This window comes from Channa argus, chromosome 15, assembly GCF_033026475.1.
Source record: "Channa argus isolate prfri chromosome 15, Channa argus male v1.0, whole genome shotgun sequence".
NCBI classification, from domain to species: domain Eukaryota; kingdom Metazoa; phylum Chordata; class Actinopteri; order Anabantiformes; family Channidae; genus Channa; species Channa argus.
Window position 1 is genome coordinate 18,546,952 of NC_090211.1, and position 144,179 is coordinate 18,691,130.

Sequence of the window (144,179 nt, forward strand, 5' to 3'; positions counted from 1 at the left end):
TAAAAAGATTTCTTCATTATCTACAAACTGAATCGACAACAGTCAACAGGGCCTCTTTCCTCTGTATTTATTTTCATAGTTACCAAATACCAACTAGCTGTTAATTGCTTCCCTGGCTGCTTGTTTCCCGAGTCCAGGGTTACAGCGATTAAAGAGGAGGGGGCGTATTCTGTAGACCTGAGGGGGGCCATTATGAAAGAATTCTTCAACTGGGGCTCTCACTTAAAGAAGGGGGCACTTTTAGAAAAACAGTTAAGAGGTGTTACAGTCAAATATTTATGTTTACAAATAATAAAATAAATTACAGTTGAATTAATACCACAAACGGACTGTAGCGAAATGAGCCTTTTTATATATACAGTGGGTCCCTTTCTCAAGGAGGTTGCCATGTTGGACCGCCATGTTTCTACAGAAGCCCAGAATGGCCAAACCAGCAAAATGGACTACCTGGTCTTCGACTCTTCAAATGGAAAAATAAAATATGAATAAATGTTTGGACAGTTAGAAAGATGGAGGAACGCCATATTTGTGTGCTATGGAAAATGAAAATGTTTTTAAGTTGTCACTAATGGCTTTTTTAAAATCATGAATAAATTATGTAGTGATGCTTTCCAGATTTATTAAAAAGCCTTTATTCAGAAGAACCTTTAGGTCACCAGGAAAGAAAAACCCTTTTGATTAGTATTCCTCCGTTATATGACGCATTTTAGCAACTCACCAATATTTACAATAACACAAACATACACAGCAACACGTTGGCTAAAGGTCAACAGTGAACCTCCAACAGCACACAGTTCAGCGTCTGGCTGAAGAGTCCAATAAGGTAAAATACTGTGTTATTAAGAGTCTTCTTCCAAAGCGATCAGGAAACAGTCTGCGCCGAGCATCGTTTTAATTTGAACAGTGGTTTGCTGGTTTGTATCTGGAGCTTTCCTTGGTGAAAGGTGTAATGTATCGATGATTTGTAAAGCTTATAATAAGAAGACAAGAGGTGCTTCTCTGAGCCACACTAACGCCTTCAGCATCATTATCATTTTAAATATTCATTATTTTTGTTTAGCGGAGCATTGGTGCATCTTCCCCGGTGATGGTACATTATTATGCAGTTATTGAGTGTTGTACAGAGCCAGAGGGCACGAAATGTAACTAGATTCCTTTAAATTGGATTTTTCATTTGCAGAATATCAGAGTGACTCTGGGGCGAAACTTTGCAGAGACTATTTAAAAATGTTTTTTGGCCTTTAGAGAGCAGAAATGATCAAATCACTTTCCAAATGTTCCCACCCCATTTTGAGTGTGTGCCCCAGTCTGGCCAAGCCAAGTAATGGTGCCCCACAAAACCATTTTGGAATATTTTGCAGTGACAATTCTAAACTCTCTTAAGTTTCTCACAAAGGCACTATGCAATGCACCACTGCTGCCCCCACACCCCCTTAACCAGGGCTCGTACTAGCTGCCCCCCGGAGCCTTGATTGGCTTCTTTAGGGCCCCAAGGGCCTAGGTTCCCCATCGCTTCCCTGACTGCGTGTCTTGCCGTGCTACTCTCTTTTTATATTGTCTCAAGGCATTTTCTTTGCCATGGTCTTCACAATTTCAACATTTTACACCAACTCACCAAGACATGTGAGTTACATTAGAGGTTACACTGTTTGTGTTTTTGAAAACTCTGAAACTAGGATTTTATGATGAGGACGAATAAGCGATGCCCCAATCCAAACAAAGAGCAGGATGTCAGATTAGCTCTTCATTCTTTGTATTAGAAAGATTAACTGTATCCAAATGTAGACTTCAGCAGGCAGAGAAATTAAAAGTTTAAAATACAGTAATGGGCCTTTTTGTTTATTTGTTTGATAACGATAATTCCTATTTTTGTTTTTTTAAAACCATACTTCTGTGATAAGGAAACACACCAGTCTGTCTCCTGCTTGAATACCACCTCCATTAGAACAACAAAGCCAATTCAATTATGACGATAAAGGTTTATAGAATTCCAAATTTAACCTTTACACCAGACTGAAATTGCATAGTTCAAAAAATTAACCGAATGCCCCTTGTGCATTTCATAATGAATATGTCAGTTGAATGTGCTTGATTCTTTCCAGTCGGAGCTCTGTATATGAAGCTGCATGAACAGTGCATGCAAATGAAGTCAGCATTAGCATAAAATAAGCTGCTAAGAGGGAAGATCACAGTGAGGGGAGATTAACTTCTGGTGCTATCGCATGTATGACCCACCTGCTATTTGATCAGTGTTCTGAGCTTATCAGGGCCTCACTCACATTTGACTTCCGCTGTCATTACACAAGCCTCAGCTTGTGTGTATTTGTTGAACTGAGCATTTGCGAGAAAAGAGGAGATAGGATGCTGCTTTACACATGCACATTAAATGTTAGTACGTGCACATCGAAGTCTGATCTATATTCACAACAGATTATGTTTGCAGCTTCCTCCCAGAAGGAAGAAGCAGCAAACATTATCCTTGTTCAATATGCCCTATTCTAGTCACGACTCTGTCAGTCTGCTCTTAATACACACGGTCACATTTAGCCACCTGCCATATGGATGTAAGTAGATCTGAAGATGTTTCAAGTAGACACACTAAGGTGTCACCAGACCTTCAGATCTGAAAATCATAATACTGGATCGTAGAGTAGCTGAGCCCTGACTGACATGAGGACTGAGGCTAGAGTTGATGAATAGGAATGGTCCCACAACCCAGAAACCACAGTTGAATGCCTGAAATAAAGTCTGTAGCTTACACGAGGCCAAGAGACTTTCATGTTTTATTCTCTGACATGAATCAGTAAATGTACTTAAAAAGTGACTCAATCAGTAACATTAAACGTCATCATGTCGGACACAATAAGTCAGTTGTCTGTTTTTACAGCCTCCCGAACATTTCGCTGTGGCAGGGCCTTTTAAGCAGAAGGGAATTTGTAGTGCAATTCAAGTCCTAGTTGGTGGTTAATGATGGTGACGCTGAAGTCATGCAAAATCATGACTTGCGTTGGCTTTTTACTTCTGCTGATTGTGTTTAAGCTTCAAAAATCATAGAAATGGTGTTTATCTCTGAAGATTCTGGTCTTACCTGAAAATCAGAGTGACTGTAAATTATACATATATGCAGTGACATGTTTGATGAATATACATTTAATTATAACTAATCCAACATGAATGGAGGAAGGTTTCCTTGCTGGACAAAATGTAAAAGTATCATAAGTTCTGTTGTTCAAATTGTGAATAGAAAAAACCCCTCTGACTATGTGTTGAAGGAACCAGGAAGATGCTCAACGGCAGGCAGGCCTGTACTCTACTGATCCGTGGGTTGCATTGTATGACGCTAACACATGGGAACGAAAGAGCTTTTATGTAAGTGCGTAATGGCCACATCTCGCAGGGCGATCGTATGTGCTTTGTGACAACTCCTCATATTTGTAATGTGGTGCGGGCACGTCCTGTCTGTGTGCCTTCAGGGTTTACCGTTTACCGTGGTGTAACCAGATGGAAGTGCCGGTGCAACAGAACGCTGGGCTTCCTGTCTTGTTTGCTTTGGTGCATCATTCTGCTGCAGATCAACTAAAGTAATTAAATCACCGCAAATATTCCGATGTACAAATCTATTGTGGCCAAGTTTGTGTTTGTGTACAAATGGCGAACAGCAGCTGCAGAACTGTTTCTTTTACGTAGTCGTGATCAACACCCAGCTGAGCATCACCATGGAGACTAGACACAGCACTTGTCATCCCACTTACTTCCTCCGGCATTGGATGTTTTCCTCATCCTAAATGTCCTGTAAAGTCTATGCTTACAGATTTAAAGTCAGGTCAATAACCCACTCACCATCCGTCATCCATCGGCAGCTTATGCAACAAGAAACCTTGTAGAAATGTTAAGTAATAAATCTCAAGGGGCTCTAGTAATTACTACATACTGTAGATTTCTGAGCCTGCCTCCGTCTTCTAGTGAATTCTGCCCAGTGCACGATAAACATATCCTCTTATTTATGATTTTACAGGCGCTCTTCAAGGTGAACTCATGGTTGAAGGACGGCAGATAGCCTCGGGGAATCAGAGACCTTGTTGGAATTTGCATCACTGTGACAAACATACAGAAATAGGAGCTTCCTACTCGTGAATCACTGGCACTGCTACAGTGCTTCCGTCGAGTAAATTCCCGATTGTTGTCTTTTTTTCATCCCTTTCGTTAAGTAAAAGCTCGGCAACATATATTTTAAAGTGAAGTCTCCTGATGTCCTCACACTGAACATGGCCTTAAAAAAACATAAAAACACATTATTGCACAAATACAATAAACAGTAAGTGAGATGATCCGACATCACCACATTAATTATCCACTTTTGAACGCTTCCTTTGTAATAGCAACAATATTGAATATTAAACAACCTCACACACTCATTTCATGCCACATTAGTTGTATTACCACCACACCTTTGCCTTTTAACTAATGTTCTAATGTTTATGCTTACACAGTGATTCCACACTGAAGATACTGTAGATAAGTTGATGTGTTTAACACTGACGATACACGGTTTATTAATTCCAAAAAAGGGTTTGAAAGTTGTTTGCGTTTGGAACCCAGTGCCCCAGTCTGCCCGCCTTAGTAAAAAAAATCTAGATCCGCCCTTGGAGATGGACAGTCCGTAACTTGCTAGTTTGCAAACATAGGCTGTTATTTTCCTTACTTAATATTTCTCTCACTTTTAGGTTTATGCACTTACATATTGTTTGTTTGATGATGGCATCAAATGTGACAATATACTGTAATTATATCCTTGCTGGCCCATATATCTAAACAAACTTAGGCCAGAATCCTTTTAAACTAAATTGTTATCGAGACTAATATTAATGACCTTTAAAGCTAAGGCTTACGTGGTTTATTCAACACGTCCTCATCCCACCGCGTCACATGATGATTATCCTAAGGCGTCAAATTGCGCTTTTATGTCCTTTGGCTTATCATATTGATGATTTTTGCATTTACTCTAGGGGGCATGTGGGCACACCTGTAGATCCTTGTGAATCCTGTGTCTTGTTGTACCATCCACCTCCCTGTGAGACATAGAGCACTATATAACACGTTATCACTTTAGGTTTCACTACACTGAGACCTCAGAGCATTGATCACTAACGCGAACGTCGGAAGTATTTTATGCAAAGTGGCGCTTTTTGATGCCTCTGGAATGAGAACACTTAATTAGACATTTGTATAATGTACATTAATATTTATTTCACAATGTGTTTTCTAATTATTTCGAGCTGGACTCAGCACATTTGAAAAGGACACTGGTCAAGCGCAGGTCTTCCTTGTTTATACACAGAGCTTATTGTGTTGCTTCAGCAATGAAGGGTGGTGCTCTCACCAGTCACTGGGTTCAGCTTTCCTGAACTCTGGCCTGATTTTCCTGTGCAAGTCCTAATGTCACCGCTCTGCTCTGCCAGCTGTAGACTGCAAACACACAAAGAAGCGCAGCCCCTTAATTTCTAACTTTACTCACACACACACACACACACACACACTGCACTGTGTCTCTGAGGCGGAAATGGGAAGACTCGTGAACGTCATGTAGCGCATGGAGGAGGCGTAGTGGTTGCTCTCTGTGTTTGGGTTTAGAGACATATGACCCCAGGCTTTGTTTGACTGTGTAATGCAGCAAGATAATGCGGTAATGGGACCAGTAGGACGTCTGTCCAGTGGACCAAGCACATCAGCTTTTTACCTGGAAGTCTGATAGTCTCATTCAGTGTGAAGCAGCTCGTTCAACTTTTCTAATAGGACTATTCTAAATAATACAGCAGGTGAATAGGTGAGTTTATTTTGAAGTTGCTTTAGTTTGGCTGCCAGTCTCATGCTCCTTTCACCAGCACTGCTTTGCAACTGACTGGCAAATGTATTAAATTCACAGCCCATTTAGATGATACATAATGTGGCAGCGGCAAAACAAAAGTGTAGTTGAATACATGGAAAGTCGGTTTCTCATCAGTAGATGCATAAGTTTTCAAACTGATACTTCTTTTAAATAATTATTATAGCACCAATTTATCATGTCAAAACACAGAATTATTTCATGCACATAACGCTGTTTAATTAAAGTTTTGACCTCGAATAACATCCCACTGGTTTGATATGTTTAAAAATGTGTGTTTTTTAAGTATTTATCTTTTATATTTTAGATAAAATGGTTTTCATTAGTAATAATATTAATGATAATATTTCATTTTATTTAAAAAGCACTTTACATTTGTCGGCAAATCTCAAAGTGCTACAGAAGCAGATTAAAAGAAAGAATAAAACATAAAAAAACATGTAAGGCATAGAAAGATATAAAACATGAACGTCATGATAACATTAATATGCTTCTCTGAAGAGAAAAGCGATTTTTGAAACAAAAATAGATGTGCAATTGTCCATTTGGATCCTTTTGTGTTCTTGTTGTTGTTGTTGTTACCTTAGCAACAGCTGCATTTCTACAAAAATGAAATGAACGTGAATCTGAACATCTGCCATTAAACCTTTAAGTAGTTATTTCTCCATCCACACTGCAAAGAAAGTTAAATGACCTTTACATTTAACATCATAAAGCAGCAGTTTGTTTTGAAAAGCTTTTATCAGACTAGTACATGTTTTAACTCTTCTCCTGTGCTCAACGCCAGATCAAACATACTTTTGCCCAAGAAAGCCAAATAATTGTTCCGTATCATAATACAGCGGAGCTCATTTGTCTTCTAGGTTTGTTGGAAATTGCCTTCTGCATTAATTTCCCACACCGTGCACACGTCAACAGTTCTCTTAAGTGTGTGTAACACTACATGTAACCAGTGTCCGGCGTGTGGTGATGATGCCCAGTGTCTGCAGACGGAAGGATGCACGCAAGATGTGAGGGAAGGAGGAACCTGAACATCCACAGGTACATAAAATAATTGGAAGGTTACATAACTATTTGACATTTGATGTTTTGGTGGGGCCCCTGCAGCAGATGTTGCCTTTAATTGTCAGTTAAAAACATTAACGGATGAAGTTTTGCCTTCCCACTTCCATGTCCAAAATGTCACAGACACACCTGCTGTACTTTCAGTAAATGTCAGATGTATTTTCATTAGCAGCTGGAATGGTGTGCAGGGACAAGTGCACAGACAAACAGGGCTTTGAGTCAAACTTCTGCATTACTCACAGGCTCTTCTCAAAGCAGGCATTCGTATTTGTCCTAAGGAGACGGAGCACTACCATGAACACTGAGAACCTCCGACTCCAATACGAGGACCCCGAAATGAATTTTGACTGCTTTAATGTTTTTCCTTGCACATCTGTTTTTCTCGCTGTGACGTGTAAAAATGTCTTCTGCCAAAACTCTCTGTTGCTCAGTTAAGCTTAAATAAGCTGAAAATAACTAAACGTGAAGCCGATTCTTTTTTCCATCATAAAAAAACATGGTGCGCCGCTTAGATTTAAAGAATAACCATGGTCTTTCTCCAAAATGAATCATATTTTCAGTAGTCCACATATAAGACGATAAAGCTAAAGCTCTGAATTCCCTCCGTTTATGTGTTTATCATTCTGCAGCCTGGATTAGCCTCTTTTTCTCTCTGTTGTTTCCCCCATGCAGTTAAAAACACATCAGCCAGACAAAGGCAGAGACGATTTTTAATGTTACCGCCTTTATGAGGATTGTTGGATACATAATTAATTTAGATTCATGTTATTATTGAAATAGAGCTTCATGGATTTGCATTATTGTGTTAGTCGTGTTGCCAATGAATCTCCACCTTACACCAATGTTTGTGCGTGTGTGAGAGAGACATTTATTTTACTCTTACATGTAATGAAATAGGAGCTGATATATTAGAGCAAACATGCTGCTGCCAAAAATATATATACGTATATAAACATAACAACTGCGTTGGCCTAATTACAGAATTGCCTTGAATTCTTGTTTATGCTTCAGCATTTTCATGTAATTCTATATATAAAACCACAGTCCCTTCAGTTTCCCAGGAACTCGGTGTACCATGAAAATTGAACTCTAATTATCATAACTACAAATAAAGGCAAACACAATTATCCTTATGTAAATAATGCCCCACACCAGCATGAGTGTGACCTCTTTGTTTGATGAGCGAAGCAACTGCTGCTTAAAAAGCTAAACATATCAAATTTCTGGTCACTCACAGGGACATTTTCCATCATCGGCACAAAAAAAAAAAAAAAAAAACGAAAAGAAAAGCATATCAGAGAAAGCCAATACATTGTCTTTGCTTAAGGCTCCAGCAGCTTCAGTTCACCATGGCAACAATGCTGTATCTTGATGGGAGAACATCAACTTGATCCTGTTATTTTGCAGACATTGAAGGCTAAGCTGCAAAGCTTGGAAATATGTTGAGGATGTTACGGGCTGTACGTGGCTCCACAGATAGAGGAACATGACTGAATTCATCAGTAGGTTCAGTGACACTGTTTACTGTTACAAAATCACATAATAATCCCCTAATTTTTAACATGTTTTTCACCCATCATCAGTTTGTGTATAATGTTTACTGTTAATTAACTGCATTAGTTTAGACGGATCAGGAGATAAAGCATCATGCAGGTCAGCATTTATAAATATTAACTATTACCTGTAAATAAATTTTCATAATATTTACTCTCTTCGTTAACACTGCAATATTTGACAATTCATGCAAAAGGGCCTCTTATTGTTGACACCATGCTCAGGGCAGTAAAAATGAAGCTATAGGCTATTTGGCGTAGCATAAAGACACAACGGTAAACAAGACTCTAAAGTTTCCAACAAACTAATGAAAGCACACAAACACACCTGCACTTTTAATAAAAAAGTTCTACTGCCTGCCTTCTTTTTCTCAGTGATCTTGAATTATGGTGAATCTGTGATCTGCCAACCAAAAAGAATCATTTCCTCTCTTCTTCTGAATGTAAACCAGCAGATCAGAGAGAGCATACAATACAGTAGGTTGCACCGCATGAGGAAATGACTGAACTATGTCACGTTTGCAAATTTGGAACATGCACCGCCTGAAATGATCACCAAATATTGGATGCTGAAACAGGAAGCAAAAACCTTTCGCATCGGATCATTTCGTTATGTGTTAACATCTTTCTGGCAGTTTGCATGAAGGACAACATGTTTAAACGTCTCTGAAGAAACGTTTGCAGCCAAGTGCGGCGAGCAGTGTACAGGTCTCAGAGACGCAGGAGACGTAGTCAGGGCAAGAGCAAACACATCTGTTCAGGACAACAGGTTTTCACTATCTGCAGGGGAAGGAAGCTAAACTGGAGCAAAAACATGTACAAATCCAAGACAGAAAGAGAGTGTGTGTGTGTGTGTGTGTGTGTGTGTGTGTGTGTAGAGTTTGCACCAGCTCACATATATCACATTTAGTACATGTCACACTTTTATTGAGCAAAATTACAAACCATAGTGTGATCACAGAATCCTCAAATATCGTCTTTGTTTTATCCAAACAACATTTGCATCATTAATACCTGTGTGTTCAGGTTTTCACTTAAACCAGACATATCATGAGCTAAATATGAATATAAACAAAGCGTGTTTTGTCTGTGATATTTTCTACAAAATGCAGCTTATGCATTAATGTCGTGTCACTTTGACATTAGATTGTATTTAATTGCTTAATGTAATTTGTCGACGCGGAGCCAAGTTTAAATCTCATAGTTCTATGTTTTTAAAAGTCATTTGTCATTATTTAATCACTTCATTGTACGTTTTAGAAGACACGCCAAATGCTGTGCTGCCATCTTGTGGTGATGCTCAAAGATGCGAGAGGGAGAGTGCAGGTGCTGTCTAGGTCAAACGTGAAACTCTCCAGTTTGCACAAAAACTTGCAAGCTCATGTCTCAGCAGAGATGTCAGCCGCCCGCGGGCTGTCTGATGCAAGGGGTTAGGAAACATGTTAGGACGCAAAAGCTTTGAACAAGAGGCACAAGAGGTTGGTAATGACTTTCTGCCTCAGCCACTGGCTTATTTTCATTCATGTTGAGTCTGATTTACACCATAGATTGAAACACCAGGATTTCCACCATAATACAGATCCACTGTAGCTGGACTCTGCATCCTGATGCTGGTGGTGATCCTGTTGTTCTCCCTATCAGCTCCCCTACAATAATCAGCTTTTGATTGGAGAGATACTTCCTGTCATCGGGCATCCACAGCGAGCAGTTATAAGCCTCGCTCGATTTCCTTTCCTCTATTCTTATTGTACTCCGGACATCGTAGCGGCCGTGCTGGTCCTCCTCCTCCTGTGTGGTGGCGGAGTCTGTCAAGTTATCATCTCCCTGAAACCAGTGGACGTTGCCTCTGGGGTGGACGCCAGTAAAGCGGCACTCAGCATGAGAGCTGTTAATCCTGAAGTCAGAACTTTCCAGGCAATCTGTCAAGATGAATGGATTTTAGAAAGGTGACTGAAACCAGTGGCAAACAATGAAAAGGCAGCTCACCTTGCACTGAAAGTAAAGTTTGGGCAGACGTCGCACCCAGATTGGACTGGAGTTTGCAAAGGTATCTTCCCTTGTAGACTGGCATCACGTTGATGAGCGTCGCCTTAAGCGCAGGAGAAGCTGTTGTTTCACACAGAACATCTGGGACACGTTGCCCATCGTCCAGTGGACATAGGTTTCTCCTTCCGTCCGACCAGGTAAACAATTTGACGTCCAGCTTCTGTGATGAGTTGGCATTGCACGTCAGTGTCACGTTGTCTCCACACCTTGCCAGCACTTCAGGCGTGGTCTCCAGCTCCAGGGTATGACCTCCTGAACACATCACAGGTGATGACTTGTTAGAGCATCATGAAGCAATTTGCTTTGGTCTCATTTTATTCCAGTATATTTCAGTGCTCAAAATGATTTGTTTGTTTTTTGTTTTTAAGAAATTTATGACACAAGAAACGACACAGTTTCAGATGATTGTTATTATCAGTTTAGGAAACTGGCTCGACCCAACATAAACCAATACTGTCTATTAGCACATTTGAAATTGTAATAATTTCACTATACAAAGCAACACAACAGACTGGCTGGTGGTACTGTAGCTAACAGACTAATACGTCACACTTCACGCATCAGCCTGTCTGTGTCCATGACTACTACTGAACGCAATGTGCATTGCAAACATTTGTGTCTGCATCAACTGCCCACTGTAAGTATACTTAGCTATAGGTATACAAAAATATCCTTACAAGTATATAGTACAAAAGTTTTAGTTGATTTGGCCAACTTGTACTTACACTGAAGTACATGTACACTCAGCTTCTACTGACAAATGTATAGAAAAGTACAAGTATATTTCCACAGCCATGTGCACAGACTCCACATGTGCCAGGATGACAAACTATGATTCATACATATCAACTGTCATTGTGCCTCCTGGTTTTGGGAATTTATGAGTTTCATTTTACTTTTAAAGAATTTTTTTAATTTAAAACTACATAAGCTGTAACACGACACGCTGACATAAGATTTCCACTTAACCATTTCTTTGGCAATAAGCAAAGAGCCTCACCAGCAATGCCGACTGCTGAAGAGAACCAGATTATGGAAATCCAGCCGCGCAGAGTCGTCTCACCGGAGGAGGAACTCGCTGCTTTGATCTGTATTAAAAATCAACATTCACAACCCAGGACGAGGCAGAGAAAAGCAAAGAGAACTCCAGGATTCAGAAGAAGTTTGTGTGTAGTTACCATGGCCTTCTGCTGAACACGCAGCAAAGACAAAAAGGTTCAGGATTTCTGTGGCGCAGCTCAGGTCCACTTCATTTAATCTGTAGAAGCGAATGAGTGAATGAGCTTCGGCTTTTTAGAGGAAGCCTCAGGTCTTGGTGGGTTAGGATTTCACTTCATCATGAACAGACATGCCCTGAGTTAATGTCTGCTTTGAGAGCGAGTGTCAGAGCTGCATGTAAGAGCATGAGTGTTCTCCCATAATACTGAACTGCTAATAGCTAGCTCACTCTTTTTGAGTCTAACTAGCTCACTATCTTCTGGCTTGTTTTAATTTCTGTTTTGCATATGAATTTGTCTTTGTGAAGAACCTTGGTAAACAAGTTTGCTCTAAAATACTAAATAAATGTAAAAATGAATTTGACTTGATTTCTTCTTCCTTCTTAATTATTGATAAAAACCAAACTCTTTCTTTAATACTCTGATCATTTAGCTGATACAATTTATTATTATTAGTTTTATTATTACTTACTTACTAACGTACTTCTGACCGATCACATTCTCCTGTTATTATTTTTTTAGCACTTAAAGGTCATTGAATATTTATTTAGCACATACATATGTATCATAAACACATGTTTACTGCAAACCTCATTCTTCACATTTATTTATTTACTTGGCAACGATTCTGTTTGTCTACTAAAAGGCTAAAAGGCACAGTAGCACTAAAAAATTTGTTTATGAAGTAAAGTCTGCACTGTACATTACAGGAAGTACATTAATAATTAAAAGTACCAGTATTGAAATACTAGCCCACAATCCCGGAGACGACTTTGTGGATTTTAAGTGCCATTTTTCATTTCAACATTGTCTTCACTGTGTTGTAAATACAATCGATTCCCTCACGATGAGCTAAAGTAGCAGCTTTCTCTGCTTTGATGTGATGCCTGCAGTGAGGATGGTTTCAATAGTTCATTAGGAAGGTTAAACCAAAAAAAAAAAACAGCTTGGGCCGACAAAACCTGCACCCCAGAGACAACATTCAGGAACGTTGTGTTGAAGTTAATGGTTTAGAAGAAATAAATGTTGTTAACACTTTAAATTGTTCACAAATGTGTTCAAAAATCTTTATTCCTCAATAAATTGCTGCTTGTTGATCACATGTCACTGAATGACCTCCTATGGTTACATCTATCCAGTTGGTGGAACAAGTCTGTCCAGCAGTAGACGATATCAAACTCTTTGTTTTTGAAATTGCTCACACTTTCCGGTTGTGCGGTACATGTTCAAGGGAGTTGTAGTTGTTGAAAACACGTGTACCAAAGTTTGACTAGACGTAGCAGCACTGAGTTACTGATGCTTCCAGCACAAGTGTTCCTATCATCCCCCGCTCACCCTTAGCATTTGTGAGATTATAGCGGAAAGATGAATACATTGTCCAAACAAAATGCTCATAGTCTGGACAAGGTAAATGTTCGCTGTACGATATTGGCAGTTTAGAGAGCGATAGAATTAACAGGTGTCTCGAAGTGGACATGACATCGGGCTCCACTAATGTGGCCTATTTTATAAACTCATCACGTGTGTAAAATCGAAACTCTAAACTCCAGATGTCAGATAAATACAGTAGGAGCAAAATGAACAAAACGTGGCATCAATCCTTAACTGTCGTCACTGACAGACAGCAACCTAACAGATTTAGACTTGTTTCAACGCTTTGGCAGGACATTTCTCTGAGCGACAGTGTAAACAGCCCATTGTTCTCGGGTTTATTTGCTTGTGGTGCGGAGCGGATTACTTACCACTTGTGTACACTGCCTCACCCAAACCACAAGTTTTGTGGAGGAGATGGCAAAAATGTGCGATCCTACTTTAGGACTGGGATAGTTAGACTGCATTTCAGATCGGATTGGTCTGAAGTGTTTCTACAAGCTGCAAGAACAAACGGTGGCAGCTATAATTCAACTTATAGCGAACAAAAATACTCGGTTGATTTCCAGGAGCCTGCTGCAACTTAGTCTGCAAGGTTTGTGAGTGTGTCCCACCGACAGCAAGTCCTTTTATTCCTGCAAATGGTACATATAAAAACTTTTTATAAGTATACTTGCTCCCAACTCTTATGGGATTTTACGTTTTGACACCATGTAGAAGATCCACATGCATTTTTTAGGATCAATTAAAATGGGCTTTGATAATAATAAAGATAAATGTAATATTTTTTCCATGAGCCAGGAGAGAACATTTGAATAAAAATCACCCGCATCCAAAGTGAAGGAAAAGCAGGTCTGCATTATTAGCTCCTGTTGTGATATTATCTACCTGTTGTAGTGTAATCAAGTGTTTGTAGTTAGTGAGCTAAGGCTCCATTAACACCTTGTCTTCAAATGTGACCCGTGTCTGCTTTTGTGTCCGATGGCTGATGGTTTTTGCATTCACACCTGAACACTAAAATGCATTCTCATTATCTATCTGCATAGGAGAGATAGCATGTAACTCCTTGCCAGGGCCTAATTACAACCCAAGCCTGACAAGCTCCAAATGTGCTCAGATGATTCAATTAGTCATAAAGTATTCTGCCAGCATTAGCCTGTGTTAGTTTTGCACCACAGGAACTTTGTTTGCTGGTTTGCTTTTCCACTGAAGGCGCGTTTCCAGAAGAAAGATTCCTAAAAGTCCAGAAACCTTCCCTGGGAAAAGGTAGAATAATGACTGTAATTGGAAAACCCGAGGAAGATCAGGCCAATAAACTCTGATGACCACGTCCCAAAAGTGCTGTGATCTGTCACTTTATACACCATCATAACTAATATTCACGGCAAACGAGCAACATGAAAAGGAATTTTTTAAAAAAGCCCAATGAGCAGCTGTTGTGAGGTGTTTGACGAATCAGCGACGCTCAGCGCTGCAGGCCCTGATAATTCCTGGACCATCATAAACTTTCCAACCAGGAATGTTTTCTCGGGGGTTCGAAGTAAGAGATTTAAGACCCTTGAGTTCCCCTAAATGAAAATGCAGGTAGCAAAACTTCTTCAAAAGGCTTCTGGTCCCTGGGAAACATTCCTGCAGTGCGAATGGATCTTGAGTGTCTCTCTTGTCTTGTGTTTAGTTGCTGTTTACACGGTTGTGTGTCTTTTAGCACCATAACTTATTATGCTAACGTCTGAAAGGAGACAACTTTTACCTTTAAACCCCACAAGCAGCTCCCCCTGCAAGTTCCTGGAACTTGATTTAGTTCCTCCTGTGGGCTGCCAGAATGAAGCTCCCAGAGTTGGTCTCAGAAGCAGGCTAGAGACAGTGGCAACAAAAGTAGAGCCTGAAATTATAGCGAGTAAAGTTCAGCTCAGTTCTGGCTCACTAAGCACCTGCAGGGGAGCAGACACCATAATTCCAGATAAGAATCATAGACAGGCGTGTTTCAGCAGAGAATAATAATGTCACTCCACAGACATCTAGATGTGGATAATTATCGCTGTTTTACACAAATGGACAAGCTCTAAACCAAAACTTTGCTCATCCATCATCAATACGACAAACCCTGTTCGTAATAACACCTTTTCCTTTTCATAGACTTGTGCAACACTGCAGATAACATAAATATTGCATTAGCACTGGACCAGACATAAAACATAATAAACAGAGGCAGGTAGCGAAGCTGACATTATGCCATCTTAATGCATAAATTTAAAGACATTAGAAGGTCAACCATCTATATTCTGAAAACGGGTGGTATCTTTACAACATTGCAGTACATTAAGTATTAGGACATTTGCAGTTCTTGTTTCTGCAATATTCTGCCACCCTAACTCAACTGGCAACAGGCTGGGGCAGGCAGACAGCAATTTCGGGAGAAAGCCAGGGATGATTAGTAATAATCCACATGTGAGGAAGGCAGGGAAAGACACTGAGGAGGCCTGGTGAACTAGTGAGCAGTAGCTGGGCCACAGAAAAGCAAAGAGTGTAGCATCTTATCATACATCTTCAGTCTACAGGATGTGAAACCCGAAAGGTTAGCGGAGAGTTGTTTAGTATGTGGGGTCATCACCGGCCTGAAACATCTCGGAATCTCCAGGAGAAGTTCTCTGTGATGTGGCAGGTCCAATGGACTGAAAAACTGAGCAGAGCACGGTTTCTGTTTGGCAGCAGCACTAGACTACAAAAAATGATCTGAAACTGATTCGTGTTTCTCCTGCACAGCATGAGAGGCTGACATAAAAACAAACAGAGTTGCAGCCCAGTATCTTCTATTTTTCTAAGTTCTGGCGTGTTTAGTCAAGTTTGAACTATGGGGAGCATTTCACATTTGTGCAGAGTTTGCTGCAGTTTTGTTGCCCACTCAAATAAACATGTTACAGTATATTGGAAAACCATGTTCAAACCATGCAACACACAGGTTTTTCGTCTTCTTTTAAGGAGTCAGGACCTGACCTAAAGATAATGTTTGTCCGGATAAAACATGCAGAATAAAGTTTTGGGGGGTTTGGAGCCAGATCTAATGTTGCAGTTGTGCAACAAGTGCAGTATTTCTGAAACATTAGGAGTCCGGATGATTTTGGCACCTGAGCAACTGCCATCAAAACTCCCCCGAAACTTTAGCCGGGATTTTCCAAACACCTCCGCAGTTTTGAAACGGTGAGGACCTGCAGGAACATTTATCCTTTTAATCTCATAAATTATTTTAATCCTTTTATAATTGAAACTAAAACTGGGTTTTTAATCATCGGCAGCAGCTACAACTCTAACAATAAAGGACGAGCTAACAAAGAATGTGGATGACATGTTGCCCAATTCCACTACTGACTCTCTGACTCTCTGTCAGTCCCGAATTTAAGTAACAAAACAAGTAATGCATTGAATTACTTTTGACAGGGGGTACTAAGGAAAGTACCAAGTAAAAATTCACGAGTAGTACATTACATCTTTTTCAGTAATAAGCTCAACGCTGTCCATCAGTGTTTATCTGCCTCCGACCGTTGCTCCTGTCCATCCTCCTCTGCTCTTACCTGCCTACACTTCCTCCACCATGTTCCTGCCTTCATGCTTCCCCCCCCGCTCCACCGCTCCACCGCTCCACCGCTCCATCCTGTCAGTCCTGATTCTAGCCTATGTGGAACGAATAAATTGTGTGTGACTCATTTGAGACGTGAGCGTCTCGTCCGTTGCAATGTCCATTGGTCCAATTTATTTTGTGGGTGTGTGGATGGACAGTATGTGATCATTTGGTTGCAGTATTTTCATTGCATTTTGTTAATTTTTCTTATCAAAGCTGCCAGATCTCCAGTGACTGTTTCCCATGTGATGACTAATTGCATGCATCAGTTTCTACTGAAGCATCATATTAAAGCTTGTATCTTTTTTCATTCAACCATCATTATTGAACAAAGGTCTTCGGTTTCAGCAGAATCGTTTTAATATCAAAAATACATGATGTAGTACATTTTCAGTTTTTCTAAATAAACCTTTTGTCTCTGTTTTCCAGTTTATTTCTCTGGTAATTACTTTTGTGACTGTTCATATGTAACCGTTTGCTTTCAGAGGAGGTGTATTAAAAGCACTGTCAAATCAAATATTTTTTTCTTAAATATTCACTTTCCCTGGAACAAAAACGACTGTTTTATCTGATCTCTTCCTGGCAATGGTTTGTGTGTGTGTGTGTGTTTGTCTTGTCCCAGCAAGACAATAAAAAGAGAAAGGAAAACAAAAGTTCAATAGAAGCTTCCTCTTCTCTCACTAGAAATCTCAATCTCCAGCCAAGCACTCATCCAAATGAACCCTTCTTTACTTCAGTTTCCTCTAACCTGGAACTTTTTGCACATTTGGTTTTCAGTGGCTTTTAAAATCCAAGTGGCTTTTTAATGAGGGCACGTACCAAAAATGTGGCCCTGGGAGGGCGGCAGAGATGTATAAAAACATACTGCTGGAAGCTCTTTGAACAATGAACCATTACAAATACAGATGTTTTTTTTTTTTCTTAATTCAAATCAGAAAATGTTGGGAAACTTGACACTTAACACTAATATTTTCACGAAGGGGAAGCACACTGGGAAAGAGGTTGGCTCTGGTGCCTCACAGTCCCTGCTTAAAAGGTCACGGATAATCTACCATTACGGGGTCAGAGACACCTCACCATGCAGCCGCGTCAAGAGAAGACAGGGAGATGACTGATAATGTTTACTTCTACTTCAAAAGGGCAAATGTAAGTGAATTAGATTTGTATCCAGTCTGTAAGTATTAAGCCTGCATCATCCGCCGCTGCTCGTAGCAGATGTTTAGTCCCTTATCCCGTTAAATACAAATAGAATGTGGCACAGAGGTCTTTCACCTTCAGGGTCTTTTTCCATGAATCTTCAGGGAAACAGAGAGAGACCAAACCAAACAGGAAGGGAGAGAAAAACAGTGCAGTGGATACTGAAGACACAAGATGGAGTCGATACAGTATGTAAAACAATGTAAAAACGAGGCTAAAGAAGAATATGACTGAGAGCAGGGACTGAATTATAACAGGAGACAGAAGAATTAGTCGGCGCTGGAGGACAGCAAGAAGAAAAAGGACAATAGACATCAGCATGAGACATGGCTGCAGGTGTTTCCTTCTCTCCACAGGTGGCACTGCGATTCAACTTTTGCTCATCGAACTGGGCTGAAAGTCAGATACGGTGAAAAACCTCCCTGTCTGTGAGTGTTTTGCTCTTCTGTGCAGCCGAAGCCGAGTGTGGCTTTCAAACAGGGACACATTGCTCTGCTTTCTGCCACTGTCTTCCAAATGAAGAGTGTCGTCATGAAGTCATGTCGTCACCGAGCAGGAAGTGAATGTGATCTAGCCACTGGTGCGTTTGAAGTCTTGGACTGTCAGCAGAACCTGACCGGACGCCCTGGGCTTCGGTCCAAAAGTCAATGCAGAGTCGAAGCCCAACACCCACTGGCTCAAGTGAAAACTGTTGTCATGGTAACAGAGGAAGCTGCAGCTTAGTGTGCATTTAGGCCAACCCTGAATGTTACTATCATCTTCCATTTTTTTCTGAATGATTTTAAGATGGTAGTAAACCGAGGTCAAGTCACATCTTGCTTTTGCTTCTCTCTTTCTTATTGCTACTTCTATGAAAGACCTGAAAATAAAACAGAGGAGCACAACAGACTCACTTGTGGGGAGTTCTCTGTTTCTTGTAACATATTTACAGCACTCTGTGAAAAGGAAACGAAAACCATATTTGTTGCATTATTTCTTTTTCTAATTAAGCTTCCTATAATTGTTCCTTTAAATGATGAAACCTCTCGATGTAGCCAAGAGCATTCTTCAGCATTAGCAGTACTACAAGAAAGTACATTTACATAAAGGAGATTTAGCAATTAAGATAAAGGAGATAAACCTTCCAAAATGACCTTTAAATCAAACGCAGAGGTGTGTGGCTGCTCAGGTAGTAGCGTTTCATCACATTCATTTGACGCGTTCCAATTGAACAGCACCACGGCTGGGTTCAGCTGTGCCAGAGCAATTCAAATGTTTCTCTTATTTTAGTTTATATTTTATGTCTTGTTTCAAAAAGTAGCGTTAAAAGACACAGAGTGACCAGTAAGAGATGCACAACAACCGCAAACAAGCTGCAAAAGGACTCGAAAATTACAAACAAGCTAAATTTACCGAAACTGTAACAAACAGACACAAAAAGTCCAAAAAACAGCAGCAAATTTTCTACCAAAGGACCAAAAAGAACGCGTGGGGGGCTCGTCCCCTGCATTGTAACACATTAAAAATAAGTTTAATATTGCATTCATTCGTCTCTATTGTGTTTTTTTTTTCGATCCATCGTCTGATGTGTCTCAACGTGCACAGTACGAGCTCAGCTCTGTTAATCCAGTGTGGATCATTAGATGGCGCTGCAGGTAAACGAGCCGCCGAAGAGGATCCGCGCACCATCCACTCAACTCATCACTCCTGCGTTGTTGCGCTTGATGCCGCCTCATCTCCAGGACGTGCAACTGAATGAAGACCCGATCACAACCGCCTGAAGGTCTGCTATCCAGTATCTCGTCCTGTGTCTGCTCCTTCTTCTTTTCCGGGATTCGGACTAATCGACCCGCTGCTGCAGGACGCACCGGCTGCATTTCCGCTGAAGTTGGTCGCAGCGCAACGCGGACGTTTCATCACACCTGTCACTCCTGAGGCTCCTGGTTGTGATTTATGGTCTTGACACCGGTTGTTACACAGACTTGCACGATGTTAAGTAGATCCGGCGATTTCTATGTGTGCGCAAAATGATTGCAACCGGCAGCGATCTTTCCATTATGGTGAGGAGAGGTCTCCTTACTTTCAAACCATTCAGGTAAGAACCCGTTTACGACTTTAAGCCTTCATACTCCTCACTTCCATCCCCATTCGATGCGACGTCGGATTTCTTTATTTCTGTCGCAACACAATGACAAATACAGGACGTAATTGAAATAAATAGGAGAAGCAAAGGGAGAAATGTTAGCAGGGTCACTGGGTAACAAATAATATCTGAATGACATCAGAGCTTCATTTTTTGTATGTGAAGACAACAGTGCCGTTTATCCCTCAGATCAAGTTGCCACTAATGGGGGGGGGGGGGGGGGACGTGCAACAATTACCAAAATAAAAGTTTGACCAGCAGCTGGAAAGGCAGTGAAGACAAATCAAGCAGCTGCAAACTTGTTAAAACTTTCACTTCTGAAGAAAATAAGTTGTACACTAGCCTGGCAGTGATTCACAGCTCTGTAGCGGAATGCAGACGAGTGCATCCTTTGCCAGGGCAATGAGCAGCTCACCTGCTCATGCTGCAGAGCTCATAGCTGACACAGACACAAAAATTGTGTGGGTACAAAGCGTGAGCATCCTCACATACGTGCACACTGAGCAGTAGCATCATCACTCGCACTGGCTCCAGCTGAGTGGCTGCAGCCTGTCTCTACTTGTCAGTTTTCTGCCTTCTAAAAAAAAATAAAAAACTCAAGCAGCAAGCTACGGTCCTCAGAGAGTAGGTGTGACAATCTGCACCGCTTCCAAATCCCTATTGTTTCCCAAACGTGTTCCCAGCGTGACTAGTGGAGCGTGCACATGAGCCAGTTTTGGGGCGAGTCGCTCCAAAGCGTTCGTTTCAGAGCTGCAGAACTGGAGGAAATGTTGAAATGCCGTGTCTTCACCGCTTCCTTTAAAGTGCAGCCATTCGCCTGTAATTTCACGCTCTTATTTTGGCAGTTTTACTCGCTGAGCACAGTGTGATGCAGAAAGCCCATCCATGTAATGGTCCTTTGAGATGACACAGTCAAGCGAGCAGGCACAGTGGCTTTCTGTGGGTTCATTGCTACAATATGGACCTCATAAAGGACATGTCAAAGAACTGCCTTGCACTTTACTGTGAAATTACAGCGCCTGCCTTACTCTCTACTCATTGTGCTCATCTTCCCTTTTTAGTTCTTTTTCTCACTTTCTCTTGGTTTGTCATCACTTAATGGTCCTCTTGTTTCTGTCCCCCTCCTGCAGGATCTTTGTGTTGGGGATTGGCTTCTTCAGCCTATGCTTTCTAATGACCTCCCTCGGGGGCCAGTTCTCGGCCAAGCGATCCGGAGAGTCCCCCTTCACTGTGCGGGCTGAAGGTAAGCCTGCGTTTACGTGTCTGGTGCAGCTTGGTCGCCTGTGACTGCAGCGGCTGGTAATGAACAGGCTGAGAGCATGCTGGGAGCTCAGGGGGGCTTCCTTGATTGCCGCCAGCGGGTTTGACAGAATTGCTCACTTTGCTCATCTGTGCTGCATTCGAAGAGGGTGGACGGCTGTCGCCGGGATAGGCTCCTCTCTCATCTCATCCACACCTCCACCTACTTTCATCTCCGTTGAGTGTCCACATGACCTTGTTCTGACCCACACGAGCACATTTTTAATAGTAGGAGGTGAGAATTATAGCAGATGAAGTATCTAACGTTTCAATTTTGTGCATCTTTATATGCCGGATATGTTGAACCTGCATTCTATATTCTGTATTCTACCTGTGGGAGTCCTTCTACAGTCATGGACAAAAATATCGGCACCCTTGCATTTCTGTCAGAAAATGCAATTTTCTCTCAGAAAATTGTTCCAATGTTTGGTATTCACATGCTTATTGTTTATGTTTGCACCAGAACAACACACACACACACAAAAAAAAAAAGCGAGAAGAAAAGTCAAACTTGATATGAATTCACACAGAACTCAAAAATTATTGGCACCTTATTGAACGAAATATAAAATTGTAACAAATATTTGCTTTTCAGGCATGTGATGCAACTGTCACGGCAATTCATTTAACTTGCAACCAGTTAAAATGGAGAAAAGTTGTCTCACACTGTGCATGGAGAACAGAAAGAAGTGTAAAGAGGCGTCTGTGGATTTGAGAGGAAAAACATGGAAAGTCTTAAGTTCATCTCCAGAGATCTCAGTGTTCCTGGGTTCCACTGTGCGCACTATCATCAAGACGTTTAAAGCCCATGGCACTGTAGCTGACCCCCCTGGATGTGGACGGAGGAGCACAATTAATGAAAATGAACCCCGAAAGATTGTTGGAATGGTGGACAAAGAACCCAGACTAACTTTCAAACAAATTCAAGCTGATCTGTAGACACAGGGTACAACAGTGTCACCTCGCACTATCCGTCGCCATCTAAATGAAAAGTGACGCTATGGTAGGAGACCCAGGAGGACACCACTGCTGACACAGAGGCATAATAAAGCAAGACTGGAGTTTGCGTGACAAAACTACAATCCTTCTGGGAGAATGTACTGTGGACAGATGAGACAAAAGTAGAGCTTTTTGGTAAAGGACTTCATGGCACTGTTTCCAGAAAAAGAAATGAGGCCTTCAAAGAAAAGCACAAAGTCGCTACAGTCAAACATGGTGGAGGTTCCGTGAGAATGGCATCATGAAATCTGATGATTACCAAAGAGTTCTGGGGCGCAACGTGTGGCCAGTGTCAGAAAGAAAGACACTTCAAAAAGCACTGAGAAATGGTTCCAAACAAAGCGTTGGAGAGTTCTGAAATGGCCAGCAGTGAGTCCAGACCTGTGGAGAGATCTCACAACAGCAGTTGTGTTGAGAAGGCACCTTTTATATCTGAATGACCTGGAGCAGAGAAGAGAAGTGGTGGCCAAAACATTAGAACCAGCTCTTAATATAATGCACTCCAATACTTCTCTGCCACCCACTATGACCTCGATACTTAAACACGTAGTAGAATTATCACCTTTCCGACAGTTTCGACGTAAAAACGGAGAAATTATAACGTTGTAAAAGGAGGCTTCATGGCAGAGCTGCTGCATTGGATTGCATTACATTGTGCAGGTGTACCTAATAAAGTGGCCAGCCGGTGTAGGCGATGCAGGATGCTAAACACAGCCTTTAGCTCACATCCTGCACTTGTACCTGAAAACAGTTTGGAACGATCCGAGCAGATTGACTTCCAGATTCCTTTGGTCTCACCTTATCATGCAAAGTCCATCTGGCTAATAAAAACAAAAAAAGGGATCTAAGGCACTCGCAGGGATCTGAAGCACTCCAGAGAGAAATCAGATCTATTTCAGGGACCCCATCCATGACAGAGACTTGTCTTTCTCAGCACGTCCTCTGTGTTTGCACTGTGTGCCTCTGCATACAAACCGACACAGCACAAGCCATGTGGAAGAGTCACTGTTAGCTTTTGGACTATTGTGCCTCACCTTTTTATCGCCGCCTGGCACACGGTTGACACCGCGTGTCGTCCTCTGTGACAGATACTGGTTGGCACGGGCAGAGACAATGCGATGACACTCCAAGGACACCAGTTGTTTGTAGTTTGCATTTGTAAAACATTACACAGATGTTTAGTTTAGCTTCATTCAAAGGGCCAACAGGAATCACTCCATCCCTGCTAAATAATGCAGTCTGCCTATGGGACTGACTGAATGCTTTTACTTTGTTATTAAAAGCCTTAATGTTTGCACGTTGTTGGAGCAACTTCCCTAGAAAATTGGCGTAATTTCCAAAGCGTGATGCAGAGGATGTTGTAGCGATGTGCGCGCGGCATCACCATGGGAGACAGTTTTAAGCATTCAAACCATTTATGAAATATTGTGGAGAAAGCTGGTTCAGGAGTGAGTGAGCGAGCGAGAGGGAGAGGGGCGCATGGGTGTGGGGTTGGCAATATAGGAGAGGCGCCTGATTAATTAGCCGCTCACGGGCTACAGTCAAGGGAAGGAATCCGGCCTCTAGCTCATTAAACACTGCCTTGCTGCTAACCAGAGAGAGCTGGGCTACGTGAGTTCTCATCCTCCGTGTGGGTGCGTGTGTTTGTGTACAAGTGCATGTTTGGCTATGTGGATTAGCGGCGCGGGGAGTTGGTGTGACGAATGAGCTGGGATGAGCTGTGCAGTCGCGCCCATTCAACCCCTGCTGCTGATCACCGTGGCCTTGACAGGAGATGACTGCACACGGCACTGCAACTAGCAGCCATCATGTCCATCTGCAACAAGCTGTCAGGCGGGAAAATGTTGAGAGAAACGCGTGAAAGTGGTGAAATGTACAGTGTTTGAACGTGAAATAATAGAACAAAACCAGCTCGGCTGTGCTGAGAGGAGCCACTACCCCCGGTTTATTGCTCTCCCTGTGAGGGGAGCAGCTGCCTGAAGAGCAAGAGGTGTGGAGAAAAACATGCAATTATTGTCTTCATTCCTTCTGTTTCTCTGCCTTCTGTCACACTCTACCTGTCTGTCCCGCACGTGTTTGTATTATTTTTGTCACAGTTATCACTTACAGTAAGATGCAACGAGACTTTAAACGCCACAGTCTATTTTGTGCAGAGTTGCGTACGTGTATCTGCTGTATGTATCCTATATGAAGTGTTTCACTCCTCAACCCTCCAGACCTAGAGACCCAGAATAGCACTGAGTCACACTCAGAGCTGTATCCAGCTTTAAAATGCATGCGTTCCCTTCATTACTTCTCTTTGAAGGTACAGGAAAACTAATGATGTAGAAAAGAAGTAAAGGGGACAGAGGGAGACTATTTCTACTCGAGTGGGTAGCGTCAGAGGTGGGACTGTTTGATCCTAGATATCTTAAAGGCTCCAGGATGCCACTGTAGTCTTCTAATAAGCTCTTTTGAAGACCACCTTCATAGTGTGTCCTTTCACCACAGAGACCTTAATGACAGCTTAGCCACAAAGACAGAAATGGCCCTCGGATGCGTCAGGGGTTTTTACCCGAGCCAGGGGCAAAAACGCTTGAGTTTTTGTTTTCTCCGAGCTCTATTATTCCCGATTTTGTGAAAAACCCATATTCTGAGTTATATAAAAGTCTGTTTTGCTGCAAAACACTGTGACACCTTTCATGACACCTAGCGAAAGCAGATATTTTCTCAAAGAAGCCATACTATGCATAGTGTCTGCATTTTTGAGGGCTACTAAAATAATTTACGATTCCAAAATAAAAGTGATACATCTCTCATATACGACAGCCCTCAACACAACAGTTAGAACTAAAACTATAAATAACTAAAAGCAAAATGCGAGGACTTTAAAGGTCCCATATTATACCCAGTGACAGCAAGTAAAACCAGTTTCTTTGTGTCCTAAGAAGAGGTTTGTGATGTACTTGCGTAAGAACTCCACAAGGACTTGTACTCTTCAAACCCTGTGTGTAACATCAGCCTTCTGACGCCTGGGGATAACGACGCTAAAGTGTTGTGTGTTGTCTGCAACCGTAGCAACAGCTGACCAGAGACCAGAGTCGATTTTTCTCAACATTAACTCTCTGCTTTGTACGTGTTTTCTTGCAGACTCGTGAAGCTTCATCAAAGGCCAAGTACTCTTCCAGTTCAAAGTTTGCATTTAGTGAAGGACAGATCAAAGATCTGAAAGTCTTCTTTGTTCCCCTGGTTTATCAAGGTTGCTTCGTTAGCTGACTGGTGTAGACTTGAGGAAGCCAGGTATCCCACAATGCACTGTGTTAGGCAGAGCTGGTTAAAGTTTTGCCCAAAAACTGATAATAAACCAATACAAAAATTACTATACAATTCTGTTCAAGTGTAATGATCAGTGCTGAGCTATTTTAACAGCTAAGCTGCAACTTAAATAATCCCAGACCACTGCATTAGAACTTATAGTTCTACTGCTGTGAAAGTCTGCAAGTGAAAATGTAAAAGAAAAACTGCCTTTTCCACATAGTTTTAATCCGTCATTGAGCCGAGAAGCAGAGCATCAGATGCGCAAAGTGCGTCGATGTTCAGCATCCTGTTCGCTGCCATGCTGTCACAGACACTGGTGGAGCTTTATTTCAGGGCTCAGCAATCTTCTCGGAGTGATGCATGAGCGTGAGTGTTTCCTGACATGGCTGTGAACCCCCGAACCTCGTTTGAATGAAAAATGGGATAAGTAATAAGCGCCCTCCTCCGTCATGTGTAGACGTGGAGAATAAAAAAAACTGACCTTTGCTACTGATGGAACTCGACTGGTCGTTTCAGGAATAACCCGGATATGAATGTGCCGCTGATGACTTGGCTCTGTGTCTGACAATAACTGCTCATTATTCATTTATACATAAGCACCTGTCGTCCGTCAAAGAGACCAGCGAGTTTGTCTTGGACTGTGAGACCAGTACGGGGGCTAATTGTTTCGCTGCTACTGATTGGTTACGACAAGATGGACAGCAGATTCAACTGCAATGCAATTTATTATTTTGCCCCCTGCTGTTTACAGTTTTGTGGGATTGAGCATCTTTTATTTTATGCATCACCAAGTGCGATGAAAATCCTCTAGGTGTAATTATATTGCAGTACAGGAACCAAATCTTACACAGGAATTATAACCTGTATTTTGTTTTGCCTGGATCGTTATTGGTCTTTTGCGGATTACTCTGTTGGGAAATACCGTTAGTTTGGTGTGTACAGTAGACACGTTGGTGTAGATCTTGTCAGTTGATGAAACTGTCTCCCGAGGGAAGCGCTGGGGAATTAAGCGCTTCAGGTTTGATTGCAACTGTTTCTCTAAATTAGCTGCTGTTGTATCGGAGGTTGACTAAGAGGAAAATGTAGGTGCATGCATTAGGGCACAGTGCACATCAGTGCTCATGCATGCAGTAAATGCAGTCGCTAGTAAAGTGGAACTGTGTAGTTATTTATTAGTCTAAAAAAAAACCAGGAGGTGCTAGCGAGAAGCGAAGTAGGTCTGATTTCAAGTCGGTGGGACGGAATATACAAGGCGGATAAAAAGTATTAAGTTTCCCACTTGTGTAACTTATGGTGAGTGTTACTTAAATTAAATTAAAAAAGATTGTTTTATGTCAAAGTTAAAGCATAATTGGCTTTTATCAAGTAATATGATAAAAGCCAATTACCTTGACCAGGACCAGGACCGTAAGGGTGTGTGTGTGTGTGTGTTTGTGTGTGTGTGTGAATGCGTTTAAAGGACCTGTTGTGGGATGATAAGGGAGGGGAGAGAGACCTACGGTGACTCCAGTTTGTGAAATGTTCAGGCAGTGTGGCCCGAAGTACTTAAGGTGTAAACTAAACAGCGTTTTATTGAACATTTCACTGTCGTTAACTTCTGCCACAGTCCTCACGCTCACCACAGCCAGACAGCATCCGTCCTTTTCTGCTGCTTCCTGCTTTTAAAACCCCCCAAAAATAGAGCTTAGTCTTCTTCACCTTCTCTTGCCAACCAGCTGGATATCGGAAAAACCTTGCAGTTTCTTCGGTCAGAGTTCAGTCAGACTGGAGCAAAGCGAAGGAAACGGGTCAATTCGAGACTGGAAGCAAACCTGTTTCAGCCTGTTTCTTGTTTTTCTCGCATAGACGTGAATGGAAAGCGATTTTGGTTTTGTAAATGATTATTTTTTCGGCTGGATTGTTGTTTTTCGGAGACCGCAAACAGAATGATTAAATGACCTTTAATGAACTGTGGGCAAAGGGTGAGCCGTGATCTGGGGCGTAAAGTTCACTTCCAGTCTTACGGGCAGCATTTTCTGTTGTTGTGTTTGCATCCATGCAACTCTTTCACAGTTGGGGAAACAGGAAGCGTGTTTATGCAAATGCTCATCATATTTTTATGCTTCTGTCTGAGTAGTGGGAGCATGAGGGGGAATAAAATGGTTTGCTGTGACACCACACTCACGTGTTTCTGGGTAAATTCTGTGGTGTTTGTTTGTAATAGGGGAATATTAGCAGATCCCCCACTCCGTGTCTGGATTAGCCTTTTCTTCACTTTCACAGCTGAAACGCTTTTCTTATTTTCAACCACAAATTGACAATATGCGTTAGAGCTGTGGTGAATCAATAAATGATAGCTGCAGTGTGTCAGTGTGTGCATTCTAACAAAACGTGCACCGTGCCCCTAACTAAACATCTACATCATCCCGCTGGGGAGCCTATAAGGTGTTTGCAGACTGGCTTTTAATTGAAGCTACAGAACGCTACTATATATAAAAATATATAGTGCAGGTGGTTTCTGCTTTTCCAGACTGTCAGTTACAATAAGAGGCTGGAGCTGCACAGAGGAAAAGTGACAGGGGTTTTCTGCTCTAATAGCTTCTGAGTCTGGCAACTCCAGCATAGGTGCCAACAAGAAGAGGGAAACTCATTCTCAAGCAGCCTTTTCGGTAATGAATATTTGAATTAGGAGTGAGAGGAGAGGGAGAGGCTTAGCTATGCATGTGTGAGCGTATGAGTTAGGAGCAGGAGGGAGTGTATGAATTCATCCTGGCTGACAGGTGAGACGGACAGGTCTGACCCCAAATTCCCTCTCCAAGAAACCTCGGCAGCCAGCATGCATATTGGGGGTGACAGGATTTATGTGTTTAACGTTCAACTGTGCCAGTGGGGAGGGGAAGGAATTGTTGAATATAAATCAAACGTGACACATCGCCGCAATCAATAGTTTTTGTTGATGCATAAATTACTAAAAGTAGAAGCGTGTTTCTATTTGTGCAAGGTCGGTGCAAAAAAATTAAAATGTGTTTTCTTGGAGGTTGCAGAGCCCCAGTATTTAGACAGTTTTTACCATGATGGCTCTGTACATAGAGTAAACTGGAAGCTTTTATTTGAGGGTTTAGTCAATTATATAAACCTTTTAGCTTAAATATTTGTAGCGTCAGGGGCTGCTATTCTTACTCTGTGGGTATTTTATTTAGAAAGGAAACACATGACTTTATGCCACTTCTGTTGAAATGATGAGATGCACACCGACATCTAGATATGAGACCTGCTGAGATGACATAATTCATTTGAATATTCTAGACACGGGTGGGAGACTTAGCCCAGCGTTGCAGCAAGTGCGAGTAAAGTCAAGCAGCGTTTGGATCCTCGTGCTGTTTGGAGACAAAGGTGCTGTCATGCAGTGCCACTAGCTTAAAGACCCCCAGAGGGCTGAAGACATCATATCTACCAAAGAGGGTTTGCAGACTGACAGACAGTAAGCAAGGTATCTTTTCTGTTGGACGTACAAATACTTGTTTTATTAGATATTTCAGATGAATAATAAAGGAAGCATTGAAAAATAAGTCACAAGTCATATTTGACTATAGATAGTTTTTTTTCCAGATGCTAATTTGCAAACCCTTGCATTCTCTCTTTATTTACATTTTACCCATTTTTTTCTGGAAATGGAGTTTTAAGCAAATGGCATTTCACATCAGGTAAAAAGAAAATTTGGTGTCAAACTCCCAAATGTTGCCTTGTGTGCTCCAGTATCTGTCTGACAAGCGTCACAAACTGTTCCCAATGTACATGTACAGTGAAATGCAGGTTTTTAATGAATGCACAGCTGCTTGTCCGACTGTTTACATGGGGGAGGATATTTCACATTACTTACTGTCATGTTGGAAAACATCACCTGCACCGGCAGACTGACAGCTGCTCCACCTGTATCTTCGTCATCATCAGAAAACTCATGTCCCCTCAGATGACACGCCTAAAAAGCATGTCTTCCTCCTGGTGTGGACTGTGGAGTGCAAGTCCCCTTTCATGAAAAAAAGGGAATTCCTGCGTAGCTTTATGTAATTTAAACACTTGGTACTGAGGTTTTACTCCGTTAAAAGTGTTTTCTGCACGGCTGTGGGTGTAGCCAGTGAGTCTCTGTAGCTGCTTGGCCAGCGCTACACCGTGGCGCACGGCAGGCTACTCCACAAATGGGCATCTAATTGGCGTTTGTTCATAATATCGATTTCACCGCGGCACTTCCAAAATGAAGCCGTTAAAGGAGATTAGCTGCTGCTAGGTCGGCCCTTTATTAACCAGCAGACGAGGAACGACGCAGAGGCGGCTCTAGCGCACAGATACTATCACCTCCTGCGCTCACCGCTGTTAACACCATAGACTGCGTGTGCATTGGTAAAAACAAATTAGCCATCGTGTCCCAAGAGGCAGCAAGAAGCAAGGGTTAAAGGCAGCCTGATGGACGGTTGATTTCAAACGTATATAGGACTCTGCTCTCGCTAATGGGGATTTATGAGCGCACAAGGCGCATTAGAGTGAAGAAATGTGAGTCCTTTCTCCTGCACGTTAGCCCAGAGGCTGTTTGGATTCACCGCACAAAGCACACTGCAGCTGGTCACCTGAAGTGAGCGACTTCCCAGAATCCTCTTCGGGAAGCCTCAGTCTTTTCTTTTCCACAAACGTTATGGTAATTGAAAACACGTATGGCGATGCCATAATGGTTTTCAATAGAAGGTAACAGACATGCAGCATGCAACAGTAATGTTACGTGTCGGCCTGCAGGGCTTTTATTCTAAACCCTAAATCTATTCCCCCGTTTTCTGTACTGTATCTGTCTTTTTAAATTTATTGTCAAACTGCTGCCACGAAACTGCGAACGTAAATGGAAATGTATTTAGTTTCTTTCCTTTCTGTCTGTGGAGGGGAAAAATATAGTCATGTAACTGCTGAATTATTCAAAGACAGACATCTTTAGGCCCTGTTTGATTGAAGATTTTCTGGAAATGACTGAAACTGTACTGAGCCACCGAAGAAAATATGTGCAGGCAATAAAGGGAAGAGATTCAGGGAGCTCTTCCTAATACAATTCACCTTTTAAGCTGCAGTACACTGCAACTGTTTTGGTGCCTGATGCCTTCCCTCTGTTCAGGCTGAACAACAAACACACACACACACACACACACAGACCAAAGAAGTGGGATTTTTCTCTATCTCCTTATTTTATTTACTTGTAATCTAATTCAGTTTTTTTTTTTTTTTTTTTTTTACTTTTTCTGTGAAGGGTGACTTTCACCTGACCGCTGATAAATGAACCCTGACAGGGGAAGTGAGTCTGCACACGCAGAAGTTTCTAAAGCCTAATGCAATTGATGAGGGACCACTGAGAGACGAGACCCAGAGTCCCCACAAGCAACGTGATGCTGTTGTAGGTTTCTACTGTTTTTCTCAGGGGTGCTAACCACAAATTCACTCCCAAGTCCCGACAGTGGCATTATTTGTCTTGATTCTTTGGACTTTTTGCCCGAGGCAAAAAAGCTGATTGTGTTTTCTTGGCAGTGGAAGCACATGTGAAGCCTTTGGTGATAATTTTCTTCAAAAGTGATGGAGCTAACAATTCGTAGAACGTGTGGCTGGACGGGATTTTGACACCGTTGCTTTCCAGCTTCGTGACCCGTTAATAGACTAGATGTTGACTAACAGCATCATCCCACTTTAGCACCAGTCAGGCCATTAATAGTCAGACAAGACAGAGCCAATACTGTCAGACTAATTTACGGTCTTAGTCATGAAGGGAAAAAAAAGCTGTTTTAAAGTAAACCAACATAAAACTTGGATGTAGAATTGTCATTTGAAACGTGGCCTTGGTGACTCTGTTCTACGGTGGTGCATTTAAACTACTAATATAGAAAATTCATTTCCGAGAAAATAAATATTCTGATTGAAGAACAACAAGCCGTTTGCTTTGTTTCCGTGACCTTGTCCTTGAAATTACCTTTAGCTGAATGTGGTTATGTAAAGTAACATTTTATATAGAAGCACAATGTATCATGCCATTAAAAATGTCAAATGTATGTTTAATTAATTGTTCTTTCTCAATATGATTTACATTTGTAGTATTAGTCTCACATTGTCTAAGTATTTTTGTATGTTGTCTTGTTTTTGGCAGTACTCGGTGGACAAGAGTCTCGTGGGGTGCTGAGGAAGATCAGTGACATGCTGGAGGTCATTATGAAGAGGATGGACGCTCTGTCTAAACTGGGTAACACCACGGACGCCCACAGGCTGGATGAGCTCAGCTCGGCACTGGACAGGTACAGATCCGGTCTGCATGTTGATATACGATAAGAACGCAGTCCCGCTGTGGACTGGAATCCCAGCGGTTCAGCAAAGGATATCGCTAGTGCAAAAGACAAGCAGATGTATTTATGGCCGTCCCTGAAGGTTTCTGGGGAAGACTTCACATCACGTGCACCAACAGCTGAAAATTGCAGTGAGCTAGTGGAGAAACGAGTGTGTTCTTGTCGAGCAGTGATGCTCCTGGTCTTAGTCTCCGCCTGATTTTACAGCTTTTACAAATGCACATTGAATCCATTTGAGAACATTTTGTATTTGGATGAGATTTCTGTGCAGAAAGCGTCTCCATGCTCCTCCACCAAATGTCAATATGGTGTATGTTGCAGATTAAACAACTTTAAACAGTTTTTTTATGTAACAGTTGAATTGGCTGAGAGGAAGCATATTTGGAGAAGAAACTGTTCCCTGTGTGAGAACTTACTGAGGTATTTACAATACGATGACAGCTGACATGGGACCATTACCTGCATTAAGACCCCACCTATGGTGCAGAGTCATTGTAAATTTTCTTTTTTCCATTATTTTCTATTTTGTACTTTAATATGGAGGATATCAGAACGACAAACTAACATATGGAGCGATGTAGTCAGCAAAAGAAAAGTGTAAATCAAAGTATGTTTTAAATTGGAGATTGTTCAAAGCAAACACTTGAGCTTTGATAACAGCTTTGCACACTCTTGGCGTCCTCAAATGCTTTTCCATCCGTCTTGGAGGATTTCCCACATGCTGAGCATTTGTTGGCTGTATTTTTCTTTACTCTGCATTGCATTAAGCAGTGCATTAATTAGGAAGGCAAAGAGGGTGACGACCTCAAGATGTGAGCTCAAAGCTGTCGTCAAGGAAGCAGTGGCTCCTTTGAAGAAACCAAAATACCAAACGCATTTTGCTTCGTTCATCACTTTTCGCTTACTGTAAAGTTCCACGTGTGTCATGTAAGAAATTGGGTGTCTTCAGTGAAAATCGGACAAGTAGAAAATATTAGAAGACAAAGAAAGACGACTGAATGTAGTTCTGTCTGTACAGACTCCAGAGGAAAAACACCAATGTTTATTATTTTGCAATGTCCCTTTTGGCCACAGTAATATAAGGAATATATTAATAATTAATATAATATAGGAAAATATCCAGGTGCTATAGTGCTGCAATATTTCATCTAGTTGTTCCCCCTTCTGGTGGGACGTGACCATTGGACATTCCACTTTTTCTTGGCCAAAACACACACAAAAAAGTTACATTTGGACACTGCAGTGAGCGTATTGATTTAAAAAAGAGGGGCAAAAATAGGCTGGGGAAAAACAGCAGGTCAAGTTTGTCAAGGTTGGACAGGTGACCTGCAGAATAATCTAGTTCCAGATGTGAAATTCCCTGGCACGGTGATGGTACTATGGAAACTGAGGAGCACCTGAGAGACGCAGCGTGAAAGAAGAAAGACGACCACGCACGGGGCCACGGGGCCTCCCAGTCGAGCTGGTACAGGAAATGAAAAGAGCACAGAAGAAGAGACGTTTTAGAACAAACCCTGTTCTTCTCTCTGGTCGGCTGGAGGAAGGGAAAAGTAGTGTCGCCTTAAAACGAAGCAGGTGCAGAGGTTGAAACCACCTGCCCGGAGTTGTGCGTGCGCTCCTTGGTTTCCATAGCAACAGACCTTGCCTGCACCTTCACAGGGTTTGAGAAGAGGAAGCGTTTACTTGTTCCTGCCTTTGCTTCTCTCCTGGACATAGCCACCGTCTCCCTCACTGCCAAGAAAGGTCTCGTCATACTCGCACAGTTGTACATTAATAGTTGCTACATTTATAAATACAGTCTATATCAGCCACTGGGTGACGGATGCTGACTTCAAGTTATAAACAATGACAGAGCAGATTCAACACGGCACTGGACGTATGTCCTGCTACTCAGGAGCCTTTGGAGGTTACTCTGACCAAAAGTCTGCATGTAATTATTTTTATCGGAAGTGTGATATTACACCTACAGAATTAAATTTTCTCTGCCAATTTCCCCGTGGATGTCAGTAATATTGTTCTAACAGTCATTTAATTGGCCTCACAGGGACTAAAGTGGAAATGCTATTGCGACAAAGGCCAAATAGTTTTTAAATCAACTTGGTGCTGAAAGCATAGCGTGCTGATAGTTCTTGATTTAATTTTTTACCTCACTCAGGTGATTAAAAAACGCTGCATGGCTCAGGGTTAAGGTTGACACTTAGGAAAAGTGTGAGGTCTCAAGGCACGAAATGCTTCAACCCCCTGCTGAGCTATTTAAAAAAATAATTAGGTTGTCCTCTTGCTCTTCAGCAGAGTCCCAGGTATGTCTGTATTTGGTCCGTCTGCACAAGTGAAAGCTGCTGCGCTACTGTAAAATAATCAAAAATGTGTCCGTGTAATTGGCAATTAATTTGTGCTGACCAGGATGCAAGTGAAGGTTTATCCCTCAGGCCCTGCATGGATTGTTTTCAGCAATGCACATAAGCACATTTAGATTGATAGGATTTACACATTCAGCGTTGATTATACATTCCAGAAATACTACTACATAATAACGTAGCTCATTAAAACAAGTCTTAAGTGGTTGCTATATCTGAAATGGAGAAATGATACAGCAGTTTCATTCTCATTATAACAGAGCACTATGCATCATTAAAATAACATGCTGATAGACAAATGTCTGACATTTTCCATTTTTGTCTTTAGTTATTGTATGTCAGATATTATTCAGTGTGTCAGACGAGGAGAATGCTGCAAATCAATGCCTTCAACAAACAGAATGAGATCTACAAACAACTACAAGTATTTACAAGCTTTTATCTTCCAAAAATACTCCCACAAAGTAAAACTGGCCAACGCAAATCCATTTGTAAAAAAAAAGACAATGACTGTACTTTCTTATTAAACCTTCAGCCTATTGCAAAGTACTGAAATGCGTTATTGCAGTACGCCTGCATAGATACTATACACTGTGAGGGTACAAAACGATCAAACAGTAAATCAAACAAAATGTCATTTATTTAGCAGGTGCTTTACAGAGGAGTAAGAATGACAGAATCTGAAAAGGTAGAAACAATAATAACCAAAAAAACAAATGAACGTGAAGATATAAAGAAGATGGAAATAAGGCCACGATAAATAAAAGGAGAGAAATTAATAACAAGTCATTTCAAATGCAATAAAGTGAAACACTATAAAGCAAGTATTACCAAAATAAGTGTGGTTTGACCCCAAAACGCTGTATTAGTGTCAACACGTCTATACAAATGCCCAACAACAACTTCATGTGATTCAGTAAAGGATCTGTAGAATTATAAACCCCAATAGTCATTAGTTGCAGTATTACAGTACTGGTGGTACTGTGTCTCTGGCCACTCTTTATAAAGTCAACTTCACTTTGCTGAACACAGTAAATCTCTCACAATTCAAGTGAAGTTAACTTTCTTAAAAGATGTTTTTGTTGTCTCTCAGATGCCAATACGAACTCATTGATTTGTTTTTCTGTAGCTCAGGGCAAAATACAAGTCTTTCTCCAGAATATTTCATAATTTATTGCGTCAAACCATTAACTATTAATAAAGCGCTGCAGCAGTACAAGGTGTTTTCCCTGGCTGTGCTTCATTGGTACATACACTGACCTTTGGTGAGATGCCTTTTCTCCTTTGGTGTTTGCACTTTGTAGTTCAGTTAATGTGTCATGAAGAACAAGTCTTAGGCTGTAGAGTGGAATTAAACTTTTACTGAGTCTGCAGCACTGGACTAAAAGTTTCAGATGGTTTTCTGTTCCTTTCCCCACATCTCCCTCTCCACTGTAAACACTGGTTGTTTTGCCAACAGCTTTTAGGCCACAGAGGTCAAGTGCAGTGAAGCACATTTGCTAACAACCTAATTGTCTCCTGGGGACCAGCTTTAATATGCTGACTCTCTCTTTTTTTCTTTTCTTTTTTTTTTTTTATCTCAGCAAATAAATTATCTGTCAGTGTTTTAAAAGCTTTTTCGATTTCACGCCTCAAGTTCCAGACAATTAGCATTTCTTCCACTTCTTCATGCTCACTGTGAAGAGTGGGGAAACAACAAATGCTGCTGAATAGAAGGAAGCAATAAAAGAAATAGTGTTCTCTCTTTTTTTTTTTTTTTTTTTTGGGAAGATGCCTGGTTGCATTTTAAGGAGAATTCAGGTCATTACAAGAGGGTTGTTGTTGGAATATTTTTAGATGTTCTCCATCTTATGTCTGCTTGCATGTGTCTCTGTGACGTGCGTGATCAGGATTCAGCCTGTTGGGCTGGTGGAGCGCATCCAGGCCATCGCCCAGAACATGTCTGACATGGCAGTGAGGGTGGAGCAGATCCTGCAGCGCAGCATGGCCGGCAACAGAGGTACCGCTGCCTCTCCACACACCTGAAGAATACCATATATAGCTGTGGTGCGTTTCAAATCCACCCAATCTAGAGGCGCTTTCCATCTCTGCCCACATCAGGCCGACTGTCGAGCCTGGATCCAGTGTAACACTTGAGTGCACAATTCATGTCTGACATGCTCTCGCTGGTTGATCATATAGAACACGACAGACATTATTCACGGCGCATTAGCCGCTCAAATAGCAAGCGACTGGTCGTGTCAGCGTGGAAGAGCTGGTGCGCCACAACAAAAGTTGCCGCCACATATAAACTACACAACTGCAGGATGTTTAAGTCACAATGATGAATTACTGCCTAGTTAATGGGATCTGAGTGTGTCAGCTCCCTTTATTAGTTTTCATTCTCAATTTCTTTATTGGACACAGAATGGAGGTCGGACAGCATGATTTAATTCACAATTAAACTCCTTCACTGTACACATGACGCTGCGCTTTATGACTGGAAACACTTCAGCTCACCGTCTCATTACAACACGTCCAATAACTTTTCTTGTCGTAATGCCCGATGTCATTTAAACGAGGCCGGTCTGAACCTGGCTGAGATTCGACAGCGCGAGAGGTCTGCCGTCATCGTGCTAATAAGACCGAATGGGAGCCAGTTATTTGTTTGAGATTGTGCTCTCTGATGCTTGGCAGGACGCTGGCGACTGCTTATTTAATTAGGGCTTCCTTACCAGCGCCAGGCTTCACGGGTAAGAAATGAGGGGGAAAAGGAAGGAGGCGGAGAAGATGAGAGGAATAAAGGAGGGAGAGTGAGTCAGCTGACCGGCCTGAAAAGACAGGAAAGATAAGGAAGAAGGAAACAAAACAAAAACAGAAGATTGTTATGAATCACACTAATACAGTCTATCTATAGTAAATCCAGTGAGTAGGTTGGTGCAGAGACTTGGCCTTTCAGCAGGGGAGCAAGAGATTTCCAGGAGCTTGTTAGCTTTACTGTCTAATTTATTTGTGTTCATCCCAAAGGCAGGAGGATATATACGGTAAAGCATAAAACAAACAAACCGAATGGCTCGGAGAAACACTGTAAAGACCCGATGGATCAGGATTAGCCATCTCTCCTCACGAGTAACTCGGGGGGGGGGTCTGGCTTTTGTGTTGCTAAATTAACCTTTCTTTTTGTTGGTGTTGATTTGTGATGCCCTGCACTTTTCTTTTCTTCCAGTTAGGGATGGAGCCCTAGGACAATGTGAGATTCCTAAAGATCCCCATTATCCAGACTGCCCAAGCAAGATGGATGTAAGTCTTTATATCTCACTTAGGTCTGAACGCTTTCACGTGGAGAGTAAACACCCCTTTGTCCTCTCTTTGTGGCTCACCTTGGTGCAACATAAATTTCAAATAATAAGATAAGAGGACGTTTAGAGGCTCCTTGTGGAAAACGGGGTTGTCCTAGCAACAAATTGTATGGGGTGACAGCAAAGATAAAGAGAATACAGAAAAGGATAAAACAAATGGGCTTGATAAGCAAACTGTACTGTATATAAAAAAGTAATAATCATCATCAAAGTCTGCAGAGGTTACTGCTGCTTCAGAAACTATTCAGACCCTTCACTGTTTCTCCACTTTATTGCACGGAAGATTTACTAGATGGATGAACTTGTCATACTTGCCCTTCGATAGACACTCAGTAACCCTTAGAAATGTTTACAGATTTATTAAAATTCAGAAACCGAAATCCCTAATTTATAGAAGTACACCGACTTTTCTAGAGTGTCTGACGGGTCTCGACTTGTCCTGAAGCTACTCCAGCGCCGTTGGTTCTGTGCTTCGGGTCTTTGCTTTGCTGAAAGGTTAAAGGGGACGTTGCAAATTTTGAACTTGCTTGCTACGAAGAGTACGTGTGGCATGGATATGACAGATATTGTACTTATAGCTTCTCGTTGAAAAACTGGAATGACATCATCTGGAAGAGTGTTTTGTTGTTGTTTAGATGATGTCATCTGGTGGCTTATGCCACACAAGCTTTGGCCTTGGTCATTTGCTTTGGCCGTTCCTCCAGAACTCCTTCGGACGACATCGTCTGGGGGAGTTTTCCAGGTGGAAAAGAAAGAGATTCTAATAGAAGTTTAATGCCACTGATACCCTTGTGTACATGTACGTCATAGAAAGCATGTTGGAAATTGGTGAAGCCATCCTTTAGGCATCCCCCCAGTCTCAGGTCACGTACACACGGGATCAGGTTTTCTTTCTCTGTATTTGGTTGCCGTAACAGAACCAGATGTTTAATTATCCTGTCTGCTTCCTCCACTTACACACTCTTAGCAGCCGACCAAAAACAAGTGTGCGTGTTGGAAAACCTGTTGACCTAAACCAGTCCTCCCTCTCTGTAACGGATTCTTCCTCTTGCACTGCTTGTCGTCCTTGTTCAGTGGGAAGCAATTAAGAAACTCTCAATTTAGCAAGGTGACTGTAGCCAGCTCAGCCCAAGTACGACCTAGTCAATTAAGCTGAAAGCCAGATTTTAGCAGAGTGCGTGTGTGATTAAAGGAGTCACCAGAGGCCTCATCAAATTGGAGTTTAGGTCAAAATGACTACACAGTCTTCTGGGACTGATTACATTTTCTCAACTTAAGAGACATAAGGGACGAAGAGCACCTTTTCAGAGTTTCAGTCAAATGTACGAGTTTGTTGTCGATGTGCAACCGACTGTGTGCTGTCCCTGCAGTGGATGCGCGCTCGTTGGACCTCGGACCCTTGCTATGCCTTTTACGGAGTGGATGGCTCTGACTGCTCCTTCCTCATCTACCTGAGCGAGGTTGAGTGGTTCTGCCCCCCGTTGGCCTGGAGGAACCAGACTGCTACGCCCACCTGGAAGCCTCCACCCAAGAGACAGGTATCCCGTCCAGCTCGTACCAGTGACACGGTCGGTAGGAATAAATGTAGGGACAAAATGAGGGAAATAATCTGAATACCCAGCCGTACTTTATCTCTCACTGGGCGCTACGGTAGCTGTCACTCACAGTGCTCACTGCCATTTTCCTTCCTGTCTCATTTGATGTTTATCGTCAGCACCAACACATCATGAGTTGCGCTTACAATCCCTCCCCGGGGTCCATCCCGTCGTTTGCCACCGCTTCTTCCCGCCTTTCTCCCTCTCCGGAGTAATGTAGGACCACTGAGTGAGGCCCTGCTGCGAATTCATTCTGCGGCTCGACCATCTGCTCTAATTGCCAGCCTGTTTTTCAGTGAGACTAATCCCAAGGCAATAATTCACCTGCATTGTGAGAATACAGTACAGCTCTGCATCTTAATTTTGTCTTTGAGAGCATCTCAGTTTCTTCCATAGTGACTACGTGCCCTGAGAGAAACAGCCAGTTTGCGTACGTGCTGATCAGTTTCTCCTCAGTGTATTTATAAGACCTCTGTGCCCCCCCCCCCCCCCCCCCCGTGCAGTTACTTCATTGATTAACACTCACAGGCTGCTGTTGTGCTATGGTGCAGTGATTAGTGTGCTGAGGGGCAAATGCAAAATGAGACCACACTATTTATGAGGATGATCCAGGAGTCTCTAAAGACAGCTGTCTGAGAGGCCCAGCCCCAGGGCACAAGCAGGCCTGCACATTTAACCACCACCAAAAAAAGATGGTTTCAATCAGAGAAAACCCACTTATGATGTTTGTTTGGTGGTATTTTAGTACTTCACCCCTTCTGCTTAAGACCAAGTAATAATAATTTATATCAGTCTTGCAATCATACAGTATTAAACTGTACATCTGCTCCGGGGCAGCACTGCAGCTGTGCAAAGAATTATCATCTATTGATATAAAGGCACTCCCCTCCAAAAGTATTGGAACAGTGAGGACGATTCCTTTTGTTCTTGCTGTAGACTGAAAACATTTGACTTTGACACGAAAAGGTGAATATGAGACGAGAGATCGAAATTTCAGCTTTTATTTGCAGTTATTTACGTCTGAATCAACTTAGGAGACGGCACCTTTTGTTCAAACCCACTCATTTTCCATGTGAGCAAAAACGTTTTGGAAGAGATGACTGTCCTCAGTCTCCTCTTTAGCAGCTATTATGCTCTAAAGGTTTTATGTTTGGAGTCTAAAAACCTTCCACTTCCTGGCCCTGATGAACTCCCTTGTTGTATTAGGTCAGTATCTTGCTGCTTGATGAAGGATCTCCGAGTCATTTTGGTTGCATCTTTCTTTATGTTTGCACACAATATGCTTCTGTAGACTTCCGATTTCATTTTGCTGCTGCCATCATGTGTTACATCATCAATAAAGGTTAATGAGCCCGTCCCAGAAGAAGCCACGCAAGCCCAACCTATGAGATTACCTCCACTGTCTAGAGCAAAAGTAAAGGAATTGGCCTCACTGTTTCAATACTTTTCGATGGGAGTGTAAATGGATATCAGCTGGTTGTTTTGTAGATTCTGGTGCAGAGCGACGCCAAGATCTGCGGTAAATAAAGGAGTAAAAGACCCCGTTAAAAAATATTTACACTTTTTTTTTTTAAATTCCTCCTGTATTCTAGGCTGTTTTCCAGTTTGACATTGGGACTCTGCTGGAGCAGGTGGGCACTGGGAAGGAGTCCCTCAGCTTCATGAAGAGACGCATACGCAGGCTGGCAGCACAGTGGGCCTCCGCTGCGCGACGGCTCGATGACAAGCTCCGCAACCACTGGAGAGAGCAAAAACGGGTGAACGTGAAACCTTTCCACACATAAATATGCATTTGCACACACTGGTGAATGAAAGAGATCGAGTCTCGCTTGGGCTTTGGCCTGTAGGAAGTGTTTTCGTCAGTTTCTACAAACTTTATTTCTCTGAATATGTTCTAACTCAGCAATCATACTCGTCAGACTCTAATTTGATCAAAATCTGTTTTAATATAACTAGAAAAACACAAAGCACAGGATGTTTTGATCAAGCGGTTGTTAGTGAGCCAGACGGTACTTCAGTGCCCACATACGGGGCTACTACATTACCAAAACAGCTGTGACATTTTGTTGCACTCACATTTTCTTCTTTTATCTTCACCTACTCGATGTGAATCATAGTATGCTAAGTTACAGACATAAATAGGTAATGATGTAGAGCAACTGCTCACAGGCCTTGATTGTCTTCAGTGCACTTTCAACACTGACATTTACAGGGACATTTCCACAGAGTGTTAATGCGCCGCCTGCTGCAGCACACGTCTCATGAAATGACATTAGAGCCCTCCTGGCACATGTATTGAAAACCTTTTACAAGATACAACAACATAAAAGGAAAAGCGTTATTTCTTTTCCTGCCCTTGAAGTGCGCAAGTTGGATTGCACATTACAAAATAGACAATAAATGTTATATCACGATACTTGCGTCGCAAGAAATTAAACTAATATCGGGACGAGCCCCCACAAAGTAGTGCCAAATTAAGGTTTACAACCGCTACACCCACTTTGAATTGAAGAGTTATTTTTGCCTCTTTTTATGTTGGTTTCATATGTTGATGGCACAGTAAATTATATGCTGTTAAAATGTTGCTGTGATGCTGCCTGCGAGGTGCCAACGGTCTACTTTGCTTTCAGCTGTTGAGTGTTTTTTTTTTTTTTTTTGTTCACACAGTGGTAAAAATAACAACGCGCTTAACTCTGACAGCCGCTGATTCAATTAGTCGATCAGTTCACTTTGTTTCAGATCCCGCAGAGGTTTAAGAAAAAGTATGAACCACTAATTGCAAACCTTAAAACATCTCCTTGAGCGCTTTCTGTATTGTGGAAGCCGATGTGACAGTTCAGCCCTGTGCACCACAGGAGCTGGTGTTCTGAGGATTTGTGGTAGTTTGCACTCGTGCAACGGTCGCGTTTTTTTTCAACAAGGCAGCAGAAGTCGTCAGACCTGACAGGTTCAGCGGTCAGTAGGAATTGCCCAGTAATTGCTTCTGTTGGTAATGCGAACTTTGGCGGTGCACAGTTATGCTACGTTGGAGAGGAAAGGCAGCGTTGTTTAACGATAGATTACAACACTGCCATCTAACAATAAATACAAAAAATGCACAATATCACAAAACGTAGTATTGTGATACTTAATTTTAATTTTTTTATGTAATGCTTTAGATTACAGCCCATGACCTATAGGGTAAGGACAGCACAGCACTACAGTCTAAGCATTTTGGACTTAAGGATGACTTATTAAATATTACATGTTAGGTACGAAGACTTACAGTGTAACTAGAGATAAGAAGAGGCTGAGAGGCTCCACTCTAAATTGCAGCCCTCATCTCAACAGGGATTTAGATATATACGTTTTGGAGAAAATAAATAGCAAGCATGCTGTGACCTAAGCGTGTTACTTTTTTTCCTTCACGTCAAACTTTTGCTATACAAATCTTTATCTATTTATATTATATCTGATGTGCAGTTTATTGCTCAGCTCAGTTTGTTAAAGCAGTACAATGAGGGCAGGGACAGTCTGATGGAAGATGCAGAGCATAAGTGTAAGTGCTCAGTTAAAATATTCCACTGTATTGAGCAGCTCTACTTCATATGTTTTTACCCAATTGGAAAAAGTAAGTGAATGCAGCAGATTATGCTTAAAACTCAGATGTGAATTACTCTACTAAAAGGACAATGTATTTCAGACTTTACTGAATGAGATGCTGTTGATAACATTAACATAACAGTCCACTCTGGATTCGTTCATCAAACTTTCTAAGATGGAAAATGTTGCAAAGAAAGTTTCTTGCAGTTAATGAAAAAATAAATGCAGAGATCTGCTTTGAAGATGGAGCTGATTTAAACCACTTTAATGAATTATCTGAATTAAGTGAAACTAATACACCTATAAAGTACACATACCTTGAAATAGTACGCATGGTACAGTACTATAGTACTTTTTAATTATTAAGCACCTGAGCTCAGTATCTTGGTTTCTGTCCATTAAACAGAGCCCACAATCTTTGCTTCCATTGCTGTTGAGATACAGATATATATTGATTTGTAGAAAAGAAGAGATGTTTAATGGAATATTTTTGGTCTCCATGTCTTTGAAGCGTCTTTTCCTGTCTCGCTCTCAGCACAGCCTTTTTTAAAAAAAAAAAAAAACATGTGTTGCTCCGTCTTTGTATCCCTCCAATGTTTGAGTCACCTATGATTCATGAGAGATGCTCATATTCCATTATGCTGTTCTCTCACTGGAAACACAGTGACATGAAATTGCATGTTTCCTTTGCGTATCATACTAATGTGAATGTCTCGGGCTGATGGTTACACTGACTAACATGGGCCACAGACTGTGAACAGCAACTTCTGAATTCGCTTTTCGGCTGTGGTACCTTTCCTTTGCTTTCTAACTTTAGCAGGTAAACACACGTCTTGTCTTGCACCTCAGGTTATTGAATGAGCGTCCACACGTCCACCAGGGAAAAGTGCACTGCAGGCTTCAGAGCTAATTATCGCGGCAGATGCAGCACGTTGAACAGCATGTAAACCTGCCTGTAAATGTAAATTTAGTACCACTGCTAACAACTATAAGGTGCAGAGGAAGTTTCTTTAGTTTGTCTCTGGTGGCGTCTGTCAATATCTGGTTTCCTAAAAAACTTTTTTTCCTCCTTCTAAAGTTGACTTTTTTTTGTTGTTGTTGGCAAAATTTGATTCCTGCGGTTGTCGAAATAGAAAACTTTGCTCAGTGAACGATTCCTCCTCCTCCTCCACCTTTTCAATCTGGTTCCTAAGGTATTTCTCGATAAATGGTAGGACAATTCTCAAAGCCTTCCCCATTTTGGAATAGTGCTGTAGAGATGACGTCTATTTGTACTTTCACCTGCACCTCGACAGAAAGGTAAAGGGAATATTACATTGGCTTTTTCGTTACCGAAGAAAATGAGCTCCGTGACAAATAAGCGATCAGCAAGACCATCTTCATTTCTATTCTTCTTCACCAGAAATAAAAAGCTATCAGGTTATCAGCAAACTACACCATAATCGCGTGACTTCTACATCACAACCAGTAAGCTTCCAGCTATTTAAAAAAAAAAACTCTTTCATATGAGCATGACCTGATCTAGCTAGAATTAACCTGACCCTGCTAGCACCCAGTTTATTTCTACCTTAGCTGTTTCAGTAAATATTACTCAAAAGAGTGAGTTTTGTTTTAGTACTTGAACTTGAAAATGATTAGTTAAACAAACAGACTGCTGCAAGTTCATTCAACTTTTAATAAAAAAAAATAAACTAGCAGATTTCCAAGCATAGATTATTGCAGCGTAAAAACTGTTAAGAGACCATTATTTCTTTAAGATCATAACGTTACATTACATTGGTCTTTTTGATGATATGAACAATAATAATAAAAATGTTGGTAACCATAATAAGGGTTTGTGTTGGGTTCAGTTCCTACTCAAAGACACTCAAACTCCTTTTTTAACATAGTAGCTGCAGATGATGTCTTTATATAATTTACTATATATAGTTTATAGTATATACAGTATATAGTTTGTTACCAAAAGATTAAAGAAGCTGCACCTGGAAGTTCTTCATGTCAACAACACATCTTTTTTAGGACAAACCGAAGCTTTAAAAAAAAAATCACATGGAGGGTTTATTTTTAAGCTAATAAATGTGACTTTTTGAAACTTTTATTGTCAACTTATAAACAAGTTGTTCTGACAACTTAAATAATGTGTTAAATGAAGGAATTTCTGAGAGTTAGTAAATAACAAAACAAATTAGTAGATGCTTCTCAACATGCATTGTTTGTGAAATGACTCTCAAGATATTTATTTACTTTTTTATTTATTTGGCAACAAAAAGCAAACATTTATAGTCAGAGCTCGCTGTGTCTTCAATAGATGTTGAATTAGATCAATGTTAATAATTCTCACAGTAATAAAGACAGTGGGCATCATGAGGAACGATGGTATTGAATTTAGTCCCTCTGTTCATTTGAGATATATAAGTCACTGGGAGCAGCTTAATATGATGATTTTGTACTGACTCTAGTGCAGTGGGAGTACGTCAGGTTAAAGTCTAGAAGCATCGATTTAAAAGCAAATTTAGTCAAACATGGGCGATTTAGATCCATATGTATATTCCTTGAGTTCGGAACATGTGTTAATATAAAATGAAAAATGAAATTGCTGAGGTAAAGTTGGAAAATAAAGATATTCAGGAGGATATTAGGCTGTTGGAAGGTTATAGAAGTGTAGAACTGTCACAGGTGAGTAAATGTGTGGGTTTGAAGATGAAGTTTGATCAAGACAAAATGAATTGAGTAAAATTATTAAATGTGTCCATCGGTCGAAAAAAATCTTATTTCATTACATATTTAACAGCGCAGAAACTTCATCCCTGCTCATCAGCAGGTAAAAGCACTCGTGCATCCTTCTGCATATAAATTAGTCTTCAGCAGGTCCATTTTCATTTCAACTCCATGCACAGCTGATTGTATTTCTCAGAATCTGAGTCAGTGTGAATATGCAGTCACTTGCTTTCTCACTTTCATTAGATACTCAATTATATTTAAAATTTGACATCACTGATCCATGCCAAATATTTGGATTTATTCATATCTCATAGTCTTTTTGAAGAGTCTGTGAAAATTGCTTCCACAAAATCTCTATTATTCATCACGCGGGACTGGAGATTGAATAGAAAAATCAAAAATTTATGGAAATAATGGCTTCTTTTCTACAGAAACAGAGCCGGGGTGGTTTGACAAAAATGCACATACTGCATTTCCAAAACATATTGCTGTTGTACACTCCTCTCACCTCCTGCCTTGACTTTTCTCTTTTACCCCCCCCCCCCCCCCACCATGCAGATTCTTGTCCACGTGGGTTTTCTGACGGAGGAGTCTGGGGACGTCTTCAGTCCCAAGGTGTTGAAGGGCGGTCCACTGGGTGAGATGGTGCAATGGGCCGACATCGTCACAGCCCTTCACGTTCTGGGACACGACCTCAAGATCTCGGTTTCCCTCAAAGAGCTGCACGGGTATGTGAAGTTTTTTGCCTCCTGTCACCGTATTTTCTTAAAGTTCTGTCAAGCTGTAGGCCGAGCTGCAGCTTCGAGTGCTGACGTTTCACTCGGGCATCTGTGCAGGATGTTACATCTGTTGGTGTATGAAAAAGCAAACCATTAACTATCCCTTTTAGCTTCTTTCTGTTGCCTGGAAATTCATTGTTGTTCATTGTGGATGCTCTGCAAGTGATCGGCAGCCCAATCGGAGGCCTGTTGCCCACACGCTGCTTCGATCACCTTTGGCCAGTCACAGATAAGCTATCTCTCCTACCTGCGGAGTGCTGTTTCAGCCTGAGGGCTTGACAGCATCTCTACTGCTTGTGTGCCTCCTTCCTGCTGCTGCTCACTGACTCCAGAGTGATAACAGGCTTTTCATCACAAACACAAGTGCCCATGCCAGTGGATAACACACACACGAACACAAACTGTGGCTTCCAGTCTGGCAGACGAGATGGTTTCATCAAAAAATTTAAAATTAAAATTTAATTATCACTCTGGTCTGAGGTGCAGTAGAGGACCTTTCGAGGTTCGGTCCTGATTTAACAGAACTGCTCCAGCTTCACACTAGCTGCTCGGCAAAATGACTGTGTGCGAGACTAGATTTGCTGTCGATTCCTTCCTGCCAGTGGGCGGTGTAAAGCTGGAGCGGACGGCCTGATGATAATGTGCGCTTGTTATTGAGAAGCGCTGGCATTGCTGTAGGGAAGAGGTAAGAGCATCGATGAGTTAGAGCTGGCCTTTGATCTCACATCTCTGTCTGGGAAGAAAAGCTGCTTTGATAAGAACCGACTAGAGAGATCAGCGAGGTGGGGAAGACGCCGCGGTGGGAATGCTCCTGCTGGCCGTGCTATTATTTACCCCACTAATTGGTGTCACGGTGTATTGAATCGCTGCAGTCTGTCCCCGTTGGGAGCATCATCAGAAACGTTCAGAAAAATGCTAAAGTTTTGACAGAGGATCACAACAAAACATCAGCGAAGGTTATGGCTGTCCAGCAATTGTAGTGCATATGGGTGTGTGTGCATTGCACTGTTTACATGTGAGCTCTATTTGGTGCACGTGTATTTATGGTCGTGTGAAGTGACGTTCCACTGTTAGGAACGATGTCCGCGTCTCTGAAACCCGGAAATGAAACGGTAGCTTCATCATCCATATATTCCCATTCTGCTTTAAGCCCCATGAAACACAACCCAGTGTGTGTATCCCACTCGTTTTATGGCCCACTTAAATTGGTCAGTTAATAGCAGAAGCCGAATATCCACAAATGTCCTTTCTGTGACTGTTAATGAATAGAAAAATAAAAATGCTTTTCTGCATCTCCCACACGCTATTAAATTGACAGATCATTATGTGGGTTGTGCTCCCACAGATTCCCTCAGGCGTGTATCTATTTACATTTCCTGCTCTTCACTTTTTCCACCCAGGCTCAGTGGATAGCCTGCTGTGGTTCACATGTAGACACCATCGTTGATATGTTTTGTGTTTGCACCAATGAAACAGATTAGCTGCTCCGGGAGCTTAGTTACAGTGGGAGTCGAGCTGTTGGTGAGCAGCGCATGATGGAATTGCTACTTACTGGCAACGCTCAGGTTTTCTTGCCTCATTGACAGTTGCATTGGATGAAGTCGTGCCGTCACTGTCCTGCTTAGACTAAAGCTCGCGCGCTGCAAAAATGTTCTTCGCGTTGTGATGAAACGCTCTTCTTTTTCACACATGGCAAAGAACTCTGAAGTGACTGATTGCACCTTTGTGCGGGTATTGTAGCTGTGATTATGCAAATATTGTGATTGTCATTATTAAACAAGTGCAATTAATTCAATTAATTCAACATCAGTTGTTGCTCCCTCAATCCTGATCACACGTGTCACTAACATGATACAGTAACTGAGAATTAATATCTGTAGCAGAAGCCCATTTCAAACAGCTCTGCAAAAGAAAAGGAAAATATAAATGCATTTTTCCATCCCACTCTTGTGTTGTGTGAATATTGAGACACTTTGCTGCCAACAAGAAGACGTAAACAGAAGTGTCACCTTACCCTCCAATACTAGTTTTTGGAGAATATTATAGTGTATGGAAACACAACGGTTGCCCAGAGCGCTCAGTGCGTGTATATTTTTATTCGTTTAATTTGAAGAAGAATGTTAAGCAGAAGGAAAAAAAGAAGAAAAAACCAACAGTCGGTAAACAGTTTTTGTTTTTTTCAGTTTTTTCATTTTTAAAAAGACATAAGATTAGATGAGAACCAGAATTGGTGACGTCATGGGGCGGGGGTTGATGTCATTGGTTCTAAGGTCAAAGTCATAAAACTGTCACACTGATGAAAATTACCTCCTTATATCTGTCTGCTGTGAAATTAAAAAGTAGTAATTACATTTCACTTGTTGGTATAGACAGGTGACAATTTAAAGTACAGCACAGCTTCAATGCTCCCTGGCATTGATTTTATAAGTCCCCGTAATTGTTCTCTAATTTGCCACCATATTTTTTACTTTAAAAAAGACAATTATACAGTATATGTGAAATTTTCATCGTATAATTATAATATACATGCTTTAGTCTCTTAAACTAAAACATTTATCATTAATATTTTCTGTTTTTTAATGCTAAAGCGACACATGGTGAAACGGAACTCACACAGCACTTTTGTACCTTAATGGAGAAAGTACCAAACAATTTGCCTCTATTTCACCCATCACATGCCGAAGCACTGAAGCTGGCATGTAGCTAAAGAGATGTGAAGATCCGTGTTGTGGCAGAGTGGTAATCGAAAAACAAGAAAGAAAATATCTGTCTCCTAATTGAGGTGGGGACTGAAGTGGCTGTGATATCATATCAGTCAGTGGCATCGGGGTGGGGGGGGGGGGGCAAAGACAGCTGTCACTTCCTGCTCTGGGATCTCCCCTCATCTCCTCCCAAAGCGACGCGGGTAATTAGATGTCGACAGAGCGTTGCGTTTCAACACCTGAGGAGCGAGGGGAAAAGGAACGAGAGAGAGAGAGAGAGAGAGAGAGAGAATAGAGGGTGGCAGACTATGCTGCAGCCCGTCAGATTTACCAGGTTCTGTCAGCAGAATGGAGAAGTTATGTATACACACACACACACACACACACACACACACACACACACACATCCTAGTGTTGTTATCCACAGATAATCTAAAGAAACCAATATTTGAAAAAGCCTACCTCCACCCACAGAGACTCCTGACAGTCTTCTCACAGGATGAATCCACGCGCCACTCAAACTCTCTCTGTCTGATTTAACCTCACTGTGTTTTACATACTCTCAGGCTCTCCCGCCTCTCTCTCTCCTCTGGCTTGACATGCAGGATGTGAGTGCCGCTTCGTAGACGCTTTGCCCATGGTGCTCCTATACCAATTATGTCTTCTGCGGAGCATTTGACATAGCACATTAACACAACCTCGAGGTAATTTCACCTTGTTTCTCGCTACAAACACACACAAACCCACATGCCTGGATTGTGTGATCAATTTGGCGGCGGGGTCAGATGTGTCTGTAATCGACAAACCCAGCCTGAACAGTGGGAGTGATGACAGGCATTCTGGAGTGTAAAATAAAAAAAAAATTAAAAAAAACTTGAAATGAAAGCTGTTTTCCTTGAAGCACCAATAAAGAGCCTTATTAAATTGCCGGTGTCAGGTTGTGCCTCTCCATACGTGCTGATGCACTCTCACTCTGCAGCCCCTCCGATTGATGTGCCTTTGTTTCTTTGCTTTGACACACACACACAAAAAAAAAAGCACGAACAGCACCATCGCTAAAAATAGCCGTAATAGACGTGACATCATAGTCACTTCAATAGTTCTGATGCTGTTTGTTGCAATCAACTTTTCCTGTGATATTTCTTCCATTTTGGTTTAAAATAATACCCTACGTGTGCAAAGCTTGTTGTATTTTCTGCAGTGAAACCACACGGTTTAGAGCAGTTTAATAGAACGAGCTCCTCTTGTGATGTTGAGCGTTCAGAAAGTGCTTCCAGAATAGCAAGTGAAAAGGAAAAATGGGGAGAAAACACAAATGAGCTGCTGATTTTGCACTTCAGTCCCTCTTAGTGAGTCGGAAAAAAGAAAAAAGAAAAAACAACACCAAGTTTAAAATGGGTTTTTCCCTGCAATTTTGTATTATTAATGTTTTTCTCAGTAAATGCAGATATGTTTCTAGTTTTTTCAAACAAAAACAAACTAATGAGCCCCACTTATTCGATACAGAGCTGTTCAACTGAGTGTTTCTAACCACCATTTTCACAAGCTGTGTTAAAGTAAAATCTGGTGCTGTGCATCAAAGTGGCTCATCAGCTGTATGTTTCTACCCCCCCCCCACTTTACTGCTGTCTCAAGTGATCGATTAGCATGACAGACCTGACTTCCTCTGCTTTACAGACAGTAGCACATCAGCTCTCTTCTCTTCCCATGTCATTTTCTTCACGCAGACAGCCCCTCTCTTCAGTTACCCTGTAAACTCCTTAGCCCCCCCCCTGCCCCCATGTGTCTGGAATTTCGCCTCAACTCCTTTCCCCCTCTCCGCTGCACCGATAGGCACTTATTTTATAACATAACAACTCCTGCACTCATTTGTTTCTATGTCTTGCTCCCTTTCCCCAAACTGGTCAGTTGCCATGGCGCCAGAGGCCAGCCGTGAAAGAGAAAGTGTGCACGATGGTGGTTGTCAAGTAGTGTCAGGAAATTTATGCAAGTCTTGCACCTTTGTTCTTCTGTTTGCAGTTTTTCCTTTGTGGAGTCCTCCTCTCACAACTTACACCTCGTCTCTGAAGTCTGAGCAGGTCATTAAAGCCCAGACCTTTTTTCTTTGGAGAGCTCACATTCATGCTGTGTTTGCGCATGTGTGTCTTAAAGGAGAATGCAAACACTATTTTATCTTTTATTGAATAGAAGATGAATTTATCCTGCTTGTATTTATTCCCTGTAAAGCAAAAAGAGTAATAAAGAGTACGTCCGAACTTCAGTGTTCTTCAAAACCTATCACAACACATTAGAGAACATAAAGTTAAGCGACATATTGTTTATTCATTATGATGAAAACTGCCAAAGGGATTTATCTTAAAGCATCACAGTGAAGGAAAATGCTGATTTATAGTTTTGTCATGTGTTTTTAATCGTTTTTGGAGGACAGTCGAGTTTTGTATCACGGAGGCTTTCGCTGTGTCAGATCTTGTACTTGTTAGTTGAATACATTCAGTCATGATTCATAACTTTGTTGCAAGTAATACATCTGAAAGAAACAATTGACAGCTGTGTGCTGTAATTGTGTGTGTGCGTGTTACAAAATGTGTGTATTTCTACCGCACACTCGTGGCTCCTTAATGCACTTGAATCCCTTCACTCCTCCCTTAAAAATGTGTCTGGATTTGCATATATCCATTAAACCTCCCGAACAGCAGCGGCTTCAGTGGATCTGTGAGGAGCAGAGTCACGTGCAGTTCTGCAGTCAGTCACTGTGATACGTGTGCTGTCACATTAATGCATGTCAGCATTAAACAGTGGAGGCCTGTGAAGGCCACAATTCTCACTTTAAGCCACACAGTGAAATCTCCCATACCAGCGATGCTGATTGCTGTTTAAATAAGAGACTCATACGTAACATACAGAACATCTGATTTACAAAAAAAAGCTGCTTGGTCTTTGTGAGGGAGTCTTGTTGTGATACATGTGGTGGAACCTAATATACAATAGTGTTATTTAGTGAATGATTCCATATTATCACAAAGTGTAGTAGTCAGAATTATTACTGAGGCTGTAAACTCCTAATTGTTTTCGATCCCAGTTTGTTTATGATGATCTTTTTTTCTTCCTTCACCCTTTTACATATATCTGGAATGGAAGTGGGAACTTTGGCTCATAAATGATTAATATGCATTTTAAACGCACACCTGCCACAATGTACATGTATAAAAGTAAATGGCTTCTTCCACATGGTTGTAAGTAACTTTTGGCTTACATCCGTGTTTGTCCAGACTCTTATTCTAATCAGTTGGTCCATGAGTCCACGAGTTAACAATTCTGCCAAATTCAAAGAATTTCCCTAAATTCCCTCATTTCCTTTGTTTATTCATTCATGGATTCATCCATTCTCAAGAATGGGACAAATGTGAGGCCATAGTAACCTTTGATCAAAAAACTCTAATCAGTTCACCCTTCACACCTATAGACATTAAATAGGACGGACAGACCGACAGCCTGAAGATCTTAAATGAACAATTACATTTACGAAATGAACTGAAAAAAAACCAATTTTCATCAAATTCCTGTATTCGTGTATTAATTTGAATCGTAACATTATGTTACGAACCGTTTTTCTACATCATCTTATCTCTTGATGATCTTTTTGTTTCTTTCTCTCCATTTACAGCACAAAGTAACCTGCAGTGTGTGAATAAAGTTTATTTATACCAGTCACACACTGACTGGTAGGATCCTGCCAGCTGGAATGTACTGTATCCACCTGGCTGCATCGTGCTCCCAATGCAGGGAACAAAAATACAGCACAAGTGAGGTGCTCTTGTTTGTGTAAGCACTGAAATGCCTGGATGTGTAGCTTTGACTGATGAAACCGCAGCTTAAAGCCCGGTTGGCTGACACACTCTTGCTCATTATCCCATCTACTGTTGGGGAACCAGCCACCATGCCTGTTTCTACAAGGCTGCAGTGCTGGCTAAATATGTTCACTATCCAAAGGAAAATCGATAGGCTCTTGTTTGCAGGTGTGTGTGTGTGTGTGTGGATGCTGGATTGTGCAGTGTGTTTCTCAGCCAGGTAGCGAGAGCAGGAGGGAGTGTGAGGTCGTGGGCTTGTGACAACAACTGCAAAAACTTCCATGAAGTGGATTCGGTTTGACAAACTAAAAAGTTTCAACCTCAGAGGTCCCTGTGCTGTTCTGATCGTCTTCATTTTCTTTTCGCAGAAATTCTTTCAGCTTCATCAGTCACTTAATACTTTATTGATACAATAGGTTATATAAGATGGAGGCCGTTTTTCATTTTTTTATTATCTCGGTTGCAGAGGGCATTTAGCTGGAAATTCAGCTTCAACATGGGGTTTATAGTGTTTTAGCTTTGCTATCAAAGCCAAGGAAAACTTTTAAACCAGATAAGTGCTGGTCATGAGTTGACATACCTTCAACAACCTGTACGAATTCCATCATTGTCATTGACTACCTGCCGATTATTTCAATTTTAAAATATTTCAACCATGAGTGACTGAGGAAATTATGACCACTATACGCTGTGGTGGTTGAACATTTGCAGATTTTTGGGTTTGTTTACATCGTTTGGTATATATTTCACATAATACGTAAACGAACGTATACGTATCCCACGTCCCAAAAACGTTAGGGCATTGTGTAAAATGCAAAAAGAGTTTTTAAAAATTGTAATGTTTGTTGAAATATGTTTGCTGAAAAACACGGGGACAAACCCGACTGTAAAACTTGTGTGACGCCACAGTAAGAAAAAAAAAAACAGCTCTTTTGGAGCAACAGGACGAGGAACATCACTTGAGGACTAACATTTCTCAATGTAAAATTGCAACAAAATTATGGTTTTCATCATCTCTGCTATCAGAAATAGGTTTCAAATTATTTGCAAACCATTACATTCTTCTTATATCTACAATTTACACAACATCCCAACTTTTCTGAAAATGTGGTTTGTATTTCGTTGATATAAGTCAGTGGGAACTTAGATGACCAAAAAAAATGGACATTATAAATAAAATGTTTTCACACTCACGTCAAATCCTGACGTGACGGAACATTTGCTGTTGTGGTTATGAGCAAGGTTTTGGGTCAATTTACCAGAAATGCATGTACACTAACCTCTCTTAAGTACAGTAGGACAATTGTACACGGTTGTTGTATTTTTTAAAAACATTCTATCGAATAGTTCCTCTGCCTCGAATGTTTTATATCTGACAGACAACAAACTGCGCGTCCACTTCTTGTCCTCTTTTTTTTTTGTTTTGTTTCATGGCTCCCAAGATGTGCTGAAGTTTGACAAAGCAGCACTTTCTCTTGTGATGAAAACGGACGTGCTTGACTGGGCTTTTCTTGAACAAAGTGCTACCTTGATCGTAACTGAAAGCAGGACGCTCTTGAAGCTGAGCTGTACTTTGTCATGGTGGACAACAAATTTACATCTCCTGTCTTTCCTGGTCCTGCTAACAAAAGGCTCCTTTATTCTTGATATCACGACTTATCAAGCACATCATGGCAAAGAAACAAGGCACAATAGCCCAACAGAATTAATTTATGCAAAGGAACGTAACTGATGATGAGTTTTATTTTTCGTATGTGGCGAGAACATGGCACATAGATTTGGGATGAGTTTTTACACCGGTGGCCTTCCTGACGCGACCCTCAGATTTTTGTTTTTGTCCAGGTTCGGGACTGGCACCGAGGTCACACCGAGGGTGGGGCCACAACTGGTGGGGTGGGATTTTGTTCCCACGGCCTTCTGTATCCCAAACCAATGCTCTATCAATGAGCCACCAGGCCCACCAATAGTCCCCCATCGGTGTAAAAGATATTAATAAAAGGTTTGTTTAAAAGGGGCGGGTTAGATGCTTAGAGTGGTTAATAGGTGCACTGCAAAACATGTCCTAGGCTTCTCAATATAACCTGGTTTCCTGTGTCTCCACAATGTCCACTGTCAGACATCAAGGAAAATGTATAAAGGCTTCAACCGTTAGAGACACACACACACACACACACAACCATTCACACTCACATTAACACTTATGGGCAATTTAGAGTCCCCATTTAACCTAACATGAGTGTCTTTAGACTGTGGGAAGAAACGCGGGGAGAAGATGCAAACTCCACCCAGAAAGGACGCAGTCGGCCGGGGATTCAAACCAGGAATCTTCTTAGCTTAGTCAATGTGTATGCTGTCGAATATTTGGTTTGAAATGTCCTCGTTCGGTTATGTTCCTTCCACCGCAACTCGACGGGGAAACACAATGACAGACTCTTATGGCTCAAACTGGGAGATTTGAGATTAATAAAATCAAGGCTCATTTTAGCTTTAAATTCACTTTTTGTTTTCTCCATCACACTGAAAGGGCTTAACGTAGAGATATGAACAGGAGGAATGGTTACAGCAAAGAAACCTGATGAGGAAAAAAAAACGTGAACTTGTCCTTTTAAACGTGCAGGACTGAGCTTTAGTTCCACCTTTTTCACTGAGACACCTGTCTAAACTCTCTCAGGATGTGACATTTGCTTTTTTTTTGCTTTTTTTTTTTTTTGCTTTTTTCTTGTGTGTTCTTCAACTCTTCTGCGGGATTAGTGTTTGTTTTCCTCCCACTGTGCACATTGGTCGACTCATTGCAATGCTAAACGCGCACATCTGACCTATGTTCACAGGTTTCTGGGTGTCCCTCCAGGAAGAGGGAGCTGCCCTCTGACCGGACCTTTGCCGTTTGATCTCATCTACACTGACTATCACGGCCTGCAACAAATGAAACAGCACATGGGTCTGTCACTGAGGAAGCACAAGTCAGTCCTTATTTTTTTTCACCCTCTCTCTCTTCTTAGCTTTGTCAAAACCTGTCATTTAGCGAGCACTGTTTGTTTTGTTGCATCCATTTTGGTTACCAGTAATTGCCTTTGTGATGAAATGCGTTGCTATTGGCATATTGACTTAGCCAGCGTTACAGGCTGGTAAACACTGGGCCTGTAACTTCACGGTGCATCAGCAAAATTCTCCTTTTGGGAGCGGATCTAATTTGGCCCCTTTACACGCTGATCAATGAATCAGGTGCAGACTTCTGGGCTGATGCCACCTTCCTTTCCGCAGAATCCCAAACTTTTTTTCTTTCTTTTTTTTTAAACAGTATCCATCACGTAGAAAGGGGCCGTGAGTTATTTGCTTAAAATAAACGTATTAGCATGGACACAAGTGCACAGTTGTGTTTACTGTAATGAAATACAGCTCATTTATTTGTAACTGCAGAAGCAAACTCAACATATTCCACCGCTTTGAAGGGCTGCAGGGTCTGTTCGCTCTCTATAAATACAGTTGGTAACATTTTTTTTATTTTTTTCGTTGTTGTTCTGTTCCAGCTGGGCAGCGCTGGAGCAGTCACACTATACAGGCAAATCCTTTTTTTTTTTTTTTTTTTTTTATCCAACCAAAGGGGAAAAAAACTATGCAAACAGTTTTTAATGCAAATTACGACTCTGGAAGGAAAATATATTCATGAAAAAGGAAACAAGTAAAAGAAAACAGAAGTTATAACAGTGAAAATAATGATGATCCTTCAGGGTGGGCTACAGTTTTTAGATTTCGTTGTGTGGCTGTATTGCAGTTTGTTTTTATCCTATATTTAGTTGTAAATGTGTGAGGGAGGCAGGTTTGAATTTCCTTAAAATGCCCAGTGAAAACGTTCTTCTTCAGTCCAAGGTCAGCTGATCGAGCAACAGTTCTTCAGCTGCCCAACGGGTGACACACCAGTACTTTAGTTCCATCCTCAGCCCTGACACTGATTGGAATTACAGGGAATTGATACATCTTCTCAGATTGCATTACACAAAAAGATTTTTCTGACTTTCCCCATGTGAGTATTCGCTGCTCATAAGACGCTGATCGTTTTCTTTCTGTTGTCTCTCAAGCCGCTTGCTGTAAAACGAGAAAGTTCCACCCCACTTTCTGTTCGGGTTTGATCTGGGAAAACATCAACACAACACATTTTAAGATGTTTTCGTGTTGATGCAGTCAAAGCAGCGCGCTCTATCCCCTGTTGCTGCTTTTAACATTATCAGAGAGAATTTTGAGCAATTTGCAGTCAATCCAAAGAGACAGGCACAAGTTTAGGATCTCCTTAAAATGTGTCCAGGTGGCTGCAAAGTAACGCTGTGATTTAAACCTCAGGCATCTCCCCACATAAGCTCTGATCAGTGAGGACGGACTGGCAGGGGACATGGATATCCATCGCCACTGACAGCTTTACAGACCAAGACTGTCACAAGAAAACCCTGTTATATGCTGAGAGGAGCTCTCATAACTCAAACTGAGAATGATACTGTATTGCTATAACATGGCTGTCGTGAATGACGGCATGATGTTAGGGTCTAATTCCCACATTGTTAATGTGCTAATACTTTTAGTATTAACTCCACTTCCAGAAAAGTCAGTATGTTGGTGAAAATGTTAATAAAAATACAATCACGTGACCAGCAAATCATTTATCCTGGGCGTGATTATCACTGTGTTGCGTCTTCGTTAGCAACGCTCTGTAAATGGAGACCAGTTGCCTAATTTTGAAAGCAATGTTTTTCGGGGTTTGGGGTGCCGTCCATGATCACCAATAAGAATTTCAAATTTTGATACAGAAATTTCTCCCATGTCAGTGATGAAATCCATGAACTCTTTTAGGGAGTTTTATGCTGACACATGTTATTTTTAAAGCGCTGACCACAATTCTTCCACAGAGTGGTGAACTTTGCCCAATGTTTACTTCTGAAACGCTCAAAACAGCTACTTCAAGATAATCTTTTAAATATCCAATCATAAAACTTACCTGTTGCCAGTTAATCTCATCAGTACTGTGATATTTTTTTGTTTTTTATGACAGTATTACACATCTTTTGTTGGCCCTGTCTCAACTTTTTTTGATGAGCAAACATCACATATGTTGTTTTTGCGCTATTTTAAAAACAAAAACCTCCCAACTTGACCTGAGCTAAAATAAACCAGGCTAATGGATTTTTCTTCGCAAACCCCTTTAACATTCTAGGCATTATATTTTTTTCAGCAGAAGTCCATCTGTTTTTTTTTTTTTTTTTAGTCTCATTCATTGGAGGCTTTATTTCAAACGAAGGCAGCCTTTTTCTAATTTTAGCTGTTTCCTATTTTATCCCAGGTGCCACATCCGAGTGATTGACACCTTCGGCACTGAGCCTGCCTACAACCACGAGGAGTATGCCACTCTGCACGGCTACAGAACCAACTGGGGCTACTGGAACCTTCACAGCCAACAGTACATGACCATGTTCCGTACGTGGAGTTCCGCTTTTCTCTTTATGAGGTTTAGGATCTGCTTATGGTGAAGAGTTAGATTAAATGTCTGCAGAAGTATGATGTTTTTTTATGCAACAGATAGTGGGAGCAGATTATGCGCACTTATAAAGTCCTCCGTCCGTCTCAGGTGGGACTGTAGGACGCAGACTCAGAGCAGCTGTCCCTGTACCACTGCTGTGGTGAAACACAGCCCTACACACAGATGCAGACGCAAAGATGCACATTCTGTATGAATTAGTGGCAGATGAAATTTCATGTGTTTGTGCAAGTCCCAACCCCCAGCTGTTTCCAAAGTAATGAGGTGCTATCGCGAAGCACGACACTGAAAGATTGCAGCTTCTCAGGTCAAAAAGTGAGTGAAAACACTGTTCGTATCCTCCTCCTACTCGATGTCCTGCTGCTGTAGTACATTTCATTTGTGTGTGTGTGTTTTCTGTCAGCTAAAAGCTGTGCTGCAAAAAAAACCCAAAAAATAAAACACTATGATCCATAATTCTGTTTTGTTAACTCTAATAAAAATGATGGAGCAGGAAACATGATGTCGTTTCACCTTTAATGTTGATATGCAATTGAAATCAACCACCGCCATGATGTTAGCAGTGTCAGACAGAGATGACTTAGTGTTTCTCCATTCTCCACCATACTGATGAATGGAATAATACATTAAAAAACATTATGAAATTCAGCTCTGCGGGGTTCTCGTGGTGCTGCTTTTATTCTCTAAGCTCTATGCACACAGCAGTTGGGTTTTCCACAACAGTCCTCTTAGTTTTGTCACACTTTTCGAGACACGGAATTGGAACTTTGGAACTTTGTGTTGCCAATTGCTTTGTTTGTCCTTGGCAGCCCACACTCCCGACAACTCTTTCATGGGTTTTGTGGCTGAGGAGCTGAATGAGACGGAGAGGCTGAACATTCAGCGGAACAAGGTTAACAACATGGCCGTTGTGTACGGCAAAGAGGCCAGCATGTGGAAGGTCAGTATCCCCCTGCAACACCATCCGCTATATCTTAAATGTTTGGTGCTTTTTCCTAATCAGTGACAGGAGGAAGTTATGGACCCTCAGTCGATTAACACATGCTGGCATTGTTTGTCATTACAGGCGCTTTGCATGTGCTAAAATCAGGATAAAAGCAAAGTTTGGAGAACTTTTAAATATCACGCTCCTCGGCTGTGAAACACCCACTAGATGTTACATTTCCTGCAAACAACTTTGTTCCTCCAGGAATCTGGCCTGAAGTGTGATGGCAGAGGAACAATAGTTTTTTTTTTTTTTGTTTAGAGTAAATTTTCCCTCTGAGCTGCTGGCAACGTTTCTCGCTCGTACTGTAACTTTGAAGTGTGCTGTAGCCTCCCCCAAGGTTTGCTTTACTTGCATCTGACTGCAGCTTTGCTCCTACCCTGCCGTAGCATTCTCTGTTTCTCAGGGCAACGTGAGCTGCACTGTATCCTTTGCAACTTTTAAAAGATTGCAGTGTAAAAGCCAGTGGTGTCAGGGTCTCTCCAGACAATGAATAACTCCTTGTTGAGAACAGCCTCTTCCTGCCTCTCAGATTTTGAGATTCGCATGTGAGACTTTAGGCTTGAAAGGTCCTGTGAGAGGAATGACTAATACTCCATTTCATATTCTCTCTTTTCCTCCACATCTGCCTCTCCATACTCACATTTCTCCTCTTCATACTTCTGTTCTCACCCTGTGCTATTCTGTATTCATCATCCCATGATGCATCACTGATGTATCCACACAGCTTCAAGTAAGTACACCTGCATTTTCCCTGGCTTTATCAAATCTCCAGATGGCAAACGTAAATCCAAGAGTGCTCCTAAGCTTTTTTTTGTTGCACGAAAATACGTTACCTGGGTATAAATCTGGATGTATCGGAGTTTTAACTTTTGGATTTCAGTTCAGGTAAGAAAAGAAACCCCATGTCAAGAAAAATTAGAAAATGGTGTAAAATGGAAATAAAAAAGTAAATGCAGTTCAATGAGTAGTTTTGATTGTAAATAGTGCAAAGATGTTGAAACTTTGAAATGTCTTTGGAATTTGAGAAACATTTTTTTATCCTCATGATGTGGCAGAGGTTTTCAGTGGGCGACAGTTCTGCAGTGCAAGCCGGTCAGTCTAGCACCTCCACCCTTTTACTTTGGAGCCATGCTGTTGGAATGTGTGCGGATGTTCTGCAGTTGAGGCTTTCCCTGACAAACATGTCGTCTGGATGGCAGCATATGTTGCTCCAAAAAGATTTAGCATTAACGAAGCATCCACAGATGTGCACGCTACTCGTGCATTCGTGCATCCCCACAGCATCCCAGTTTTTTTCCTTCTTAGCATAAAGAAGACAGCATCCACGATTTCCAAAAAAACACAGATCGGCAGTTTTCCACGTCTTCTCAGTCACACTCAGACTTTTTCTCAATCTTGTTTACACTGTATATGGTTGTTCCTTCCCTTGGCAGAGTTAATGGGTGCAGCAGCCAATTGTGGATGAAGCAATAAGCTACGTTCACTGACAGTGGTGTTCAGAGATGTTCCTGAGCCCGTGCAGTGATTTCCATTACAGGGCTGCCTTAGGGCCCCATGATCACAAGCATTCAGTATTGTTTTATGGCTTTGTCCCTTATGCCAAACACATTATTTCTCTTTAGCGTGTAAATCAGTTTGACATGTTGGTTTTTAATTGTTTTTTACTTTAGTTTTTATTTGCATTTTACACAACTTTTCCTGAAATGGGGTTTGTGTATATAGTACTTGCAAAGTGCGTTTCTGATATCAGCCTGCATCCTCTCTAAAGTAGCATAGTGGAACATCCTGTAAAATGTTCACTTTTAGTACATTTTCACATGAACAAATGTTTCTGTGGCCAATTTTAAGATGTTTGTTTGTTTCTAATAGAGGATGGTGTAACTTTAAGTAAAAGTGGGATTCTTTATCTCCATGTTGCTGGTAGTTGGCCCAAGATGAAAAATGACGACTAACACTCAGATGGCATTTATAAATGATTCATGCCTTGAAGACATAGCGTTAGTAAATAATTCATAACATTACCCCGAGAAAGGCTGTTTGAGATAAACTAATTCAGTTCCATATCAGTAGAGTGATTCGAGCAAATTTTCTCCACATGGCAATACAGAAAATATTCATTGGCTTAAGTCTTTCATGACTTTGCAGGTGATGATGTTACTGCTGCCCACAGAGGGTTGTGTGCGATACTGATTGCAGGAGACGTAAACTGTGTAAATTAAACAGCACAAATTAAAACAAGACAAAGCAAATGAAAACCTAAATGGAGACTTTCAATTTAGTGCAGTCATTTCAGTCGAGGTGGTGCATGCGATTTTAAACACAGATTATGTTTAGTTGAGTAAGCTTTGCCAGCATGTGTCGACTAAACACACAGCTGTGCACTTTAAGTGCAAATTATTAGATACATTACGGAAAACAGCCTCAAACCATGACAATAGACTGAAAGGCAAACATAAAGTGAGCAGTCGGAGTCTAAACCAAACCAAACGGGGAACTGGCGTACTGACAAAAATACTAATTTGAATGCAAATGAGGGTGACCCACCTTTGCAGCAGTGTTTGCAATGATGAATGTATTCTTTATACTGTGCCTCTTAAGTGTGTCTCCGGTGTGTCTCAATAGGGTAAGGAAAAGTTCCTGGCCATTCTGCATCGCTACATGGAGATCCATGGCACGGTGTACTACGAGACGCAGCGTCCCCCAGAAGTGCCTGCCTTTGTCAAGAACCACGGCCTGCTGCCTCAGCAGGAGCTTCAGCAGCTTCTAAGAAGGGCCAAGGTGGGAATATTTCGGAAGCTTTCACGAGTTCAGAAAAGGTTCACGTTTGCATAAATGATGTCTAGTTTGTTTTGAAAAGCTCTGTAGAAGTTTTGCGGCTTTTGTAAAGTTGAACTAAGTTTTCGTGCAAGTGCTCACCTGGGTATTAGCAGCTCAGTGTATATTCTCTCCTCCTTCTCATTCTTTTGTCAAGCTTTTCATTGGATTTGGCTTTCCTTACGAAGGTCCCGCCCCTTTGGAAGCCATAGCCAATGGCTGCATTTTCCTGCAGCCCAAGTTTAATCCCCCTCACAGCTCACTCAATCACGAGTTCTTCAGAGGAAAACCCACTTCCAGGGAGGTACTGTATAAACAATTGTCTCAATCTTAGCCGCAAGGATGAGCAGCTCTTTAAATTCAATAACGTGGCATTTAACGTAATTATTGCAGAATATACATTAATTAAATTTCAGTTACGATCAGCTCATTTTAGAATTTAAAGAAGCACAGTGCAAATATGCTGAGTACACAGGTTTAACAGATCTTGACTCAATTTGCTATAGTGATTGTTAATACATCTCCCCTCCTCAGGTGTCCTCTCAGCACCCCTATGCAGAGCAGTATGTCGGCAGGCCGCACGTCATCACAGTAGACTTCAATAACTCCGAAGCGTTTGATGCAACCATCCGAGAAATCATGAAGATTAATGTAAGTAAACTTTTATGGTGTTTTCCATCCAATCATTCAACTAAATAATGTTTTTTCTCATATTATGCTCAACCACAGTACACTTTACACTGCTGCATAATGAGATAGGTGAGGGCATAATTTGCTCCTGCACACTTCACATTCTGCTTTGACCCACTTCTGAAGCCCTCGGCATTTAATACAGTTCTTCATCATGGTGTCCAACATTACAGCAAAATGCTTAGTTGGCTCCCTCTGCTTGCTGCACCGCTAATTGCTACAGATATTGAGTGACTCAGTAGGTAAACCGTGCCCACACCTGGGTTTACATGGCAGCTTTCCAAAGGCCGGCCCTACGAGCAAGCCTTGTCCACAGGCAGATCATATTAATCAATCACGCTGTGCTTAATGTCTCACCAAAACAACTGCGAGTCAAAGCCAAGCCTCTCACAGCGCCGAGATACACGCGTGCCTCCACCTGCCAGGTGTGCTAAATAGACCTTCTGTTTCCTGCTGATAGAGGCAAAATAAAGTACCAGTTATGGCACTGGTACATGATAAGAGGATCCTTGGAGAAGGAAAGAAACATCACAAATCACACAGGTTAGGTGGAGATTAAATGTAAGTAAAACAGCTTTATTTTTCATGGTCTTGACTAACTCGCATGCTACATACATGTGTATTTGCTTCCTGTGGCAGTAAAAATCACCCAAAAAACCCTGTAAATATGTGTTAGGAGAAAGGAGACATTTTAGGAAGTGGGATTATTAGCTTTTTTTCTTTGATGACAGATGAGCAACCACTTAGATTTGCATAAATAAAAGTCAGAAAACCGCCTGACTCTGTCCAAAGGCAAAGAAATTCTTCTAAGCAGCTGCCAGCAGCTCTGGAGAGCACAAATTAACACCCCGATCACCCCCGATAGTTTCTTTAATTAGCACACAAAAAGAAATCTCCCAGGAACAGCAGTGGGCTGTCAATCATTTTTTTGGTTTGGTGGCAAAATATTACTCAACTTTACAACATAGTATTATCGCAGTGTGGTTTTATGCCTTTGCCAACAAGTCCAGTTGTTGTTTACGAACGTGCCTGTTCATACTCATATTCTAATCAGTTCATCTGTTTGTCTAAGTGGACGTTTGTTCCAGATGTAATCAAACTCCCTCCAGAGTTTCCCGAGATGTTTAATTTACAAGAATAGGACACGCATGAGGTGAGAGTGATCCCCAAAATCGAATGTGTTTATTGCCAATTGTTCAATAACGACGTTCCTGCGATGTTGCGTTCACTAGTTTGGGACGGACAGTGAAGGTACAAAAGCATTTGCTCCATAGACACTTTTCGTTAAAGGATCAGCCAAAAAGTGGTGAAAGAATTCACCTTTTATTATCAGAATTTCATTCGGGGGATTAGTCCGATTTCTTTTCTTGTCGTCTCCCCGTTTACATCTACAGGAGCCGTGATGCTCATCCCATCCATGGATTATGAGTCAGAGTACTTTTGGTGTGAATTAAACAAGCAAAAAAAGTAATTTGTGTGATATTAAGATGCTGGCCAGCCAGAGCCAGGTGTGTCATGCTGCTTCTCCAATTCAATCAGATCAAGTTAGACTTACGAGCTGCTGGTTGTGGCTTTGTACCTGCGTCGTATTGGTATTTTTCCATAACTCTTAGTAAGAAATCAAATAACCTGCTCAGTATTTGGATGATTATAGTTCATCATGCGATGTTTACGTTTAAATCCCATCATAAAATCATTTACTGTACACGTGTAAGCTGCAGCCGTAAACCACAACTGTGGGTGAGGTTTGTTTGTAGTGCTGCTGTGTGAGCTACTCTGTCAGTGAGCTTAAGTGATGGTGATGCATTGATACCACTTTGCCTCTCTGAACAATTCTAATGGCACCATGGCAACTGTGCATGTTGGAAATGGAGAAACAAGCAGCTGATAAAGAAGCGCTAAGCACTGTCTGTGGCACCTGCTTGATTTCACTCTAGAGCTGGGCCAGTGCGCCTCGCCTTGGCCATTCGACATGAATGTTGCTCATATGTCTTTTGTGGCCCGGCAATGCAGTCAGTCTACAGTATGCATGCAAATTACAAAGTCATTTAAAAAAAAAAAAAAATCTGCTGCTGAATTCAAATGACCCTCCATGAGGATTTTTTCTCTCTCTCTTGCTCAGATTCTATTATATAAAGATACCCAAAAGCCAATTGCATTGTGCAATAGCTGATGAAGTGCCAGATACATTTCATTAAACTCAGATGAAATAAAGTAATAAGCGAGTGCTAAAAGGAACACAACACTAAAAGGAACCATTTATCAATTTAAAAGCCTGAGTGCTTCAGTGGCCTGATGGTAAACAATGGGATCCCTTCAGCAGCACTGGGAGACGTTCAGGGGAGATGGAATGCGTCGTATCCCAATACAGGGCCTTGAAACAGCCTTCAAACCCCTTGAAATTTTGTCACATTACAAACACACACGTACATGTAGTTTATTGGGGTTTTATGTGACAGACCAACACAAAGTGGCAGAAAATTGGGAAGTGAAAGGAAAACGATAAATGTTTTTTACGTAATTATTGATGTCAAAGCATCGTGGTTTTTTTTTTGTTTTTTTTAAATGCAGCAATTAATACAAGCAACACCTTCAAAAAAAATCAACCTGCGCTGGTTTTTCTGCAGCGTCTATTCCTGTCACTGCTGTGTTCTCACACGTGTCACAAAGCTGTTGTGAAGCCCACAACATTAGAAAGAAAGGAGCAAAAGTGTTCTGTCAGTGAATTTAAATCCGCCGTCTGCCATCAACCAATCAAGGCAATGAGTGACAGGCCTCAGAAGCAACAACAACAACAAAAAAACCATGTGCCACTCAGTGCTGCATGACCTGCGGCTCAGTTTAATCTATTGTTTGACATATTGATATAGTTATCACTATACATAATGAATTTTCAAAGCTGTCACCTGTGATGTATTAGGTCATTGATTTTAATGTGAGACGTGTGGTGTGATATAGGCCTCTCACAATTACGCTAATGAATATGTCAGGTTTGATTAACTATCAGATGCTCAGTTCCTGTAATTACAGTGGCTGAGTTCTGCAAACACTCTGACTGCGACACCTCCGCCCTCGCTGTTCATTCATCTGTGTGTGCATCTGTGTTTTGCAGGTGGAGCCCTTCCTACCCTATGAATACACCTGTGAGGGGATGCTTGAAAGAGTTCATGCCTACGTTCAGAATCAGGTGGGTCTCGAAGAAAATTTACTGAATTTTAGCATTTATTTGAGCTGGATACATAAAACATAGAGCACTGGACTTTTACTATCAAATGAGTAAAAGTATTGTTTCTTGTTACCGATTAATTTTCACACACTAAATGGTTTTAAGTGACTAATCTTAGTTTTAACCTTGGGTTTTACCTGTGAAGACTGTATTTGTTGTTAAAAAGGGACGGATCAACGTGAAGACCAGCGAAAAGCGAGTTATTTTAAATCTAAGAAAAGAAGGGAAATCAATCACACAGGCATTTTCAGTAGCATCAGGCAAAGCCAATACAATGATGTGGTGAAAAAGAAAGAAACCACTGGTGTGCTGAGCAACATACCAGGACAAACAGCAACAGCTGATGGCAGAAACTTTGTGTTGTGCAGAGTTGTGCAGAAAAAGCCCAGAAAGATCGGAGTAAAGGTTTCACAATCCACAACTCCAAGAAGACTTAGCTCACTGAAAAAAAAGGGCATTTAAAACAAAAGTTGCTATGTTCTGTGTCGGTTAACCTATAAAGTCCATCATAGGAAATTCTGAACTTTAATCACGTATTCATCTTTTGATCAAGTCTCCTTGTGCCTGGCTGAACTGGATTCTGACGGTTTAAGAATTACACTTAGTATTCCTAATAGGATGTTTCTATTTTATTGGAGTATATATTTACTACTTTCATTTACTTTTTCTTTTGTCTTATACTAAAGCTGCAATATGACACTGCCCCTCCACTTTCTGCTCCTGCCCTCTGCCGGGCTCTGTCCACCCGAATTACAATAAATACGAATGCCCAAAAAATTAATAATAATTAATCTAAAAATTAATATATGTAGTTACAAGAAAAAAGATACTAATAAATACTATACCTTTAACTACAGTTACTGGTTTAGATTTGTCTTTATTTTGTGAAGCACTAAACAAAATGTATCATTAACATGATCATCAACATTGATGGTAATCAAATATCTGTATAGGCTCAATCTGAAGCTACATCTAACACTTAAAGTTGGCTAATAAATGTGTTATTTCTCATTGTGCACGAAAACAACAGATCTGCTAATATATTTAGTGTATAGTATAGTATAGTATATGTATTCTATCTGATAGAATTATTGTATTTTCATAAATCATCTTTTTTACTATACATTTAATTTGTAGTAAACAATTTGTAGTGTAAGTATAATAAGCTATGGAGTCTGGGAAGAGATGTGGGAGATGGTTGAAAAAATTAAATAAAAACCAGATTAACTTTTGAGAAAGAACTCACAAAATTAATGTTTTATTTTTTTCCACCATATATTTGCTCCTCACATGGCCTGATCAACTTATTTTGTTTTTTTCCAACCATCGTTTTTGTTTTTCTCACATGTTCCATCCTGGGCTCTGCAATAAGCAAATGTAGTGGAGTGCAACAAATAAAAACACCAGCAGGACTAGCTGCAGATGGGAGCTGTGTTACTGACTGTTACATCAGGAGTTGTTTGGCACTAAAATCTAAAACAAAGCAAAATATATTTAAAGCTAACTTTAAAGTTCTTGTCCATTTGGGGCAAATTTACGTCCACTGTCCTCTCAGTGTCCTAACACTCGATTGGAGACAATTGAGTTGTTGCATTAGAACAGTTTGACTGTGCATGTACTGTGAAGGTAAAAGCTGTGTAACAGATTGAAATGAACAATAAATGTCCCTTGAAAGGCGGCTACAGAATTATCGATCGCTCAGGTGAAAACGCAGGTGGAACACAAGTGGAAATAGCCTTCAAAAAACACAAGGTTCACGGAAGTCTGCCACACGTTCAATGCCAAGCACCTTTTTGAAGTGCTGCTTTGTCAGAAAAAGTGCAGCTGGTGGTTTGAGAATCCCTGCATTATGACAACAGCAGTTTTAAACATGTTCAGTCTGAAAAATCTGAAAACTCTCCATCGCTTAGGTTTCACCGGGCGTGTCCTTGAGCGAGACACTCGGCGCTAAGTTCCTCACTGCTCCTCCTACGGGGGAGGGGGTTAAATGCAAGGACAAATTTAATTGTAACATATATATGAGAAATGTATATGTACATAATTACGACCAATAAAACGTCTTCTTCTAATCTGATAAAATAGCAAAACAGCTCCTCTGTTAAAGATCAGGGGAATTCTGCAAAAGTCTTGTTTGTAGTTCTTGAAGACACTTATCGTCTCATCTGAAAGGCTTCTTCACCTCCTACCAACTGGCTCAGGGAGGCAGGCCCATGTACTCTGGGGAGTCGTTAAGTCATAGTCACTTTAATGATCCCCTGGGGGTGGTTGTCGCGCCTCACTTTCATGTGTGTTGTTGGATTCACATCTCACATTAAGAGTGTGAACGACTGTGGAAGCGCCTCAGGAGTCTCTCTGTATCTACCAACCTCTCTCAGACCAGTCTGACTATGTCCCTTCATTCATCCATGAATCCCTATCCCCGTCTCCCCACAAGGGGCTCGAGGTTTTCTGATGAGCTTATGCTGCCGAGCCTCTGACCATCAGAACTCTGACTCTCTGCATTTATCTCCATCCACATTAAACGAGTGATTCTCTTCCTGCGGAGTATTTGTGAAGGAATGACAACCAAGACTGGAGGTATTCTAAAGGTTGTAGAAGGCTTAGAAGCAGTGTGGCTTAAGTCTTTCAAGGGCACCTGGAAGTCCATGATCAGTCTTGGTCACTGCTGCTAGCGGTGTTAAAAATTGCCCCCCCCTCCTTCCCTGTTACAAACCAAACATTAAACACTAGATAAGTCCAACTTAAAAACACTGTGACCCTCGTAAAAGTTAAAAAACAGAAGTCACGAGCGCTTCGGAGTACTTGGCCGCAAGAGTGAACATCATGCAGGGCCAGAGAGGCACGTCCACAAAGAAGAACAGAAGTGGAACAGGAAGTGCAGATGATGGGGTGGAGTGGTGCCCACCAAGAGGTCGATGGTGACACTTGTACAACTGGATGAATAATGAATGGATTGTGACAACCTTGTTTAAAGCCCTCACATGTCTATTGCCTTCATCTGTATTAAACTAATATACTGGGTTCTATTTCGAGAGTTCCCTTTCTGGGCTTTCATCGGCTAGTATTTATGCCTGGGTCAGCTATTAAAACCCTTCCAGGCGCCAGCTGCAAGCATAATGGACTAACACAGTTTCTAATTTTTCTCAATGGTGCTTCCGGAGAAAAGTGATGAAAGAGGAAAATAATGCTCATACATAAAAACGTTCTTGTTATCCACATCCAAAAAGGATTTCAGATTTAAGATTGACTGCTAAAAGTGTGTTCTCCTGTGTAGTGCTAGTGCCAAGAATAACAAATACTAGATCCCCTCAAATTCTCTGTATTTACCACATCTGGCATGTTCTATTGTGATGGTTTGTGTAGTAGCTGACGGTGTCAAGTTAAAGAAATGTGTCGGCCTCTTCTACCCTCTGACACAGTTCCACCACGAGCTGTCAGAAACGCACACTCAAACACACACAAACACACAGTCAACGTACCGTGACTGACTGAGACTGTGACTGGCCGCCTGTCTACAAGGTCAGACTCCCAATCAGGCTCTCTTCCTTTTTATTTTCTTCAACTTTTCAGACTTTTCCTATTTCGTTTCGAACTTTGCACGTTGCTCACATCTCTCGGCCTCGTTTTTTCCTTTCTGACTGAATCTCCCATCCTTGTTATCTCCCACTAAGACGTCCTCACACCTCCTTCCCCCTGCCAGAGCTCTAGTCCCCTCTGTGATCCTCATATAATGTTCTTTTATGGCAGCTCTGTGCTCCCTCCACCCCTCCCGCCCCCTCCATAGAAAGCTTTGTAGGATTGTAAAATGGCATTTCACGCTGTTAAATGTCCTGTTTTAACCGTCCTATCACTGTTTGTTTTATATTTTCCCAGTAGCTGTGATGAAAGCAGTCAAGTGAAAAATAGATTAGCTGACATTTCTCATTTATTTTAGTAGCGAGGCAGGTGGAGTTGGACTCTTCTTTTCCAGCCGCTCACAGTCTGTTACAAACACAGCAAACAGAGAAAAAGGATTGTTTGCTTTTGTGAGCATCTGGGTCATCTACTGGTATATGGAAGTGACATTAGGAATGGATAAATAGTCCTTGTATAGAGACTTCTTGAAGGGTAGAAACCTGTATCTAATTTACATAGATTTGGCCACCAGACCTCTGCATTGTGCAACAAATCGTTCAACCTTACAGACTGTAGGGTTGTTTATCCCTGCACTCATACAGTACAGCTCATAAGATCATTTGTCAAAACCGCATCATCGACAAGCAGGCATTGGTGGAAATTGGGCTCCTTTTGGTGCCATGCACAGAACTTGCGGATGGCTTCGCTTATGATGCCTCCAAAATGGCCTCCAGTTTCACACGATTGTTTTGCTCAAACTGTCAAAAATGTTAGATCATAACTAAGTTTAGGTTTGGTTGGGGTTAAATAATCATTATTAGGTCAGATGTTGTGCTTTTCCCTCATTTAACTGGTTTGTCGCATGACTTATGTCATATGACAACAAAGCAACAAATTGCCTCCTTTGTTGACCTAATCCATCCCACCTTACCGCCTTCATTCATTTGTGGTGTGTTTCAGGTTAGGTTAGGTTACTGTATTTATACCCGTGGGTACATTTGTTCTGCAGTAGGAGAAGACAACCATAGTACATACGGCCATTTCAGGCACCAGACAAATACAAAGCTTACTGATTGTTTTTTTTTGTTTTTTTAGTGTAATGATCCTGCGATGGTGGAACGAGCTACTGAACTCTGCACGCTCAGCAGATTCAGTATTCAAAAAAACGCAGACTCAATATTCAAAAAAGCTTCTGCTAAATGACTAAATGTAAATGTTGTATTTACAAAGGTAGAAGTAAAACAGGTGTAAATACAAAAACAGATAAAAATAAAAGCTCAAAACCCACTGAAATGGCAATAAAAACTCATAAAAAACCTGAACTTCTTAAAAGTTTCACGTAAATAAATAGAATAAGGATCTATACTCAATACAAAAAGTGCAAATCTTCAGCTCAGACTTATTAGGAGGAACAAAAATGTTCCTGTGCCGCTCAGTCTTAGAACTCTGGGCTTGAAATCTGAGACCGGATGGAAGATGCTGAAATTCACTGGCTAAAGGATGGGAGTCATCATTGCAGATGGAGCTGGCCAACCGCTGCACCTGTCTGTTGTACAGAGATTCTGGGCTCAGCTGCGACTGCCCGATTGGCCGACTCGACCACTGAATGATCTGATTCAGTGAGGTTTTTTTCTGCTAGACGCAGGCTTCCAAACCATGACACAAGGGAGAAAGGTAAAAGAGAATTAATAAAAGCACCATAAAAAAGTGTCGCCGTGGTCCTGTGCATTTGGAAAAAGGGGACAACTTCCGCAGACAGAACAAGCGCTCGTGTCCATTCTTGTGTACTGCTTCACAATGTTCTTTAAATTTCAATGTAGTCAATAATCGTCCCGAGATATTGATGAGATTTCACATATTCAATGTTTTTTCCCTTAATGACAGTGGACTCAGTTGATGTCCATGTCTTTGGCTTGTGCTAAATTTAGCTGCAGGTGTGAGCGCCGTCTCTCAGCCCAGAGAAAGTGGTCGTGAGCTGACGCGGCAGTTGGTTTTCAACACCTATATTTCTTTGACGTCACCTTGGTGCACCACAGTCCTAAATACTAGATGACCGTGTTTTGTTTTCCGAAGTTGCTGAGATTATGTTGTTCATTTTCTGCTGCTTGTGCAAACACTCTACCTAAGTCACATTTCACAGGACAGTCTTGCATTTTGACATCACTTGACTCGCCAGCCTCAATAGTGAGATCTGGGGACGCAGCAACATCGCTTGAACGGAGTCCAGTCGGGCAGCAATAAGAGCATTAATTTGCATTCGAATGAGCTCAAAAGTCAACACAAATTCATTGAAAGTGTCAATTATACTTCGTTATATGTCCATTATACTAAAAACCCACTGCACTGAAAAATGTACGCAGCTACGGCGATTAGTCAAGTAACAAGATCTCATGTGCAGTGTGATTGAAACAGACAGTTGGGCTAATGACTTTCACCTGCACCTTCTTTCTATAATTAAGCACATACTGTATATTTACTGAACATGTTCAAGCAATGTTTTTCCATCCTTTGAGGTCAACTAAGTGGACTTGTTGACCTTAGCAGCTGAAGTGTACCTAAAATCTCTCTTTAAATCTAAGAATAAACCGAGGTTGGTCTCAGTGGTTCCTTGATATTCCTGAGGTTTTTCTGTAGCCATGTAACAATGATTAGCATAGTAGAACACAACCTAAGAATTTAAGGAATTGTTAATGTCTATGTGCACATGAACTGTTTGATCCAATTAAAATGTATATAATTTACCCCTGTTCAGTGTTTTACATACACACACTGTGTGTGTGTGTGTGTGTGTATCACAGATGTTGTCTGTTTTTAGAAGTGGAAGTGCAGTAGAGATGGAGAGATTGGAAACCTGGTTATTGCCTGTGGGCACTAGGAGCCTGTTTTAATAAAGGGGTCTCGAGGCCAGAGGGACATGTCAGAGAAATGTTATTACCTTGGTCTTATGAATAGCCCCAGCTGGAGGGCGAATCTAATCAGGGTCCTCACCAGAGCCTAATTCGGCCTCCAAATCTCATTCGTTATTGGATGGCATAACTGTATTCATATCATTTCCTGGAAGATTGATGAGGACTTGTCAGCTCTGATAAGCACCTCCGTTTTGTAATGCTTATTTTATTACTGGCTGTATGAACCGTCCAGAAGTTGTACAGTATCTGTTGCTAAGTTGAATGTTGAACTTGTCACCGATCTGTATTGGAGCCTAGTGTTTAGTTTAGCTGACAGGTCAAAGTGTTTGCACTATAACACTGAAAATACTGCTGATCTGGCTGGTTTTATCTTTGCACCGGCAGGACTTTTGTTCCCCTGACGATCCATTTCCTCCAGTAAACACGTCTCGGAGTTGGCTGGGCAGCTCTCCCAGTCCGTTCACCCTCCTGCCCAACTCCAGCGTCCTGATGTGGGCCTCCAACACCAGCTCCTACACATCCTGGCCTCCTCTCAGTGCACTGCGGCTGTTAGCTTCCCTGGAGGACCAGTCGTGTGTGAGTGCATGCCAGAGTGCGGGACTAATCTGCGAACCCGCCTTCTATCGTTTCATCAACATTAAGGAGGCCTTCAGCGCGTAAGCTGCTTCAAATCATTTGTTAAGTTCATCGATCTAATTAATTTAGCCCTGCATTCTTTCTTATACTTTCTTGCTCAAATTAACACATGGGTGTAAGAAAAGAACGTATCATCATAAAGAAACTGACACGTGTGGTTTGTATTTCTCAGTGTAATGGGATTTTAAGGAATTTGTGTAAAATTAACAGATGTTGGAAAATTTATAACAAAATAGCTGATATTCCTGCTGATATTGTTTATAGTTACCAGAATCCATCCTTCATGTTTTATGCCACTGATTGTGATACACACTGTTCCCACGTGATGCAGTGGGCTATTGATTATCGTGTGAAATCTAATGTCTTGTCAGGACCCTCTTACAAATGAGGCAGCAAACAATAAATTTAAATAACCAACTTTCCCTTTGCACCGTGTCACACCTCATTTGCACTTCACTCTGTTCTTCTTCTCTTCTTGAAGTCGTAAAGGCTTCACTGTAACATTAATATTAAAAGCATTAGTGGAATAATCATTGATACCCTCTGGCATTTGTGCTATTAATATTAACTATATTAGTGTGTTGTACTGGTTGAAGAACCGTTCATGCAATTTCCACATTGGAAAGAAATAAGTAAATGAGCAGCATCTTTATGAGTTTCACTAAGCTGTGTCCTTCTTTGTCCTTGCTTGCAGGCTGGACTTCCAGTGTGAGGGGCTGGAGTCAGAGATGAACCACCTCTACCCTGCCTTCTCTGCAGAGCATGCTGAGTGTGGCCTGCAGCAGGATGCGCTGCTGTTCAGCTGCGCCGGCTCCAGTGCCAAGCACCAACGCCTCTGCCCCTGCAGGGACTATCGTATCGGCCAGGTGGCACTATGCAGGGACTGCCTATGACCAGCCGACGACACGGTGGACGGAGACTCTTTCATAGTACTTGGTGAGAGACCCAGGCTGTCTCAGAGACTCTCTTACACCAGGCGAGTCTTCGGTGAAATGCTGTAGTGCATAAACACTGGCTCTACTCTCTTACCTCTAGATCTAGAACCGGCTGCCAAAGTAGGCAAGGTATTTATAACCTCTCAGGGAACTTGCATGATGCTTTGAATGTGGTGGGTTTGAAACCTCACTTTTAAAGGTTTACATGGCCGAAGTAGGTCCACGGGCTCTACAGAGGTCAAGTTCAGTTAGATTAGGGAAAAAAATCATGAGCAATCAAAAGGAAAGATGTGATTTTAAAACAATGCAAATGCTTGAATTTCACAAGTGTGTTTGCTCAGTGTTGTGTGAATACCTACAGTGTCATAGTGGAGTTTGGATATTTGTACTAGATGCACCCAAAGCCATTTACTGTGTGTTGAGATGTACTATTTTACATGTCCTGTAATGAATATATTTGTACATAAGTGTTGCTTAATAAAATACATTTAAAAAAAAACAAAACAATGTTGCCACTATTTGTACAGGATGGTTGAAATTATAAGTAATAGATTCCTAAAAAGAGGGATTAAATTTAAATATAAGATATCATCAAGTCTTTTATGGTCAATTTCACAAAGCCAAGTGTGTGGAAATATCCTAATTACTCCTTTCACTCTGATTTATGAGCAAACACTGCAGGCTCAGACTCATTAGTTTATAGAGCAGTCTCTGGATACAAGATGACAATGGAGTTTAGGTTGATTCGTGCCTTTTTTCTGCCACTCAGCTCAAAGGAGGGTCTGCATTCGTTGTAAATAGCACAACTTGCCTCAGCACTAGCCCTTACAGTGTGTCGTGTAGAGAGATTTTCTTTAACAGCTGAACCATTTGTGGAAATTACAGAGGCAGACATCCACCTTCTATACAGTGATGGCAGCAGATAAAATCACAGCTTTCTCAGCTCGTCAGAACACTGTTGTGCTCACACATTGCTCATAAATGAAGTGCCGTGTTCTTGTTGGTAGGCAAACAGGGGCAGTGGGAATGAGTGGTATTGTCATACATTCGTGAGCCACCTCTTCTGGAACTGGGATTTCTATTGTCGTATTTAAACAATGCACACGTGTGCTGTATTTTAATCCACCGTCCAAAATCCCCAGTCATCATCCTGTGCAAAGATTACTTCTAAACTTGAGCTTAGTCTGTACAAAGACCCTCTGTGGTGTGATGAATCTGTCAGGAGACAGATTCATCACAACATAATTACATTTAAGATTCAATGTATCCCAAACACATTTAGTACAAACCGTATACAGCATGCACTGTGGCACTTTCAATGGGCAATACAGGATAATCTCTGACTTTTTAGGACTGTTCACCTCACCAAATTGTACATTGCATTAGTATTATTTTATTTAGTATTTAACTTTATTGATATCACTTTGTGTTGTTATGTGTAACAGCTACTGCAACACAAAAAATTCCCTTTGGGGATCAATAAAGTATCTGTCCATCCATCTAAATACCAAATTGAGGATTTAGTGATTCAGGTTCGACACACGAGAAGGGCATCTTCTAAACATTGCTTAAAGTTCAACTTTCCATTTTACTTTAAGTGTTTTGCCAGATTGAGTTTTCTTTCTGAAAACACGAACAATAAAATATTACATTTTATTCTGTACAAAACAAAAGACCCAAGTTACTCCAACTGCTGACGTCTTATCTTAGCCTTATTTGACCTTTACAAAAGAATTTTAGCACAGAGACAGATTATGGATATTGTCCTCCAGTCTGTTTGAGGCCAGCAGGGAAAAGATGTTGGTGGGGAGACAATGAAATCGACTGTACGCTGCTACATCATTTTCATCAATTTCATCACAATCCTGTTTTATGCTTAAAGACACAATCAGCACACGCACTTTTCCTGATTAGGTAAGCACTTGTTTTCTGAATTGCAGTGAGACTTATTTTCATTTGGCGCTTTCCCTCAACTTCAGTCTTAGCTTGAAAAAAAAAAAGAAAAAAAAAAAGATGAGTCCTTAACAAAAAGCCTTCAAAAGCAAATATGCAGAGATATTTTCTGACTGAACCTGAAACGTTCCAGGCAAATTCCCACCATAACCAGTTCTCCAACCCCCTCTTTCTTTTGTTTGTGTGGTCTCTATGAAAGAAGCTTTTAAATGAGGTTGAATATTCAGAGCTACTTTGAATCACCTTTACAGATGAACTTTATAATATGCACAGAAATACTGCAATGTCACTAAAGTCATTATCATGGGAGCTGCTGCTCCACTAAAGCCGAAACCCTCCACTAAGATAAAAGGATTTTAATGAGGCATCCTCAAAAGATAGAGTTGAAATTTGCCGGTTTTCATTTAATGACGGTGCTAGTGTCTCTTTGACTGATAGTAAGGACCATTTCACAATGTACCCATTTCTCTTCTGCAATCTATAATCTCTGGACTAATATTGAACTTACTATTCTTGATCATTAAAAACCAAAGGCAAAAGAGTGTGAGTGTGTGGTATCAAAGAGTCAAGCTGACTTTGACTCCTCTGGGGTTTTTAATGGTGGGGAATTCAGTTGTTGAACAAAAACCTTTTGAGACACAAAATAATACCAACACCACTTCAGATTTTTGTAAAGTGGTATGTTTTTTCTGTGCTAAATCGACAGAGCTGCACCTACAATGAAGTACCTACAGTATTTTCTTATTCAGCTATGCAGAGAAAACGAAAGCAGAACCGCTATTTTAGCTTCTTACCACATAAGAAGTTTCATTACATTTTTTGGCAAGAAGCAAAATGCCCCAATAAAAAACAAGTAGGTACTGCAGAAATCTCACAAAAATGCTCCTTTTACTGGTGTTTTGTCCCGACAACCTGTTGATTTCAACCTTCAACCAGAAAGACTTTCTTCGGGCTTTTGACTAGTTCACATTATGGACCCTATAGTGCTCAATTCTTTAAGTACTTTGACATTTATGTTACTGATCCACATTGTTTTTGTATGTTACCTGGCACCAGCTCTGGTGTGAACACTGCTGAGGTCCTAAGCTGCCAAATGCCAAAATGAAATGTGACCATTTGTCAAATCATGCAATTCCCTCCCTTCCTCTCTGTTTGGCTTGAAGAGAAGCTTCCAGACAAGCTTCCATCTACAGTAATCTTTTTATTTACCTATGTTGGCTTTTTTTGTATTCTACCATGTTGAACTCTGGGGGGGGGGGGGGGGGGTCTTAAAATGCCAGCCATATTTTGACGTGTGTCACAGCCCTAAAGCGCACATTGAACTGTAAAGTAAAAGTAAGGGCTGCCAGTAGCTGCCGTGATTTTCTGGCACGATAACACATGAGAATTTCCATTTTCGCAGGATTTTCATAACTTCCAGACGTTACTGAGCAGTGTGTTACCCACAGTTTACTCAGTTGTCAGAAGTGTGCTGTTTCCAGACTGACTGAGAGTAAAAAAGCTGTGGTTCCGAAGTGAGAGGGTGGTTTATTATGGAGGCCTTTTATCTCACTAGCTGTGGAAAATCATTCAATCATACCTGTACATTCATATCAAACACTTGCCTTAAGTGAGGGTCTTAATGGTTTACTGGAATGTGTGCTGCCTAGAGTTAACGAGCTACTGAAAGTATAGTTCAATAATTTTATTTATGTATTTTATTATTTGTGTTTTGACTGCACATGCAAAAACTTTTCCACAGAGAGAGCAATGATAATGATCAGTTACTTTTGATGCCAACAAGCAATTTTGGATGATGTGTGAAATGTAAATAAAAACACAATCCAGTGATTTACAAATCATTTGAAACCTATTTTCGACACAGAACAAAGACAACACGGCAAATAAACACAGCAAATATTGAAACTGAGAGATGTGATTCTTTTAAAAAAATTGTATTGTTCACTTTAATTGACAACAGATCTGTATTATTATGTGGATATGAAGAGCATCCCAATGCCATCCTTACTTTTGAAAGTAAGAAGAGGATGAGGTTCACCAGTCTGTAAGAAAATGCAAATTGGCCTTGAGAATCATCATTTCTGTAAATAATCCAGTGTTAAAAATTCAGTTTACCAATTTGAAAAGCATTTGACCTGTAGCCCATTGAAACATTTGACAGATTGGGAGGTGAAAAAGACGAGACAAAGATAGAAAGGCCCCCTTTATCAAGCAAGAATGGGACAAAGTTTTGCTTTCATAATAAAAGCAACCGGCTTCCTTACTTCCCCTCAGTGTGGTTACAAGAGACGAGTGCAACAAAGTAGTAAATATGTGTTAGCATCAAATTGAAAATGAGCAAATAGTTAAAAAAAAAAAAAAACAATCACAGTTTTCAATTGAAGCATTTGATTTATTGTCTTTGTACTATTTTCAATCAAAATAGGTTTCAAATGATTTGCATATCATTGCATTCTCTGTACTGCTCTACTACTAATCAATTCTGCTCTCTGGTGTCTCTTTAGTACGTGTGACACGGTGGAGACTAGCCGCCTTCTGCTCATGCTGCTTCCACAAAGATAAATGCGTCGCACATAATGACACCGTGCCTCATCGTGTGTGTGCATACTGTACGCCGGATGCCTCCCTCCATAATAATAGGTGTCTGAAAAACTGACACTTTCATAGACTTTGCTAAATGGAGTCAGCCTGTTGTGACTAAAGAACTGCAGCATGGAAGAAATGTTAGTTCACTTGAAAGATGTTTTAATGTGCATTTTATGGTGCACGGGGTTTGTGATGTGTCTGTGGAACAGATTTTTCCTATGTCAGAGATGGGTTCGCTTTAATGGTGGGGTTAAAGCAGTGTATCGGTGAAGCTATGCGGTCATACAGCATCTTTCATCGCGCTGACATTGTGTGGATGTGACTATCTCTCTCTCTGCCTGACAGCTAATTTCTTTATTTTCACTTCAGCTTATTGCTGTTTGCGGCTTCTTAATCGCACGTAAAATGTAAAACCAAAAAAAAAAAAAATGTAAGTTCACCAGGTGTTGAGGATACCTTCAAAGATAGGATTTTTTCCTATGATAAAGCATTTTTGTAATTGCATTCTCTCCATTTAAGCTTAGCTGCCAATCAAATCCCACTTGAGGCAGAAAAAAGCAGAAACCCACTTCATCTCCTACAGTGACTGCTTTTAATATTCCTGTTGCACTCAACAAAGTGAATAGGTGCAGTAGAAACTTGGCCCGAGGTCTGTGTGCCTGCTTTTTTTTTTTTTTTTTTGCAGGTTTAGATGTGTGCTGTACAGTATGTAGCACCTGAGGTGGCAGATTGCTCATCCCTTACTGAGAGCTCTGTTGGTATATGATAAAGCGCTCCTGTCTGCCACAGTGAAGTCAGCTCCATTTCAAGCCAACCAGAGGATTCGCGGGTAGGTGTGAGGTGGCAGTGCAAGCACATACTGAATCACAAAGTTTGTGCTGATTTCAAGGCTTAATACCCTAAAAAAAAGAACACCACACAAACTAATTGTAGACACTTTACACTCATTAATCTCCTACTTGTCAGGTAAAATGTACGGCTATCAAAACAACTTAGCTGAGCATTGACACTGTTAATGGGATGACTGGCTATCCTGGCTCCGTCCAACGCTGTGTAAATCCTTGTTCCAGTGGGTCATTCTCAGTTCTTATCTGCCCATAATTGTGGATCAGCAGGTGATCCAGCTCCCAGTGGGTAGAGGAGGTTGTTAAAGCACATCTGCCATGAATTGTACTTTTACAAGGTTATAGTTTTTCAGTCTATGTGTTCACTACTGAGGTCATAGTGGGCGGGGGAGTTGTACTGGAGTGAATTATGTTGCGAGGCGGGTCTAATGTTTTGGCCGCCCTAAGTAAAATAATGATGCTAATATTTAGAGGTGCTGGTAGATTCGCTTTTGCTTTGTTTCGGTCACTGCGCTGGCTCAAGCTAAACTAAGCTATTGCCAAGAGATATGATAGTATTATGGATACACTAATCAAGGCACTAAGTTAGAAAATGTTCCCAAAATGTTGATTTGTTCATTGAAATTGCACCACTTGGCTTGATTGAATAGTGAGAAAGGTGCCTTTGTGTGAATCTTCTGTAATTGTTTCACTTAGGTGCAAAATATCCGGTCGGTCGCAAACCTGATAAATCGTTTTTGATGTGTGTTCTGCTTCATACTTCGTACATTTCCAACCTCCTGCTGACAGACTTATTGTCCTCCAAGCAGTGTCTCATTGTGCAGGATATTCCACTTCCTCACACTAAATGGACACATTTTAAATGGGACCTATTTGTACATATTTCTTCCGTAATGGATGTTCTGAGAGGCAGCCTAAAGCACAATGAGAAGTCAAGAGGCTACTCCACAGTCATTCTCAGTTACTGAGTCATCCTCAGCAATGCCTGAGCTGTCAACTGCAGCTACAGAAATTCCAGCTGCATCTGTCACAGCTGTCTCACTGTCAGCCTCTGCACAATTGCAAAGGCCTCTCCATTAGTGAATTTAAAGAGCATAATGTGTGAAGCTCGCTGGACGTATAGGAACCAATCCTCCAATCCAGGAGTGAAAGGAGTGGCAGCTTTTTACTGAAGACAGAGCCTGGCTGTCTGTGGCTTGGATTTTTAGCTGGATCTGAAAGCCTCGGTCACAGTGATCCTTCAGTCCAGACAAATAAGATAGGCTTATAGGACAGAGAGTGACAGGAGAAAGAGATCCTCCTCCCTCATAGATAGTCCACCCAGCAAAGTGACCCTGTTGTCTGAGAGGACTGTCAAGCTGTAATAAATAAGATTGAGAAATGTGTGGGAGGAATTGGGGCAGGGGGAAGAGAAGTGGGAAAAAAGACTGCAGAGAAAATGAAACAAGGGGGAAGAAAATAAGAAGGCAAATGATTGAAAAGTAGGAATAAAAATCAAGGCTTAAGGATTAGAGGCCAGGGGCTGGGTTTAGAAGAGTCTGGAAGGGGTGAAGTAGGATAGAATTGATAGAAAGAAGTAAGAAAATCAGTATGTGTATATGACAGTATTTATTAGTACTTCTCTGGGTAACTTCAAAGTGCTCTACAAACACCCTGCAAAGGCTATACAGTAAAAGGCCAGAGCTCTCAAATGCGAATGATAGAAAAACATGCTTTCTTGGATCAGTGCTGCAAGGACCTTGATGTAAAAGTTTTGAAACAGATCAAAGATATCATGCAGCTTTACAGTCGGCATGCTGCATGTTCTCATGAGTTATTTAGCGAACTGTGGATTGATGCAGGAGGCATGAGGGCTGCGGAAGAGAGAACGATAGAGGCCGAGTGTAGGTTCCGTAGAGGATGTTCTCAAAATCTGACTAACAAGTGAAGAAACTGTCGTAGTGTCAAATCAAATTTTACAGACACCAGCGTTGCATTTGGTCCATAAATGTTTTGTAGGTAGGAAGTTGCAGCAGATGCGTGGCTAACAAAACTTTGAGATGAGTGACACTCGAGCTTTGGGATGGCCGCAGCTTTGGCCACACCCTTAATTTGTTTGGTAATGTTTTCACTTACCCTTAATTCTACTTTACGCTCTACTTTACACTTTTTTACTGCAGGTTTTTTCTGCATAGCCCTTTATATCTCTGCTCATCTAGAGCATGGTGATGCTGTGATTGGAAATGGCTGTGGTTTCTCTGTCAGCTTTCCCCAGCTTCTTGTAGGCATAAGATTCCCCCTTTAGCAGCAAATGGCCTCATGCCAAAACTGAAATCCCGTGTGGTAAATGATTAAGATGTTTACCCACGATTAAAGATGTCCTTTATCTCTGAAATGCCTTAGATGTGTACCTCAGCCCATAGTTAGCATGCAAAAGATGATGTTTGATAAATGATTCAACACTTGACTAATCAGTTCCCTCAACTTCCTGGTGGTTGCTGAGATTTATCCATGACGCAGTTAAGGGATGTGAGATGCCTTTGTTGGACACTTGGCCTGAACTCCGTGTGCAAGCTTTAATTTTCCCAAATGAGTCGGCAGCAGAAACAGAGAGAGAACTTTTTTTTTTAACTTTTTTCCTCCAGCCCCAGTTCTTTCTTGAAGAGATGAAATAATTATCCTGTCGGTTATCTGAAATGATCTGCATGGTATATCAGCTATTTTGAGAAATCCAATAAAGCTTCGGGAGTTATTCCAATCACTTAAGCCACATGCACGAGTCATTTCATACAGGCTGACAATGTAATTACAGAGGATTGTTTCCTGAGCTGTTAGATATTTGTAGTGGCCCAATAATTACTCTTCACGGAACATAGAGTAACGCTAAAGTGAAGCAGGGATGTGTATATGACTGCGTTTGTCTGTGTGTGTGTTAACAATGCTCGGTGCTTGGATGACGTCAGGGTGAACAAATAAATCAGAGTGCCATGATACTGCCTCGTCTCACTGCTGTAATCTCCCACTTTGATTGGATTTAATTGATCTCATTTGAGCTGGTCATGGCTCCCCTGCGCTGACGGACACAGCTGTTGCCTGGTTTGTCAGAGCACACTAATTACATGTCACCGCGATCGCGTGACACCAAGTTACATCTGTCTGCAATTTAGGTTTTCAGATAATAAAAAAACACTTTACAGGTTTAGAAATCTGTTGTTTCTTTCCAATGCCACCTTCGACCACAGAGGCTGTGAGGCCTGATGAGCGGCTCAAAGCAGAACACTGCATTAAATCTTCTCCTACACGCTCTGCTATCTGTACACACGGAATAAATGTTAATACAGTATATATGCAGATGTCTTATGCAATATTCTGCTTGGTGACATCTTTGCTGAAAATGCGAGAGTATTTGAAAAGTGAATGAGGCTGTGGGGGAGGCAACGCTTTCCTGTGGCCACACAGTAAATAAAGCCCACATCTCCCCAGTGTAGAGAGTTAAAGGTAACGTAAGGGCATTTTTTAATGCTTTAACATAGACTAGCTGTTTCCTCTGTTTCTAGTCTTCATGCTAAGCTAAACTGCAATAAATGGCTTCCTACTTAGCACGGACACATTATTATAAACACCTACTGTACCGTCACTCTGTACCATCTCACTGGCACTTTATATAATTTTTTAAAATTTGTTTTAACCCTTACTTAATGTTACAAAATGCAGGTTAATCTTTCACCAGCACGAGACTTTAAATCAGGTCACTGTGCTCGGTAATGGTTAATTAAACTGGGAGCACGAGAGGTCACAGGGCCACACTCCAGGGGCACTGAAGGTAATATTTCCTTTTAAAGAGCTCAGTTAGAAGACACGAAATGACTCAAAGATTAGGTACAATGACCCAAATGTCCTGCCACAACCCTCCCATTTTTTATCCGGGCTCAGGCCGGCACTGGTCTTGGTGGCAGGGTGGGCCACGCCTACTGGGGTGGGATTCTTCTGAATCAGACAGAAAATGTTCAAAAAGCAGAACTACAACATCGGAATTTAGACCCAACATAACCAAAAATACACACAAAACATAAAAAGTAGTAAACACACATAGATCTTCCAATTAAAATGGTAAAATTACTACAAACAGGGTCAAAATGACACGAAATGAAATGAATTGGGAGAAATTTCCTTTCTCTTAAAAATCTGTTCACGGCTCCACCACACGTTGCATGGTGATTCTTTGTCGTTATAAAACGACAATGAATGAGAACGCCAAAACGTGCTCACTCAAATGTCCAGACGTCTGCTCTGCTGGCAGTGCTGTTCAGTGATTCGGGGTCACAGCACCTCTTCACATTAAGACAAGTTTTAGGACATATCTGTAGTAAACAAAAACGTAGTAAACAACAACGTTAAGACAAGCTGAATGCTACCACAGTTTGCTTAGATGGTGAAGTCGAAAACCTCCATTAAGTCAACAGACACCGAAGAATACAGGACCTTCTGCATCGTAGATAATCGTGGAGCCGAGACAAGATGCCAATGATGAGATGATGATCTCTTCTTTAAATCTCCTGAATGGCTTCTTCCCTTCCACAGCTGCCCGGGCCCTGCATGCTCCAGTATCTTCCTCATTTCAATATGAAAGGGCACTGGAAGCATGCATCATGATGATTGATTCTGAGGAAATTGTGGGAAGAGTAATTTGTCATGTTGTGTCTCAGAGTCCAGAGGATTGCAATCTGTCTTGATATCAGAAGACCAACGCACTGAAGATTTTGCTACTTAGCAATTCTGAGATCATCATCAGACCTGAAACGGAACTGGTGGCAGCAGCCAGCTTTATAGATTCTGACCGTTGTGGCACGCGTCCATTACCATGACTGAAGCCAACATCTGCACCTCACCTATTACAGAACCCTTGCTCTACTAGTCAAGCACCTATTACAGCCCAACTTTGACGGGTAAAACTGGGTGTTTTGTACAAAAATGTCACAGGTGTTGTAGTGGCGTGTGCTAACATGCCTGTGAAGCGTGAAGAAGCATCTGTTGTAACCTTAGTTTTATCAGGACAGAGCGTCATGCCTGAAATAGCCGGTCACGTACCTTGTCTTGTTTCCCGTTCTGCTTGGTCTGTTTCCTGTTCTTCGTAGCCTCTTTGATCCAGCGTTTGAATGTATTGCTCTGAGGTGTAATTATTTTAGCCCGCTCCCGAGCTGTAACACGATTTTCCGTCTCGCAGAGATTTTTCATGGTTAAGTTGAAGTTTCCCGGCTCTGCATGATATTTCTTTAAACGAGTATCCATTTAAAGAATCCTATACTCGCCGGGGATTTCCACAACCCCTAAAAGGAAAAACCACCACAACAACACTTCATTATTTTCCTAACTTAGGCTATAATGTTGTGCAGTTATTCTTCTATGTGCTTTTGTAAAAAAATGTTAATGCATATTTTATTATTTTAGGTCCAGCCTTAATTAAGCCAAAGTTTTATTTTTGCCAAACCCAAACACTCATTCATTTGTCTTTGCTTGCTCTGTTTTTCCTCACCATGCACGCCTTAAGATGAAATTCATGAGTGTAGTTACTGAGCAAAAAGCATGGAACTAATACACAGGGTTAGTGTGTGTGGGTGGAGGAGACCAGAGGAGGAAATCATTTTACTGGTGAAATGAGGGGGAAAAAAAGGACAAGCAGAATATCTCAGACAATATATTTATATTGCACCAGTTGAATTAAATAGTTTCTTTTCTCTTCAATAAAATACTCACTCAAAAAAAAAAAAAAAAAAAAAACCCTGAGGTTCACACAGAAACTCTGGTGGAGGTTCTGCACATGCATTGTGCAGCACTCGCTGTTGTCTCACGCTGACACGTTTTATACTGCCTTCTTGTTATGTTGAAGAAAATGCTGCTCATCGTGTCGGTGATGTATAAAGCTTTTTTTTTGGTTTCATTTCACACACATTTCTCAGCCATCATGCAAAACTGTGTAGGCTCATGTAAAATGTTCAGGCCAGAAATCTCTTGAGTTCAGGTCTGCAATTAAAAATCTGTCAACCAGCTTGTATAGATGTATAAACACAATCATTTATTCGTTATTCTTCTGACAGTATAAAAACCACAGACGTACGGCACTTCAGAGGCACTCGGCAGCAGCATTAGGTGATCGGAATTTTAATATTAATCTGACATTGGACAGTCTGGGCCTTGTGAATGAAACCCAAGAGAAGTTGTTTCAGTCTGGTGTGTCAGCTGGATCCCGTCCCTACAGTGCTGACTCCTACCTACAGGGAGCAAACTGACTTTTGGATATTGGAGTGCTTTACATAGACTGTTCTGGCATAATGTTCATATGTGTTTGTATTTTGCAAAACCACCTTCTACCTGCCTATTTTAACACCTCTCGTTTTGAAAAGGTGAACTCATTTTTTCCTGTTATTTTTTTATTTTCAATTATTGCTAATGGGCTGAGGACCTCAAGTGGACAGTTAAAGAACAACACTTCCCTTTGTGAAAGAAGACAAACCTACTGTGAGCCAGTGCTTACAATATGCACCATGTTAATGATGTTTACTCAGCCTGGCTCTACTGCCACTTCCACCTTATCTAACCTACGTCCTTCTCACACACACAAAAAAAAAAACATCTCTCAGGAGCTTGTAGGGGTTGAATTAAACCACCCACGCTTCCTCCTTGTAGTTTGACCTTTATCTCTTCACACTGTTTGGCTCATGGTGTCTCATCAGACCAGATGGCAAATCTTCACATCAACTATTCATTAAAATATTTTTATTTTTATTATTGGGAAGGGTTTCTTCCTCTCATTGTTAATATTTGCATGGAGATTCAGAAATAGATTTGTTCATTTTAAAAAAAACTAAACCATATATAATAGCTAATGTTACTGGAACAAGTCCAAATGTTTTCCCACACTTTTACTATCAGTGTTAGTGAAGCTAGTTGTCTTTAATTCACTTTACTGCACTAAACAACAGCTTCACTAAGAAATCTAGTTTGGTTAACAAATGTTATCTTTTTCAAAGAGCTGTTTTATTGGAGATATGCTCCATAACTTATCAATGTGGCAAGGTGATGTCAGAACAGCAGTAGCAGTAGAGCAGAGATGTTCTCTTCTAAAGGTTTTTAACAGAGAAGGCCAAACTCTCTGCGCCACGTGCAAAAACAAAAGATCACGTTCCACATAATGTTGAGGTGCCACGGGCCTTGACTAAGGGTGTCAGGCTTGATCAGAGAAATTTCCTGTTTTAGCTTTAAAGTTTAAGTAAATTCATTTTCTAAATTATTCACATTGTCCAACATCGAATCCTTTCTAGTCACGTTTGGTTAGTTGCCAGTCTGCAAACGTGATCGACTTGTTCATCTGTGCCACAGACCTTCCCTTGTTGTCTAAGAACTATTAAAAAGTCCAGGTCCAGCTGGGCGTATTGCACCAAGCAGTATTACTCAGTTAACCAAGTCACTTTTAAAAGACAGTGCAGCCAAAAAAGGGAAGATTTGGAATTACAGCAAATATTGTTCCCGGTTGAGCAGATAACCTCTGTTTTAGTAAAATACACCAAAAAGTCGAAAAAATAATGTAACTACACAAATCTATGCAAATATGAATGTAGTTGAAATACAAACAGCTACTAGTTCAACTCGGGTACCGTTTTCCATGTTTCCATTAATTTATCTACTATGTGTAACAGTTGACTAAGTTTAATACTCACTGATTACTGTAGATTTACTACTTTTCGGAAGTATTTTTAATCAAGACACAAGTGTTTAAGCCGAGCTTAGTTAATATGTTACTCTCCCCCCTGACAGCTAAAGAGCCCCTGGTTCGGAATCATTATTTGTTGTAAACCACACATAGGTATGAAACAGACTGGTTCTCACAAAGATGGCAATACACATACACACTTCACTGAAGTATCGTTGAAAGTTGGCTATGAAGGGTTCAGGAGAAACTTTGATTGAATTTTAAATCACCTAATTCGCAGCACTAAGCTCAGAGGCTTTGGGATAAATGCAGTTTGCTAGAAAAATCATTTCGAATTCCTCGACGCTCGGTTCTGTTATTCTTTTTTGGAGGTGGCCCTGTTTTGATTCAAATTGACTTCATCCTTGAGGTGCGTTCCCCGGAGAAATAAAGCAGGAAAACAGTGAAGTTTTAGGAGCCAAAAGGAAACTAACCGCTGAAGCTGAAAAGCCACAAACTCATTTGCATTTCCATGTGTGCGGTTTACTCTTTTATTTATGCAGAATAGATCTAGGTTAAAGAGGAAACAACTGCAGGAGTGTTGATTTTGTTAAATATTTGCATGTATTTGCTTTAAATTGATCATCTGGGTGTCATATAATGTAGGCCTTTCATTTATGAGCCATTGCTTGGTCGTGTTGGTAATGTACGGGTTTAGTGAACAGGTCCACTGTGCTCATTATTATTTTATTACTGTAGCTGAACAGCTGATGAATTGAAGTTTATTTATGCTCTGGATCACCAATGCATGAATAAAAAGCTGTATGGCTGCACAAGCTCCATGGAATTTATTGCCAGAGGTTTCAGCTCTGTACAAGGAGCATCTGAGGTGTGTGGAGTCATTGTGAGGTCTGGGTGGAGAAATACATCCAATATGCTTCAATCACAATTATAGCTAATTAGACGGGGGAGCTAAGAGGATTATAAAAAGGATGATGAGCTCTGCGAGGTGATGAGCCGAGCTGAAAGGAGAAGACCTGTAAACTGTGAGTGTTCACATTCTTCTCTGCTACTGTTAGTGCAAACAACAGACAATACAGGTGACTGTTTTAATCAGTCGGAGCAGATGAGTCATTGTGTTTGCGAGATCCTCAGACGTGGCAGGATATGAATTTCAAAGTAATCACTTTTGTCACAATAGAGTTGAGGATGTTATTTTATGGCTCTTGATCCCAATTAAAGCATCAAATGGAGATGACGCTGCAACATTTATACAATTAGACAAAGCAAAAGGAAAACAGGTCTGCGGAGAAGGCTCTACAGCCTCATTTTATTTCTCTGTACATGATGGTTAAGTCAATTTTGTAGCAATAATGAAGGCAATTTAATTTTGTATGACCACTATCACAATTACGTCTCTACTATGAAAGCCAAAACCATCAAAAAGGTGAAACAACCAAAAGAACAAACTAAACACAAAAAAAGGCTTGTTGCCATAATTCACAAAACCAAGCGTGGCACAAGAAAGAACCCAAATCTTCTATATTTAATAGTATTTTCCAAGAAAGACCACAAATTTAATTGTGTTAGGACTGTTGCGTAGCTTGTTTCATGGTAACATCAGTCTGTGTGACTGAGGTTGATTAGGAAAAATGAGCTTATCTGAACTCTAGGATGTCCCCTGCTGGACTCCAGTCCCTTTTATTGGCGGCCAGATCCAGAAGCTTTGACCTCCCACCCACCCAGATGTCTCAGTGTGGGACCAGCAGCATCTCCCTTCAACAGCTAATGCGAGGCAGTAAAGAGACAGTGAATACCTTCACAAAATAATGTGGTTGGTGTAAAATGTTAGAGCTATTATTACAGCATGTCAGTGTTTGCTGCAGGGGGCATGTTTTTAAAGAGCTTAACTGCAGAATCATTAGTCATTTGTTTGTGGAGAACAGAAATGGCTACAAAGCTAAAACCATACACATCCATGACTGAATCAGTGAGGCATAATCAGGGCAAGATTTGCAATTAAATAAAAACATGTATAGAGATTTTTTTTAAAATCTCTCTCTCTATATATGTATTAGTTCATGTAAATGTTGTGCCCCCGGTACAACAAAGAAATTAGATCATCACATAAGAAAAGGCTGGAACCAGGATGTTTTTGGGCATTTGTTCTTAATACATGATTACATTTATGTAATTTATGTTGAACTACTAATGATTGCAGCTCTATTTTTTATGGTTTCACCTGTGCATAAACTGTGGTGTTTGGAAAATTTGCTAAAAATGATGATGAATATTATGTGTTGGAATAGGATCACGAGTAGAAAAGATGATCAGTATCCTCCATTTGCTATATATCCTACAGTGGCATTTAACAGGTTACATTTAAACGGAGGCAGCTGCTCAGCTCTACAGGGAATGACCAGTGATCTATGTCAAATCCCTCTGCTGCAAATGCTGCAATTTTTTATGATTGTTTTATGATTATAGTGGGATCTAAACGACGAAACTTGTGATTGAGTCCAGCCCAACCAATAAAACGGTCACTTCCTGGTTCTGGGACAGAGGCGGGGCTTCTGTGCTTCGGTCAAGATGAAGGAAAATCTGAACTTCAACGTTTAGCATTAGACAATGCGGGTGTCTGATTTTGTCCCACTCAGCTAACAGGATGTATGAAAAGAGGATAGTTGCATAACTACACTGAAGCATTTCACCGAGCGGGATTTATTTTGCTGTAAGTTGTTTTTTTTTTTATGTGCAGGCCCTTCGTCACTAGTGCGTATAATTTTATAACTGTAACAAACTTTACTTCCGGTTACAAACTGTTGATTCACAAAACTCAAATTATTTTTCTTCTTTCCTCTGGGCTTTTAACACGATCGCCTCTGTGTTTGGTCTCCATGTTGACCCGAGCCGAAGTTTGTGCTGTTTTTGTGTTCGCATGCATCTCTCACAGAGCTGATCCTCAGGTTCTGTGAAAGTTAATTAGAAAATCCGGAGGGTTTTTTACAAACATCGACTGTTTTTACAACAGTATGTTCAGAATACTCAAATGCTACTCTAACCGTCTGGATGAAACTATATTACGTGTGATGCACTTAAAAAAAGATTTATCTGATTTCGCCAGGTTACTACTGAGCTTCCCTTAACATCGATCGGTCGTCCGCCATCTTTGTTTTGATTCGGAGCCGCACGTTTCTTAAAAGTTGTTATTTTTTGATCCAGATTGTTAGAATATTCTTGGGTAATTCTAGATAACCCAGACATAAGAACAATGTTAAGTGTTTTTAAATGGTCGTATTGTGATTTTAAACATCACTGGCTAACTGACACTAGCTCTATGACTCGAGCTGACATAATGTGATCTTTTTTATAATAGTCACGCAGCACAGTAACACATACATTTTCTGTCATGCTTAAGTAATTTGCAGTGTTTGTCTTTGCAGATATCTAACTGACGAATTCGTGTAAGGAACTTCAGCCATGGTGCAGGAATACCAGTCCCCTGTTCGGGTGTACAAGCACCCATTTGAGCTAATAATGGAAGTGAGTAGTGTGGTTATATGCTAGATATCACTGACACAGCACAGCTTGTCTTTCAGCAGGTTTCATCAGTATTGTGATTTTGCAGGCTCTCGCATAACTAATCTGGAGACTGTGTATGTGTCCTACTAGGTGTGTTGTTGAGCTATGCATTCCAAACATATTGTACTTTGGCTCCAACGAAAACATTTCTTTTAATATATATATGTAATTTTCTGTGCCCAGTGGTGGCTTAATAGGACGAACCAGACACTTTCAGAAACCAACAAAACGTCTCTATCCTTGTCTGCCTCCCAGGGTCATCCGTCTCATGCTTGATGTACACTTAACTGCTTTGTAATTGTACAGAATATTCAGTCTCGCCTTCTTTTCTCTCCTGCTGCTGTGGCAAGTACAGTTGGGTGCATGCTGTGAGAAAGCTGCTTATTAAACTTTCCGTCTCTTCTTTCGTTTAAGCAAAAGCCAGGCTGTCCATTTTGAAAGCGTCTTTAGTTGGCCTAGTTCTCCAAATTGCATTGCTTTCTTATCATTATTTGATGCATAATAAGAGGGCAAAGGTTAGTAGTCCGTTTTGTTTCATTGTGAGAGTTTTAAAAAGTTATTGAGAACATAAAATACGTCAGATTTCTGGGCTAGCCGTGTTATTCCTTCAGACAGCTGACAGAATTAACTTTAAATGATGTAACGTTGAGTTGAGAAATGGCCACAACAGAGTTTGTCAGCAGCAATGTTTCCAGCTGTGTTAACTTTCAGTAGCTATTGATTTTTAGTGCAGCAGCATTCAATAGTTGTACTGGGAAATCCACTTAAATGCTGCAGCTACTGAGATCCCAGTTTCTAAACATTTATTCAATACATGTTACACTTTCTTTCCAAGTGTGGAAAGTTTCTTATAGCGATATAGTAAGATTTACCATTCGGCAAAAATAGGGCAAAAGGATATTGAAAAGAGGATTTTCATGAGAGACCGTCTGCTTTCGCCCACAGTCTGCTCTTGCTGCTGTTTCTTGCTCTTTGCAGTTATATATTAAGCTAAAGACTTGTGCAATGTCCTTACAGCAGGGTAAAGGCCGCGATGCTGCAGTGACACTTTGCTCTCCACTCCTTTACCACACAGCCCAAGTTAACAACTACAGCAGCTTCATCGCCCATGGAACATCTCGTGTCTAAAACCTGTACTGCATCACTGCAGCGTGTTAAAAGGGGCTGCCACATAAGGTCTTTGGCAAAAGTAAATAGCCGCTCCAAAGATTTAGGTCTCTGCAGCGTAAAGGAGAGAATCCAGTGAATAGTTTACCACTTAATCCACTCTCATTTATCTTAAAGCTTTCTCATTAGTCCCCCAGCTGATCCTGACACTTACGATTATTATTACGGCTACCAGTCCTAGTCAGTGTCCTCCTGGACATGACTGAACGTTTAACCAGTGGCCTCATTGTTGTTCATTTCACGATCCACGTTTACGACATTTCGTGTTTTTTGGGGAGTAGAAATGCACTTTATTTGTTTAGCTGTGCATACACTAACCCACCTCTATGTAAATATTTGACACTAAGGAAAATGCATTTAATCTGTATTGCCTGAGGAAATAAAACATTGTTCCACAGCTGCAGTCATTACACTCTTATTGGCTTCCTAATGTAAAATATAATGGTGTGAAATAGTGGAACCTGTTCTTTTTTTGTGTTTATACGAAGTCTTCTGGGCCCACTGACCGTTCTTTTCTCACACATTATGCTCTTCTGTTGTAGTTTGAGCTCCCATTATGCCTTTATGCTTGTAGCTGTAAAAGAAATGGGTAGGACAAACATTTCATTTTGTCTGCAATCAGTGAAACATATTGTTCTTGTTGCACAGTGGGTCTGTTACACAACACCAGTCAATGCTGCTTCTTTACCACAGAAATCTCTCCCATTAATTTGCTTAGTGAATAATGTCATCGTATTGATTGCGTTGCTCGTGCTGCTGTGCTGTATCGATACAATCAGGATGTCTGTGTGTGTGTGTGTGTGTGTGTGTTGCTGAACATTTTGTGCCTTTCAGCTGTTTTATACTTGGAATATTACTTAGAATATATGTGTACAAGTTTATTTAATGAGTGGTTGCCACATGTCTACCATAGGATGAGCCAGTATATACCAGGCAGCTGTTTGAGTATGGAGGTCCAGCCTCTTTCCTGCCCTTGGTTATTTGTTAATAGTTTATCAGCAGAAGCTCATGGGTCACTGAAGTGAAGCCTACTGGGCACACGTCCAGGGGCCAGACCCTCTACAGTTACCGTTCGTATTTGTCTGAACTTTGTTGTAACTCTTGTTCAATTATAAGACAAAAAATAACCGCAAAAAAAGATGGAAAATGACTCACAACTATGCAAAAGAGGAACAAAATGACTGAAAACATCCAGAAACATCCAAACAAAAGTGTAAAAATACCACTAAAAGTCAGAACGACTACAGAAAAGCTTGGAGGGCCCCAGGGGCCCATTTTTTGTAATCCATTCATGCAAAATCTGCAACTACTAATTACATAGAGTGAGGACTAGTTTTTGCACAGTGTGAAACGCCTGTTTAGCAAATGAATCACTATTGACAGTTAAGCCTTGCTGGAATTGGCTCAGACAGATGGTTGTATAATATGCTATGGGAATAAAAACCAAAGTAATCATTGTTTATGATGACTACCACAGGTCCAGGCTGTTGCTGTGCACAAAAAGACTTTTTTAAGTATTTATGCAAAGTGTTAAAGCTACTAACTATTAAATGCGTCAACACCTGACACAGAAATCATGTGCCTGAAAACACATGCTATTCAATTTAGAAAGCAATAAACTCAGTTTACACTTACTATAAAATAAAAGTGAGCTTGTTATAATGGGTTTATTTTTAAGGAAAGTGACGAAGAATTGCTAAAGCCATGAAAAATAAACAAATGGAAAAGTGCACGATCAGTTCAAATTGCTAAAGGATTTTCCTTTGTACATTATATATATATATAAAAGAATAATACTATTTCTTTCTTTCTCTAAGGCTTATGTGAGGAGGTTCCCAAAGTGTCCCTTGATCCCAGTGTTTGTAGACAGCGAGATCACTACTGAGAACCAAAGTGAGGATGGATCTGTGCTGATGACCGAGAGGCGCTGCACGATTGACATTGATGCTCCACGACTGCTTAAAAGGGTAACTTTCCTCTGAACCATGGAATAATCTTGAAGGAACTTTATTCTCTGAATTGATTATATTGTCACCATAGAGATGCTAAAATAATCATTAAATCTTCTCTACTCACATTTGCTTAGTGGTCAGCCTGCAGTGGTCTGGATGAGCTTGTTTGTCTGTAGCATAGACATCCATCGTTGTCCAAAAACAAGTCAGTCAGACACACCAGTCGTCTGAGTGACTTCATTCCCAAAATGCTAATCTCTGTATATTCATCAAATGTTGTCCTTTCTGCTCATCAGCTCCTTTTAGAATGATGGTGTATGGTGTTTGTAGACAATGTGATTATTGTAGAAACTGACCAAAATTGTGTTTTAAGATTTGCTAAAATCATTTGCAGCTTTCAAATCAAACATGTGCAATAAGAAATTCCTTGTTTTTTTGTCCTACATGTAGATTGCTGGAGTAGACTACCTGTACTTTATTCAGAAGAACACTTTGAACCGCAGAGAGAGGACACTCCGCATTGAGGTCCACAATGAGACCTTCTCCAATAGAGTCATTGTTCGCGAGTGCTGCAACTACACGGTGAGTCTCAAGATGCTCATGAGGAATCCCCATATGAGTTTTATTTCTTTGTTGTTGCACTTCTGTCATTTTATTTGTGAAAGTATTATGCTTTTACATTGCAAGTGTTTCCAGGAGTACTGTTTATTGGCAGCGGAACTGGATTGTGGCTTGTGTTTCACCTCTCATCCAAATGGGTTCATCAGTTCTGGCAGGCCTATAAACTCTGCGGAGTTATTAGGTCATTGTCCTTTTGACAGGCACCTGGGGGTTGTTGTCCAGCCCTTTTGTCTCGTGTGTTGTTGGAGACATAGGCTTTAGGCTGTGAACTGTGGAGCTGCCCTTGGAAGGGAAGAAAGAACTGCATTGTTAGTGTTTGATAAGTGGTGTCAAAGTCCCCCTCCTCCATTGGGCTGTTCCACTCTGATATACAGTGCATCCAGAAAGTATTGACAGGGCTCTTTTTTTTTCTTACAGCCTTATTCCAAATGGATCAAATTCATTATTTTCCTCAAAATTCTACAAACCACACCCCATTATGACAATGTGAAAGAAGTTTGTTTGAAATCTTATAAACTTGATTAAAAATAAAGAATTAAAAATCACATGTATTCACTGCCTTTGTTTAATACTTTGTTGAAGCACCTTTGGTACCAATTTTTAGTGATGGGTGGGAGACTAGTCAGGATCGAGGGAAAGACGAATGCAGCAATGTACAGAGACATATTTGATAACCTGTTCCAGAGCACTCTGGACTGGAGAAACGCTTTGTCTTTCAACAGCACACAGACAAGATAACAAAGGAGGGGCTACGGGACAACTCTGTGAATGTCCTTGAGTGGAGCAGCCAAAGCCCAGAATTAAACCCGATTTGAACGTCTCTGCAGAGATCTGAAAATGGCTGTGCAACGACGCTCCCCATCCAACCTGATGGAGCTTGAGAAGTATCACAAAGAAAAACGGGAGAAACAAAAATCGGTTTGCCAAGCTTGTAGCATCATACTCAAAAAGGCAGTAATTAGTGCTAAAGCCTCTTCAACAAAGGCGGTGAACACGTGATTGTTTAATTATTATTATTTTTTAAATATACATTTGCAAAGATTTCAAACAGACTTCTTTCACGTTGTCATTATGGGGTATTGTTCGTAAAATGTTTGAGAAAAATAATCAAATGAATCCATTGTGAATTAAAGCTATAACATAACAGAAAAAAAGTTAAGCACTGTGAATATTATCTCGATACACCGTAAATTAATTGCTTAACATTTTGTCCAAAATAATTGTCTTCCCTGTACAGAATGTAGACATTTCTGTCTTCAGAGAAGTGACCCTTTGTCTTTCAGATCCAGATAGACTGCTGAGTCCTATCCTGAGGAGCTGGCTCTCCTGTGTTACTCAGTGTGTTTGTGAAGTGTTTGTGTATTTTCTCCAACGTACACATTCGTACATTCCTCCCTGCATTGGCTGTTTTTGTCTTTGGGGTGGACCAGGTTCTGGTCAAAGAGTAAAAGTTCTTGTTATACCTAAAATAGGTTGTAGTCAGGCAGATGTAGGGCACTTAAGTGGTCTGTGCTGAGCTTGCTTCTGTCAGAACAGCGTGCCGTCTTGTAGTAGCGATTTCCTCCTGGTCTTGAATGCCTCAGCTGAAAATTGATGTGACATTGTAGGAGACCATGGCTTCCTCCAAGTAGTCCTGTCTGCGAGTGCTCTGTTTTGATGATTTTCCTAAATGTATTATCTTTTCGATTCAGTGCAAGATTGAAAAATTCAAGTTATCCCTTAACGCGTGCCAAATGCACAGGAGTGGCTGTGTTTTTGCCCCATTGTTACTTAACTACTGAATTTTCCTTGACCTTTCTTAACGTAGTCTCACTTACATTATTCACCATAGAAATGACCATATGGAGTCAAATGAATGCATTAGATGTCTATGTTGTAATCCCTTCGCTTTGTTGTAATGTACAGTAACTTTTCATTAGCCATTATTTATTATTATAATTTGGCTGTGCTGGCTGCATACCAATTTTGGTAATTATTTATTTATAATAACTTTAGTATATTTTAGATTGGGTTGTGACAAGTGGGTGATGGAATGAAAACACTTTTTTATTTCTTTTTCACCCCAACAGGTTCATCCAGAGAATGAGGACTGGACATGCTTTGAGCAGACAGCCAGTCTGGATATCAAGTCTTTCTTTGGCTTTGAGAGCACGGCCGAAAAGATTGCGATGAAACAGTACGCTAGTAACATTAACAAGGTCTGCATCTTTCCCTTGGTTTTCACTTACACAGTACATACACAGAATCTGCTTAATATTCAGGAAAGAATACTTGCATTTACAATAATGTGGACTGTGATAGTCTGATTCATCTCTTTACTTTGTTGTAGGGTAAAGAAATCATTGAGTACTACCTCAGAGAGCTGGAGGAAGAAGGAGTAACTTACATACCTCGTTGGACGCCCCTTGTTGTCTCTGGCACTGGCAATGCCGGGCTCCAGCTGCCGCCCCTCTCTAGTGCCAGAGCCATTGCAGTGAACAGTGCCAAGGATGGGTTACCTAGTAAAGACCCAGCCTGCCCCACAGAGCTACTGTCTGGATCTCCTGATGGTCAGTGCATACTCACTAGTGTCATTTCATACAGCAAAGCAGCCAACACACAACACACAAGTGCAATTTAAAGATGTTATTTTTGCTGTAGCGAAAATAAAGCCAAGTGCCATTTTGTGAGCTATGTTTTCTAGTTACCTGTGCCAAATCATTCAAATTTAGTGAGATGAGGAGGAGGGATATGGAGGAATTAAATGGCAAGCAGTGGTATCTGGGGAAACTAATACTGCATGAAAAGTTTTCCACTGGCTTAGTGTAGGATCTGCTAATTCTTGTTGTTGTATGTGCAAAGGTAAGGCAGGGCTGCTGCACTGACCTACTGCGGTGACAGGTTTTAGAACACAGCCTCCATCTCAGCAGCAAAAATGCAGGGGAAGTCTAACAAGATGGCCCCCGTGTCCCCCTACATTTAACAGGGCTTAGCATCAACTTCAGACTCTTGCTTTATATTGGTTGGTTCACTGTAAATGCAGAGAGCAAAATAACTAGGTGCAGCTTTCCTAGTTCTAGGTTTTTTTTGTTTTTGTTTTTTTTAGGGTAACGGGAAATCAGTGGATTTCTTTATAGAATGACAATAAAATAATAATTGATCTCAAGGTGAATATAATATGGCAGAGCACAGTTCTTAATCTCCACAACAATAAATGTTAGCATTTTTGCCAGAACGGCAGCAAACAGAGGAAAACTTACAAAAACCGTTCACATTATTTTCCTTTATGCCGTAAGTGCTCTGTAAAATGTACCGTGCACTTCCCATTGTCTCTGGTGCATGTGTTCTGTGCTAACTTTAAACTGTATACTGTACTGTGTGTATTTTGGCCTGCAGACAAGTTGGATGCTGACTACATCAGACGTTACCTAGGTGATTTAACGCCTTTGCAGGAAAGCTGTCTTATTCGACTGCGCCAGTGGCTCCAGGAAACCCACAAGGGCAAGGTGAAGATCACATATACACAAATCCAGTTAGTTTGAATACAGAGCACTTTAAACAATTATATGAATACACCTTTTATATCTAGATAAACACAACCTAGACTTCTGCTGAGTTCCTGTATCCACACTGGAGTCAGTTTTGCTGTTTCGACTGTAAATTACAAACAGAAAACAACCTTGCATTGGCACAGAAAAGTTGGCATTGTGACCCCTGCAGATTCCCAAGGATCAGCATGTGCTGCGCTTTTTGAGGTCCAGAGATTTCAACCTTGACAAGGCCAGGGAGCTCTTGTGCCAGTCTCTTACCTGGAGGAAGCAACATCAGGTAGACTTTCTGCTGGACACATGGGAGAGCCCACAACTGCTTCGGGACTATTGCACTGGTGGCTGGCACCACCATGACAGAGGTACGGACGTAACAATACACCACTATTTTATCTTCACATTGTTCCATTTTATTACACTGCTTGCTGTTGCCAAGGTTTGTCTACACACAGCTATCAGTAAATGTAAAGATAAAGAGGGAGAGGGACGTTTTAGTTTTCCGTATTTAAAAAGTCCATGTGTGTTAAAACAGGACGTTAATTATTGACTGAAATGTCTAAGCACCATCTGTTGTACCTCCCATGTTTGTAAGTTAGTCATTGCTTTTAACAACTCAGCCGGTCCACCTGGTTAAAGGTGTTACATAGGTAGTGTGTCAAGTCCTTTGAATGTTCCCACGTTAAGTTAATATGTGTTAGAACGATAAATGCCTGCTTTATGAAGGCAACCGAGAATGATAAGCATAGTGTTGAAGTTGGAGCTGACTTATTGTGCAGATTGAGTTCACTTTGGTATAAAATGTGCACGTGTGTGTCTTTGTTTGTGTGCGATGTGTCTAGATGGCCGTCCTCTGTATATCTTGCGCTTGGGACAAATGGACACCAAAGGTTTGGTGCGAGCGTTGGGAGAGGAGGTGCTTCTGAGACAGGTGACACGAAACATTCAATAGATTTATGCTTTTATTTCTCTTTCAACATTTCCAATTGTTTGTGTCTTCTGTCGTATTAACAAAGACACAATGTCTGTAACCCAGGTTCTTTCCATTAACGAGGAGGGACTTAGGCGATGTGAGGAATACACCCGAGTCTTTGGTCGACCAATTAGGTAGCTAAATAATGATTAATTAATCAGATTTCTTTGATGTGTCACTAGTTAATGATTAATCACTTCTGCATGGCCTTGTACATGTTGTCATATAATGTCTATGTTTACATGTGGATCAGCTGTTGGACTTGCTTGGTGGATCTGGAGGGTCTTAACATGCGTCACCTGTGGAGACCTGGCATAAAGGCTCTGCTGAGAATCATCGAGGTGGTGGAAGCAAACTACCCAGAGACACTGGGTCGGCTTCTCATATTGAGGGCCCCTAGAGTTTTCCCCGTACTTTGGACTCTGGTGAGAACTTACATTTAATGGAAAGCTGATAATGTGATTTTGATTAGTTATGTCACGAAGTTATGCACGAAGCACATACGGTGTATATACACACATACCAGTCTGACCATTCTCCTGTGACCTTCGGCATCAACATTGATTCAGCATTTTTGCCCAGAGAACTTCCACTCACTGGATGTTTTCGCAGACCATTGTCAGTAAACACAAGAGATGGTTATGCACCATTAGGACCCACTCAGTGGTAAACTTGCTGATCAAGGGTTTAAGGGTTAAAAAAAAATGTCCGGGTCAACAACCACTTGATGATTAAATCCAGCTTTTCTAATGCAGTACTCCAATTGGTTTGAAAAACTAAATGATAACCTTATCCAGGATTACTCATTTGATTCTGGATCTGTTAAGCTATGTAGAAAGAATGGTCTAGACTTTGACTATATATTACTCCAAAAGTTTAATTTTATACTAACACTGATTTCCTCTGGCAGGATTCTCTGGTAGAGAGCAGAAATCATGTTTCCTTCAATTATGGCAACCCACCCTGGCCCTAACACAGTAAAGCATCCCCACACCTTCAGGTTATGACTTTCATGCTTGACTGTAGGCCCCGTGTTCTCTTTGTGAAAATCTGTGTTTGGTTTACTCCAGATGGAACAGGACCTCTGTTTTCCCAACAGTTCAACTTCCAAAATCAAGTTCAAGACCATAGAATATTCTCCTAGAGATTTAATGCTCATCTTAGTATGTTGTGGCAGGATTCAGATCAGCATTAATGTTCTTTTGGGGTTGGCATTGCTTCTTTCCTCATCTTTATCCCACGAATGCAATTTCTACCCCATGTCTTTCCAATAGTATCTAACTGATCGTTGTTAAGCTGAGGAAGACCTGCGGTTTCTTCAGGGTTTCCGTTGGGTCCTGTTCTTGGACTAATTTTCAAAAGTCAGTCACTTCCGGAAAGGTTCACTATTGTTCCAAGTCCTCTCCAGATTGTGTCTGACGCTGTTGATCTCTGGAGACTTGGAGCCTTAGAAATAGCTTTGAACCCTTTCCCAGACTGATGGTTTTCAGTTTGGTAGTTTTGTGGATGTAGTAGCAAAGGGAGGCAATACATTTTAGTATTTAGCATCATTAGTATTACGTCAATAAATACATGTATAATTTAAAACACATATTTTGTGTCAGGTTGCCTTTGTTTTATGTTAGATTTAGTTTGAAGATGAAACTGTTTAATATGATATGCACACAAAATATATATATATATATATATATATATATATATATATATATATATATATATATATATATATATATATATATATATATATATATATATATATATATATATCCTTTTTTGAACGATTGTTCATGAACACTGTATCTTGCAGATATGTTCTCAATGATGGTAAAAGATATTGTGGATAAGGGCAAATGTTAAACAAAGTAGAAATGAAGGAGGATACTGGAACAATCTAATATCAACAAATGAAGATAATTATAGAGAAGCAATATGCAGAGACATAACCAATCCCCATGAGAGAAATGTATTGCTATAGCAATATGCAGGTACCAGTACCATACAGCAAGGAAAGAAAGTAGTAATACAAGCAGAGATACAGCAAATGAAAATCAACCCATACAATTATAAAAGTAATAAACTTTACATGGTTGAAGAATTATGTGTGTGATTTAAATGTGGCTCTTAAAGGTTATCGGCGAGTAGACAGTTTATTTCTAAGTAGTCGTACAGAATAAGCTATTGTGATGATAAACTCAATATAAAATAGGAATATTGATGAACCAATAACCAGCCAGCCTGTGTATTTAACAAATAATTCAGATATTCGTGGATTTAATTTTCCAGTTCACCATAAGCTAAACGTCTGTTGCTTTCATGTTGTTTGATGACTGCTACTGCCTTGTTTCCAGGTCAGCCCCCTCATTGATGAGAACACCCGCAAAAAGTTTCTTGTTTATGCTGGAAACGACTATCACGGTCCAGGAGGCTTGGTGGATTACATCGACAAAGACATCATCCCTGAGTTCTTGGGGGGCAACTGCACGGTGAGATGTATTCCTCTGTAATCACAACATACGTTAAATATGTTTATCCCAGCTTTTGGTCCTGATTAATTATTTTGACTTTGACTTCTCAGAACTCGGTATTTTGAATCCATCGCCATTTAAGTGCCAATTAATTCCTCACCAGCTGGTGTAAAGTCCTCACCTTCTGTACAATAGGTGTCTTCAAAGTTTCCTTCCTTAAAATCTCACTGGGGATGAATTAAAGGACATCAATTGACCTCGTGTCGTTAAACAGCTCGGCTTTTAGTGTCAGCTATCTGTGCTTGTTTTTGCTTGAGTGCCAACTTTTTTTTTCCTTCCCAAATATTATCATTCTGTAGTGTGACATCCCTGAGGGAGGTATGGTCCCCAAATCTCTGTATAGGGCAGCAGAGGAACTGGAGAGCGAGGAGAATCGCCTGTTGACTGACTCCATCTATAAGAGTGCCAGTATTTTCAAGGGTGCTCCATATGAGGTACAGTCTTTTAAAACATCCCCTGATCTCAGTCTCGTTTGCTTTATGACTGCGTGGAGGTGATAGCAATCGGATATTTATTTACAATTCCACTCTATGACAAATGATATTCTGTGGATTAGGGTGCCCCCATCTGGTACGGATGCAGGCATGCAGCAAAGGAAACATGGCTTGCTGTCTATCGTGTGGTGTTTATCATCTCCTTACACCTTCCTACAGATGCTGATCGAAATCACAGAGGCCTCCTCCGTCATCACCTGGGACTTTGACGTGTGTAAAGGAGACGTGAGCTTCAATATCTACCATTCCAAGAGGGCTCCACAGCCTGCTAGGAAAGACGCTCTCGGAGCCCATGGCATCACATCCCTAGGGGCCATCAATGCCCAGCTGATAGACAGGAGCTGGGTGCTGGGCCAGGACTACAGCATAGTGGAGAAAGCGCTCAGCTGCAGGGAAGGAGAAAGTGTACAGGTGAGGGATAGTATAGTAGTGATGGCTTGGTCTTAATTTCATCTATCTTTTTGCCTTCGGTTGCATCTAAGCAGCTGATCCTCCATCACCGCTGCCTCAAATTGATCTTGCAGTTTTTGCTGTGTTCAAACAGGGCTCGCACATAACCCGCTGGCCTGGCTTCTACATTCTCCAGTGGCGTTTCCACAGCTCCCCAGCCTGCACCGCCTCCAGCCTGCCCCGTGTGGATGATGTGCTGGCCTCTCTGCAGGTCTCCTCCCACAAGTGTAAGATCATGTACTACACCGAGGTGCTGGCCTCCCAGGACTTCAGGTCAGTTTTCAATTTTTCTTCTGGTTTTCACTGAGTATTATACCACTGAAGCTGCTCTGTGTGGGTTTATCAAAAATCTGTGTGGTGATATTTCTGTACATGATGTTTCCCTGAGCTTTGCAGACACATTTGCAATTTGTGTACTTTTTCTTTTTTCTTTTTTTTTTTTCAGTAGTCTTGTCAGAGTATTAATTTTTCTTGTTATTTCTAGGGGATCAATGACCAGTTTGGAGTCTTGTCATAGTGGCTTCTCCCAGCTCAGTGCTGCTACTACATCCTCTAGCCAATCGCATGTCAGTTCCATATCAAGGTAGCATCCGTCCAGATGTCCAAATGCAATACTTATCTAAAATCCACTGACTACTGGCTCTGTCTTTGCTCATGTGTTAAAAAATAGGTCCTTTTCTCTTCCGGATCATCTCTTTTCAAAAAAGGAAAGTAATGTATTGGAGGAATGTTATTTTTTTCTATTTTAGGCTCAGTTATGTAAAATAATGTCTTTGATGACTGACTTATTTTTTGTTTGTATATTAGTGTACAGTATGCACCATTACACATTTGTACTATGTACAAATGCAAATCCACAATGCAAATATTAAATATCTGATTACAAATCAGAAAGACAAAGATGATATCACTGAAGAGTATCTGCTGCACATTGGCTGAATAAGCGTCACAAACCACAGTTTTTATACGAAATACTAAGGGACTGATTGCAAAAAAGTGTCTGTTTGATGCCCCGAGTTCGAATCATTGAAATTGTTTTCAGTGTCCACAAGATGTCAGTGTACTCTGTGACTGGAATTCATCTCAGATCTGCAGTGTGCTTGGCACATAACAGTTTCACTCTCTCACTTTGTTTGGCATTCTAAGAAATCCAAAGAGGAATAAAGAAATAAATAATCAATTATTCATAACAAAAATAAATATTGATGTATCCTCCATAATGTGTCTTTGTACTGAATTTTCAGAAAATGATTGCATTTGTAGTGCTGTGTTGGAGTATTAATTTTGAATTATTTTAGAAGGCTATTAATCATTTTTATAGCAATAGGTGAACTTTAATGCAGGATGCTCTTGAGATTCCATGTAATGTTGTTTTTTGGCTTGTTAGGCAAAGCTGCTGAGTTTTCTGAGGCAGCTAATTTGAATGCAGTATAGTAGAGCCCCTTGTGATCTGGCACAGAGCCAGTCAGACAACTGATTTACATAAAACTTTAATTTCCATAAACCTATCAGATGCTTCCAGCTAAAGCTTAATTGAATTTCGTTGGCATTCTCTCTCTCTCTCTCTCTCTTTTTTTTTTTCTTAGTTTGCAAACTTGTGTCATCTATCTGCTTTTCCAAACACAATTCAAACTCGGGTGGACTGAATCTTCTGAGGGGCTGGACCAACAGGAGCCTGACTTACTGCTGGCATGCCAGGGTTGTTAAAAAGAAGAAGTGCTCTCCCTTTTCCAGGAGCTTATTTAGTGAATTACTGAGCTTGGGCTAATGACCTCCCAAGACACACATTGCTCACATAAATAGGAGCAACTCTTTTTCCAGAAACACTTAAATTGCTATTAAAACTTCTTCTTCTTGAGCAGTAATTTTATTTAGGGATGAAGTATTTTACTGACCTCCACAGGATTGAAACACTAGGTCTATTATACTGGAAACTATAGGTTGAAATATGTTGAACCCTCCTAAATATTAACGTACACAACTCAACGTACCTGAGATTTCCAGAAAGCCCTTAAACATTTTCCAAACCGCTTTCATATTTTGATTGAAGTAATGCATAGTTTAAATCTGGCTTAAGGCTGTAGCCCAGCAGTCGATACGTACAAGTAATTTGGCCATATCATGAGACCAACTGTGGTTCTCAATGACTTTACATGGTTGTGCATCAATCTTAGAATAGGTTTTTGTGGCATACGCTGTTGAAACTCAAAACCTGTGGGGCACTTTTCCTTTTAGATTTGTTGCCTCAAGTTCCTTTTGAAGATCAAAATAGAAACCTGTCGTGCAGTGCGGAACATGTTAAGAGTTAGTAGAATGACATAAGAATCTATCTATTTTAGGATTTTACTTTGTTGTTTAGCATCTGGATAACAGGTTGATATTTCTGCCTACTGTGGGTTTTATGTTCATCCAGTTATCAAAGACTTTCTTTATAGACTCACTGTTTGCAAAGCATCCATGAAGACATTTGTCACACTAACCACTTTATCACCTTTTGCAAAAAAAATGTTATTTCGAAAATGTTATTGTCATTTTCTTTGATTGCACTGAGCCTTGCGGACATTTTAGAGAAATTTCGTCGGATGAAACCCAAAGTATTTTATAACCACGTCTTGTGTAAGAAATGTAACCTCCCCTCATACATTGCTGGCTGATCGAGATTTCTCACCACGCTGATGATCTGCAAGTCAAATAAAATTTACATTTTGAATAATACTGCAACCAAGAACAAACGTCTTAATTGTTGGGTGAACACAGTTCAGGCAGAGATTGATAATGATCATTGATAATGTTCCCAAGCTTCGTGTTACAGATATAAACATCCCTTCACTGGGAATATGTACAAGATAATGAATAACTTTGTCTCCTAAAAACCAGCATCAGGCGTGGATATAGTCAACCTGAGGCTTTACATCTCATAAATGACAAAAGCTGTTATACGTTTCCAAAGAACGATTCATGCACCACCTCTCGCAGGCCAATTCTGAACAATACAAAGAGTGATAAACACTTTTGGTCGGCACCAAACTATCTTTCCATTTGTACCTCAAACTTACACGGAAACGACTTCTTCTTTTACTAGATTTAATCACAGCGGGTAAATCTTATCAGACACAAGGATTAGCGTTTTGGTGTAGTGTGGATCCTCATTAAAACCTAAACCCATGTTTCATTTGCTTCTTTGGACAATTCTGACCTTCGCACTAATTGAAAAAGAGAGCTCTGGATTAGTGTGCACTAAATTATTTTTAGGAGGCTTGTCACACTGAAAGAGAAACTTTGTGCAGGACTGTTTGTGTGTACAACTGTTCAGCTTGAATCGAGGCATTTCTTCATCTTGATGTGTGCAACCTGAAATAGAGTCCAAATTTAATGCCTCCTCCGTCTGAGTTGTGGACTTGTCTATTTAACTAATCTCATATCGGCTGGGGTGGAATTCATTTTTGACTTGACGCACTACTGGGCCTGATTAATATGTCCACAAACAAATAGATGCAGTCACGTCTATTTATCTCTGACGCCCCATACTCTCTCTCATAACATTGATTTTTCCCTGCAACAAGACACAACGACAATCTAGCTTTGATTTAGGACGATTTCTGAGCACTGCCCTCATTTGCAATGACGGTGAGGCTTTTCTTTAGTCAAACGTTGTTTTCACTGGTTGCTGAACAGTTTTATTTCTGTTACTTTCTTGGCTCACCGACTTCTATGGTTGACATTTCCAGCTCCCTTTACATGGGCATTGAGCTGTGCAGGGCAACGTGGGCCTATCCAACTTAAATGTTACAGCCGGAAGACATTTATCCAACTGATATTTAAGCCCAGTAAACTGCTTTCGTGAAGACAGCAGTCATCAAATACACAAATTTACTGTATCTTCCATGAAGTGCTAGAGCAACCTGCAGCAGACTTTATAATCATTTTAGACCTTATGGAATAAGCTTGTTTGCACAGTTCTAAAGCTCTAATAAAAGACATAAAAACCGATATTAATGGGCTAACCCAATACATTATCTTCTGCATGGAAGTAAGTTTGAAACATGACCAAAAAGGACCAAGAACGTGACGAACAAAGTCCAAACCATGGCAAAATAAAGACCAGAAAAATATTAAAAAAGACCACAGAGGATGAAAAATAACCTTTAACAGGCCAGTGGTTTTTTGTGTCATAAGCTGGTCATGAGACTATTTGATCAGGTACACTCACTGGCCACTTTATTAGGTACACCTGTACAATCTAATGTAATGCAATAAAGTAGCTCTGCCATGAATTCTACTTTTACAATGTTATAATTTCTCAGTTTCTAAGGTGAAACTTGTCGGAAAGGTGATAATTCTGCCCTCTGTTTATTATTGGGGTCATAGTGGGTGGTGGAAGCGGTGGTTCCCAATTGTTCACCCCCTCATTCATTTTAAATAGGGTGGCTCCACTAAGAGAACAGAATTATCACCTTTCTGAATTCGAACCTAAAAACTAAGAAATTATAACATTATGTAAAAGTCGAATTCGTGGCTCGGTAGTGGATTGCATTAGATTTTCTTTTGTAAATGTTAATTGTTCTGCCAGGTGATTAGTCCAGATTCATTCCCAACTAGTTAATAATGAAACATTTTAATGAAGGCTTTCATTGGATACAGTGAATGGGGAAAAATTACCTGGTAAATAAAAGATCCAACTTTTGTAGTTTCGCTGGCAAGCTGATGAATCACTCCCAGTTTCCATAACTTTGTTCAGTGGTGGAAGGATCTCAAGAAACGGGTGTAATAACAAACTAATTCCTGGGGAAATACGTGGCTCATTAGCTTCTACATCTTCCTGGATGTTGTCACTGTGCTGTATGTCTGCTCTAAGGTATTTTGTTTTTGTTGAGTCTTTGTGTTTTACTGAAGGCAAGTGGCTGTTGGCCATAAAGGAGTTGGCCATGTGAGCAGTAAACCAAAACAGTAAAGTTATGGTACGAGTTTCATGTGTGTATTTGTAAAGCACAATCTTGCCTTTGCTTTTTCAGTTTTCCCAGCCTTGTTACTGAGTATAATATTTTCACAGCAGACATCTTGACATGTCATGGCAAGAGAAGCCCGTGTCTAGTTAAGCATCTCAAAGAGGACTGCACACTGCTCTGAGCTTTAACAAGTTCAGGGCCAGTCACTGTTCCTATGGGCTCAAAGACTAATTGAGTTGACCGATTAATTGAGTTGATCTCTCAAAAGACCCGCTGCTCTATATTTGAAACTACTATATATATTATTTTTTGTCCTTTCAGCTTTTTATTTTTTGCCCTTCCTGACGCAACCCTCCCTAATTTCTACCGGGCTTGGGACCGGCACTGCGCAGCAGGGGATGGGGACGGGCTGTTGGGGGTTCAGTGTCCTGCCCCAGTGACTCTTCGACATGTGGCGCGAACCTCCGACACTACGGATGGTAGGCGGCCTCTCTACCAACTACCACTGCAGCCACTGCCGCCTCATTTGAAACTACTTTATAAAAAATTAATTAACTGAAAATGTCACAAAGTCTGTGACATAATGAATGTTACTGCTGTATTACTTAAACCAGAGGGAACCGTTTGAGGACAGACTAAGGACACTAGCTACTGAAATAATCATAGCATCTGCACTTTGTTATATTATCTTACATTTTTATTTAAATACTTCTGCCTTTTCTGCCAAAGTGAGTTGCTAAACTGTTATTCATTGGCTTATGACGATGACAGTAAAGTTTAACACCTTCCAACTGGTTATTAATCTTGACTCAATTAATAATGTATAATAGAAAGTAGCGATTGAGTTTCTGCCAAACAGAGGACATTGTGGCATTTAAAGCATCTAGCTTTGCTCCTCTCACCTGCCAAACCCCACCACCCCTCAGTGAGCACAGGCAGGGGGCCTGGCAGGAATCCCCTATACACTTGAATGATGTAGGTGTCTGTGGAATGAAGAATAAAGCAAGTGTTATTGAACAAAGTCAGAGGTAGAAAGGTGGAGAGAACGAAAAAAAAGGTTTGAAGGTGGGATGAGGGAAGCAGGCAAATCTGGATTTTTAAAAGCCCTTGGATATTTTTTTGGTAGTTGGTAGAGTGGGTGCGTACCGAGCATAGGGTCGGAGGTTCGTGGCCCGCTCTTCCCGACCGCATGTCGAAGTGTCCCTGGGCAAGAAACTGAACCCCCAACAGCCCTTTCCCATCCCCAGCTGTGCAGTTCTGGTCCCAACCCAGGTAAAAATTGGGGAGGGTTGCGTCAGGGAGGCCATCTGGCGTAAAAACTGTGCCAAATCAACATGCGGACAAATGATCCGCTGTGGCGACACTGAACTCTCAGGATAAGCTGAAAGGACCAAAAAAAAAAAAAAAAGACTCCAAAGAGCAGGGGTTTTTAATCCTCATCCTGAAGGACCCCTGTATTACCTGTATTACCACCCACTGCTGATTGGCTGAGCACACCTGATTCAGGTAATCAGCAAGCTAGAGGCCTGCCACTGGTTCTGGTGGCTGGGTGTCTGTCCTTCGTTCCACATCTCTACATAGTTTCTGTTTGTATGTGCAACAAATTATGGACTTGTTCGCTTCAAAACTGGCTGCGATCAGTTTGTAATGTTACTGTATTCATTTCCATGAACAAACTATGAAATAAAGTGACAATTAGTAAATAAATTACTTAAACCTAAAATAAAAAGGTGACATCATTACTATTTTCTGACAAATTATAAGCCTAATCTTATTTTCTGTAATCTTATAATCTTATTGTCCTGGTCCTCTACAGTTAAGCAGAGAACAAGAGCTGATGAAATACAGCCGTGTGTGTGTGTATGTGTGTGTGTGTGTGTGCAAGATGTTTTCTGGCACTTTTCTGCTGCTCTCTCATTCTGTTTCTTTGTAACATTATGAGGTAGTTACTCTAAGCCAGGCCCATAAGCGATCCCTGGATGCATGCTGGCACTGCATACTCACTTTTTTCTTTTTCTTTTTTTTTTGCAGTCTCTGAGTCCTCCAGCCTTGAACCACCTGTTTCATTGTGCTGTGAAAATTAAAGTAAACTATTCTCACCACAGAGTCACACCTTTACTCTTTGCTGACAGGGGCGTCATCATTATTTTGACTGCAGAATATTAAAGCTGGTAGAGGAGACAGAATGAGTGATTGGTCCAAACTGACGCACACACATGCCGCTGACACTCTGAGGCCCGGGAAGTCATCGGGAGGTTTCTCATGGCTCGAGGCTGTTGGGCTGGTGAAAGAGATGAGCACTGTGTATGTGGCCCTCTGTCTAGCTGCCAATTAGGTGTAGCTCATGGAAATCACGAGTTAAAACTCATTTCACCATGTATGCCAAAAGTATGCAAAATAATATAAAAATGTCAGTTTGCATATTTACTAGTGCTAGGAGGCATCTGGAACTCATAGAGGAATCTGCTTGGCAGCAGCTCAGCTTATTTACTGTGGATGCCAGCTACATATTTACTGTATTAATGTGGCAGTAATGTTGAGATGCATAAGCATAGTTTCTGAATCTCAAACTATTCCTTTAAGTGATGTTACAAACCCTCCCTCTTCTTTTGGTGCCCTGGTGCACTGTTCTGCTCCAAGATGGTGAGTTTTGCATTCATACTATAGGGAGAGAGTTGTTCTAGAAGCAGATGTGAATGTGGAAAGTAAATGTCCTGCACACAGGTTCTGGTTTTGACAGGCAGCAGAGATTAGATATGGACCTTGACAGGTCTGTCTACTGTATGTGCCTGAGGTAAACTCATCGCCTGTCAGGGCCAAAATGACTTTAGGCTGGTGCGGTAGCCATGTTTTTTGCCTTTCCGTTCCATGTTTAGATATTGAAATGAACAGTGCCCCCTCGCTGCAGTCACATGAGGATGACAGTCGCAGAGAGTTGCAGGGAATGTGTGACAGTGATGAAGGCTTTTACTATCACTCCCCCTGCTGTTCATCCTCCTGCTGTGGGACGTGTAGGCATTGTGGTTGTAATTACCTTCGAAACTGGCTTAGACTCTGGTCCAAGGAGCTTTCAACTGTGATCTGTTAAGCCTATTACATACTTGTTGCGTGAAGAAACACAATCCTGCGTGGATGAAAGCGGGAGTGCTGGAGCCAATTTGTGCCACTTGCTTTGGCATCACCACATCTCGTCTGTGCTGAAATACAGTGCAAGTCTTTTGTTCTGTGCATCATTAGCACTTCAAATCCGAGTAGAAAAAGCAATGAATTCAAAGGTCTTCGATTGTCAAAACCAGCTGGTTGTGGCTGTTGAATGAGGGCCATGACACATCGCCAGCCATCGACCAACGTCAGGCTGTCTTTGAGCTTCTGTCGGCTCCGATTTTGTGGTGTCCCCCCACCATTGGCTGATTCAACACGTCGAATGTGAAATTTTCCCCGACCCTTTCACATGGAGACATAAAACAGTCAGACCAGTCTTGTTAAAATGGCTTTATTTCTAATATTCACTCAGCAAAAATACTATAGATATTAGCATGTAGGAAACCAAAAGCACCGGCCTGATGATTTATTAATTGTGGATATAATCTAATGTCGAATATGTTTGGTCACTTTCAAACGGTAGAAACTGGCCGAAACTTGATAGAAGTCTCAATGTAGATAGCTTCTCTGTTAAGTGACATGCTTAGTGGCTTTTTTTTTTTTTTGTCCTTTCGGCTTTATCCCGTGAGTTCAGGGTCAGTTCAGCCAAGGCGGATCATTGTCCGCATGTTGATTTACCACAGTTTTTACACCGGATGCCCTTCCTGACGCAACCCTCCCCAATTTCTACTGGGCTTGGACCCCACACCTGGGGATGGGAATGGGCTGTTGGGGATTCAGTTTCTCGCCCAGAGACACTTTGACATGTAGCCGGCACCGGGATTGTGGACGACTGCCTTACCAACTGAGCTACAGCTGCCCCCAATGAAGAATGTTTTTTTTGCAAAATAAACAGAACCTGAAACTACCTAAAACCATCTGCTAATGAAATATGAAAAACATCCAACATTTGAAAGTTTTCTAAAGCTGCCCAATATTAACTTATCCTCCAGCTTGATTTATGGCCTCTTCATGTAAGTCAGGCAACATCCAGTATATCAATTTAACTTCTTTTCCCAATAAAGTAATGTCAGAGCGAACTAGCAGGTTTACAGCTGCATTAAAGTGCATTAGATGGAGTGAACTGCCTTATAAAGATCCCATGTTTAAAGGAGTTGCAAGCAGTGACCTTGTGAAAAATAATAAGTAAGAAAAAGTTGTGACTTGGTGCATGTTGTGATGTCGGGCATTATTTGAACAAGAGAGACTATAGTCAAGTGGCTGTTCTAAACAGAATTTTCTCTCTATTTTTTTTTTCTATACCTGAATGCTGTGGATATTGTTAGACATGTTTCATATGTCAGCTGTGTCCTTGGATTGTCAAACAGGGGACAAGGTTCCAATTACTTTTTACAGCCAATTGTGGGAGTCCAGCAAGGGTACCTCATGGCCAACAGCAGAGTTTTGCATCTGTTGTTGTAGTTGTTGTTCATGTCTTCTTCAACATCTGCAGCCTGATCAGTTGTGGCAGTGTTATATTTTAAAGTTAATGTGAAGTGGAAATTAGTGTTGGCTCAATTCTTAGATGCATCTCATTTATTATAGATAAGTACAACAAGTGTTTTTATAACCTTTGGCTTGGAAAAGTGTTAATGTTGTAAAGATCACACAGGGCAATGAGAAGAGCTCAGACTGTAAATTCTGCTACTTAAGTTTTTAAATAAGTTTTCCACTTTTTATATCTGCAGGCAATAACCCTTTGAAAATGTATGTAGTAAATCTTGTATGTAGTTTTTTTTTTTTTTTTTGGCAATTTTGGAGGAAAACTAATTACTATTCTGTTTTATTTCTTTGTATATCTGCTCTTGCTACAGTGCTGTAAATCTGGATTTCCATATTTTTCCACAATTACATTGCTGCAGAGTTTGTGGATTTGTTATGCTTGTTAGTGTCGCACCTTGTTACAGAAACAGAAGCAAACTTAAACACAAATATCATCTACCTGACTGGAATTGTCAACCAAGATGGGCGCCGTGCAACAACCTGGTCTTGCAACACTCATCAGAAAATGTTACAAACACGGCGTGAAAGAGGTCGTGTAGGTCATAACTCTGTTGACCTCTGATGACATACCGGTAAAAATAATTATACTTTACATCGAGGTCTCGGGGCTTTGTAGTACTCCTGCGTAGCCCATAAGATCTTGTGAAGTGACTCCGATTACACCTTGTCATAACCTGATAGTGCTTTGTTCTACCCGTTGTTTGTATGTGATAAGATACATCATTGTGTTAGCGGCAATCAAGAAGTCACCAGGTTCAGATCAAACACATTATGTCTGAATTTGGATTCCTTCTTCTTCTGGTGGATCAAAGGTTCCAGACTGAGATGGGATTCTTCCGCAGGGGGAGGAAGGTGTAACTAAAGACTCTGAGACCTTGAACCTAAGCCAAGCCAGGGATTTTCTATCTCCGACTAATTAGATTCCCAAAGGACAGCTTTATCCCATTAAAACACAACTCCTCATTAAATGTTAGACCAAAGAGTCGGCTTCTACTGATCATTTAATTGTTTGCAAAGTTACATCATTTGACAGGGCGACCTCGTCGTACCGGTGATTTAATGATTCGTTCATCCTCTGATCATTTTAGTCGGACTGCCACTCTCTCACTTTCCCCACCTCTGACACATTGGAAAATATCCATTAGGTTTCCAACTGCTTGTATCTCCTCTCAATTCGGTACTTTGGTACGGCAATAAAAATTCATTACAGTCTTTCCCTTTAGGTGAGGGTTGGATATGTGCAGAATTTCATTGTCATGCTCCTGGGGGCTGCACTACTAAAACATAATTTCAGCTTGAATGAGTTTTTCCAGAGGCCTGTGAGGTCCCGGCTCACGCTGAAGGATTCGGGTTTACTGTAACACACGTCAGCCAGTGTTTCTCAATTATCTTTTGTATGTGTTCGGTTCGGGTGTACAGCAGAATTTATTTACCCGCCATGTTCGATAAACCCATGAGCCACATATTGCTGTGGCACTGAAAATATTCAGATCACCGGGGGTCTAAAATAACAGTTTCTACAGTACACGTGTCGGAATCACTTGCAGTACATCCCGCCAGTGCCATGTTTTATTTTTGCAGACGGCGCTGCAAAGACACTCTCACCCATTTCATGTTGCACGAAAACAAGAAAGCATGCAGATCTTACACTTCGAGTTCCTACACAAGCCACAGAATGTTTCATATATAATTTGGCCTCGACCTCTACCTTGTATTTAATTTACGCTGAAAGCAATTTTTATGTTGTGTAATGTAAGGTCGCCAGAACCATTCAATTATACAGCTTAAAGCTAAAGTATAACAGCATAACTTTGTAAAAATATTCTCTTAGTGGAGAGAAGCTGTCGACGCCTCGTGAAGTCAGACTCCCAGAACAACACTGAGAACACCGCAGAGATATTTACTTCTAAAAGGTTTTGAGTGAGGTTTGTCCTTCTAACCAAGCTGAGAATTCCAACAATTTCTGTTTTGCAGCAATTTTATTTCTTGTAATTTGACAATAACCAATCCCTGAGTGTGGTGGAGCATAGCAGATGGTAGAACGGCATAAGAGTATAGGGGAGCAGGGAGATGGATCTCTAGGCAGAGCAGTGTGTGTGTGTGTGTGTGCATATGTAGTACTGACCGCCTTCTGTTGATGTAATAGGAAAAGGAAAAAAAATAATTTTAGCTAACTGGCTGTACAGATGTGGATGCTGGGGGCTAGAAATTCCTGGATTAACTTGAATTTAAACAAAAAAAATCTAGATTATAATGGTGAATTGTTTTTGTTTTTTTTCAGACCTGTGATCTGTGCACAATAGTTCAATGATTTGTGATTTTGTATTTATTTATTGCTCAAAACCTTTTTCATTGTTTTACTGTAGCCCTTCATCTTTTATGCCATTTTTGTAATCACTTTATACAGTAAGATACATATGAAATTTGCCACATTTTTCTGTTATTGTTTTGTTTATGTACCCAGTATTTTTAAATGCCCAGTTGTTCCACACTGCATCTACATTTGCATACCTGTAGGAACCAGAATTGCATTAGTGAACTGCAGACTGTGCTACAGTCTTTTTGTCCTCCGCTCTCAAATCTTCCTCGCAGTGTGAGGACTGAGTTGTGCCTGTGAACCAGTGGGTTGATATAAACTTTCAGATATCAAAACCAAGCAAATGTGATTTACAGCTTTTCACTCCTGTGGCCCAAATTAGGAGGACAGAGGTCAATTATACACGGTGGTGGTCTTGGGCCCTGTTATAATGAGGGTAAGCAGGACGAGGCAGAAAGAATTAATCTCTTTGAATGTGTGACACTAGCAGCTTCAGAGGGAAAACCGTTTCTTTATCTGTTAAGTGTGCTGTGGATTGGTTTGATCCAAAATATTGCAACTAGCATCAGACCTGTGATATAGTTTTTTTTTATTTTGCTGTTATCTGGCTCTAATGATTCTCAGCAATCCCTGCTTTAGTATATTATTTGCCGGGATAGTTAATTGCTCAGCCCAGTTTTCATTATACCGATCTCCTTTAAACTTGTTCATCACAACATGAGCTGTTATTAACTCAACTGATTAACAGTCCGCCAATGGTCTCATACCTACAATCTTTTCATAACGCCGTGCAGTAAACACTGAGTGAGAACCTGATGTGTTTTATTGACTTGCTGGGGCTCGTGTTTTCTCACACAGTGTGTTATGCCTCTCTCAGATGTGATATTCCACTAATCGATATCATGGCAAACTACGTGGGGGAAATAGCCCTAGCCAGCCTCTTAATGGAGCGCCCATTCTCATCCACCTACTAAGTCAGATAATTGGTCCAGATATAATACTCTGGTATATTTCTATACATTGCAGGTATCATTAGAAGTGAGTCACGTGTTCATCATGGAGGCACCGGGGAGAAACGTGACACAGATAAAGGGGAGGGTTATTAAAAGAAGCTCTGGTGCAAGAAAGCAGTAGAGGATGACAGGTTTTGGGGAACGGATAAAGAGTTAAAGCTGAGCGAAGGAGAGTTTCTGTTGAATTCCAGATTCTGACTGAGCCACTGATCCTGCTCTCCTGTGGTGCCTGTTTGATCTCACATATTCTAACAGCATTCAAGCTGGATGCTGTGATTGTCAGTGTAATTAGCTATGTTTGTGTTTTATACATGGTCCGTGGCTACAGATGGGGACAGGATCAACGTAAGTGCTATTAATAACGTAACTATTAATCCCAGTTAACGGACCTGTACGTGTGATTTGGCAAAACCCTTTTAATTGTCTTTAAATGTTAAAAGCCAGCGGTGTGGGAAAGATGCAAAGGTCTCCACCGCCTCTGCAACCAAAGTGTGATGGTAGGTAGCCATCGTCCTTCCTGAAGAGACAGACTTTACAATTAAATCACTCAAATCAGTTGCATAAGCAGTGTGGCGCATAGGCGTGTTACAAAGGGCTGTTCATTAAACGTGCACATGTTTTCAGTGAACGCTTAACTAAAAGTTTCTATTTGCTGAAAGTGAACGTGAGTGTTGTTGATACACATGGTGAACGTGACCTGATATACTTTGTTCACTTGTTTCCTGTTAGCAGTCTCCCACTCTCCAGTGAGCCACCAGCTCTCCCTCATCCTACTTCCTTACTGAGTTATCACAATGTAAGTTTTAGTTTTTTTCCGAAATATCGTGAGCCCCTCGGCTGGTCCGGTCGCAGGGGACATACTGTATTGGCTATAAAGAGAAAACGGACCACAGCAGGCTCTTGCTGCTTCCGGGGATTTAGCATCCGCCTCAAGGGAATCCACCTCAAACGAGCCTTCTGTGCCGTAGCTGCCCTGTGATTCTTTGTCACTCTGCCCGTGTCACAATGATCACCTCCTTCCTCCCACATCTGCACCCTGCCTCCCTCTCAGCCGCTCCCCCTCTCAGTCCCATGCCCACGTTTTGGCATTTTTCAAAATTATTCAGTGGGTGGAGTTCAGGCTCAGAGACCAAGTGGTTTAGTAAGTTTTTGCAAACAGCAGGTTGCTATGTGTTTTTCTTTTTTTCATTACTAGGCAACCAGTAAATCACCGTCCTTAGCCTGACTGCTAATCTAAGGGCTTCTTTAAACATCTATATGAAAATGGACAGGTGGAGGGTACTTGCTCGAATTGAGGGTGAGAGGCTGCTCTGAAATTTGCCGAATTCACTCGACCCAGAAACTGGAATTTGTGTGGGAGAGAAGGTGGGCTTCTGGGTGGTACCACCGGCATCGTCAGGCTTTTCAAGAAAAGCAGCTATGATGATGTTTAGCTTTTTGTACCATGAGGGGCTCCTGGAAAAACACACAAAGCAGAGAAAAGAGGATAGAAAAACAGCCACTTTCTCATTGAAAACAAGTAGAAGAAGACGCCCCAGGCTGCAAAAAAGCCGTCTGTCTGATTACAATGTTAATGTGACCCAGAGTTTTGTTAAGGCCACTTACACAATCGGACACCAGTAAAAGTTGCTAAACTCACATTTTATCTAGTCCTCATAAAGACTGTTTGCACATAAAACTGTAACATTCTATATTGTTTTCTTACCCTGGTATTGAAATTTGGGTTATGATGATAACCAAGTCCATGTATTTTAATTGAAACTTTTTTTTTCCCAATCTGCTAAGAAAGTTTCCACTTTTGACATTTAGATTTTCCAGTGGATGAAAAATAATTTGTTAGAAAATTTCATATGTTAATAGCTCTGGAGGGTATTGTGGGTCCCCCACATGCATAATTTCCTGATGGGTTTTGTGTGCGTGCGCGTGTGTGTGCGTGCGTGCGTGTGGTTTCTTTCCACATCTTGTGCCACAGCATTTGCAAGAAAGTGAAGCGAAGCTGCTGTTTGCTCCTGATCAAAGCGTAAATAAGATGGAGTGTTGTCATAAAGTTTTTTTTCCTTTTTTCTCATTTGTGCATATTTGATGTTTCCCAGCACAAGCCAGAGATGCACTGATGTCTTCAGCTCTTGTACATAAGAAACACTGAGCCTCAGAGTGCTTTGCAGATGAAAGCTCTCGGCACCACCCTCTCCATTCAGGGAGCCTTGAGAATAATATTGCATCAGATCCTTTTGTGACAAAAAGAACAATGGTTCTCACTCTGAGTAGATTTAAGCTAAAGTGACATTTTTGAAACAATGAAAAGGAGTTATATTTTCAGCAAACATTGTAAAGAATTTAAAATCAGGCTGATGTACCACTAAGATAATAACTTATCTTGGTGATCAATTACCATATAAGTGTGTGTAGGTATAGGTGCACAGCTATGGAGTCAGGTTAAATAAGGTTTATCAGTTATTTTTGTAACTGTAATTGAATATGAAAAATGTGCACAGTTCCTCAGGTAAATAGCCTATTTTATTTCACAAGATAAAATCTGGAATTACAGTTTTTGAGTGATACTGGAATCATTGCCTTTGATATGACCAGGGACCTGATCCTTGCACATATACTCTCCATCCCTGCTCTAAAGCCCCTTTTCAGTTTCTTGGCTTCATGTGAGTTTGCATCATGCTTTCTGTGTAAGGTATGATGTGTCTTAATCATTTCCAGCCTCTCTCTAGCTATTATGTCGTTATTTTTATAGTTCTGTTCTTGTGGATGTGGTATCTCAGTAATGCAAAGACATTTGTTAATTTAGCAAAAATGTCCACGTGGATGAACTGATTAGATACAATACACACAAATGTCCATGAAACAAGGGCATTTTACATTACAAAGAGACCAAAGGGCAACATCGCTCCGACATCACGCACATCAGTGTAGTGCTAACGTTATATGTGATATTAAATTGGAGCATCTTTGAGATTTTGGACTTTTGGTAGGATTTCAAAGAAAGCTGTTTCGATATTTTCTATCTGCCTCTGAAGAAATATTCATTATTTGCAGCTCTAGTGACATTGTGTCTGTCTATAGATGTGTTGAATATAAAGCAACCTGTCAACTCTGTTTACTGGAGGACCTCCGGGATAAAATTAGACATTGCTCTGCTCTGTCATACTCCTTCAAGCAGCTTGCAGGTATGTGGTCCGATATAAATACACATTGTAATCCTTAAAAAAAGAATGACTATCAGATGAGTGATGTAATGTTGTTTCTCTGCTTCTCTGTAAGCCTGATGGTTAATAGCTAAGTTTAATTTGTCAGTTCAGCGTATTAGGATCCGAATGATGCTTCTGATACTTTCTAGACACGCGGGTTGTGCTAATTCTTTACCCAAGCAAACCGTAGCTTCAATATCCACACCATTTGGAATAATTGCCCCCCTCTTCACGGCTTTGGATGTGGCCGATTTTCTGTCACCAATCCGATCTGAATAGAACACTCATTATCAACATGCAGTGTCACCAATATCAGGGAGTTCTCGTTCCATCCCCGCACCTACCTTGTCCTCAGGAAACCCAGCGCATTTCATACAGCTTCATTATCTAAACAAAATCCAGGGCAGACCTCAGAGACAATGCTACTATGCGACATACATTTTAACAACAATCCCCAACCTTGTTTGGATGGAAAATAACTCAACAACCATGTCTCGCCATGTTTTCGCAGTGACTGAGTCACCCACTGAATGAGAGCAACAACAGCCTTGTTGGCCCTCTCCCCAAGGACACCCCACTGCTCTTTTTGTGTGTGTGTGTGTTTCCACAGTATTATTTGTGCGAGTCTGCTTTGTGGGTGGCAGTGTGATTCATTATGTTCCAAATCTGCAGACTAGATTAATTTATTTAAGTTCGGCCCCATTTGTTATTTGGAGAGAGCGCGGAGCATAAAGGAGCACAACTTTTAGATTAGCTTTGAATGGATGAAGGGCCCAATGAAGTGTTTATTAACACGAGAGGTTTGTGTGTGCTACCTAGAGCGCTGCTACAATTTGTCCAAATGTGAAGTACTTGGCCCTCTTGTGTCTCATAGAATTGCGAGGCTTACATTGCATTGGAAAGTTTCTGTTATTACTGGGATCTAACCCGAGCAATGTGTCCATATTTTGTCAAGGTCTATTATTGTAAAGAAACATTTGCATTTGTTTGCCATAATCAGTTTTTCCATTTGTGCCTTTTTTAGTCATAGCTATGTGAACTAGGGCTTTGATGAACGTTCTGCGTTTGGGTCGACCCTCTGAGGAGTGTGGGGTCCAAAGGAAAAAAAAAAACACAGCTTGAGAGGTAGGTTGGGGTTGGATGAACACAGATGGATATATGAATTGTGCCACCAAACACAAAAATCCTTCCCCCTCTCTGTTTTTTCACTGAAGAGGTAAATGATAAACATTTAGGTAGAGAGGAAGTGAGAGGGACACAGTATAGGACAAGTAACTAAGGTCCCCAGCCGGACATAAACCATGGCGAGTACCACTTCGTATTTAATACACATTATGCCAAGTAACTAAGTTCTCATCACAGAATTTTAAAATTGTGGCTATTGAAGCTACATTTACAGTAGAAAGTCAATAATTCTAGTAGTTGGTTTGTCTTAGTAAATGATGATCACAATGCTTGGTACTTTCTATTTACACTGCATATCTGCATCTGATATGTCAGTTCATAAATATGGTGGAAAAAATTGAATCCACTACAAAGCAATGTGGTAAGTAAGCTGCAAGGTAACTGGGCTATGATCTCAACAGTATAGTGGTTCATTGAGATGTTGGGAAATACAATAGAAATTCTCTTTAAATTGCGTATGTCACATCTGAACTTATTGCTTCATTTTGTCAATGATTAAATATTATAAATTATGTTTGCTTAAAATGTACAAACATAGCTTGCAGGAATAAAGGGCATTATGGAAGCAGTGCAATTGAATCCAAATCTAATATACTCAACAGTGTTTTCATATTTGTATTGTCTGTTTTCTCTGTTTTTTTTTTTTTTTTTGCAACACAGTCTTTTGATCTCTGTTGCGGCTTCCCTTTGTGGTTTGACTCAGACTAAAAAAAAACCTCTAGAAAAAGATTTGTTGTTATTTTTTATTCATCAGCTTTGCGATAAATGGATTCAGCTTATTTCCCTGCACGGCACTTCTGTCGGTGATGTAATGCTTAAGGGCACTTCCAAAACAAAGCGATCAATGAAATGCAGCTCCTGACAGTACGATTACAGCCGTTTTAATTGCTACTGCTCAAGAAGTGAATGCTATGTGACATAACGATGGACTTGTGGCGAAACACTGTTGATAAAGTGACCCAGGATTAGAACCTGGCCCCTCAGTGCTGACCTTGGGGTAGAGCCAGTGTCCTAGGATTATGATAAACCACCGCTCTTCCAATATCACACACAGGATTAGTTGCAGCCGTAGTTTTGTGGTAGCAAGTAATCCCTGCAGGATTCAACACACATTTGGGGTTCAGGAGATTCTACAGAGTCAAGGACAAGTCCGCTATGTTCATTCCTTCCCCCAAAAATATGTATTACTATATCTATGCAGTGTTGTCCTTTCGGGTTTGGTCTAAACGTACACTTCAAAATACCATAACTTTTTGTTATAGCAATCATAAAATGTAACATTGCAACTTGCACCATTAGTTTTATCAGAGCAACATAACAAGCACATTTAATGCATTTAAAATCCTCTGAGCTGTCACATCTGATGCTCTCAAACATTTAAACTCCCAAACACTGACCCACTTTAGCAGGGAGTATTCACGCTGTTGAGATGAGGTGCCGAGATTAGGAGGTGGCTATAACCCCATATCTCTTCTCACTCTGAGACGTTCAGGGTCTGAACGTTATTTTGAGGTAGTCAGAGATGCCTTCGCCCTGTTGGGGTTGTTGTTATCACAACTTAACGGCAGATTAAATGCGGGCAGTCTGGGCACATTTCTGCTGGCTGCTGGCTTTTTGATGTGACTGGCTGGATTATACCTACTCTCCTAAACCAGTGCCAGAGGAGAGATTTGGATAATTCTAGTTTACTGCCCACAGAACTCTGAGGCCAAGGTTACACAGAGAACAAAAATGTCCAGCAGTTAAAAGCAAAAATCTCATTTTATATTTTCTCAAGGAAAGGTTTATGTTCGAATGAGGCAAAAACATTATTTGCATTTGTATCGATGTACTGTAGACAGTAAGTCTTCACTGACAGAAAAGGAAAAAGCATATATCTGTAAGTCTTTCACAAACTCAGGTCACCACTGATTTGTGAAATTTGCAAATTTGAGCTGAGTGGCATCAAGGTCAGAAAGAAACACGGGTTAAATCCTGATACAGGAAGGGGAATTGTAACCGAACACAACTAAGTGAGCTCTACTGCCGATTTCTAATGCGCTTAAAGGTTAGAGAAAGTAAATGGTGGCGGACTTCTGTTGTTCTGCAGTTCCAAAGCACCATTTCATGCCAGTCTCATTTATTTCAAAGTGCTGCTGTAATGACAACCAGGGTTGAGATCCAGGGGTCCTGGGTGAGTATTAGATAGGATTTTCCCATTTTCGCATTATAGAAGCAAATCCTTAAGGAACCCTATTGCTCTTGTGACCGTGGCTGAATGGAATTGGACTGAGATGTTTTTGCCATGTCAGCCTCTTCACTCTTTCTACTAGCGAATATCAGTAGTCTGTTCAAAAGGGTGGATATTGTTTAGAAAGGCCGTTTTGCTTTGTTCGGTCGACACACGGCTGTCAGTTAATAAAATAGTTATTATCATGCAACGAGCTATCACCTGCTATATGCACTATACACTAATTCAAATAAAAACTGAAATATATTGACAAAACTAAAATGACATTTAGTCGAAAAATTGAAGCCACTGTCAACCAATAATGATTTTTAGTGGAATAAGAAATATAAATAAAAATGACAAAACAAACCAAAACAACGACTCATCACTGCATTAACTTGTAGGCACATTCAGTCTCCACACATTTTACATGACAGAAACATCTCATTTGTGAGCACAGCAACACTCACAGTTAGAGCTGACCCACGGTCACCTATGAGGAGGTTTCTGTCCACCATGGTAGCAGCGATTATTTGAAGACCGATTGCACCTCACGTGTTTTAATAACTGTTGTCCATTGTTCTAATGATGATCTTCTTTTGTAGCCTTCAGCGTCAATTAGCTTGGCTCATGCCAACTTTGTGTTTTTGAACATAAATGGATGTTTTCATCCCAGCGCCCAGGAGGGATTAAGAAGAAGTATGCGTTTGTAGGAGGATCAGTTAAACCCCAGGAATAATTAGGAAAAAACAAAAAAACATCTGAATCCAGATGTGTTGATTGCTTATCCTCAGGTCTAGAGACTGACAATATCATACTTTTGATGTTCTAAATGTAGTTTTTTTAAAAAAAAACACAGGAAGAGAGCATTACGCGAGCATTTAACATTCTTTTGCATTTGTGAATTCATTGTGAAGTTCTTTGACAGAAGTTGTTACTTTTATTAATCAGTTCCTCCAACAGTGAAATTAACGAATCCCTTGTGAATTTTTCTTGACCTCGTAATTTAAGACGTCATAAAAACATGCATCATAACATTTTTGCATCATAATATTTTAGAAAAGCTGTCGCTAATGCAGACATTTAAGGGCCGCAACAATTACAAAAGTGTCCACGAAATCCTGGAGGAACTGATTAATATACACACAGCACTGCACATTCTTTAATTCTAAATGAAGCCTCTGCCTCCGTCATACACCCAAAACACGAAGAGTGTTCCAGCACGATGATGTGAGTGTGGGGAAAGCAGTCAGGAAATAATGCTGAGGGGGTGGAGGAGGAGGCAAGTCGTAAAAAGTGGTGGTACAAATACACACATACTCACTCTGCAGGTTGCTCATTAAGTGTGCTGTAGGGAGTTGGGATGTGAACCTGCCTGGTGCTGCAGTGTTGTGCTGCAGAATGTGGAAAGAAGATGGGACAGTCATTGCCAGGGGAATGTTTTACACCTGGTGAAGCAGGGGACTGTGCTTTTATAGTCTCCCCGTCAGAAAATACTATATGAAAGGAGGGGACATAACTTTTAAATGTTTTCCCTCCTGAATCTTTGGCAATTATTGTCTAAGATATGATACTTAATGACCTGTAGGTGGAGCTATAGTTATCCCTCCAACTGGCCCTAGACCTGTTCGTATTTCTATGTTTTGTCCAACTTTGAGGCATGTTGGGCAGAAAATACAGGAAAATATTTCCTGTAGTTGTGAATGTAACTATTGTTACTGTGTTTGTGCTCTGATGTACTTTGCCCAGTTATTATAAATAAAGTCCGGTGAATAATTATCTTTACAGACTAAAATGGGCAGATTCGTTTCAAGGTTTTTCAGAGTATGATGAACAGTAAATGTCTGCAGTGTTCATACAATCATGGCAAAATGAGTCAGCAACTGGTTTGATAGTTTAGAAATGGTTTTTTTCTTTTTTTTTTTTTTTGTTTAAGCCTAAATGCCAAACGTTCATTGGATCCGGCTTTTAAAATATGAAGATTAGCTGCTTTTTGTTTTCATTTATTGTAGTTTTCTTTGAGTTTAGAGTTGGAAGCTACAGCATTTGAATACATCACCTTGGGCTGTGAGAAAATAGAACAGGCATTTTCCACCATTCACTGATGTTGAAGTGTAATTATAAATGAAAAAGTTACTGATAGTTAGGGTCTAAAGTCACAGGCAGGTCATGGATATGTTTCGGACCTTGAAGTGAAAATGTGGCTTTGAATACCAGTTTTTTTTTTACCCTGGGCATAAAAAAAAGGAACATTTTCATAGGGTGTAAGTTTGTTTAGACCGTGCACATGTTGCATGCATGGTAACCAAACATCGTGGTCCCACCGACTCTCATCCAGCACCCAGCAGCTCACCACTCCCAACGCTTATGGAAGAATTGAACTCAGACTGGGCATCTCAACATTTCATAGGAGCAGATCCTAAGATTCTGCTTTTGGGCAGACCTGGGCATGCAGCGAGTTATGGATTAGTATCGGCTGAAATGAAACCAAAGTGTGCAATGTTTGCAGCAGCTCATCTGCGTCCTTGATTTGCAACGTTAACTCTCACTGTTACAAGTTAAGAAAAGCAAAATCAATTCCCCTTAAATAAAACAGCCAAGGGTGCTACTGCTGTGTAACCTCTCCCACCTTCTGTCGAGCACATGTAAATGCTTACGTCCATGTTTTGACAGTTTGTTTTAGTGAACGTCTCTCAAAGCTCTTTTTTTTTTTCCCCCGGTGCCTCGAGGTCATGGATTATTCATGGGAAATAGCGGGCATAATGCAGTTCCATCGTGCGGCTTATATTCCAGCAAGCATGACAGGGCTGGTTGCGTCAGGTTAACAAAAAAAAAAAAACAAAAGCTGTCACGGGGTCTAGAGCCTGCAGCAGTCAGTGATAACTGGGGATGGATTTTAGTTGCTGTTAATACTAAAGTGAAAAGATCTGCCCCTTGTGATGCTGTGATTCCTATTTCAGTGATTGTATTATTTTCACTTAACAGAAAACAAGTCTTTCACGGATAAAATTGACACGAGTGATGCAACTGCACAAACATGGGCATTTTTTCCCCCCTGGTGATAAGTCTGCTCTGCTCCTGACAGCACGTCTACTCTTTCTTTAGCCATCCACAGTTCACTATCCCATAGCCAGTCGTGGCAGCGCAGCTGCACTGCAGAAATAAAACGTCTCTTATTTTCTAGTTGTGGATTTTCAATGGGTTTAAATGATGAAACAATCCTGCAAGGTTCGTACAGGTCGCTGACGGCTTCTGAAAAGATTCAGGACTTTTGAATCGACCAACAATTACCTTAAACAGAGGTGGTGTTTTACGGACAATAGCTGACAAGCCCCTCATCAGGTCCGATTGCTGCAGGCGTAAAACAGATTCATGTAGACAATTACAGGCACTGCACAGAATGCAGAGGTTTTGCATTTTTTCATATTACAGCACAGCATATGAACTGCTGATATGCTTACTTAACTCCTTATTCAAAGGAAATATGAGCATCTACCAGAGTGGCTTGATTTCGAGGTGAAGTTGCGTTTTGGGTTTTTACACACCTACTGTAGATGGCGTTGTAAAGACACAGAATTATAATTAAAATAATTTAATACTTTGTAAAAAAAATAAAAAATAAACAGTAAAAAGTATTTTAATGAGAAATGCAAGGAAGAGTTGGTCCACATTTGTGTCTTTTCTTTGACAGACAGTTAATTATTTCTGGAGGTCATATGTACAAAGCCCCTTTCCCAGCTATTTAATTAAAACAAGAATGTTTTCCAATGTTTAACTTTTAAGAAATAAAAAAATCTGTTCTGGTGTTTGATTTGAGCTTTAGATTTTTAGATTTAGTTAAGCTTTTCATTATCCACATAAAGAATGTGGGGGTATCTTTTCTTTTTTTCTGCACTGACCACACTGGTTTCCCCCGTCTTATTGTGTCTAAGTGTGCACACTCAGTCCTCGCAGTGAGAGAGGGCGTCTTTGTTGGCCACCGAAGCTGGGAGCTGCCCGCCAAGGTCAAAGTTAATATTTGCTGCTTTGTCGAGTCTGAAGAGGCTTGATGGACTCCATTAGGTATTTTCCATGCTTCTTCCTGTCCCGACAAACACACAAGGCCTCTCGACGTTGGCTTTTGTTGTCCCTCCCACAGACTGCCGAAGGCATCACGCTCCAACTTATTTAAAAACCTGCTCGTGTCGGCCCGTGTAACCCCCCCCCGAGACAGTGTGGTCTTACAGTGTTAGAGGATAAATTGAAGGCTCGCTGTAGCTGTTATGTGCTATAATTTTGCAGCTGTCCTTCAGCAATATCTTTATGGAAGCTCTTCCCTTACAGCATCACATTGTGTTTTTGGTTTTGCTCTTCCGTCGAGGTCTGCAGAAGGGCCTTTTGTGTGAGGCTGCCTCTCACCCGATCTCCCATCATTTTCTCCCACTCACTTTCTTTGCCACCTGTTTACCGACCTGATTTGAACTATCTCAGGTCATTTCTCTCAACGTGTCATTGTCTTCATTCTTGGCAGCACTGATCTTTCCTCTTTTTGTTTCACTGAGCACAGTCTGTCATAACATTTCTGTGTTTTCCTTCCTCTTCTTCTCTGAGTAAACATCTTCTAAGGAAACTTTTATCCTTCTCTAAACATGCAGTTTTAAAAGAGGTTGTGCTTTTGTTCTCTGCTGTTCTTGGAAATGCACGAGACATTTTCAGCGCAATATTCTTTTCATTAACCAGCATCCTCTATTCCTCATCCCAAATGAATTATTTTTAAAATCACTTTTGTTCCCTAAAGTGTCTGAAGCCAGCTTCAGGTTGTCGCCTGAAGCTGCTGTTGCAAGAACTCCAATAAGGTCTCGTTCATTTAGCTAAGAAGCATCACGACACCTGTTGGTATTTTTCTTTTGTGCTGCTTAATTAACAATAAAAACTCTTCTGTTACCCCACGTTCATAATACTTATACAGAATCCTTTGAGGCGGACTCATTTTCTGAATTCATTGTTATCACATTTAGCCACTTTGAACTTTAACCCTTTTTAAAATTTGCCTTTCGTGTTTAAGTACTGCATGTTTTTGTCAGTGTCATAGTATTACAGTGAGTAGTATACTTACGGGAGCTGAGTGTGGGAGCCGGCCGACACAAACAAACCACGACGTCTGAACACACCTAATAACACTAATCCTACCACAAATCATGCACATTAAACACTTTGAACACAGAGAACTATTCACATGGCTTGTACCCATAATTCCCCGGGGCTCACTGTGCCAGCCCCCACACTAACCCACTCGCCGGGCCGTTCCAGTGTATTGAATTCTACTCTGCTCACCGGTTAGAAAAAGCAGCTGTCAACTTGTCAGCAACTAAAAGTTCTCCTGTTGGGCCAGCAACCTAAAACTCTGAATAAAAAGATCCTTTTTTTTTTTTTTTTGATTCACATGTCCTTGCCTTTTTGTGCTGAGTGCCAAAGTGCTTTGAAACTTAAGTTTTGAAGTGAAGAGTTTGCATTTGTGTATTAAACCTCGACATAGCCGTTCTTTAGAAATTTTATTTTGTAAATACACATTCTTACTATGTTACTTTCAAAACATAAAGGACAAAGGACGTTAGGAATATGCTTTTACTGTACTTGGGGAAATTGCATGACCTTCAGCTGTTTTGCAGGATAAACCGGTTCTGAAATGTCATACTTTGAATGCCAGAGCTATCAGTGTTTTTCCTAAATGTTTAAATACATTTCCAGAAACTGTAACTTCTCAGTCAAAACTACTTTCAAAATGAAACACAGTACTGGAAACCATGTTCTCTCTTCTCAAAAAATGATTCCTTCACCAACCAAAATAAAACGCAAAACTATTCTGCAAATGCTTGTTTCTTACGGAGCAGCAAATAAACACTGACGTGATCAATTCAAGAGACTACAATAGGAACTTTTCATGGATGTTTGGGCTTTATGAGACGAGGATGATCCATGCAGATTCGTCCTCTAATGCCTGGAGCAGTCCAACATGCTCATTAGGCCTGTGTATGTTCACTTTCTGGCATCGTGAATGACAATGTGGGCGGGCTGCTCTGGTTCCTCCTCCTCTTGGAGGATGAGGGTGTTTTGAGTTTGTCAAAGAATGTCAGCAAAATGAATGCGTTGGGGTCCAAGTTGTGAGCTTCCCACAACAATAACAGCTACACTGGCATAAAGTGCAAACACAAAAATGACCATATCAGACAAAAGACCTACATACAGAACACGGTGACATGTCTATACAGAGTAGGCCACTGACAGGATGCTGTACACATGGACATATTTGAATTATCTCTCCTTTACTCGGTCAGAGCTGTGCTCTGTGCAGAGCTGTGTCAGAGCTGTGCAATATAACTGGTGTTAGTTCAAGACAAGGACGGTCACGAACAGGCCTCTTTTATTCTCCGAGATTTGATTGAAGAGTTCTTCCATTTGAGTTTGTACAGGTGCAACACGAGTGACAGTAATTGGTCATCAGAATGTCACATTTTTACACTGTTTCTAGGTGAAAATAACTGCAACTGTGACTTATAATAATGTTTGGGTGAGACCAATAGCATTGTGCTTAGAGTTCAGCACTTTTTAAGCTTCAAGTTTTTTAGAATTGTGTGTATCGTTTCATTATTTTTGTGGCTGTGTGTGTGTGTAGAAAATGGGGGGAAAAGTGTAATGAGACTGAAGTCAATTTAACTTGTATCAGCGTTATCTGCCTCATGATGCTCCTGTTCTTTCAAGTCAGGTGCTGCCTGCTTCTTAGTGATGACTCCAACGCACAGAGCAGGCCGCGCTCAGCTACACACCATGAGTGTGTAGTGTGGAGGTGAGGGATGGAGGGCTCTGCGGAGGCTGTTTGTGATTGACCTGATTATGGAAAAGAGCCCTTGGCATTGCTCCCAGAGGATGCATGGATTGTGGCATCTTCATGAAAGATATTCCTGTTGTCGGCTTCTGTCACAAGATGCCTGTGGATAAAGTCAGTGGCAGACTGCCAAGAGCCAGAGATGGAGAGAGAGAGAGAGAGAGAGAGAGAGAGGCACATTTTAAAGAAGGAAATGGAGGTATTAAGGGAGGTTGGTGATGAGGAGAAGATTATTTGTGCAGCATTTATGTCATATCATATTCATTGTAAATATTATTGGCATTAGTGCCCTCAGGATATTATATGTGTGATGCTTTATTTATTTATTTATTTTTGATCCAGTGTTTTCTTTACCAAATACTTAGAAAACGGACGAGTCCAATTCACACCAATACAATCCAATCGGTTCCAAATCGAGTAGATTCATCATTACAGTAACCAATACATACGTATCCATTCCACTTTTACCTTCTGTTTTCAGGGCAGCCAGTGATGCCCACCGGGACTTTGTTCTGTCCATAATCCTACTTTCAGTGCAATCCTTGGTCTTTAGAGTCTAAAAGCAACAAGCGGCAGCTGCAGACTGAGTACTGGAGAGTACTGAGCCACCCACAGTGTGATGTGATTAGCAATAATCAAAGTAATGTGCTGTTTCGATGGGTTAAAAGGTGGAAGGGGGGGTTTGCTCTAATAATAACGGCACTGCATTGGTCAAGGGGGTGTTGCCCTTCAAGTTGAAATGTGCTCTGTGGATTTGAAGGAGACTTTGGTTTGTTGGGGTGCTATGAGAGTATCAAGTACCAGGGTTGTTACTCAAGCCACCTGGTGCTTGTTTAATCCAAGTGAGACCTGGGACCACAAGTGCGTTTTCTGAAGGTGTTGGATTGTGCCAGGGCTGTGGTTTGATCACTGGTTGGATTAGGAATGTTCACCGGTGGTATACTGTACCTGGACTGGGTCTCTAATTCTTACTTTTTGGCGACGATTTAAATTAGTCTGATGTGTTTGACTTCATTTAACTGTAAACTCCAGCGCAAAACTTTGATATGTCCAAAACGGCTTTAAGGGGAAGAAAGCTGCTTTGAAAACCCCGGCGCCCCGTCCCACCCACCGTTTTTAGACGTATTTGAAATAAGGCACATTGACTGATCTGGAAGGGAATTTCTCATGTCGGCAGGAAATCAATTATTCATTTTGTGGCATGGAGGGTTGAGCACCACCCTGACAGCAGCAGAAGTAGCACCGCGATTAAGGACAAGTGTGGATGGATGTGTGTCTCATGTATATTCTGTTACACTACGCAAGCCTCACTCCTCTTGGTTCTCTGCTCAACAACCACAAACCATTATTATTAGCAGTGTTTAAAATGCCGCTTTTTGTTTTACTTTTTTAAATTGTTAAAATAATTATAAACTGCAGCAGCACTGTGGACAGAAACAGTGATGAAATATTTAAAAAAAAATAAGATATGATTGCGCTTTGAGGGAGATGTCGAGAAACTGAATTGTCTCAAAGTCAGAATCGTATAAATCCCATTCATCCCCCTCTTCACTCGGCGACGAAATCCTAAAAACCCTGAAAAATAAAAACGCATCTCAGCATTTTTCTTTGCAATGAGACCTTTATATGTAATAAAGGGATACTCATGGCAGGAGCAGATAACCCAATCCATTTCTAATATCCCAGTTTCCCTGTTTGTGTGGGTAATCTTTTTGCCATTAAAAATGCATTTCTCTGAACATTTATCAGCAGATTGACAATGTCATCAATATCTTTTTATTTTTTTTTTTAGCTAAAATGTTTTTTTTATTCAGCATCAGTTTCACAGCTAAGTCTCTCTCATGCCCACATAGTTTTTGTTTCCCCCCCTTCCTTCATCATGAATTTTTCATCTGGCACTTCATGAAACATTTCATGTGTTTGTCTTGATAAAGAGCAGTAAACAGTCTTTTGGAAGACCATAGTCTTCCTGTCCCGCTGCCACAGTGTAGGCAGGATCTCGCAATGGTAAGAATCAGAATGGATGAAGCAGAATCAAGAGTTATCAGGGTTGGTGGACGTTAAACAGAGATGTGAAGTGAGCGAGAGGTTTGTTAACTACTTTCTGACTTTTCACCTGCAAACTTCTAGTACATCTCAGTGGCCTCAAGATAGCTGGGTAAAGGTCCACTGTCCTGCTTTTACGTAGCTGGAAATAACTCTTGGGCAAGATTTACGTACATAATTTGAAATTGTTCGAACAAATGTGGTTTGTGGGTCAACAGGGCCAGGAGCATATGGATAAAGTTGTGGAAGTTGGGTTCTTATGCAGCCTTTAGTGGCCACTCAGAAAGAGACTTGGTGGGTGGGTGGGTGGATATGGAGTGCTCCTGTGATTGTGAGTGACTTTTGGGTCTCCACAGAAAGAATTAGCAATGATATACAACCCCACATGTGTCACAGTAGCTGTCTGTAATGGCTGTGCAATTGGTATGAGCTGAAGTTCGCCTGGTATCTGGGGAGAAACGTATTGATGTGAAGAGAGTAGAAACCAATTTGTTGGACATATGACCAGACTGTGGTGGGACCAGATGACCTCACAAACAACAAAGGGAGGACCTTCCGACCCCAAATTCTCTTAGGGGAGCATTGCCGGCTATGATTCATTTACAAGGAAACTGTACAGATTGAGTTATCCCACTTTAACACCAGTAGCTGTGTCTTTACAACATAATGTTCTTGCAGTCTGGGAGCATGTATTGGTCTTTAATTCTGTCTTTCTGTCGAAAGATGTTTTTAAAATGCACTCTTTCTCCGTTAAGAATCTCTCATGCAGAAATATTTCTCAAGCCATTTCCACCCATGATAAATATTTGTGAGCTTTTCATATCAAAGGATGCTTATTGAGTAATTGTATCATCTCATGTGAAAGGTTCCTTCCATGCTGCGGGGCTTTTTTTATTGGCCATTATTTGGATTAAATATCATTTCTCAACTTTTTGACTTTTGACATATAGAGCGAAGGCTCTTAATAATAAACCCCTCAACATATTCTGCTATGGAGTGTCAAACCTGGACCATGCTGGACCATGGATTTTTTTTTTTGTTGTTGTTGTTTTTGAAAAGTCCCCAAGGAAAACGTCACTTTTTACCAAATAGGTGCAAATTAAGCCTCAAAGAATAAGCAATTGTGGTTCAAAACCCCCTTTTTTTTCTGTTTATATTGCCTGACTTGTGTGGACCCAAGGGAAAATTTCCGAGGCCTTGAAAGGGATAAGGGAATTTTATTGATCTGTATGGTGTGAGGTTGCTTGAATTTAGTGAAGAAGCAGCCGTGCTCTTATTAGAATAGATCCATTTTTGTGTTGGACACATTTTTGATTCACTATTCTTGTTCATTCTGTGTGTCGATGATCGAATCAGGTTAAAAATGCTTTAGAGCTGAAAGATGGATTTAGGTGAACTGTAATATCGTTTTAAAAGCAAAAATGTAGAGCATCCTCTAGTGTAGGCATCACTGTGGGGATTGGCTTACTTACATATGGAAATGTAGAGCAAAGTGTTATTTTTTATGTTAAAATGACGAATTATGGTGTGTATTTCCTACTTAAAGAATAGTTTAAGTCGGTTGCTACATGAATCAAATTTTAACAAGCTCCAAGTCACCAAGAGCTTCTGCCAGACCTTTTTTTCCCCCGTCCCATTACTTGTCAATTGGTTTTTAGGACATCTTGCAAAAATGAGACCTTGACAACAAGCTAATGCTGTTTTTGTGGCCCTTGGCATGCAAAAGTTTGTGAAGCCCTGGTGAAGGTGGCAGACTGGCAGACAGTCATTGTGAGTAAAGGGCCATTTATTGTTAGTTTCAGTGTCTGAATAAAAATTGCTGACAATAAGATTGATTTAGAAAAATGATCTTCTGTCCTTCAATTAACCCAACGATTAGAATCTGCAGATTAGTCTTGGATGAAAATATTTGAGAGTTGTGGCCCATAAGATTCTCAGAAAGTTTGTCTAAATGTCCATATTGGTGCAGGTTATTCGTAAAATAAACCAAAAATCTAAAACGTCATGAGTTGGTAAAGTTTCAAATCTCTCCAAATGTTCCATCTTGTAGGAATAATTATCTGTTTACACTTGCGTAGGATTCTTCAAGTATCACAATTTATTACAAAAACTAGAACTTTTCTCATCCGTCAGTGTCGCCATGCTTTAAGCATATAACAATACAGTATAAAACCTCAACCCGAAAGTAGGAAGGTAAAAGCGAAGATCATAGATGCTGACGCAGCATTTACAGAAGTTAAGACATGCTGTTACTGTACAGAGAACATTCCCACTGAAATACAGACATCTGCAAAACGTGCCATGGTCATCCGTGATTTGCATTTCACAATCAACAATCTAACCGAGCCTCCATTCTTTGAAATCAATTCACAGAAAAATAAACAAACACTCTGCAAATCATAATCAAATGTGCTGATATATATATATATATATATATGCTTTTTTTTTTCAACAGCCCAAGGCACTCAGGCTCTGATGTTGGCAATAAATATGTCATTCTTTACACAAAACCACGTCAAGCAGGTGGTGGCAGAGAAAGCAGAGTGAGAGAGAAACAATGTTGTCTATTTCATAGCCTCTTGAAGAACGCGTTCCACTTAAAGATGTCCACTTTGTCCTTTTTCACAGTGAAAATCCCTGGCAGTCGAGACAGAAAAGACGTTTGAAGGAGTTGGATCACGTGACATCGGTTCACTAACAACTACACGACCCCCTACTGTACGTTTAAAGCTGGCCTGTCATTTTGGTCTCCGAGAGAGCATCTCCCCCCCCCCACCACCACCCCCACTGACTTCTGGGGTGGGCTCAGCTGCTTTTTCAAATGGGACCACAAGTTGGCCTGATGTGCATTTCTACATTTCCAGTGCGCTGCCCCCATGAGAATGGCGTTTTCAACTATCTATAACAAATCCAGGTGCTATTTATTGAAATCACCTCCCGATCTTTTATATTAGTTGACTGAATGCTGCGGCAGCAGTGGCTTTAACGAACTCCTTGATCTTCTCTTCCCCTCGGTTCAGTTGAGCTGGCGACAAGCTTCAAATGTCCACTTCGAGGCACCTCCGTAAATGTCAAGGCTGGTCTCCATCCATGCAAAGACATTGCCCACTTGCGCTTTGCTGCTGCATGTTGCCAGATTGTAAATCTCTCCCACGGATAGTTTCCGATCCCAGATGTGAAAATTTGCCAGGTCTCCAACGAAGGCTTGTGTGGCGTCAAATCCTCCTCCGAGCGTGTCCTGTGGTGAAGACAAATGGATTTAATCACGGGTGATATGATCTTACCCATAGGTCTCTTCATAGACATGACAAAATTGCCTCGTCGATTATCTGTATTTTTTATTTTGTCTGAATAAATTGAATAAGGGACATATACATCTTCGGTCCAGAGACATCCAGTAAAGACCTAATCAGGTTAATAATTAAAAACCATTTTATTTTTTTCGAACTACACTGGAAGACAGTGAAATTGAAATGTACTTCTCCCTCCTGTTATAGCTCATCTCTTGTATCCAACAGAGTAAATTCTTATGAATTCCTGACCTTAAATCCTGTTCATCGTAGGATAAAGTGAGAAATTGCAAAACTCGTTTGTGCCTCAAGGCAGAATTTGTTGCCTTCTTGCTGCTGAAAAGCTCCTGGATGATTTCAAACATACCTGCTCTTGACCAAGGATCAGCAGGCCCTGTGGTTTGATGGGATGATATGGAGCCAGATTCTCTCCACTCCCTCGCTTGACGCCGTCTTGGAAAGCTTCCCAAACGCCATCGCGAGTGGTCCAGGTCACACAGATGTGATGCCACTTTCCATCATTGATAAGAAAAGGCAGCTTTGCGACCTTAGATTGTTTCAAACAAAGGGGACACAACGTGAGTGTTTGCTTGAGTGAACCAAAGTAACTTGTGTCCACAGCGTTTCAAACCTACCTTGTCATTAATGAGTATCTCCATTGGGTTGTTTCCCCACTCTATGAGGACCAGCTCATTGGCTTGACCTGGCACCGCATAGGAGAAAGGTGTTCCCACTCCAGGAGATGCGTTGGATTTGAGCCACATGCACACGGTGAGGGCGTACATCTCGGGCAAACTCTTCTTCACTTTCGCGTACATGTAGTTGGTTCTCAGTGGGAACGTGAGCTGGAACTTATCCAGAGGCCTGTTTTCTCTTTGACCTTTGCACAATACGGAAGAAAAATGTTGGCTTTAGACACTTTGCAGAAATCACTGCGTGTCACTCCTGTATCACACATCCTGAGGATTTGCATAGGAATTATATGTTACACAACAAATCCACACTCATGACGCTCCAGATTTGCCTTAATCTCCCTTGATAAATCCACCAGAAGAGTAATAGTGACGTTCTTGACCTTCATCTCCTGTTTTCCTCCCCCTTCACACCTCTCTAATTTACTGCCATGTAAAGCTCTTTGCTGCAAGGCAACAGAAGTGTCCCAAACCGAGTTCGCACAAATTCTCAAATGGTGCAGCTCCAATGGACGCATAGGTCGGAATTGGAATTGTTTAATCTGCCTGAAACAGCAGGAAACTGCCTCAGGTTTGCGCTTGTGCTCGTGTAATACGGTCCCAAATAAGACATAAAAATGCTTTTATTTATTTATTTAATTTTTCATTTTCCGCCTCCACGCGTAGTCGTTGCATCTTTATTACTGCCTTACTGACAGTAATCGCTCCCTAGTATCTCACCCACCAAGCCCTCCCAGATCTCATTTACTTTCCCTGCGAAAGCGCATAATCTCCGCACACCCACCTTTCTCCAGGTCGGTGATCCTCTGGTGAAGAGATGTGAGGGTGGATTCCACTCTCCCACGCTGCTCGGTCTCGTTCCTGAGTCCCGGCTTCCCCTCCTCGATGCTGTTCACTCGGGACAACACCTGCTTCTCCAAGTCGTCGATTTTACTTTGGAGCAGGTCTTTGAGGCTGTTCGCCTGCACAGAGTTGTTACTCCGGCTGAATTGCTGACAGGGAGGAAAAGATGCAATTTAGCTCAGTCATGACTTTGAGTGAGGATCATTACAGATAAACTTGTCTGATTGGGTGGTTATTGCTAACAACAGCACAATTACATGACAAGATTATTAATATTATTGTTATTATTATTACTAAACAAAGTGGTGGAGCCAGCTTTGCGCACTGTCACCTTCAGCAACAGCTTACCTCCAGATTTTCTAGTCTTTGCTTCAGCGACTGTAAAGTCTGAGATAGTTGCGTCAAAGTGTCAGCGGGGCCCCTCGATACATCCCCCATTGTGTTTTTGGTCCCAGCTTCTTTCCTCCTGCCTCCGGGCCGCGCGTCCCCAGGCTCTGCGCCGCTCTGGCTCTCGCACCGAGCCAACTTTGAGGTCAGTTCTCGGATCGTCTCTTTTTGGTTCATGATCGTCTCTTTCTGCTGCAAAACCGTCTCTCTCAGCTGCATAACCGTGGTCTTCAAGTCCTCTCCCGGCACACTGTTCTGCAAAGTGGCTGCGCATATGTCCATATCCTTGGGTACGGACGTGCAAATGAACTGCGTCTGGCCGCCAAAGTCTTGAGAATAACTCTTCAGAAACAGGTAGGAAAATAGAAAAAGTCTCCAACAGATTTCGCTCCTTGTGGCCTGCATGGTGGCGTCTGTGCTGGGGTTTTGATTTGTTTTGGGCGCTGAGGCGCAGTGGACTTCGCGCTTGTGTCCCCTTGTTGTTGTACACCCGTCTGTGCAAGTGCAGCCGCTTTTATACTGCGAGCCTGGGTCTGCGCAGAGTAGGTTCACTGCATCACAACCGGAGGGGAGGGAATCGCGCTGTCCCTCTTTGATCGGCTCCAGAAGCCGCGTCACATTCAGTAGATGAGACCCATTTTGCTTTCAGGCTCCCACATGTTTAATCTTTCACCACTTCGACTATTTGTCATTTGTCGCTGTGTATTATTCATCTGGAAAAGGCGTAGTTGTAGGCGGGGAGGAGGGGGTTGCTTGTGTGGCGGTGTGCCAGATGGGTTAGTGCGTGTTCTCCACATGCACACACACGCACACGCACGCACAACCACACTCGCACAGTAGGTGGATGCAGATCAGAAGTAGCAGAAACGGGTCCGCAGATTCAGCACCATGGACAGCTCCGACCATCTACTGCAGAGGAGCGTCAGGTTTCTTGCGTTCAGCTCAGCCGTGACTTGTGTGTTGAGTCACTTTGTTTAAGCATTAGAATTACATTTGATGTTGGCTTTTAAGTCTGTCTTTAGTTATTTGATGTAAATGCCGGGTTATACACACAAACGTGGACCTTCTTCGCACAAATCCTCTTTTGCAGTGGCGCTTTTGCTCTGCGCTGCTCTGCTCTCCACATGACTGCTATAATCATCTCAATAATTCAGTTTCTAAAATGATAATCTGTCCCCAAGCAATTTACCTTATCTATTATTAAGCAATGACCAATTTTATTATCATAATTTTTTTTCCATTACCTCCTCGGGTGTTTTTTTTTTTTTTCAGTCCATGTTGAAAATAAAATGAAAACATTTTGAATAAGTAATGAAACAATATCGCCTCACAGTATAAATTGATTTCTTTTAGAAAAGATGAACACAGGGAAAAGTGGCCAGCATGAGACATTTATGTCTGCATGTGACAAATAGACATTCGAGCAGGTTAGATACATTAAATTGCAACCATCTATACCCAGTCTCTGAAGCTAAACAGTTTCTAGCTGCAGGTGCCTTCGGCAGACCAGATATCAGCACTGAATTATTAAATTGTTGTCAGGAGGAAGGACCTATTTTCAACATGCCAAGAACATCATCTAAAAGCTGGCGTTCTGTATTACTGTGTATATATAGTAATTAACCAATCAGCAGTTTAATGTCGCATATGAGAGCTTTTAAACTAAATCACATTCTCAGTCATTTCCTCTTACAACACATAACCCCATGACACCTTCTGTTATGTTTTATCAGCACATAACGGCTGATTTGGCTTTATGTTTGTCCATCCGTGAGCTGTAGCAGCCCCTAAAGTGCATTAGGAAAACTAAACTGTGCTCTAATGTGTGACGTAACTTAGCAGCATTTACATATTGTTTCTTTACTGTCATTTAAACCTTTGTTTTTTTTTTATGGATTATTGTTCACTTTAAATGATGCAACGGCACCTAAGAGGGATGAAAAGGGATGAAAAGGGAGAGCGGTTCAGTGTGTTCTTAATCCAAAGTTAAATGTATGTGTTTTTTTTATATATATATCATAAAACCCAAATAATAAGATGAGAGAGTTTTTTTTTTTCTTCTTTCAAGCTTTTTAATGTGACGTGTAAGTTAGAAGAAAAAAGTGGATTGAAAGTGACACAACTGTCTGGGACTTGTTGCTACAAGTGGGCTGCCTATTCAGAGGTTTGTTTTGGTTTTCTCGGGGGGAGGGGGAAGCCTGAAGGAAGTTAAGCGATACAATAAGTCGAGTTCAACACAAAAGAACTGAGCAGGAATCAAGCTGAAAACTTTATTAGAAGTTATGCAACGTGAAGCCATCCACTCTGGCCCTTTTGTAGCTCGCCAAGAAGTGTGAGTAAACAACATTTCCTATCCACAACATCCACCATCTGGTAGATTTGTGAACTTGTGTCGGTTATTTAATTGCACGCAATAAACCAGTGTTTTCAGCTCTGTAAAAGGGACATTCATTAGCTACTGTAAAGCACCTTTAAAAAAAAAAAAAAAAGCAATTGCTCAAATGTGGAAATTTCCAACCAGCTGAAAATACAAGCGACTAAATCTTGGTTTGGGTAATTTCGAAATGTTTGTTTGGACAGAGTTTCTTCCACTGTATGTGCTGTATAATCAGGCAGGAGCATCTAGGCATCGTCTGCCCTCCAGGGCCAACAGAGCATTGTAAAATGTCCAAAGTCTAGCTCTCATTATGAATTCATTATTCACTGCTTCCCACACAAACAGCTCTTAGAGCCATATGCTTAAAGTAGAAAAACCTCCACTCCTCTGCACTCCTCAGAAGCAAACTGTATGTCTTCCAATCACCTCTCCATCCCTCCCCTCCCCTCCCCTCCCCTCCTCCCACAAGCATATAAAACCCAAAGACACTCAGAGAACAATGTTGTTATGTAGCCTTTCCAGCTCACAAATGAACATTTTCCTCTGGTTGCCACAAGTTCTGCCTAGAAGAGTACAGCTGATGAAGTTATTCTGTCGTTGGCCTTGGTGTGCATGAAATAATAATAGGGCGAAATCATTATTTGCTGCTCCAGGTATCGTGCTGGTCATGGCAGCAGAACAAGTGTGACACAGAGTCCTACAAACAGCTGCCAGTAGCTTTTATCACAGTCCTCCACTTTCGTCTGTTAGAGTGCGGTGCTGCTGGGCCACTGTCCACCTGTTGTGGCCTTCAGAATCTCCTTAATAATGCATTTGAAGACACTGAAAATGCATTCTCCAGCAGCAAAGATCAATAGTTGTAATTTCACATGCTGGCATCCTGCCTTGACTTGCTTCCTCCCGCCAACGTGACCGTTGATGTTAGGGTTGGGTTCAGCAAGTCCTGCAACCATAACAACCACATTGTCTGTATCTTCTGATCGAATGAAAAATCGGTGACAGAAAATACACCACAGATGAAGTGTAATGAGTTAAGAGGTGCATTATGTAACTTTTTAAAAATACACATCTAATTTAGTAATAACACTTTCTCTCATGCTAGCACTGGCTTAAATTAGGCGTATTAAAAACGTTTCTTTATCATGGTTCCATTTATCAAAAGAAACAACTTTTACTGCACACAAGCAGTGTATTTACACAAAGAACTTGAAGTAACTGTTGTCTATCCACATGTTGTTGATTACCGAACCTGTGCCCTTTAAATCCACCGACTGACAGAATTAGCTGAACACCTAATGTGTACAAATATTTACAGCATGCCTGAAGTACTGCAGCTAAATGTCACCGGAGCTCAGAGTTTTCTATTCCAGTGTAACGAAATGATCAATGCTGGCAGAAATGCCCAGTAACTCGAGTAACATTACTCAAGTACCATATCTGAGTACAGTTTTGACATATTTGTATGTGTAATTTAGAGGAAAATATTTGAATCAGCTCCATTTATTCTCTACATTTAAATGTATCTATATGTATGTATGGAGGTTTTCCTTGTTTTTGCTCTATTCCCACGTCTGTCTTTGTGACACTGCGTGAGAACTGTGTGTGAGAGACACCCACTAGAAACCAGAGCAAACTTCTTGCATGCACAAACATACAGTACTTGGCCAATAATGCTGAATCTGGTTTTGAACAAAAGCCTAATTAAGGTGCCGCTTTGTGTAGCGGGGCCACAGAAATACCAGAGGAAGGACGCGGCTGCCATTTTGGAACTTTGGTATGCAGTGACTGGTAAGGGCGAATAAAATGTCAGGCATTTAGCCCAGTGAGGCTAATTAAGACAAATACTTTTGTAGTCATCACGTCTATTTTTCATTTTTTTTTTTTTTTACCTAATTCCCTGACGGTCTGCAGATGGAATTTTTCATATGGAGTCATTGCTTTGCTTATGTTTTATTAAAGGTTGTGATTTAATTATTTTTCCTTCTGCATGAGCTGAGCAACCATCTGAAATTGATACAATGCATCATCTGACAGTGGAATCATTTTCGGTGCCGATGTGATGGTGTTTTTTTCTTCCTGCAGAAAAAATAAGGAGGAAACATAACTGTGTGCACATGGATGACTTTTTTTTTTTTTTTTTTTTTTTTTTTTTGCCCCATAGCCCAGAATTTAAAGTAGGTTGACTGGATACACAATCTAAAAATGTATCTTATGTTTTGTGCAGTGGGATTCTTTTACATCTCACTGAGTCATTTAATTCTTCCAAACTAATCTTCTGCCAGGTGAATACAAACTGCATGTGAACCATCCCATGTTGATGGAAAGCTCTGTCAAGCAAGATTTGGATGTGGACAAACAAACTGGCTTTTTGTAATGGACCCATAACAGGACTGGTTGCCTTTGCTCTTTGTCCATGTTTATCAGTGTTATTAAACTGTCTCCTGTCCAACTTCTATTACGGCCATACATCTCAAACTTAGTAAGGGCTTGTAAGGGCTTTGCTTCTCTTCCCGAGAAGACTGTTCCTCATCCTCTGATTTGACTACTAGAAAGCCTTATTATGACAAAACGATTATTGCTGATAGGAGTCTTCGTTCTTCATGTACCAACGCATGCATCTGTGATTACGTTGTTTTTCTATCTCTCACTGAACATAATTTGATGTATTGATCTTCTGATGGTGTGGTCACTTTTGCTCAGCTTAATCATTCTTTGTGTGGGTCTTGGAGTGTGTGTTAGACTGCCAGGCACTGTCCTTAGAAACCTTAGCGCAATTTGATCTCTAGAAAAGCCCTCTTCATCTAGAATTGCAGTTTTCCTTTCTGGCTTTTTAAACTTTGTCCTGATGCCATGTTTTCCATTACCAAAATTTTCCTTATATGCCCAATTTTATTTATATATCACTTTAGCACGTTATGGCCAAGGCTACGTACAGTAACCATTCAAACTGGGGGGTTTCAGGGGCATTATGCACATGTTCTTTACCAAAAACTGAACAAAATCATCCATATTAACAGTTTGCTCGATCACAGTTAGGCAGCCGACTAATGTTAACTGACACGATGGCTGTTCCAATGATCATTATAAAATAGATACCTTGTCCCTTCTCTGAAAGCACTGCAAGCAGGCAGGGGAGGGGGTTGATGTCCACAAATGTGTATTGTGATTGCAAACAATGATATGAGCATGTGTAAACTACAAAGGGGATTAGATTACAGTGATATCCCTGTGCATTGTTAATATATGGACTCTTCAGCAAACAATAAAGCTCACTTGGTTCTGCTCTAATGACCTGAAGGGGTTTTGCTTGGCTCCTCCATTTAGGGATATTTCTATTTTGTAGGGAAACTTGATAATAACAATGCACCTAATTGGAATTGGGCTACATCAGCTACTGTATGTTCTGGAGACTTGAGACCCAGCTACATTTGTGCTTCAATGAAAAAGAAAGTCTCATGAGATTTGAACCTTTTGTAAAAAATAAGTAGTCCACATGGTCAGTGCCACTCATTGGCAAAAGAAATCTCATTACTATTACATGTATTTGATTGTTGCTTGAGAGAACGCAAGCAGCACAGTAGATTTAGAACCTGAAGGGGTGTAGCATTATGCATTAGGCATCAGGCATTCTCAGGTTCACATCACAAATGGCCTTGTGAATTTGATTTCTGTCTCGACTCAGATTCCTTCAGCATTGTTGAAGGCTGGCTGCAGACTCTGAAAAACGCTGTTGCTCAAATTCCGTGCTTTCAATCAAGACGGTTCCTGTCGCTTTTCTGATGCACCCCCCCAGTTACCGAATGCAGGATGATATTTACTGCAATTTAACAAACAAGGGCTGATTATTCATATCTTTAAAAGAACACAAACTTCAAAAACAACAAGCTGCATGCATGATTTATCAAGATTTTTTTGTTTTACAGGCATAGTGATGATGCAGAAACTTGTATGTAAACCTAATACGGGCCACACACTCATCCCTGCTTCTCTGCTAAATATTTTTTGCATTGTTTTGTGAAATTAACCAAATGCACAGAGAAATTCCTTCGGTTTTTGGGGTCCAGGCCTGGGCAATGTGGAGGCAGGATCCTCATGCTTGTGCACAACTCAGCTGTCAAAGAAGTTGTGGAAGCATGAAGTGCTGTCAAGAGATGAAGCCTAATGAAGGGATGTACTCTTTCTGAGCAACACAAAGGGAAAGTGAGTGACTTTTTCAAGGCCTCTGTCTAGCACCTTCTCTCTGCAGGAGACTGGATCACGGCTAGAAAAAAAAAAACGGAGGGGGGGGGGGGGGAGGTAAAGCTTGCCGAAGAAAAGTTGTGCCTTATTAAGATTCCAACCCACCCACGCTTGTTAGTAGAGAAGATTCCCGACTGTCTCTGATCATCAGCGATTACAAATGTAGAAGAAACCCTTTAAGATTCAGTGAAAGGCTGCTGATGTCTGTTGCTGATGATTGTGTGCGTTCAGAAAAACCTGAGTCATCTTCTATGTGAAAAAGTCATTCATTCACTTGAATGAGTTCACTTGTACAGTCTGATGCAGTTCACAACAGCTCAGGTGTCCATTCTGCCATTTCCAATAAAACATTATAGGAGTCACAAAGTAACGTTGCATTAGACTGTACAGAGCAGCTGTTGTGTCCTGACTGAGACTCTCTTGCCTGAATAACAGTAAACACTGGGATAATCTGACTCTGTGCATGTAAAGATGCCTCGATTTTTCTGAGCTTCTGCTCAACTCTGACACTTTTGAACAGCTCAGATTATCAGTGGCCAGAAAAATACTTGTTGCTGGGCTAAACATGCAAAGGATCCAAAAGAAATGAATCGTGGCTTTCTGCTTGTACAGTAGATGATGCTGATCGCCAACCTTTTAGTAAATACTGCAAAACCCCAAGATGATGCATAAATCATCTCCCACATCGTTTCTCTAAGAACTGTGTAAAGCTTGAGCGTGTGCGTGTGTGTTTATAAAAAAAAATAAAAATAAAAACAGAATCTGTGCCTCCACATGAAGGCTCCCTCCTCAAATCTCTGGCAGAGAAGCACCAGCCTCACATCTGTGTGGAATAATAAAGTTGTGTCAAAAAGTGCAGCCAAATAATTCTGTGTACCAGCTCTCTCTGTGGGGACACAGACAACTGCCACTGAACCGTTTTTTCTCCTTTCCTTCATTCTTTTACTGTGTTGTGGCCTCTGCCCAGATTTGAAGTCTCATTCTGTTTCATCCCTCCTTTTTGTCTCGTTATTGCAATGACATGCAGAGAAACCCACTGTCGTGACGCCCGCCTTCGCCGGGCATCTCAAAGGCGAAAACCTGAGAGGCCCAACTTGCACAGCAACATCAATAATACAACCCCGCCCCACCACCACCACTTGATTCTAAAAACGAGCCTCCTTTTGTTCAATATTTCATTTGCCCCTTCTATCGCTTTCTCTTATTCGTTCTTTATCGTGTTTAAATAAGTGTTAAGGAAATATGTCAACAGATGAGTCCCTGCTTCCATTTTCCCACTTACATCCCATTAAGTATTCAGTGTTCCCCCAACCCCACAACCTCCATTT

At 41.0% G+C, this 144,179-nt stretch overlaps 4 protein-coding genes across 12 annotated transcripts; 2 read left to right on the forward strand and 2 right to left on the reverse strand.

Annotated features, from left to right (window-relative positions):
- Positions 1-8,454: 8,454 nt before the first annotated feature.
- On the reverse strand, positions 8,455-11,953 carry LOC137099271 (uncharacterized). The gene is made up of 4 exons (XM_067475900.1): positions 11,727-11,953; positions 11,549-11,636; positions 10,489-10,800; positions 8,455-10,421 (listed from the first exon to the last, which is right to left on the reverse strand). The coding sequence occupies exons 1-4, from the start codon at positions 11,727-11,729 to the stop codon at positions 10,039-10,041; spliced, it is 786 nt and encodes a 261-aa protein (XP_067332001.1). The 5' UTR covers positions 11,730-11,953; the 3' UTR covers positions 8,455-10,038.
- Positions 11,954-19,458: 7,505 nt separating this feature from the next.
- Positions 19,459-74,749, forward strand: LOC137099270 (alpha-1,6-mannosylglycoprotein 6-beta-N-acetylglucosaminyltransferase B). Of its 8 annotated transcripts, XM_067475892.1 has the most exons (18): positions 19,459-20,023; positions 21,202-21,314; positions 31,815-31,959; positions 34,693-34,788; positions 36,254-36,363; positions 37,570-37,643; positions 39,073-39,240; positions 40,890-41,054; positions 46,159-46,328; positions 55,758-55,889; positions 58,256-58,389; positions 59,260-59,390; positions 62,061-62,216; positions 62,410-62,556; positions 62,787-62,903; positions 66,055-66,129; positions 73,077-73,348; positions 74,023-74,746. In XM_067475892.1, exons 1-18 carry the CDS (start codon positions 19,956-19,958, stop codon positions 74,219-74,221), a joined length of 2,472 nt encoding a protein of 823 aa, XP_067331993.1. In that variant the 5' UTR covers positions 19,459-19,955; the 3' UTR covers positions 74,222-74,746. The 8 variants fall into 8 exon arrangements, with proteins under 8 accessions (XP_067331993.1, XP_067331995.1, XP_067331999.1 ...); XM_067475894.1 differs by lacking the exon at positions 34,693-34,788 and having other exon boundaries at positions 19,466-20,023; positions 74,023-74,745; XM_067475891.1 differs by lacking the exons at positions 19,459-20,023; positions 21,202-21,314 and adding an exon at positions 21,358-21,605 and having other exon boundaries at positions 74,023-74,747.
- A 15,110-nt stretch (positions 74,750-89,859) lies between these two features.
- Positions 89,860-105,768, forward strand: LOC137099925 (SEC14-like protein 1). 2 transcript variants are annotated; one of them, XM_067477362.1, is made up of 16 exons: positions 89,860-90,044; positions 90,742-90,856; positions 93,880-94,029; positions 94,465-94,596; positions 96,705-96,833; positions 96,965-97,184; positions 98,011-98,120; positions 98,335-98,524; positions 99,002-99,090; positions 99,196-99,266; positions 99,386-99,557; positions 101,481-101,615; positions 101,957-102,091; positions 102,311-102,562; positions 102,696-102,874; positions 103,086-105,768. In XM_067477362.1, the coding sequence occupies exons 2-16, from the start codon at positions 90,794-90,796 to the stop codon at positions 103,186-103,188; spliced, it is 2,130 nt and encodes a 709-aa protein (XP_067333463.1). In that variant the 5' UTR covers positions 89,860-90,044; positions 90,742-90,793; the 3' UTR covers positions 103,189-105,768. The 2 variants fall into 2 exon arrangements, with proteins under 2 accessions (XP_067333463.1, XP_067333462.1); XM_067477361.1 differs by having other exon boundaries at positions 89,861-90,044; positions 90,757-90,856.
- A 27,330-nt stretch (positions 105,769-133,098) lies between these two features.
- nptx1l (neuronal pentraxin 1 like) lies at positions 133,099-136,737 on the reverse strand. The gene is made up of 5 exons (XM_067477363.1): positions 136,197-136,737; positions 135,790-135,997; positions 134,949-135,193; positions 134,681-134,860; positions 133,099-134,261 (listed from the first exon to the last, which is right to left on the reverse strand). Exons 1-5 carry the CDS (start codon positions 136,638-136,640, stop codon positions 134,040-134,042), a joined length of 1,299 nt encoding a protein of 432 aa, XP_067333464.1. The 5' UTR covers positions 136,641-136,737; the 3' UTR covers positions 133,099-134,039.
- Between the last annotated feature and the right edge of the window lie 7,442 nt (positions 136,738-144,179).

What these genes read in the sequence shown, in the direction of transcription:
- LOC137099925 (XM_067477362.1), top strand. Translation starts at nt 90,794, where the DNA reads ATGGTGCAGGAATACCAGTCCCCTGTTCGGGTGTACAAGCACCCATTT. An exon ending in TCCCCGTACTTTGGACTCTG is followed by an intron (nt 99,558 to 101,480) that starts GTGAGAACTTAC and finishes CCTTGTTTCCAG; the next exon opens with GTCAGCCCCCTCATTGATGA. An exon ending in TCAAGGGTGCTCCATATGAG is followed by an intron (nt 102,092 to 102,310) that starts GTACAGTCTTTT and finishes ACCTTCCTACAG; the next exon opens with ATGCTGATCGAAATCACAGA.
- LOC137099271 (XM_067475900.1), bottom strand. An exon ending in TTCAGCAGTCGGCATTGCTG is followed by an intron (nt 10,801 to 11,548) that starts GTGAGGCTCTTT and finishes TGATGTGTTCAG; the next exon opens with GAGGTCATACCCTGGAGCTG. An exon ending in AACTTTACTTTCAGTGCAAG is followed by an intron (nt 10,422 to 10,488) that starts GTGAGCTGCCTT and finishes TCATCTTGACAG; the next exon opens with ATTGCCTGGAAAGTTCTGAC.
- nptx1l (XM_067477363.1), bottom strand. Translation starts at nt 136,640, where the DNA reads ATGCAGGCCACAAGGAGCGAAATCTGTTGGAGACTTTTTCTATTTTCC. An exon ending in AGATACTCATTAATGACAAG is followed by an intron (nt 134,861 to 134,948) that starts GTAGGTTTGAAA and finishes AAACAATCTAAG; the next exon opens with GTCGCAAAGCTGCCTTTTCT. An exon ending in TGATCCTTGGTCAAGAGCAG is followed by an intron (nt 134,262 to 134,680) that starts GTATGTTTGAAA and finishes TCTTCACCACAG; the next exon opens with GACACGCTCGGAGGAGGATT.
- LOC137099270 (XM_067475891.1), top strand. Translation starts at nt 21,374, where the DNA reads ATGAACAGGCTGAGAGCATGCTGGGAGCTCAGGGGGGCTTCCTTGATT. An exon ending in CAGCATGGCCGGCAACAGAG is followed by an intron (nt 36,364 to 37,569) that starts GTACCGCTGCCT and finishes CTTTTCTTCCAG; the next exon opens with TTAGGGATGGAGCCCTAGGA. An exon ending in ACAGTACATGACCATGTTCC is followed by an intron (nt 58,390 to 59,259) that starts GTACGTGGAGTT and finishes TGTCCTTGGCAG; the next exon opens with CCCACACTCCCGACAACTCT.